We start from the raw sequence: 121,896 nt of genomic DNA on the forward strand, positions 1-121,896 counted from the left end.
TGTGTAAAGTACTCATTCTCTATCTTCTTGCTTTAAAATCAAACAGATCAAACAGCTACTAAATCAATCTTCACAGAATGCTGGCGCCCATTAGTAAATAAATAAATTAATAAATAAATAACTGTGAAGCATGACTCTTTTCTTCCCAGTAAGCCACAGATCTCATGTCTTCCTTGCATTGCCAAATTCAATTCTAAATATAGTCTATCCAAATATTTTTTTTTTCTTTTCTTGCTTTTCTTTATGTACAGTACACCGATCAGTCATAACATTATAATGCAAAACATAATGTGTCCCGTATTGCGTGGGATTGACGGTGGCTCTGGCCGCTCTTGACGTGGCTCTGTGTGCTGGCTGCAGGTTTTTTGGGTGCTGTGGGTTGCCGGGAGGGGCCACCGTGGATCGGATATGTTTTTTTTTTCAATAGAGTTCCATGGGAGCTCGATAAGATTGGGATCTGGGGAATTTGGAGGCTGGGATAGCAGCCTTGGGCTCTTTGCCTAGCTGGCTCCATGCATGAAGGGCTCTGGGGCCTTGGGTGTTCTGGTGCCTTTCCATCATCATCATTATCATCAGAATGGACTTTTTTGGCGAGATGTGCTGCATTGGATTTTCTGTGGGATCAGACAGGACAGGCTGGTTCCTGTGGGCATGGGAGAGGCTTGGGTACCCATGATCCTATCCATTTTACTATTTTTACCACATTACTATCCAATCTAGTTTACCGGTGTATAACTACTGTAACAATCAATAACATATTAATGATATGTGGTTAATATTATGGCTAATCAGTATACATGCATGCACCTTATAAATGTATCAATTCCACAAAGAAAACAGACTGGCTAAAAAAAATAAAATTAACCACAGAATCACATAAAACGGTAAATGAGGGGAAAATGCAACAGTAACCAACTCGAATTGCATGACGAAAAAAAAGGATATGGAGACCTCATAGCATTGATGACATTGTATCGTGAGGGTGCTGGAGTTTAAGGCAAGATGTGTTTGATTAAGATTCTTGGATCTCCCCAAAGAGTCCCAGATTAAAGCCTTGGACGCAACACAGACAGAAGAAAAGGGCAGAATGGGAATGTGTACAAAAATATACAGAAATGCAGGCAGTGGTTAGGCATGAAATGGAAATGAAGAGTAACAAGTGACAATAGGATGAACAGGAAGAGATAGAGGATAAACAAGACAATCTGCCCAAGCTATTAACTATTGGCCCATAACACTGACTTCCATCATTAAGGGGCTAAAAGGCTAATTATACCTTAAATCAGAAGCAGTCTTCAGACGTCAATGTATACATCCTTTTGTTGACTAACATCATCTTCCCAGCAATCCATTCAATTCCACTTTATTTGTTTAGAGCTTTTAAATATAGACGCTTTCACAAAGGAGTTTTACAAGAATCGGAAGCCAAAAAACATCTTCTTCTGCATGACACCACATAGTGTAGTGTAGTGTGTACTATACAGTCAAACAGTATTGTGATCAGTAAGAGAGGACTCCAAAGGACTTGTGACTGCAGTCGCTCGATGGGTCACGACTGGAACCTCCTATATTTTGTACCTGAGCCTCCATTAACAAACTGGACTTCATACTTCCTAACACATGGTATGACTGCAGATCAGTTCCTGCTATAGGTTACCACCCAAATGAGGATCCCTGTTTAGATATCTTCCCGTCACCCCCGACCTGCTCATCAGGCACAGTCTGATCATTTTGATTTATACACATTCTCCCACACATTTCATACACATTTCTATCATTTCTTTTTGATCCTGTAAAGCTGCTTTGCGACAATGCGCATTAAAAACGCTATAGAAATAAAATAGAATTGAATTGAATTGTTGTGAATAAGAGTCCTGGAATGAGATAGTTTATGATTAGAGCAGCAGTTCTAATCCTCAGTATCCAGGTTGAGACTTGTAAATGCAATCTTTAGGATATCCAGGCGATCCATGGGTTAAGAACTGCGCACAAAACGCCTTATAATAAAGGGTGAGTAAAAACACACTGATTTGTAATAACAAACACATTATTTTGTGCCATTAACATTATGTGCAGACACTTTATTTTCCCTTGGAAGCATACTTCCAAAGCAGAAAGCTGATGCAAGTAGTTGTGATGTATCAAAAAAAAAGGAAGTGGAAATGATAAAGTAAATGAAAAACGGTTAAATGTCATGGGTCATTAATCAAATCATTATATTTATTATGTAGTATGTAATGGTGGCGGCACGGCGGCTTAGTCGCCTTGTTTTGGGTTCGATTTCCACCTCGGATCTGCGTGCATGGACTTTGCATGTTCTCCCTGTGCTTGGTGGGTTTCCTCTGGGTACTCCGGTTTCCTCCCACAGTCCGAAAACATGCAAAAACAGTGATTGGCGTTCCCAAATTGGCCAAACTGTGTGAATGAGTGTATGTATTTTTGTGTGTCCCCTCGATGGATTGGCACCCTGTCCAGGGTGTACCCACCTGGTGCCCTAAGCCTCCTGGGACAGGCTCGAGGCCCACCGAGACCCTGTATAAAGAATAAAGCGGTAGAGACGATGAGACTATGTAATGTTCAAATGTGTTGAATTGTTTCTGTTTCTGAAACAGCTTTTGCACAGTTTTATTTGCCTAAAATTGTAAAATATATACTATATATTTAGACAAATACTTGACCGAAGCTACAAATTCAACCGGACTACCTGTGCAGTTGAGAACATCTACAACTCCAAAAAGCTCCAAGGTGAAGAAGACGAATAGACATCCAGTCGTCCGACACGTACACCACTGTAATAGTTTTACGGTCACTTTTAAACACAGGTGCTCCAGCTGTTTTTGTCCTTCCTTTACGTTTGCCAACGTCATGATCCTTAAATGGTCTTAAAGAAGGTGAAACTCCAGATAGCATTTTACACTGACGACCTGTTCCTCAATATCAGTGTAACAAGTGTGTGTGGACTCTGATAGGGAAGTAACTTTAGACAGCTGGTTAAAACAAACCACGTAAAAATCTTCACTTGATCACTTCCAGCTCGAGGACATCCTGAAGAGCCTGTCCAGCTGTCCTCTTCATATAGATCCCTTACCTGTACACATTCCTCGGAACCTGTAAGAACCTGTCTACCTTTCTTTTCCACAGAATACTGCCCTTCTGAACAGGCCCTTTTAACCATCGCAACTCTTTCTATAGATTTGGGGAATGGTATTTGATTAATGATGTTCTGTCTCCAGGCCTTCTTCTATTCCCTCTGTTCTTGAGATTCCTGAATGCTTGTGCATTTGCACCATCTTGACCGGGGCCTGTCTAGTGGCTTGGACATTTTCTACATTGTTTTGTCACAGGATGATGACTGATGGAGACTTGGAGTGTAACATACAGAGCGCACCCGACCCATTCGACTCAACAGGTCAATCATAACCAGAATCGGGTCAGAACTGATTATTCATTAGTGATACCACGGATCTGATGTTTTGAAAAATAATAATGCCAGAAGTTACTGGGAGGTAAAGTTTCCTAACTCGGCATTTCATTTAAGAACAGAAAATACACTCTAATCCTTAGTTCCTTGCATGAAAGTATTCACTAATGAATAAACCAATGAAGCAAAATCCTGAAATTCTTCTAAATGTCAGCTAGAGTGGGGTTTATTCATTCCTGTATTAAAGCCTGCTTTGACATAACACACTTTAAACACTTTTTAAGATCTAATGTTGTTATTGTTTTTTTGTTTTGTTTTTTTGTTTTTTTTATCCCAGGAAGGGAAGTGACCCACAACCTCATGTGGTTTTTCACCCCCTCCATCCCGGATGGTCATGAAATCCCCCTTAGATCTGCTTTGTGAATTTAACCTTTCGCTCCTTTTGAGATTATTCCAGTCTAATGCTGCTGTTTAGGCTGGATGTCTGAGACAGAGATCCTCAATAACACGACACAGTGGTGCAGCTTTTACAGAGATTCAAGCACAGAGCTCCTGGAGAAAGATCTACTGAAATGAAAATGAAAAGAAAACTTATTGAGGGATAAAACACTCAGAGCATGATGTTATAAGGAAACAAACAACAATGGGGTGGTGTACTGTAGGATGACATGATCTGGAGCAGAGTCACTGTTACAACCCTGAATTTTTATTATTTTTCAATAATGTTTTGATTTCTGTTTTCGAGCACTTATACCCACTGATCGTCCATGACATTACAATGCAAAACTTTATGTTCCTCTTGTGCCACAAGGGGAATGACTCCATAAAACCTCTCGGGGTGTACTGTTTTGTCTGGCACCAGCTCTATGGATTTTGGAGGCCAGTTTGGCAAGCTAAGGCATTTTGCCTGCTAGGCCCCACGCATGGCAGGCTGTAATAACCAGCCTTAACTTTTGATTGGCATAAGTGAGCCTTAGGTGCCCGAGATCCTGTCATCAGTTTACCGCTATATAATTGATATTATGACTGACAGTACAGTCCAGGAATTATGAATTATGAGTGTACAGTAGAAACCACGTTTAGTTGAGACCTGACACTTCTTTGTAATCACTTGATCTGATGCGATGCATAAACTTATTTAGCTGCGACACCGAGCTCAAAAAACTGACCAAGTTATAACCAAACTGGTCAGATTTTCTATCCGGTGCTGATCTAATCACATACTGTACTGTAAAAAATCGTCAACTGTAAAAGCTTTATATTATCCTGCATTATTTGCACACTGTTTATTAATGTAACATGGGTGTCCCACAAGGACCAAGGTATGTACTTGGTAAAAATATATAAATAACAGAATTTATGTTGCCCAGAGATCTGGCACAGATTATAGTCCAAACCCACCATGAGCAAAACATATTTCAGCTGCTTTCAGTATTACTCATATTACCTGCAGTTCATCTTATAGGCGCTATGCAGTTAAATGATCCCTAGATCATTACGTTCTCTAACGTTTCCCATTTCTGCTTCATTTCATATCCAATTGAATCTGTGGCACATGTTTTGAGCTGAGCTTGCAAATCCTTCAGGGTTGCCAAAAACCAGCTCCTGCCCAGATTGCTGTTTCTCAGATGATCGTGGCTGTGTGCAGCTGTGAATACACATGTGCATTAAAAAAAAAAAAAAAATCCTGCTCAGATGACTGAAGTGAGCCATTCGTGGTCATCTTGCAGAGTGTCGCATTTATGAGTTCCCTGCCACGTCATTGTCTGATTGGATAATTGTCAAGATTGTAAGCTAATGTTTAGAATGTGGGGAGAAATATGATCTCAGGAACTCCGACCATAGCATGATTGTTGATGACAGATGCTTGAGTTCGAGTATTTTAGAAACCTCTTGAGATGTTCAAGAATGAAATATTGCATCATAGGAAACAGGTTCAACTCTACACTCATATAAGCACTCTTTACAACCGTGGTGAAGAGAAAAGCATCTCAAAACCAGTGAACCTTGAAGCCAGCTAGAATGGCAAAAGGAATCTGTTTTACTGCTGTCACTTAAAAAAAAAGGAATCTGAGGTTACATCGTGGACAAGCTGAAAGAAAAAAAACAGTCCAAACAGGAACCTACCAGTTTCAGTGAATCTGTGCCGCTCGTAGCCGCAGATTCCTGTTCTTGGCTGACAAAATTAGAACCCAGTGTTGTCTTGACGATATACATTACGGCCATCATCATATCATCACTGCCACTGAGCTACAGTACAACTGCTCAGACTTCATACTGTACGAATGCAGTTGAGTTTGATTGGTGTAGACAGGTGGGAATGTGAGTAAGGACAAATTTACAAAGGTATTTTGGCAGCCGAAGGAAAACATTAATAAACGTTAATAGTTTGTTACGAGCATGTTGATCTAGGGTGCAGCAGAGAGAATTAAGGGCCTTGCACATGCCGAACCCAAGAGTGGCAGCTTGGCAGGGCTGGGATATGAACACAACCTTCTGATCAGTGGTCCAGAACCTTACTTCTTAGTATTGACCTCTGAGATGCCTTGGCCCATTATCTCTATCATCTCTAATTAGAGTAAACATGGTCATGTCATATGCTCTGGCCAATGTGCCACGCCAAAGATAGTTTCTTGAAGTCACAGCAACCCTGACTAGGATTTACATTAGGATAAATAAAATTAAATAGAAACCAAAACCATGTTTTTTTTTTTAGATATCTTAATCCACTGGATGTATAAGGTTATGTTTATATTCTCCCTCACTTACTTATCGTCTATACCGCTTTATCCTGTATTCAGGGTCGCGGGTGGCCTGGAGCCTATCCCAGGAGAGTTAGGGCACAAGGAAGTGTTTACCCTGGACAGGGTGCCAATCCATCGCAGTGCACACATACTGTACACATACACTCACTCACACACTACGGGCATTTTGGAAACACCAATTAGCCTAACCTGCGTATCTTTGGACTGTGGGAGGAAACCAGAGTACCCGGAGGAAACCCACCAAGCACAGGGAGAACATGCACACAGAGACGGGAATCGAGCCTGGCTGGGAATCGAACCCAGACTGTGGAGGTGCAAGGCAGCATTGCTAACCACTACACCACCCTGGGTTAAGGTACAGTATGTCATATTTGTGCAACTGCTCATTTATTTAGTTGGTTTGGTATTGGCTGTATTTGCCAAGGTCCAGAAGAAGGAAGAAAGCCAGACATCTCACTTTAACTGTTTTATCATTGCTAGCACTCCTATGAAATCACAATGCTGCTGGGATCGATGACGTCAGCGCCCTATGCATGCACAGAGACAAAAAATCACATCAATTCCGATCTGACCATTCTCATTCAAGTTGCACGACTACTACGTGTCAAATATACATCAGATCTAAAACCACATACAAAAGTGACTCAGATCTGATCTGAAAAACATGAGATTTGTGCAATTAGACAGCCCTAACAATCAGATTTGTGTCAGATCAGATTCGAGGTTCAGACTCTTACATTATATCCTCCATAGGATTCACCTGTGTGATGTCACATAGTATCCTGTAACAAGGTTATTCCATTTCCTATGGCTTAGGAAAATGTTTTCCGGGACTCGGGTCTTTATTTAGTCACCGATAGTTGACACACATTGTTAGGTGAGGCTGGAGTGACAAGTATTGGATGCTTGTCAGGCGACAGTGGCTCAAGTGCAACAATGCACAGTTGTGTCTACGTGTGGATTATCTGTGTGAGTAGGGTCCGCGCTGTCTCCTGGGGAGGTTTTTGCCGTAGGAGAACTTTCATCTGAGCGCTAGACCACTCATGACCTGCCGGATGCCGGTCATTTCTTTCCAAGCGTGTCTGATCTGCCTCGCCAGGGAGATTCTTTTCCTGATTTAGTGGTATGGTTGTGTGATACAGTCAATTCCATGCAAAGGTGAAAAGGTTATAGTGAAAGGGAGTGAAAGCTCGAACAGAGATGGCTCGAATTTGTTTCTCCGAAATCATGCAAAAAGTGTTTGATCCGTCCTCTTCCTGAGATCAGGCTTTGCTCACGACCATCTTTACTGTAAGTCACACCACATGCTTACTCCGTCAGGCCAACCCTATCAGCAGCTCCCTCCAAGCAATCTACAATAATGGTAACGATTAATACGATATTATACGGAGATTGTTGGCTGGTAGTCTTGTTGTTGTTGTTTTTTCTCCCCCCCCCCATTTCTCTTTTTATAGACTGCCGATACACAACAAGCAAGCGTGGGACTTCTCGACTTTTCAAGTCTGAGGGAAAATGTTGCTTTTTCGTAATGGCTGAACAAACAAGGCTGCATTTTGTCTAGCGAAGTTATCAGCATCGCGAGCAATGTGACAGGCTGTTTTTACTGGAGAAGACAATGGGAAACAGCGGGATGAAGCGGAGGGAGGGAAGGAGGGAAGTTACATGAGGCTATTGTTGACACACAGCAATCTGTCTTTTATTATGCCAACAAGATTTATCACCAAGTCCCATTCTGTGTGACTTATCACCCAATGATGGGCTGTGGGAACCGTGCTTCAGCCAATCTGACAATTAGACTTGTACTTCACTGCATTTGAACAGAAGCCCCTCCTCTGTGGGACCAAAGGTATGTTTCTGCACACAGGCACGATCTAGCAATTTAATCACAATATATTAATGTCATTTCATCATTCTCTTCTTTTTTTCTTACTTGGTTTTCTGTTTTAACTTAATTTTCATTTCATGCACTCAACACCCTCTTAATCTCTTAGCTGCTGACATAAAGTACTGTACACCTACTGTAATTATGTATGAAACCCAACAGTCCAAACTGACTAAAAATAAAAACCTGAATTATAAACTAAAATGAAACATCATATGAATCAATTACACCTGGGACAAAAACGCACATGGAAATAAATAATGTGTAAAAAAAAAAAAAAAAAATGGTGTTAATTAACAGAATAAGTAGATTCAACTTCTGGTTGGTTATTGCCTCCATTCCTTCCATAAATGCCCCCCCCCCTTTTTTTTTTTAACGTTCCACTGGTTTGTTTGTGTATTAATTTCCTGTGTTTTGTGTGTATTTAGCATACTTGTGCGGTCAAAATATATATATTTTTTTATATATTTCCTTTTTTTAAATAAGTGAATGCACTTTAATTGTCAACATACAGTATACAGTATATATATATATATATACTGTATACTGTATGTTGACAATTAAAGTGCATTCACTATATATACAGTATATATTTATTATTGTTGTTTATATATTTATTATATTATAAATATATATTTATATTTATATTATATATTTATTATTGTTGTTTTTTTCCCATTAAATGGTCTAATGATAGTGGTAGCGGATATACTGTAAAATGATTAACTGACTACAGTACATTTACATTTAGGCATTTGGCAGACGCTCTTATCCAGAGCGACTTACATTTTTATCTCATTACACATCTGAGCAGTTGAGGGTTAAGGGCCTTGCTCAAGGGCCCAACAGTGGTAACTTGGTGGTTCTGGGGTTTGAACCTAGGATCTTCCGAACCATAGTCCAATGCTTTAACCACTGAGCTACTCCTGGCCCCCCTATGCATGTGCTGACTTGGCATTACACTGTAAACCCTAATGTTGTCTTTACTTATACAATCAAGTAATGTTGACTAAACATTACTTAAAATTTTGCATTTTGGACCCATCACTTAAAAATATAAGTTCATTTAACTTATTTACCATCAAAATGCATAAACTTAAGATTTCAAGTGTTGTGAGCTCAAAATCATGATTAATCCTTTGGGGGAAAAAACATTTTCAGAAGGTCAATTTTCACAAATGTGAATGTGGCGTGGGCGGGGCGGCGGCTGACGACCAGCATGCTTTGCGGGGATGTCGGTGTGTTCACCATGTTGAGGAAGGGAGTTTGGGTTAGTGGCTTCGGCCCTGTTTGTGTGTGTGGGTAAGGGGTGATGTGTGAAATGTGCTCCGGTTTATGCTGAGGCTGAATTGGATGGTGGTTCCTGTGTGAATGTGAAAATTGTGGCATTTTGTCAATAAAAAAAATTTAAGCTTAAAAATGCTGTTCATTGTTTTATTTCAGTTTGGTGTGCACAAAGCTTGCAGTCAAATATAAGAACATTGTTTAACAGGTTTAAGTTACATTTTCATGTTGAGTTAACTTAAATATATAAGTACACTTAAAAAAAATTTATACCAAGTGAATGCAATTTTTTAAGTACATTAAATAAGTGCTAAGTTTGTTGAACTGAATGATTTAAGTACAGTCTACAAAACTGCCAAGTTAAATAAACTTAAATATGCAAGTTTTGGAAGATTCTATTACTCAATTAAATTGAGGCAACGAGTTTACTCAATCAATTTAGTCCAATTAACTTATTAGGGTTTTCAGTGTACATGATTATTGAGTAAATTTGGCAGAAAATTATATTGTATGTTCAATGACTATTCCTTAATGAAGTGATAAAACTTATCATGTGAAATCATCGTTACCCTGTCAGTAACCAATCTCAGATCAATAAGAGGTGGAAAGATGCCTGATGTACAAGACGGCTGAGAAAGATGCAAAACCAACTTTAAAAAAATGTTATACATTTTCTTAATAAGTGCAGGAAAACAAAAAATAAATAAATATATATATATTTTTTTTTAAATCCCCTTTTTTGAATAAAGTTCAAAAACAGTCAGTGATCAGGGATTAAAAAAGCAAGTAACAATACAAGGTCTTTTGGTTTGAGCTTCACTGTGGAGGTCACAGAACGCTGACATACTGTAGGCTCCATAATGCAGGCTGCCACTTTCCTCTTTGGCTTAAACAGTGACTTTGCAGTGAAGTTGTTGTTCTCGAACATGTTCTCAGCAGTGGAGGACCTTGAGTTGCAGTGGGACACCATGTTGATCTCAAGCTAAAGCCAGTTGGGATTGTCTCCTTCTTGGCCTTGGGTTGGAGCCTGGATGTGTTCTGGTCTGAGCTCTGCTTTAAACTCTGCCCCACTGGTGAGGATGATATGAGCTCCACTGGGTTGGTCATGGTGTGTGAGTACTGAGGCTTGTCTGTCCTTGGGCAACCGGGTTTTCTGCTCATAGCCATGCTGGGCCTATATGCTGGGACAACATGATCCTTATCCATTCTTCTTATGATTTTTTGTTCACCAGGTATCATCAATATAATCGGCACTGTAATTGGATCCAGGTCTTATAGGAAGTGTATGGTAATCCTGGTATTGCTTTTCCAAGACTAAATTGCAAAAACAAGAACTAGATTTAAAAAATTAAGCAACAACGTAGACACAAAAGACTTGGTAAAAGAAAGAAAAAAGCATTACTTGAATAGCCAACTAATCGAGGAGAAAGCTTGAAACAGCTGTGAACAATGATGACAGGGATGACTTAGAGGGACAAGACTCGGAAAAAAACAAGACTGAAATCAAAATAGGATGTGTGTCAATTTAAAGGAACATAACAGTTTGTAAATCAGCACGGTACTTCTGTGAGACATATTGGGCGCCGATCTCCACGGCATGCCGTGCTCAGCAGGGGGAAGGAACCCTGACAAGAAGAAGCTCATCAGTTTATGATTTAAAGTATACATGTTTATTTGGATTACTGGATTTTCCCCCAAAAAAATTTAATTGCCATTTATGGCATGCCAGGAACTATTACAGTCTTTGTTCTGGAATTAATTAGAAACTTGTCCGGTAAGGCATCATGTCCTCTGATGTTTCTGTACTGATGTGTTTGGTTTGTAATGCTCCTCCTGGTCAAGCACTACTCATCATACACTCAATTTATCATAACCGGACTGAGGACTGTTCACTTCACATCAGTTAAGAAAAACAAGATGTAAACAGAAACATCTGAGATCAAAGCTCAATTTTTTTATTCTTTTATTTCATGGATCTTCAAACACGCTTTTAAAGTTCATCTTAGAATATGTTAAAACAACTGGATAAATTATTCAATAATGTATTTTTTTTTTTTTATCATTGCAGGAATATTCTGTTGTATTCATTTAATCGAAAATGTGCTCGATGTGCCTGGCATATTGTTTGCCATTTGATTGAAGCGCCTTTATTTTGAACTTTTAACACTCTGCAAAACAAAACAAAAGTTAAAAATACTGATAGTCTTCCACTCTGAAATTTCATTTTTATCGTTTCTACACATCTCTTTCAGAACTTTCATGATGTTCAGGTTGCACCACATTCCTGACCAGCACTGAGCTCTTCTCTCAGGCTATTTAAGGCCTCCTACGACGGATGATGCGCTGACCGTATACAGTACGTAAGTGTTCGTCAACACAGCACCCAATCACATTTAATTAAATGCCTTATTATCCAAATATAGTCAGGAAGATCACCGAACAGATAAACAGCACTGTGAAATATTTGATTAGATTTTCTGTTGGATTGGTTTTCGAAGTTACATAATTCACGTAACAGTTCTTAGGTTTATAACTTCGCTTCACATCTGGTCTGTGTGTTTAGACTATTTTTGGAGTAGCTGATGTAAAGGTTGTTTCTGAGGCTGCTGGATTTATTGTTTCAGGATCAAGTATGGCAGAGATTTATTGTGTTTCTTTGCAGTCTCGATTTTTTTTTTAAGTTTTCCATACATATAGTATTAAACACATAAAGGGTATAGTGGTGCAGTGGTTAGTATTGTTGCTTAACAGCTCTAAGGTCCTGGTTTGAGCCTGTTCTCAGGTTTCAGTCTGTTTCTAGGAATGTTCTCCACATGGTTTTCATCCTAAAAACAAGCTTATATGTGAACTGGCTATGGTAAGGTGTTAATGTGCAGTATAGACGGATGATGCTGGAATGCCATCCAGGTATCCTGGGTATATTCCTTACTTATGTCTAAAGTCGTAGGATATGAGCTGGATCTGCAACTCTGATGAGAACCACCTAGGTTTTAGATTTTACCTTGTGCCACCAGGGTGGCTTTGGGTGGCTTTGGGATGTTTTTTCACAAAGCCTTTGGCGGACATTGGCAGCGGATCCAAGTTCGGTCTTTGTCTGATGCATCCCATGGGTGCCAAATAGACTGGGATGCATTTGATATTCTGGTGCCTTTCTATCATGGAAAGCATGAAATTCTATCAGCAATTTGTGCCACATTGGCTTCTCTTTATCATCAGATTGAACAGGCTGGACGTTGGTACCTGCACGCACTGGGAGAGCCTTGGGTGCCCATGGTCTTGTTATTAGTTTACTGGTATATAATTGATTCATTCATCCATCTATAGGAACCTTGGTGGTCCAACTAGGGACTGTGCAGGCCAATTGTATTTATTCCCATTTTCCGACCACGTTGGCCATGACTGGCTATGATATACTGGCCTGTTAACATTCACACATGCATTCACAGACAGCGGACTATTTGGGACCAACAGTTTGGGACCACCAGCCTAATCTACAGTATGTGTCTTAGTGACACCGGTCACTAAAAACGGGAAATATTGCATATTTGCGAATTTCTCCCCGTCACAGGAGGCAAGTGGATTGTCTCCAGCTCAGAAGACAACATGGTTTACATCTGGAACCTGCAGACTTAGGAGATCGTACAGAAGCTGCAGGGTCACACAGATGTCGTGATCTTGACCGCCTGCCACCCAACAGAGAACATAATTGCGTCAGCAGCACTAGAGAACGACATGACCATCAAGCTGTGGAAGAGTGACTGCTAAGCTAGAACACATGCAGGATTTATTTTATTATTGTCACTTTTTTTGGAGGAAACCGCAGTACACGGGGGAAACCCACCAAGCATAGGGAGAACATGCAAACTCCATGCACAAAGAGGTGGAGGTGGAAAACAACTAACTTCTAAGCCACCGTGCTGCTATATGATTGAAAACGAATGATAATATGGTAATGTTATGTTGTGGTAATGTTATAGCTTATATGTCACTGAAGACGGTTAAATGGAGATACATTGGGCATGTTGGTTGTTTTATATGAATCCTACATAATGTAAGGTAAAGCTTCACAAAAGTGTCATCATAATGCTTGACAAACGTTTGGGAGGAAATTGCATTCATTTTGTTATGAAATTAGTCATTTATAAACAGCTACACCCATGTTCTTGTATGCAATCTTTTAGCAATTTTGACAAATTACTGAAGTACACATTGGAAAACAAGGCAGAATATTTCACAGTAATCTGTTTGTTCCCTAACAAAGTCTGGACGTCAGCAAGCCAGAAACCACATTGCTAAATAAACTGAAATTAAGGACAAAAACATAAGCCACCAGAGCCAAATCTACCTCCAGCATGACAGTACAGCCAACAGCATTAATCAGCTCTCTCTCTCTCTTTCTCTCTCTCTCTCTCCCCCAGATCCTTTTTTCACACCCACCTGGTAGATTTTCCCAGTTTGTTTTCGTTTCTATCAAGGGATAATTAGCGCTCATTGTATAGTCACAGCCGTTTCCGTAACGGCAGACGGCAAGTGATCCAGACCTTGGAGAGCTTGAAAGGTAGCGTCGCAGATCCCATCGTCCACCCGTCGGCCATCCGTAGCACGCGAGCACCAATTCACAAATTTATTTACACTTTCATCAAGGTGGTCATTAAAAAGCTACGTTTTCTGAGAATTAAAACCTGGGGCCATGTCGGTGTTTCACAGCTTACTGCACAGTTACTGCACATATGGTATATAAAATTTACTGCATCTTAAATTTTCTTGGTATTTTCGGTCCTTTTCATACGGCATCAAGCGTTGGATAGTCCCCACCCCGGAGATATATCCGTTGTTTCTGTTGCAGTGTGTTCAGAAAGGCTCTCCGCACCAGCCATGTAGATTACTGTAGTAGTAGTGCGTTGACACGCTCTTGCTTAGCACCACCAGTCTGTTTGCTTAGTCTGTTACCTTAAATGTTAACCATCAAAGAACGTGTTTTTCTAGTGTAGCACGTGTTTAAAGCAGGCAATAAATACACGGATTTAGTCCATGGAAAATTTCAAGCAGATTTTCCAGAGAGAAAAAAACCATATTGTGGTACTGCGCGGGATTTAATAATAAAAAAAATACATGAGTTTCATTAAACAAATATTTTCCCATAACCTACTCTACACATCCACTGCAACAACATCCAATACTTAATCCATAGGGTTTAAAATAATTTTGGCCCACCCTTTACAGCTAGAACAGCTTCAATTCTTCTTGGAAGGCATTCCACAAGGTTTAGGCGTATGTTTATGGGAATATTTGGCCATTCTTCCAGGAGCGCATTTGGAGAAGGTCTGGCTCGCAGTCTCCGCTCTAACTCATCTCAAAGGTGTTCTGTTGGGTTGAGGTCAGGACTCCATGCAGGCCAGTCAAGTTCTTCCACACCAAACTCGCTTATCCCTGTTTTTATGGACGTTGCCCAAACTGTTCCCACAAAGTTGGGAGCATGAAATTTTCCAAAATGTCTAGGTATGCTGAAGCATTCAGAGTTCCTTTCACTGGAACTGAGGGCCCGAGCCCAATGACTGAAAAACAACCCCACACTATATTCCCCATCCGCCAAAGTTTACACTTGGCAAAATGCAGTTAGACAAATACCGTTCTCCTGCCAAACAGAGAAGTGTGATTAGTCACTCTGAAGAACACGTCTCCACTGCTCTAGAGTCCAGTGGTGGCGTGCTTTACACCATTGAATCCAATGCGTTGCATTGCACTTGGTAATGTAAGGCTTGGATGCAGTGGCTCTGCCATGGAAACCCATTCCATGAAGCTCTATAGGCACTGTTCTCAAGCGAACCTGAAGGCCACATGAAGTTTGGAGGTCTGTAGCTATTGGCTCTGCAGAAAGTCGCCAACCTCTGTGAGCTACAGCATCTCAGCATCCGCTGACCCCCTACCACATTGAGTTCCCAATCACTTCCACTTTGTTATAATACCACTAACAGTGGTACCACTAACTGGACTTATTGCACAGGTGGCCTTCTATCACGGTACCATGCATGGATTCACTGAGCTCCTGAGAGCATTCGATTCTTTCACAAATGTTTGTAGAAGTAACCATGTAACCATGAAAGTGATTGGAACATCTAAATTCAGTGATTTGGATGGGTGAGTGAAATATTTTAGGCAATGTAAAATTTATATATGTATCTTTTTTGTCCAGGAGGGCAGTAACCTGCGTCATAATTAAATTTTGTGTCATGGCAAGAGCGGGTCTCAAGCGTTCCTTACTGACTGTAACAGTAGGAAGCGTCATCATCACCTGGATGTTCGGTGGAGCATGCAGCTGATGTAGCAGGGGCCAGTTTACTTGGTGCCCCTCTGTATCTACATGCGGGTGGAGCCACGGGTACCCTCTAGTGTGTATATACAGTATACAGTTTATTTATTAAACCCAGATGTTGGCGCTGCCTACTATTACAGTCTCTGTTCCACTTAAGACACGTTCACGCTATGACAAAAAAGTTGATGATGATGCTGTCTTCAAGGACTAACATCACTAACAAACAAATAAACAGATAAACAAACAAACAGAATTTTGGTTTCATACTTTTTTTTCAGTAACTTGCACCTTTATGTTGCACAATGCCAACATTTGCACTGATGTATATACACTACTATATCCACTTCTGGTAGATGCTGTTCTGCAATTCATTGCTGGGTGTCTACACTATGCATTTCTTCGTGTGTATGATGATGATGAAGGTGGTGTTCACTTCCGAATAGGTAACTTGATTGGTTGATGCAAATGTTTTTTTTTTTTACATCTGTGTTTTGTACAGTATGTCTTTCACTTGTCTGTTCTGGGTTCCTATGGGTTCTCTGGTTACCTCCCAAAAGCATGCTGGTGGATAAGTGGTTCTAAATTGTCTCTAAGTGTAATTGAGTGTGTTATTATGTGTGGGCATTAAAGGGACTGGGGTCCAATCCAGAATATTTCTGCCTTAGTCCCAGTGTTCCCTGGATAGGTTCCAGTTCCACCGCAGAAAAAAGCGGTTACCATATACCACTAAAAAAAACAATACACTGAAATGTTTGTTCACATTGGTTGGAAAATTAATTATTGTGGGTAGAGTAACATTATGGAAAATATAATCCTGACCATAATCATATTCTTTCAAAATGCACAGATGTAACGGGAATGCCAGACTAGTGCAAGGCTTCGAGGACATGGACATGAGGCTGTGCTACTCCAGGCTGACTTCAAGCTTCCCTGCTTGAGAGAGCCCAGATGCACGTTCCTGCGTAAATCCATCTTGGGCAGAACCACTTTTCCTGCTCTGTGTCTTAAGTATGGCCAAGTGTCTCTCCCAGTTTTTGAAATTCCTTTCTAATAAGATTCTGGTTTGAGAGGCATTATTTCGACAGGAAATGTCCCAGCGCTGCAGTTCTTTTTAAACGGGTGTCCATTTGGTTCCCAGGGGCCCCTGTTTTCCCGTCACTAATAGACATAATCAAAGAGACTATTAGATGTCCGCGCTGCCACGGGAAACAGCACTCAGGCATTCGTGGCATTTATGAAATGCTGCTATTGGTCAAAAATTTTGCCAATCTGAACAGCTGTGGTTTGTTTTTAGTTGCCAACTTATCAAACTGTGAAATAAACAGTAGAAGGCTAAGATATACCCATCAACATGTGCTTATAGCTATTGCACAAACTGACATCATTAGCATAAAAAAATAAATTCTACTGGACATGGAATTCAGACTTGAATTTCTTTGTGAGGCACAAAAGACCACCCTAACCCACCCTTTTTTATATGAACTGAGATGTACAAGGTTTAAGGCTCAAGCCTGGACTCATGATGAATGTTCTCGTGAATGTAGGCATAAATCTGATTGACATTTAGAGAAGACTTTCAGTGCGGTAATGAGACTTTTAGCCACTGTAAAACATTTCAACGAATAACGATCCCAGCTGAGGCGGCTCAGAACCCACTGCAGTCATTCCCATGAACATTTAGTGCAGAATAGATGAAGAAGAGATGCTTCTGTCTGTGGGAACTGTAGTCACAATCATTTTCAAACACTGCCTGCACATTAAGGAAACTCGGCTGGGAGTTTCTTTCACATCCCCCATATAGTCCTGATCTCACTCCAAGCCAGTTCCACGTGCCTAAGGAAAGGAGTTCCTGGGAGGCCAGCGTTTCAGACCTAAAGCAGGCAGTCCGATCATGGCTCAGACGCACTGAGAAAACTTTATGGCTTGATGGTATCCAAGCACAGATGAAACTCTAGGATAAGAGCATTAGTGTAGCAAGGGATTGTATAGAGAAATAAAGTTAAAGTCCCGGTTTGACTGGAACATCCATAGTACAGAATTAAACTGCTGTTATAGCACAGGTATTGAACCTTAGCCTGGCCTAAAAAAATGAAAAAAAGTGTATTCTCACATGACACTTATACAAATACTTTTGATCACAATTCCTAAAAGTATCACCAATATGTAATGTATCGATATCAAAAAGGGCATCAAGTCACATTTGGATGCTTTGGAGCTTCTAAATGATCAAAACATTGACATCATACCATTCCATGCTAAAACCCTTTGGGTCCTCACTATCGTAACTACGGCTCAGTACATCGCTTTTGAGGTTTGCCTTGTGGAAAAGAGTGGGTGAGTTGGGCCCGAAGCCCGAGCTCATACCTCATTAATCCTTTCTAGCCTGGCCGCAGATCCACATGATGAGTAGCTGTGGTAATTTTCTACCACAAACCCGCCTGATTACACCCCCTGTCATTAATGCCGCCAGATTATTATTACCATATGCTTGTATCATGGCATCACCTTGTCAAACATTGCTTAAACTTTTTACGTTTTTAGAAGTGAAAAACCATCCTGAATCAAGGCACCATTGTCATTATAGGCTGGCGTTTCATTTTTCACTGCTTATGTTTGGTCACCTAAACATTGTTGAAAGCACTCCCGAAAGCGTGGAGCCAAACTACCGAGAAGCTAATGGTTTCTCCAGCGGTGACCAGACGCCTGTGACTGATCCAAATGCAAATGGAATTTCTGTTGAGGTTGACATGGGACATGCTTCCCCTCCATAAAACCTTAAACTGGCAGTGCTGAAATGCCTGTGATGGGCGACAGGACGGGAATACACACCGTCCAGGGATTAAACCGTCCAGCGTACAGGATTCAGTATACTGGCACAGAACAAAGCACTGTGGTCACTAGGAGCGGGATCTGACCACGGCATTCTCTTCTGTCTGATGTCATTATCAGGGCTAAACCCATCATGGTGCCTCGATCCTAAGACGTAAACATGGCGTTCTATGCGTGAGTTGATTAATGGTGAAAAGCACACTTGACTGTTGTTCAAGGCTGCAGTGAGCACTGAGTGTGTCAGCTTGTGAAGATTAATGTTGTGTACCCACCTACTGTATGTTGTGCTTGGCAGAAATATTAGTGACGCCAGTGACGAGATGTGTAACTGCAGTTAAGTGCTGGTTTGTACCCTAGTTTGGGGAAAAAAAAACTTTTTTCATCACTCTACTAGTAAATATTGTTTATTATTTTAATCATGGAATCTTTTTTTAATCTCCTACAGATGCTTTGTTTATGAGCGAGTCGATGATTGGCGTAGCATTCATGTTTTTATAATGGACAGTTTACTGTTAGTGTCTGGTTCCTCTAAAGATTTCTTCCTTATGTCGTCTTAGGAAGGTTTTCCTCAACGCTGTCCAACCCGGCTTTCTCATTAAAGATAATTTAATCATTATTATTCATAAGTCGTTATATGTATTTCCGTAAAGCTGTCCATCGTAACAAGCATTATTCACAGCAAATGAATCAAATTCAGTTGAAATATACAAACTGCAAATTTCACATAATGAAATGATTTCAGCAGTTCCTCCGCATACAAATCAAATCCATTCTGGAGGTGAATTCTTAAGGCGAAAGTTTGTATTGCGAAACACAACTTTTTTCCATAGGAAATAGTGTAAATGCATATAATCTGTTCCAGGCACCCAAAATATTACTAATATTACCAACACTATAATCATATTTTTGCATATCTGCTTCTTCTTCTTTGTCTTTCGGCTGTTCCCCTTCAGGGGTCGCCACAGCGAATCATCTGCCTCCATCTAACCCTATCCTCTGCATCCTCTTCTCTCACACCAACTAACTTCATGTCCTCTCTCACTGCATCCATAAATCTCCTCTCTGGTCTTCCTCTAGACCTCCTGCCTGGCAGTTCCAACCTCAGCATCCTTCTACCGATATATTCACCATCTCTCCTCTGAACATGCCCAAACCACCTCAATCTGGCCTCTCTGACTTTATCTCCAAAACATCTAACATGGGTTGTTCCTCTGATGAACTCATTCTTGATCCTATCCATCCTTGTCACTCCCAAAGAGAACTTCAACATCTTCAGCTCTGCTACCTCCAACTCTGCCTCCTGTCTTTTCTTTAGTGCCACCGTCTCTAAGCCGTAGAGCATCGCTGGTCTCACCACTGTCCTGTACACCTTTCCTTTCATTCTCGCTGATACTCTTTTATCGCACAACACACCTGACACTTTTCTCCACCCATTCCAACCTGCCTGTACCCGCCTCTTCACCTCCTTTCCACACTCACCGTTGCTATTAATATTTTTGCATTAAAACAATCAAAACTTTAGAAAAGACATGAAGTGAAATATAAAAAAAAGTAGACATTAAACCTCAATTAATTTATGGTTTCTCTTGTCACTGCTTTAAAAACGAAACTGAAAGCAGCACCCGTGTTGCTATGTCTTCACAAAATCTTGCACAAAATGCTGAAAAAAAAATAAACACAAACAAGTTTTGAACATCCTATGGCATTATCATGGAAGCTAGTTACAATCATTTTGGGTGAACGTAGTTTAAAGTTCTTATCGCTACTATGTAGCCAAAATTTGAAAACAAAAAACCATGGAGGTGGTGGACAGACCTGTATCCAGGGTGTAAAATGCCTCGTTCCACGCACCAAATAACGCTCTTATCCAGGATTTAGCTCGAAATTCCGCCTTGTGTCAGAAGCTAGTTAGCTCTGTAGCTCGTGTTAGCCGTGAACAAAGCGGTGAAGCGGGGCGTAAACCCGTCAGCGCGTTGGAGGAAGCTTGTGATTACAGTAACTAGCAGTAACAAAAGATCAAAACACTCGCAAACAGTTCAGAGCAACTTAGAAGCAAGGAGGTGAAGTGTTGTTTAAGATGACATAACCTTATCAGATGTGTGTTCTTGCTGAAAGTGCTTCCATGACCGGGTTTTAAATGTGGGTTTTGGCAGGCAGCTGTTCTCTCCTGTTTCCAGTACTGCGGACCACCATGAATCTGTCACTGCTAAGCAGGACCGGACCAACCAGAATACTCACTCAAGCTATTACTGTTGGTAATTCTATGCTAAAAACTCGACCTTGTTGTTCATTTATGAGCAAAACATTTTCAGCATTAAAAAAATTTAACATTGTCTTAATGTCTTTTTAATGTAAGTGCATGTTTTAATAAGATAAGATAAGATAAGATACGATATACCTTTATTTGTTCCACAGTGGGGAAGTTTCTACCTTTCTACATAAACAGAGTAATAAGAGTTTCATACAAGTTTTTATCAGTTGAAAAATTAAAGTGAGTTTTTAAATGGTTACCCTTTTAAACCAGGCTTTTTTTAGTTTTCTTGCCTCCAGATTTTGGAAATGATACTTAATTTCTACAGTAACCCTATTCCCTTGAAGAATTTTATTAGTGCACATAATTTGTCATCTCCTGTCCCAGTGGTTGACTGGTATTTCAGCTGGATTTCAACTGGAATCCGTTTGGGAAAAAAAAAAAGAAAAGAAATTGGTGGCATATTTCTCATGCATTCCCACTTAAACTGAATGGCAGTGACATCTGTCTTGTAGAGTCCAGGACTTGTCAGCTCTCCCACACTCAGGCTGTTCACACCATGCTCAGGGGTTCAAAGCACCGACTGCCTCAGCACGTCGGTATGTTCAGCTTAGTCACTGCCAGTTCTGTGGTCAGAGCTCTCTCTCTCTCTCTCTCTCTCTCTCTCTCTCTCTCTCTCTCTGGTCGTTGCATGTAATGGTCTGTCGGCCGGATCACGGGAGTACCCGATGTCCATCTGCCGTGCTCTCCCTCCAGCCTGGGTTTTACTTTTTATTAAATGCAGACGTTTCACGCTCAGCGACGTGCTAACATGCTGCCAAGGCAAACCAATTACGCAAATTAGCCAAATATACGGCGTCTATTTGCTGTTTGGCATTTTCTGTCTTGTGCTGGGAGATTTATTAGTCGAAAACTGGAGCTGAAATGTGAAGCCTTGTGTAACCACGTTTGTCATTCGGCTGAGACCGAAATGAATCTCTGCTTTGCACAGCGAAAAAAGTCGACGCTGACACGTGGAGGCCCTAAAACCAACGGGTTCGGAAGACGGAATGCAGGTTGCGTTCGGAAAAAAAAAAACTTTGTTTCATCTGCGTCATTTTAAACTCATATAAAAACTGGTTTTTAGTGATGCGTACAGTATGTGTGAGGACGGGGATGATTTGGGTGTGCAGGGCGCACAGGGTAATTAGGACTCAGATGGGAGAAGACATGTTTTTATGTCCTTGTAAAGTCCACACAAGGAAAAAAAAAAAGCAAATTTGTAAAAAAAAAAAAGGTGTATGATGGCATTAATTAGCTGTATTAGTAATGCATGATTGTTTATAAGTATGTATCATTTAGTGCATGTGGTAAAACAGTAAGACCAATGTACAGTATGTGTGTGTTTATGCGTTATTGCCCAGTAATGTCTTTGCTACCCATCCTGTCATCGGGTTTACAGGGTCAGACAGGAACAATTTGTCATCCGAGAGAACCCACCTGTTGAGACAGGATGACAGATGACCAATCAAGATTCCTCTGGACATAACCGAAGTAAGTGTACAGTTTGTGAATGTGTGTGTGTGTGTGTGTAAGTGTGTGTCTCTAGGAAATAACCCCATGAATAATCTCTCATTTTGGTTAACGTCTATACTGAAAGACCCTTGAAGCATTAGAAAAAATATATAAAATTAGTGTCTAGAGATGCAGTTGAACAAATTTAATCCATAAATGTAGTAATGCCAAGGGCCTTTGCTTAAATAAGATAAATCTTGATGCCTTTTATTTGGTGTGTTTTAATGGTTTATTGTTTTTCAGATTTCGGGAGCTGTCCAAAATGGTTCTTATTCAAAAAAATAAAGTTTAAGCAATAGCAAAAACAACATCTCGACACTATAATGATGTTTTTAATCATGCATCAGGTTGATAGTTAGCTCTGAAGCTTGCGTTGCCTTTGTGTGAACAAAGCGGTGAGGCGAGTCATGAGCCTGTTACCATGTTGGTGGAAGTTCATGCTTACCTTAACTAGCAGTAACAAAAGATCCAAATACAAATGAACAGTTCAAAGCAACTTAGAACAAAGTGATGTTTAAGATGACATAACCTTATCAGATGTGTGTTCTTGCTGAAAGTGCTTCCATGACCGGGTTTTAAATGTGGGTTTTGGCAGGCAGCTGTTCTCTCCTGTCTCCAGTACTGCGGACCACCATGAATCTGTCACTGCTAAGCAGGACCGGACCAACCAGAATACTTTCACCCATGCTATTACTGTTGGTAATTCTATGCTAAAAATTTATAACTTATAATAATATATATTATATAATTTATATAATTTAACCATGTGTTTTAATAAATTACCATGTGGAAATGAATCAAGGTAAATAATAATAATTAAAGTACGTAAAATAAATTAATCGTGTAAACCCTTCTACAAAAATTTACATTAGAAATAAAGTCGAGTGTAAAAGTGAAAAACGTTATGGTAATTCTAGGTCAAAACTAAAAAATTGTTTTTAATACTAATAATAGTTTGTTCTGAACCAAGTAATCTGATCGGACGAAAGGCTTTTCACGAGAGGTCATAATAGACAGTAACAGGACTGGGAAATTTAACTCTATGCATCAGACCTTGTCCCAGATGTTTAAATAACTGTTTATTACACTAGATGTCGGTCACAATGGAGGAAAGTAGGTACAGTAGGAGAGCAGGTACAGTACATGCCCAAACCCACATTCAAAACCAGTCACGGAAGCTCTTCCAGCCAGAAAAGACATCTAATACAGTTATATCACCATAATCAACATTTTTGTCTACTTAATAACTGCTTTTAAGGTATTCTGAATTGCTTTTGTGTTTTTTATTTGCACCTAAGTTGCGGTATATTGCTAATTAACTTTTAACACAAAGCTAAACCTTAAATACCTCTCTAATCCCTAATCAAGGGCACTACTGTACTACTAGTGATTGCACAATAGCTTTAGATTTAAGGTTATTTGGGATTTAACCCTGAAACCTGGAAGCTAACATGCTGATAACCGGCACAACAGCACTCCCTTTTATTGCTTAAATATACATTTATTGATGTAGAATATCCATGAAACAGGAACAATTATTAATCCTTGTTTACTGATCCTCCTTTCTGTCTTTCAGTTAATAAAACAGGAAAATGCAGGATATCAGTTTACAGCCTTACAGGTACCTCTGACACTGGAGACTCCTTCCAAAAAACGCTCAGTTATAATCTCTCCTTTGGCTACTTTGTTACTATCATCCGTTATGATATAATTAATATACATGTGTGCGCCTTTCGTCAGACCTCTGACCATTCAGACTTTAGTGCTGCAGTCCAAAAAGTCGAATACATAATAGGGACAAAGTGTTCTAGTGTCTTTTTCCCAGGCCAACTTACACTTTATGTCAGTTTGTATAAGAGCCTCTGCTAAATAATTAAAAGTAAGTGAAGTATAAATGTGCTGTCTTACAGATTGATCGTAATGTAAACCAAAGAAAAGCAGGGTTAAGACAGAAGCTGAGAACTTGTCCGGTAATCTCATTTAGCAGGACAGTAAAATAAACAGAGAATCACGCAGTCCAAAACGCCCATCAGAGTTTCGCTGAAGTAATGAGAAGTCTGGTTTAATTTCACCCGTACTCTCACAACTCCTTTCTGCTCAGATCTGGAAAAGCTCAAGTGATGGCATCATGTGAGTAAATCAAGGACGAAAGTGTGGAAATATAGAAACAGCAGGAGATGACCACGCTGGATGGAGTCCACAGTCTGGTCGGGCTAAATGTCTTATGAGTCACCAGTTTGATCTCAAGGAAAATTTTTTAGCTTTATAAGAAGTGAGATGGATTTCATTTAACTTATTCAAAACAAGTGAATTTAAAAGAAAGGTACAACTGTTATCATTTTAGGCTTTAAAGAAAAAAATTTCATTTGACACACGTGTGGTCATGAGGATAAAAAAAGTAATAAATAAAACCATGTGTTTATTAAACTACCATGTGGAAATGAATCGCGGTAAATAAGAATAATGAAATAATGTGAAATAAATTAATTGTGTAAACCCTTTTACAAAAATTTACATTAGAAATGAAGTCAAGTGTAAAAGTGAAAAAAAATCACATGGAAATTGAATGAATCAGAAAAAAGTCATGTGGAAAATTGATTAAGTTAAATCTTGAGAATAAATGATTAAAGAGAAATTTGCACATAATAATTAGTGAATTAAGTAAAAAATTGCACATAAAATAAATAAAGAAATAAAAATTGCTCATGGAGGAAAATTAATCAAGTGGGAAATCGCATGGGAAATACGTAAATAAGTTGATTTAAAAAATGTTCTTGTTTAACTTATGAAAAATTTTACATAAACAACTCAAGAAAAAAAATACATATGTAAAAAAAGTGAATCAAGTAAAATGATATGTATTAAGGTGTGTTTGTAGTAGGTCAATTAAGCATTTTTTTAAATCTATGCAAAAATAAATAAATAAAAAAATGCAGGTGAAGGTTAATAAATCAAAGAATTTTTTGTGAAAAATTATATATCATAAAAAAAATTATGTAAAAATAAATAAATAAATTAAAAAATCGTATAGGAGCATTTATGAATTAAGTAAAATCAAGTAAAATAATATTTTTTATTATATGCGAGTCTTTCAAATGTGAAATCATGTGAAATTTTTTTTTTATATAAATAAAAAAAGCATCTGAAAACAAATGAAGATGTAGTCTTTAAAATGTAAAATAATGTATAATGTAAAATCACATGTACAGTCCAAAGATATGCAGTGCAGACTAGGCTTATTGGTGTTTGCATATTGGCCATAGTGTGGTGTGTGTGTGTGTGTGTGTGTGTGTGTGTGTGTGTGTGCCCGGTGATGGATTGGCACCGTGCCCAGAATGTACCCCACCTTTTGCCGCTGTTCTCCTGGGACAGACTCCAGGCCTCCCGTGACCCTGTACAGGATAAGTGCTACTGCATACAGAAGGAGTAAGAGAAAATAACATGAAAAGATAGGTGAAGCTTTTTAATATATAAATCACATGAAAAATATATGTTATACTGTAAGTTTTTCTAAGGTGGTAAAAGTATGAAGTAAAATCACGTGTAAAAATAAATGAAGTAAATTAAATCTCATTAAAAATAAATGCATTAAGAGAAAACCATATGTGAAAATAAATAACGTGAAAAAAATAAATTGAATTAAGAAAAAAAAGAAAACCACAAAAAAGATTACTCAAGCAAAATGACATGAATGAAAAAGTGCATTAAAAAGCAAATTCATGTGAAAATAAATTATTAAGGTAAATTAATCAAGTTTTTAAAAACGAGTGCAAAAAACGTGCATATAAAAAGTCATCATTATGATTTATATATAAAAAACACGTAGAACAAAACAAAACAGATGGAAAAATAAAAGCACATGGACCACATGTGAAACGTCGACATGTGAAAAAGTGTGGGGCATTTGAAACGTCTAAATTCAGCTCAGGTAACTTCTGACTTTAACTCTTCATAAATTTTAATATCAGTTGACTCGTGAGACCATGTGGTTCGTCAGAATTGCCTAATCAATCTGTCCACATGGCTTCACTGTTGCTTGAGGATAAACGATTCTCTTGGCATTAAGTCAACATTAAAAAGATCTCTTTTTCATAAATTATAAGGTGCACACAGTGATGCATAGACGGCTTTCTGGTATAGAATATCTTCTGAGGATTGTGCAGGGGAAAGAGGGATTGTGTTGCGGATAATGTCTGGATTATTGCAGGTATTTCAAATGACAAAATTGTGTGATTTTTTTTTCTTCCTTCAGTCTGAGAAATCAAAGAAAAACACATCTCTTTCCATTTTATTATAATTTTTTTTTTTATTTTGTTTCTATGCATGTTTTTTGAAATATGCTCTGTCTCTGATTTTTTTTCCCTAAGATCTAGCAAATCTTAGCTGCTGTGTTTAAACCAAAAACAACACATACTGTATCATGTGACTGTCACCCAAAACAAGTGTTCTTCTTCTTTTCCCACTATGATTTGCATCCTGTTGTGGATCAGCTAATCACTGCCAGATCGTTGGAGGCACATTCTTGGGCTTAGAAGCTTTTAAATCGCTCGGACCCTTAGGAGAACTACAGCTGCGTTCACTATATATTTCTTTTTGCGATTTTTGGGTCAATGGTCATAAAACATTGTAATCACTCAACCCCTTGTAGATAGACATGCAATTTATGGCTTTATAAGTCAGATTCTGTGCAGTCCTGCTCCAGAATTCATTTTTGTGGTCTCTAGGAGTGACTCGAAAGAGACTGGCCAATGCGAACCTTGATCATTCCAGGAAAGAAGATTTTCAAACCTTATTTCTCATCTCAAGAGATGCTTAAGTTCACTCTATTTGTCATGACAACGGGCTGAAATGTTTGACTCAATGATACAAGCAATGAAATTTCTTATGTGATTGGAGTGATTAGAGTTGCCAATTTGTCGTTATACATTTGTTTAACTGCTCCAGAGTGGCATGATGGTAAAACGTCCACCCCATCATCGAGGGTGACATTCTGTCATTGTAATTAGACGTCAAGGGAGCATCACCTGGCCCTGATCTCTGCCGTGATGAATGATGATCTTATTCTATACAATCCCAGGAAGGTCAATGTAGCACCCACTCATGCAAAGCAGCAGAGTCTGTGGTTTAATATGAAAACTCAGGACGTCATACACATGTAGCTGAAAACACGCAATATTTGGACAACTGATCGACTTACACATTTATGCCAGATCCACCAATCATACCTTATCTCGCTTACAATTTTCACTACTGTAAGCATTATCGTCTATACCACTTTATCCTCTATACAGGGTCGTGTGAGGCTGGAGCCTATCCCAGGAGACTTAGGGCACGAGTTGGGGTACACCCTGGACAGACATCACAGACACATCGCAAACACACACACATGATTATGTATACACTACAGGCAGTTTGGGAACATCAATTAGTCTAATCTGCATGTCTTTGGACTGTGGGAGGAAACCGCTGTACCTGGAGGAAACCCACCAAACACAGGGAGAACATGCAAACTCCATGCGCACAGAGACCCGAGGAGGAAATTGAACCTGGACCCTTGAGATCCCAGGCAACAGTGCTAACCTCCACATCACCGTGCCGCCCTCTGAAGTATTCTAAACTACTAAAACTTGTTGATTGTTCAAATGTTATGTCTCCACACTCCAGTCCAGCAGGTGGCAGTATTGCCACATATCGCCTATAAATCTAAAAGATAAAAAAAAGTGATACTCTCTCAAAACATATACTTTCCAATTCCATTCTATTTTCAGCAAAAGCTGTTGGATTTTTTATTGTGGAGAATTAAAATTGTCAATTTTGGACAATTTAACTTTTGTATTTAAAAAAAAAAAAAGGATGACTCAAAAACCAAGAAAAGATTGATCGAATTACATATCAACTGAATCAGACAGCTCCACTAACTTACACTTCACTTACATTTTGCATTCCTTAGAAATTCCATCCTCTGTTTTTATTTTAAGTATATGGGTATCGGTAAGTATGTACGAGGAGTGTTCAAACCAGTCAAACCAGGAAATGTGTCATGAATGAAGGCATAAAACTGAAATCGATGAAAATTTGTCGTCCAGTAACTTGCCTGGGAGTTATTGCCACGTCCCCTGTACAGTCCTGACCTCACTCCAACCCATTTCCACATGCTTGGGCCATTAAAGGAGTTCCTGGGAGGCCAGAATTTCAGATATACTATAAAGCAGGCGGTCTGATCATGGCTCCATCTTACTGAGAAAACTTTCTAACTTAATGGTATCCAAGCACTAGTGAAAGTGCATCAGTGTAGAAGGAGATTATATAGAGAAATAAAGGTAGTTTTTGTATTTGTTTTTTGTATACTGTAACATAACTGTGTTCTGTTATTCTGCGCAATCAAAAGTCCCGGTTTGACTTGAACAACTCTTGTATTGCTTTCTCTAACTTGTGTTTGTTTCTTGCTGCCTAAATCTAACTCGTATCTCTATTTCCTTTTCCTTTTTATTTTTTTGCTCTTTAAAGTAAATTTTATTTATTTCTTCTTCTGCTTCTTCATTCTAAGTTAAAACTTCATAATAATTTACATGTCGCATAAAGTTACACCGAATCACAGCCCAATTAGAACAAAACAGCACCAAGAACCCGCCCCAGCCAGAACTGTCTGACCCGAGCCGGAATGGTCGGAATGAATATCAGGTAATAAAAGAGGTGATGTAAGCCTTTGATAATAGTTTCAATAGATAAATATTAGCCATGTGAACTCCTGATCAGATCGCTTCTTTCGTGTTAGAATAAATATAAACTTTCTGCGCATGTTTGTGGAACGTGGAGGTAACATTAGACAAAAAATAATGTTTTACTTTCATTCCTGATTAATATGATGAGATAGCGGCACTGATTGGCTCATGGTTTCATACGTAGTAAAGCATCTAGCCAATCACAGGCGAGGCTGAATTCTTGTAACCAATCATAATGCAGAAGGCGGGATTTATCGGAAAAGATGGGCAGCCTAAACGAAAAAGTTTCTCCTTTTCCTTTTGTCTTTTATTTTTCCATCAGATTAAATACTTCATAGCAGGCAGAAGCACTTTATTTTCTGATTAAAAGCTTTAAGAATGTAAACACACATCTTATCGAATCATCGTCCATGTAAACAGTTGCGCTGGAATTTCTAATCAGAATGATGGCTGAAGAAATGTCGTCCATGTCTTCTCTATCCTTCTGTGGTTTTTTACTCATTCCTTTTTTTTTGTTGTTGTACAGTATGTGTTTTTAACTGTAGGGTCAAACAATGGTGCCTTATATAACTTATAGTGAAGTTCATCTTGTTCAGGGTGTTGGGATGGTGGTGTTTTTTTTCTTTGCCTAAGTAGTGTTTTGTCCTTATGACACATATATAAAATATTGATTTCCTTTTAACATGATTAAACCCATTGAAATTCCAAACACCCAAAAAAATCCTACAACATTTTCTACGTTATGGATCCTCCAGTGACAATGTCTGTTCAGATATTTATGAAGTTACAAGCACGTACGCAATGCAGTTACTCCAAACATGATTGATACTGTACTGTACGTCCAGCTGTAAGAAAACGCTGGCACCAGAATTGAATTCACAGAATTGCATTTCAGTCTCGTGTTAATCATCGCCTTCGGGGTTTGCCAGGTATCTGCTCCACGCACGTCTGCCCTGCACGATTGAGTCACGCTCCAACCAGGCTCTTCGGCCAGAATCGGGATGCAACTTCATTTCTTGTGTTTCTCCTTTACATCATTCTCCCGCACAGATCAAAGAGAATTCTGTTTAAAACAACAAAAAATTGCTAAATAAACCCTTCTTTATTCTTTATTATTTATTAGGTATGTAGTTTTTTTTTTTTTTTTTTTCAAAATCTGATCGTCTTCTTCAGTTGCCTTTAATTATATAGTAGGGTTTTTCTAAAAAAAAAAATAAAATGCACACACTTTTGCTTTTCTGTGAGAGCCAGATCCTACCTAAAGGTCAAAGCTGCACTTTGGAAACACGTGACAATCTGAGCTAAGTACAGCTGTCATACCAGTGATGGAAAGCAGGATGTGTTAGGTGCTTTGGGACTTTGGTTCAGAGGCCACTGCCAAAAAGTATAAGAGTGTCAGTTTAGAGACTGGGGGTTGTCTATAGTGTAGTACACACAGCGGAGCTGCGTCCAAGTGTAAATTGCCCGTAATGTAAGGCAGATTTCTGAGGATTGGACGGAGACTTGGCTAGGCAGGATCAGTTACACCATTGTGTACAACCTGCAACGTAGTCCAAATGTCTAACACCACTACCGAGAAATCCCGACATTTATCAAAAACTAATAAAAAATTATTTAAAAACAGATACAAAATATATTTCTCATTTTGAAAAAGCGCTAATACTTACACTTTTAAGCTTTTTGCTCAGAATATATGAATAGTTTTTACTGAAATGTTAATGCATACTGACAAAGTACCTCAGTCACCCAACTGGACCAGGTTGTTTACAGGTTTAGGCAACATTTACACCACAAGCAAAAGAGGGACAAATCTTTTTTTATTATAAATTTTTAAAAAATCTATTATATGTGGCTAAGATCTGTTTTGTTTGTTTGTTTGTTTGTTTGTTTGTTTGTTTTTCCAACATTGAATTTGATCTTTTTAATTATGGGATCTAATCACTCAATATATGCGCTCCTAAATCAGATTTCTTTGCAGTGTGAACAGTCATATCTGAATTTATGCAACTTTTACTGTACATCTATCCAACTTGGCATTCGTCAGAATTACATGCTAGCAAAGAATGGGAATGATGATGATGATGGAGTAAAGTGGGATTTGAGTAATGGGATAGTGAGGTAACAAACCGCACAAACATTTGTGGTGATGTTGAACAGTTGAAATTAGGAGCGACATATCTCAAGCACTCTGTGTTTGAAAAGATCTAAAAACAAAAAAAGAAATTGTTGAATGCGGCTTTAGGAGACCATTTGTTCCAAAGGAAAGTCCAACGCTTTAAAGGGAAAATGTACATCAGGCAAAAATGTAGGCAACATGGCATTTTTACAAAAAAACGTCACATAATTTTTTTATATATAATTATATATATATATATATATATTTTTTTTTTTTTTTTTTTTTTGCATGCTGGTTGGTTTATAAGCCTGATCGATTCAGACTAAAGTTAAAATATCGGTTCTGTTGAAAAGTGTCACGGCTGTTCACTCCTTGTTTTTTTAAGTGACTTACGGTATATCTAACATTAATCTGAACAGACCACGCTGACCCACATGTGCAACAAAAAAATGATTAATGATTTCCCACATCCAGACTACTTCACTGGAAACTATGTTATTATTTTTTTTACCTTTTATTTTTCAATGGTTAACAATTTTCCAGGAAACCCTCTATGAGCTGTATGCTCATGTTCTGCAAATTGACGCAGGTTGATGCTTGCTTTTTGTCATAAAAAGGTTCCTGCACAGTATATATATATATATATATATATATATATATATATATATATATATATATATATTATTAGTATATATATTAGTATATTATATATATATATATATATATATATATATATATATATATATATATATTCTTTATTATTTAGCTCCAGAGATATCATCACCGAATGAAAGACCCAGAAGCATTCTGTTAGAAAAAAAATAGTCAAATAATTTCATACATAAGAAGGTGGTACGATTATGCTGGACACAATCCATTCATTATTTTTTAGAATTCCTACCTGACAAGATATCATGAAGTGTTTGTTCCTTGGCACAGCAATTTGCCTGGGAAGGACTTATTTTGTTCAGTAAAAAAAAAAAAAAAAAGAAAAACAACGTCATATATTTTTTAATTACTTTTTACAGTTGTGGAGCATGTGAATCATATTAGTTCTGGTTATTACTTACAGTAGGGTGTAGCGATTTTTCCTGCATAAACCTTTTTTTTTTTTTTTTACTTTCCTGTCCTGGAGACTTCAATTTTAAAGAACATTTACAGACAGCCTTAAATTAACATTAAATAAATGTCTCCTTACAGAAAAAAGCATCATATCAATAATTAGACATTAAAAAAAAAAAATTCTTTTTCAAAATAGAATAAAATAGAATCGTTTTTTCCCCCAGTTTTCTTCATAAATGTGCTTGGACACATCATTCTACGCCATTTCTCAAAAAAAAAGGAAATAATTTGATGTTCTGAGTGGTATTTAATTAACCGACACATTTTAAAAGCCTGTTTAAAAGGAGTTTATATGGAACCTTTAAATGATGCGTTACTAATAGAGTTAAATTATGTGAAATACTTTTTAAGTTGATACTATAGAACAAACCTACATTTTAAATTATTGCCAACTATTGTCATAGCTGCTGTTATAGGTACTGTGATACTGTAAACCAACCCTTCTATTCCGGCCCGTGGGAATACAGATCTTAACCGCGCTGTAGAATAAATTGTGTACAGTAACGAAAATGGCAGACTAAGCAGAAATATTATTTCAGTGAATGGAACATGAGGGGTAAATCCACATTGTTTTTGTCTCACTCGATCCAAAAAGCATTCACCATGAGAAAAATGCGGCAATCAGTCATCTCTTGTTAGATTTGGCCAGCTGCTGTCATTTTCATCCCTGTATATTTTCTTTAGGTGACGGAAACAGAGCCTGGTGGCCATGTGGTGCAGCGCTCTGCTTGTACAGCGTACATGCTTAGCGTTTTCAGGCTCCCATGGGAAGCAGGTTTAAAACACAAGGGTCTTCCTTCCCCTGCCTCCTAAGGGGCCCAGTTGACTTTTGGAGCATGCTCAGGCCAGTACGAATGTGACAGGATGAAAAACGCCAAGCCCACACACAAAGGAGGCAGTTCTTGTTGGGGCAGGTTTCATGTGCATGAGGGACCGTGCTGTTGTTCTTGCAAAGGGGAGCACATTTGTCTTTTGCTTTCCATTTTTGTCCATTGGATGCAAAAACCTTCATTATAGATAATTTTTTATTTTAAAATTTAAACGGGTAATATTTATCTTTAAGGATATTGAGACCAAAAATACATAGATGTACGTCCTAAATCCGCATAAACAGTTGAACTCTCACGTCCTGAACTAAACGTACTGTAAGACATGTCTGATCAGTGTCCGCTCTGACTGTACAGCAAATCATCGCTACATGTTTTAGGTCTTTTAAAATATACTGCCAACATACTTAATCTTTTAGGCTTATTTCCATTTATCAATTACAATGTTTCTGTTTCAATCAATTCTGTTTTTTAGTATTTGTTGTTTGGTATTACGCAGCACAGTGGCATAGTGGTTAATACGGTGGCCGTGAAGTGCAAAACAAATTAACAAAACTGAAAACAAAATAACAAATTCAAAACCAAATTAACAAACCCCAAAACAAAATAACAAATTCAAAACCAAATTAACAAAACGGAAAACAAAATAACAAACCCCAAAACAAAATAACAAATTCAAAACCAAATTAACAAATCTGAAAACAAAATAACAAACCCCAAAACAAAATAACAAATTCAAAACCAAATTAACAAAACGGAAAACAAAATAACTAATATCTGACTGGCCGAGAAGTGCAATGCAAATTAACAAAACAGAAAACAAATTAAAAAAACCAAATAACAAAACCCAAAACTATTTTTTTGGAGGGGGGGAGTTTTGTTGTTTTGTTTTTGGTTTGGTTGTTTTGTTTTTGGTTTTGTTATTTTGTTTTCGGATTTGTTAATTTGTTTTACCGTTTTGTTAATTTGTATTGCACTTCTCGGCCAGTCCGATACAAACCGGAAAAGGTAGGTATAGTTTGCGAATGAAATGCTTACCACTGATTGGACGGGACATCTGTCACTCAAGCCAATTAGATATTAGTTATTTTGTTTTCCGTTTTGTTAATTTGGTTTTAAATTTGTTATTTTGTTTTGGGTTTTGTAATTTTGTATTGGGTTTTGTTATTTTGTTTTCAGTTTTGTTAATTTGTTTTGCACTTCAGGGCCACCGTAGGTTAACCTTTCCGCCTTGCACCTCCAGGGTCCGGGTTCGATTCCCACCTGTGTGCTTGGGGTTTGCGTGTTCTCCTTGTGCTTGATGGGTTTCCTCCCACAGTCAAAAGACATGCAGATTAGGGTAATCGGTGTTTCCAAATTTCTCCTAGAGTGTGAAAAATTGTGTGGATTGAATGGATTGGCATCCTGTCCAGGGTGTACCCCGCCTCATGCCCTAAGTCCTCTTGGATTGTCTCCTGCTGCCCCTAACGGATCCTGTATACAGGATAAACTTATTGCTTTTGTTATAGTGTAGTTTTATAGACTTGTACGGTTTTTCTTGCCATCACACTTGTCTTGTTTGTTTTACAAGGATCCTGGTATCCTGGATATACTGTTTGTTGTCTATGCAAAAAGGGTACACAGTATATACAGTAACACACAATACTGTATATTCACTACTACCAAAGCAATACCACAACAGTGATATGTCTCGAAGCCCTGTTTTCATTCATCTTGATTACTACTGACTCGATTTGGTCTCTTTTTGCTTTTGTATTTATTTTGGGTCGCTTTCGTCTACCACAGTCTGTGCAAAACATCTGCTCTCAGCTGGCCCATGCTAACATAAATAACTGCTTCGCTTTCACTCTTGGCTCTTCTATCCGGAGTGCTCTCGAAGCCGACTCCTAGCCGTCACCCTCCTCGCCGCCGCCGCAGCAGGATGCGATAACGAGCAGGACGTGAGCGGCACGGCGGCTCGAGCGCTCTTCGGCTCGTGAGAACAGAGCGTGATTTACTGACCGCAATGTGAGTGTGAACCAGCTGAGAGTTTTATAGCTTCACCAGCATGTGGGAGTTACTGGTCATGTGATACAGCGTGTAATTAGGCTTGATGTGTTTTTGGAAGCTTCTTTTAAGGACTTCTTAAAAATGTCAGCAGTTACGTAATTAATCACGGAGCCATGTTAGCACTACTTTTATTACATAGTAATAACTAAATATGGTTATGAAACCTAGAAACCTAGCAGGGTTCGACTAAGAGTGCTTACACCAGAGCGAATGAGCTGGCACCTGCTGGCTAAGACACTTTAATAAAACACTATGTTTAAAGGGGAGGTGAATGGATTTAAAGTGAGAGTGAGTAATATTTGATGTCATTCTGCTCATATGACATGGAGTGAAATTTTTGGCAAAATAGCTCAAGCTCAGTCAGATTGGATGGCGAGCATCTGTGAAAAGCAAATTGGACTTCTTATGGATTTCCTTCATCAGTGCCTTTACTCTTGCCCCTCCGTCATAAGGGCCATGTTTGTGGAGTGCACAACTAATACTGTAGTTGTCCTTAGGACAGATTCTCCCACCTGAACCATGGATCTTTGCAGCTCCTCTAGAGTTACCATGGGCCTCTTGCCTGCTTCCCTGATTGATGCTCTCCTTGTCCATTTTAGGTGGGCAGCCATTGGAGGTCTTGGTAGGTTTGCAGTTGTGCCATGCTCTTCCTACTTTCAGATGATGGATTGAACGGCGCTCCGTGAGATGTTTAAAGCTTGGGATTTTTGTTATAACCTACTGGAACCCTGCTTTAAACTATAACCCTCTTCAACTTCATTCCTGACCCATCTGATGTGTTCCTTGAACTTCACTAATGTTCTCTAACAAACTTCTAAGGGGCTTCACAAAAAAAGCTGTATTTATACTGAGATTAAATCACGTACAGGTGGACTCTAATTAGGTGACTTCTGAAGACAGTTGATTCCACTGCATTTTAGTTAGGGGTATCACATAATCCCAATGAAATGTGGTTGAATACTTTTGCAAAGCACTGTAAATATTGAGCAGAAGAGTTGTGAATTCATAAAACACTCAGTTTTTTTTCATTCCAATACAATGTTGTTGTTATAACACGCCTATAATTATAATGTTTTGCTGCGTCTGTTAACCTTATTGTGTTCCACATGTCCATTTTTATTGCCGTAGACTACTTGCATTATACTGTATATGATAGCTATTATAGCAACTAGCTAACAAAGTACTGAAAGAGTAAAAATGCCACCTGCCGTTTTGTCCTAGTTTCCTCCAGGTACTCCAGTTTATGCAGATTAGGCCATAGTGTGTGAATGTGCATGATAAGGTCCTACCATGGCCATACAAATGGGGATAAATACAGTGGTCACCATTGGCCTCTACGGTCCCTAGTTGGACTGCAGAGGTTTCTGGATGGATGGATGGATGGATGGATGGGTGGATGGGTGGATGGATGGATGGGTGGATGGATGGATGGGTGGATGGATGGATGGAAGGGTGGATGGATGGATGGATGGGTGGATGGAGCAAAATTAGACTTCCATGTATTTATTGGCAGCTTGATACACTACTGTTGTATTATAAAGAGTAAATACAGTATGAAAGTGTACTTATATGGAACAATACTACTAATGTGAAAGCTGGCCAGCTGAGGAGAGGGAAGGGAAGAGAAGGTGAATTCAGATCCAGACAGAGAGAAAGAGCGAGAAGGAGAACTTTAATTAAGGGTTAGTGTAAACTTTGAGAAATTAGTTAACTTTAAAAAGTTGTTTGTCAACTATAAATATTTTTTAAAAAGTTTTAATTTTTATATAAAGTTGACTTCTTTTAAAGTTGATCTATAATCATTATCATCATCATCACCATTAAATCATCATCATTATCATCATCATCCCCCCCACCACCACCATGTGGACCACCATCCAGTTCAGAAAGCTTTGGGTCTTTTTTTAGACGTTCTAACCCATGTTGTTTGTATGAATATTTCGTGTTTGTGTTTGTAATTGTATTTCACTTTTCTTCCATCTATAGCGGCATTTATAGACTCTTTCCATAAACGTTAACTTCACCATATACGAAAATATACGTTTTTGTTATTTATAAAGTTTCCCTGGGGAATCATCTCATTTCCTCTGTCTTCATGGTAATCTCACTGGACAAACACAAACTCCATGCAGAAGAGCCATGTCTGGGCATAAGCGATGCTACTGTCTACAGTACTTGATCCATCTAATCTGTGCATTGGCAGCATTTCTGCTATTCAGAACCCCTCTGATCTAATATAGCAGTCATCCAAAGTTCATTCTTAATCCTCCTTCACTGTTGTCTCTTTCAATCTGTTCCTTCTTTCATTCTTTTTTTCCCCTAAAACAGAGCGATTATTCTAAGCAACTTGATTTGTCTTGAGTGGATGAGAAGATCTGATGATTGCTGAATGGAGAACGGGGATTTGTTATCAGAGGTCTGTGAGTGCAAAAGCTAAATCTGAAAACAACTTTGGTGATTGGAGTCAGGCCTGATAAATATCTCAGAGGTAAAGGAGGGAGGGAGCGTTTGTAGAAGTATGTAAGCGTGTATGCTCTTAGATGGAAGTGCGATGCTGGTGGTCCCCGTGTGGATGATGGCAAAAAAAATAGCATGCAGGAAGAGTTTTGCAGTTGGTCAAGTCACAGTTTTAACACATTAAGGTAGAAGAGATATTTTCCTGAGAGGCGCCTTTTTAAGTTTCCCAATCTAATGAGAATTTGTTGTGACCGAGATGTGGCTGAGATATTTTAAAGTGCTGTAACATCCTTTTTTCGAACTAACCAAATATTATAGGATTTTTGGCACCTATAACCGCAAACTGCGTCGAATTTAAAGAGTGCAAATTAGCACTGTCGCCTTGCATCTCCAGGGTCAGGGGTTCGATTCTGTGTGCATGGAGTTTGCATGTTCTCCCTGTGCTTGGTGGGTTCCCCCTGGTTCTCCGGTTTCCTCCCACAGTCCAAAGACATGCAGATTAGGTTAACTGGCATTCTGAAATAGCCCATAGTGAGTGAGTGAGTGTGTGTAAGTGTGTGATGAATTGGCACCCCATCGCCATGCCCTAAGTCTTCTGGGATAGGCTCCAGCCCCCCAAGACACTGTGTAGAGGATAAAGCGGTATAGATTATGAATCATATGATATATTCCATATTTTTGAAGGGAATTCAGGAAGCGCAGTGATAAGACTTCACGGAGCTCAAAGTACAAACAGACAAGGTAACCACAGGCATATCCATAACCATAAATGATAACGCAGGGCTAAAAACAAAGTAAAAGTGCAAACAAAGAGCAGCTACAGTAAGGCTGGAACGGAGGCACAGAAACAAGCTACCATAAATGAGAATTGACAGGGAGATAAAGGAGTGCGAGTGTATACAAGATAAAGATGAACAAATCAACAATCAACAGGTGCACAACACGGGTAACACAAGCATGACGGGCTACAAAGCAAGATGCAATCTGCTTTATGAGTATCTGTTTTGTAGGTAAAAATTCTAATATTGTAGGCAAATATAGAATATATTAAGTAATATTTTACACCAATCAGCGTTAACATTAAAACTCAAAAGACTGTGAAGGTGTTCTGCGATTCTGTGCAATTAAAAGTCCCGGTTTGATTTGATTTGATTTGATGTACATTTCAGCATAACACTCCAGATGTTTTTCCCACCCTGTATGTGGAACATAATAAAAACATAAATGACTAAAGCCACAAACATTTCAGTAAGCAGTTCTAACACTGCACTTGGGACTCGTAAGAGCTTAATAATAAAAACCCATAATAAATAAATGGCAGAAAGTCTGCTTGTGAACACTCTCATAATTCATTATGAGCATGATTTTGCATGTGTATACAGTACATTTGTAGCGTGAGCATTAAGCATAAAACATACATGTTCACTTAAGCATGTTGATACTATTTGAAATTTTTAGAGAGTTTTGGGTTAGAAATGGACAGTAGGCTCAAGGAGTTATCAACAATTCAATCTTCATTGATTAGCCATCCATCCAACCATTCATCTAGGAACCTCTGTAGTCCAACTAGGGACCATGGAAGCCAATAATGTCCATTGTATTTATTCTCATTTTTACAACCCTGGTAGGACCTGGTCAAGGGCAATTTGAAAACAAAAATTAGTCTAATCTGCATGTCTTTGGGCTGTGGGAGGAAACCAGAGTACACGGAGGAAACTCACCAAGCACGTGGGAGAACATGCAAACTCCATGGACACAGACCCCGAGGCGGGAATTGAGCCCAAACCCTGCAGGTCCAAGGTGACAGTGCTAACCATTAAGCCACTTTTTTAATTTTTACTTCCTTATAAACCTCTGTATATACTTCTTTATATACCCCTTAACAGATGTAGCAGTAACAGATAAACTAAGTTAAGTTAAGCCCTCATTTGTCACATATACTGTACATTACAGCACAGTGAAATTCTTTCTTTGCATATCCCCTGAGTCATACTGTATCTGAGCCACCACTACTATATATATATATAAAATGTATACTGTATACTGTATGTTATAACAATATACTGTGTATACAAATAGTTTTTTAGTTCATGCATTCTAAAACGCAGGGCTGTGATGAAAACATCGATTAGAAATGTTACTCTAATATTAAAATCAATGTCTGAATATCCGTGCAGCTGTTTGTAATCACTGCTTCTTCCTGATTGTAAATGTAAGATTATTATATATGTATTTTTTTTCCTTTAGCTCAATCAATTACGACTGGATGTCTTCCAGCTCCGAGGCTATGCGTGAGCAGATCAGATGCAACGAGTACTGTAGGTTGCAGATTCCAAAGGCAGGAGGAAGTCATTGCTTTCTTTTTTCTTGCTTGCTTTCTTCCTTTCTTTCTTTTTTTTTCTTTTTTAAATAGCCTGAGGCTTTGGACTTGAAGGCCCAAGATAGTTTCCCTCTTTCCCTGACACACACACATACGCACACACAAACTCGAGCACTATTTGGGAGCCTCCCCTTTGAGGGGAAGTGGACGCATTCCCTAGGAAGTTTACTTGTTTTCTCCTTCCTCTTGACTTCCTCTGTCCCTGATTTTAGTTAATTGCTGTTGGACTGGCATGTATGATAAACAGCCGAGAGATTGGACCTCACTAACACTCGCTGCACAGAGTCACTTAAAAAAAAAAGTTTAAAAAAAAAAAAAAAACTTACAGTAGCATCCAAAAAATTGACATAAAAATACAGTATTATCATAATATCAACTTATCAATATCAATTTGCAATACCACTAAATCCAATGTGCAAATGAAATCTACTTAATAAACGCAATCTCACAACTTTATTCCACTTTTCCAAAATTTAACAGATGGCATTGTACATTTTTTAAAACTCGTGAGGAAACCCAGTACATAATATATATATATATATATACAGTATATATATATATATATATATATATATATATATATATATATATATATATAATTTTTTTAAATATATTTATATATATATATATATACATTTAAATATATATATATATATATATATATATATATATATATATATATATATATATTTAAATATATGTTTAAAGACACTTCAGGAAGCACTGTTCTTTATCTACCACCTGTTTTACAGTTTAAACACAGGACCATAAAAATAATAGAGAACATTCATAAGTGATGCTTCAGACTTGTTTAGTTAAGTAATTGAGATTTTTCGCACATGTAGAACCTGTACATCACCCCCATGTGACTCAATAACAATCTAGTCTGGTCAATCTATAACAAGCCATAAAGTGAGTGTTTATAATAAAGGACAATACAATCACTTTGTATTAAAATAAAATGTGCATTTGTTGTGATGACCATGCAGACATGAAGACATAACAGTCTCTGTGATTTATACAGAGATTACATAATTACTATAGACCTCTTCTGGGAACATTACTTACCCGACGCATGTCCGGGAAACGCATTCCTCCCAGCAGTAATTCGAATAAATACTTTTTTTTTTTTAGGGAAATCCTTGTCAAAATGTAAAATTTTACCTGAATATAATTTTTTTATGTCTATCCTATGTTTTAATTGTTTTAATGAAGTGATCATAATAAGGAGTGTTTGCATTTGATTGTGCAGATTAACGGAACAGTAATGAGTGAAGGTGGGTAGAGTAGCCAAAAAATTTACTCAAGTAAGAGAAGCTGTACTTCAAAATAATATTATTCAAGTAGAAGTAAAAAGTAGTCGTAAAGTGCTCGCCCTATCATCTAGAGATCGCTGGTTCGGTTCCCGGGTGATGCTGTAACCTCTCGCAGCCGGAGGTCTAGAGAGAGCTGATTGGCCGAGGTCTCTCATAGGGGAGGGATGAGAGGTACCTAGTGCTCCCACATTAATCACGGCTCTACAGTCAATCAGGGGCGTCTGTTAGCTCTCGCAAGCGAAGGAAGCGGATAGCGCTGTCCTCCGAGTGTGTTACGCCGCCCCTAACGGTGCATGACCGGGCAGTTTGAAAAGATGCGGTCGGCTGGCGTCACGTGGTTCGGAGGTCCTCCCGACTGAGTGGTAGTAGTAGCCTTAATGTGGGAGCCCCCTAGTGACGGGGAGGAATTGGACACAACTAAATTAGGGAGAAATACGGAGTGGGGGGGGGGGGGGGGATCCTAAAAAATATATATATATTTTTAAAGTAGTCATCCGAAATATTACTCAAGTAAGAGTAAAAAAGTATTTGGTGAAAAACTTTCATAATTTCAAGTTTCATCATAATGTCCATTTTTTTTATTATTATTATGTAAGCAGTCAGATAGAATGATAAAATAATGTACACATTTTTAAATAATAAAACAAATGAAATAAATGTAATAAATTTAATGAAATATATGAATAAAGCTAAATATTTTTACAAAATAGCAAATTAAGGAATAAGAAACACAAATTTCCTAATCTCCCCTTTTTAATAACATAAAGCTTTTGAAATAAATACCTACTGTATGTATGTTTGAACAACGTAAACTATTTCCTGTGTAATATATACTGTAATGACTCAGCAGAAAGAAAATAACAGGAGGACATGTGTACAAGAGGTCACACTTTACCATAAACTGTGTCCAGTAGAACAAATGTGAAATGGTATTATTGTTGCTACGTCTGATTGGTGAAACAGTCACGCGGTAGATCCACCGGCTGCATTTCTCTGGCAAAAACAAAGAATATCTAAAGTGAAGAATAAATAGTTAGAAAAGTAACGAGTCGAGTTTAGCAGAATGTAGCGGAGTAGCGATTCTTCTTCACAAATCTACTTAAGTAAAAAAGAAAAAGTTTGGTGCAGTAAAACTACTCATAGAAGTACATTTTTGTACAAAAAGTTACTTACTGTAAGTAAATGTAACGGAGTAAATGTAACTCTTTACTAACACCTCCGATTATCAGAGTAAAAACTCCCTTTATTTCTCTATATACAGTAATCCCCTGCTACACTAATGCACGTATCTCAGTGTTTCACCAGGATAACATCAAGGTAGAAAGTTTTCTCAGGACGATGTAGCCATGATCGCAATGCCTTCTTCATGTCTGAAACACTGGCCTCCCTTTAATGGCCTAAACATGTGGAAATGGCTTGGAGCGAGGTCAGGACTGCACGGGGGATGTGGCAATATTGTACCTCCCAGCCGAGTTACTGTATGTGCAAGTGGTGTTGGTGAATGATTGTGTGTACGGTTTCCACAGACAGATGCGTCTCTTCCACAATTTAGTGACATGTTATCCGTAGATTTTCAAGGATCTGGCAGCGACGGGCTTAGCTCCACCTCGGCCAAGATCGTTATTCTTGGTAGTACAGCCTTTTTAAAAATGTTTGCTATATTCAAATATTTTCTTGCGACTAAGAGTTTCATCACCAGACTATGTTTTAAAGTCTTCTGTACATGTCAATCAAGTCCCGGTTTGACTTGAACGCCCATCGTAATAAACCGGCAACACACATCAAAGACGATTTCTCAGGCTGAAGCCTTAAGCTCCTAGTTTGTAGTTCCCTTATTGATCATACAGCATATTGTTCATTAACCACTGCGAATTTTAAAGTGAATAAGAATGCTTTATTGTTTAAACGAGGAAGTAATATGAGGTTTAAGGGATCAGTTTTGAAAAAATTCTATTATAGAAAACCAGGGCAATTTAAAAAGAAATAATTCTTATAAACTCACATTATCATTTATTTCATTTCCATCTTTAAAAGGTGTTAATGTGAATGTGAGTGTTTGAGAAATGGTGATACAAGACCATTTATTTGTTAAGCAAATCGTTTCGGTTCTGCCTGTTCTCTCCTATCACCCTGTAATGGAAAATCAAGCAAGCCAAACACAAATGAAAAGCCATACATGATTTACGATACTGTCGCAGATCTGTCTTCGGCAGCCACACACCTCCGCTGATTAGTGACACCTGTGTGCTTTCAGAGCCGACAATCACAGAGCTTAAAATAGACTGACGCCGGAGAAGCGTGTAGTCATGAAGCCTTGAACTGACCATGCACTTATACTGTTCAGTCTTAACTTGTCTGGTCTTGCGATATGACATTGTTTGTAGAAGTGATTGCATCCATCTGTGTGTGCTTTCTTCAAGGTCTATGTACTTTTAAGATTGGTCTTTAAGATCTCTGGGTTTTGCCTTATTCAATTTTTTGTTTAATGTTAATACTGTAGATACTGTATCCCATTGGTGGTAATTATAATTTTTCTTGATTAACTGTTTTTATCCATCTATTTCTGCCTCTGAGGGGTAGTCTATGAAGGGAGACCTCCAAATATGGAACCTCCACTGCCATTCTCAATCTTGTTCTGAGACTTTCAACTTTTGCATGCTACAATAACTTAGAGAAACCAGCAGAGATCACCATATCTTAAATTCCTCACCCAATTCCTCATTCACATCAACTTACTTCCTGATGCAGATCAGTATATCATCAAGTCTTGCCAATCGACATTGGCAACTTCTGATTTCACTTAGCACTGTTGTTCTAGACTTCTAACATTAAAGCCACGTAGGTTTTTGAGTCCCCTTGTGCCACCAGGTTTCTCTGGCCCCATGGGTGTCATGGTCCTGTGGTGTCTGGCACCAAGACGTTCCCAGCTGTTCCTTTGAGTGCTGTGGGTTGTGGAGTGGTGTGTCTGTGGATCAGACTTGGTTTTGTAGCACATTCTATGGGTGCGCCATCAGTATGAAAGCTATTGGCTCTCTGCCTTGGGTTGTGGTACACTGGGGGTTCTTGTGCCTTCTTCTCATGGCCAGCATTGACTTTTTACTTTATTTGTGTTGCATTGGCCTTTCTGTGGGATTGGAACAGACGAGCTGTTTTTTGGTCCCCGCAGGCATGTCTGGGCATTGGGTTCCCATCAATGTAGTACAGTTCACCTAATAATGGGGTTAATGTTATGGCTGATCAGTGTAATTAAAGTAACATTTGAAGGTATTTTACTGCTTGCTATTTGACCCAGAAAAACATGACCCCTACAACGGCTCATCTCCCAGGCACTGATCTTACAGTCTTAGCTTTTGACTGCTTCTAATCCTCTCTAATCCTCATTAAAAGACATCATTTGTTGAAACTGGCTAATACAAATCCACAGCTGCTAGCTCAGGGCGTTCCTCAGGGCTCAGTTCTTGGCCATCTCCTTTATATTATTTACATGTTTCACTTTGATCAGATTTTACAGTGTCACAATCTTATCGCCTTTTTTGTGATGATACAGTACTCATATTTACTCAAGTGCAGATTCTGGCACATCTGTGCTGGATGATCTTATATAGTGCAGTCAAGATATAATGAACTATGGATGTCCAGCATTTGGTTTTTATTATTAACTTTTTATTATTAATATTAACATCTTTAGTGTAGTATGGCAGCCCAATTCCTCTTACTTTTTTGTCACCACTTATCAATCCATTCACCGAATTCCTTTTGCATTGGTCTCAAATCAGCCGCATTAATGTAGAAATTTAGTAAATTGCATAAGTATTTACCCCCTTCAAGATTATGAATGTTTACAAACTTGGGTGCTTCTCGAATACCTTCTATGCCTGCACACTGACCTTTGGTAGACAGCATCCTTGGTCACAGTTGTGCCATATTATTTCATATCATGCTTTTTGAAGCCTAAATCACAAATTATGTTAATTAGCTTATTTAGTTAATCAATGGAGGGGGGGTTCTCTTTACACCTTTACCTCTCTACCTCATCTAGGCATTTTTTTTCTCTCTTTTCCATATAATCGTATCTTCTTGCTAGTCTTTTGTGGCATTTGTGAAAGTTGCCATTATTGTGAAGTGATCAAAAACAAAGCTTATGTCACAATCCTGTGAACAAAACATGTTTCCCATGTTCCGAGTTGTTTTTTGTTGGGGTGTTCAGATCTTCGGACTTCACCATATCTTCCCTTTTAATCACATCAACATAAAGTGAATGAAGCATCATGTTTGAGGCCTGAGATCTGTTGGCTTACCGTTCTAACTGAATTAGCCATATTCAGTGCAGCGAGTGTTAACAGATTTGCAGCTCGGCTCAGAACAGGTGGTGATGCTATCTTAATCCCCTCCCAACGCAAAAGGGTTCAAGGCTACTGTAAACCTCACCTAATTTCACTTAACACAGGGATATGAGATCAGGGGTTGGATAAGGTCAGGTATTACAACCTTAGTAAGGCATAGTAAGGATAGTGTTATGAGGGTGAAAATTTGATGGATGGAATTAAACAATCAATCACAGCAATAATAGTGTCTTATGTCAGAAGGACAGAAGGTTAGATTTAACAAACTATAGGATTATACATTATTAATGCCTTCATCAGCTATAAAAACAGCTATCAGAGGGACATCTGTGGCAGATGTTCTACATGAAACCTGTTTCTTTAATAATTCTAATGGATTTTTTTTTATAAGAAAATATTTCTGTATTGTTTTTGGAAGGAGTATTCGATGTCAGCACTTTTCAACTGTAAGCTGTACAACCATTTCAAACATGCAAATTACTGTTTTTACGAGGGGCGTTCATGTCAAACCAGTACAGACATGAATTTTCTCACGAATCAAGCTGTAAAGCTGAGTGACATTTACAGAAGACTTTAAGTGCAGTACAGTCTTTTAGCAGCAGTAAAACATCTGAATGGTGCAAACGTTTTAAAGAAGTCCGTAAGTCTGTGAATGGCGATACTGCCTGATCCTTGAAAAATGACGGATAACTTGTCGCCAACTTTCAGAATATAATGCATACACATGATTATTCAAGAACACCACTTGGACATTACAGGGACTCACCTGAAGGTTATCCTGACATTGTTCCATGCCATTTCTGCATGTTTGGGCCATTTAAGGAGTTCCTGGGAGGCCAGGGTTTCAGGCATAAAGCAGGCAATTTGATCATGGTTTCGGTGTGCTGAGGAATCTTTCATCAAGGTATCCATGCACTTGTGAAACACTGGGATAAGTGCATTAGTGTAGCGGGGGATTATTTAGAGCAATAAAGGGAGTTTTTACTCTCATAACTGTGTTCTGTCATTCTGCACGACCAAAAGTCCTGGTTTGATTTGAACGGCCTTTTGTGTTGCAGTAAAAGTAACTTCTTTTGTAGACATTGCACAACATGTAATGTAAAATTTTAAAAACTGTTTAAATGCACAGCATGTCACTGCTTAAGAACTCAAAGACACTGTGGACATTAAGACATTGCTTTGAGGAATAAAACACATAGCGATGTCTATTATTGGAAAATAATCAACTTAGCTGGGATGGTAACGATATTTCTTCTCTTGGTGTGAGAAAACATTACCCCCCATCAGGGTGTTGATCAGGTTCCAATAACAGAACACTCTGAAGTGTTTTATTCCCTCAAGTAATAAAGAAGTGATGGAAATCATGTGTCATTAACATTACGCTTTCATTGGAATGTTTTCCATCACTACATGTTTTCCTTGCACTGTTAGTATAATGACTACACAGTTTAACTTAATTGCACTATATATATATATATATATATATATATATATATATTTATATATATATAAATATATATATGCATTATGTATTATATTATATATATAAATGTAATGTATTTCTCTTTTCCTTGGAAATAGTGCTTGTATAAGGAACCTCTAAATACTGTAATAATAATAATAATAATAATAAACATTGTAAAAGATAACCCGTTACAAAATGATGTGCAGATGCAAAAATAACAACTTTTTTACCTCTGGACACAGGACTGTATTTTAACATCCAGAGTTTAAAAAGAAAAGAAAAAAAAACAGGTACATTTGTAATGCTTTTGGCTGTTCAAGTGTGTTTCTGCCCAAATGAAGCAAGTCATTACATCTGGCTTAAATGTTAGTGCTGTTTGGTTTGGTGCAGTGACCACTAAAAATGTTTTCTTCACAGACCAAAGGTTCATAGTCATATCCGTATTGATAATAAACCTGAGTTGTTTCCCATGGCAACAGAATAATATGAATAGTTCTTGGTTGGAATTCTGCTAATCCTGCCATCCTATAACCGCCTCAATTACAGTGGAAAAAAAAAAAGATGTACGTTCAAGACGAGGCTCCAGCATCTTGTTTGTGGGAAACACTTTTTTTTCTTTCTCTCCGATTACCAACACATTTAAAAGACATGCATTAAAATCCTCACTCGAACATGTGAACACGTCCAATATGGAAAATATGCTGCGTTTTCCCATATGGGATAGGTTATTTCTTATTCGCAAAAATGTGCTGAGACTTGGCCTTGGGTTTATTCAAATGAGAGGAAAGCTGTCCAGATGTGCTGTGCAAATGAAGTCAGACCTTTCTCGTGTGGGAGAAAGCGAGAAGTGTTCAGGTGGTTATAGGCACAACCGAGCCAAACGCTGGCTTAACAAACTTATATAAAGGAAATAGAAAGACTGAGGTTTTTAAAGGGGGGGGGGGCGGGAAAGAAAGTCTGCCATCAGTTTTTCTGCTTCGCTGATTTTCATCTGGAGAGCTGTTGAGGAGTCGCTTTCTGAGCATGATAAATATATGCTCTTAAAGAACAACAAGCTACTCACTGCATCTCGCTGGCAATAAAAAGACAGCCAAGCTACTGTATCAGATGTGTATTTGAAAAGCACACCCTGATAAAAAAAATAAAAAAAACCTAAAAGACATGGAACCAGAGTTATGAGAAAGACACAAAAACACACATAATAGTGGTTTTACCCCAGGAGCGACCCCTTCTTTCCTGGCTGTGATCACGTACACGTGCACGCACATGCATGAAAAAAGAAAAAGAATTATTGAACATAAGGAACACACACCATCATCAATCCGGATACAAATCCATCACGAGCGCTCGGACCAAACCTTACACTTGTTTACGAATTAATGGACATTTAAATGGTGCTTACGGTACTATAATAATGCGCCTGGCCTACACAACTCATTTAAAATGTGATAGCGTGTGAAGATGGTGAAAAAGCCTATTGTTTTTTTCACCAAACGTATTTGTGAAGTTTGAGTCTCATAATATACTGTAATGAGATAACATAAACTCTATTCAGCACATACTGTACGGTACTGTACTGTATATATCTAATGTGTGATTAACATACTGTAGAATGGTCAGCCAATTAGGGTTAAGATTGAGATATTGTATTATTATTACTATTATTATATTAGCTATCATTTTTAACAAGGCAGATCTGATACCAAAAAAGTAACCTGATACTTTACTACTACGAGTAATCATGTGGGAACAGCGCAGTAATCCAGATGCACATCAAGACAGTCAGTTCATATCAAACAGCAGAATCAGGACAAAATGTGATCATCGCATGGTTGTTGGTGACAGATGCTAATCTCCTGATATTTACATGGACTGTGTCTAGACGTTACACAGAATAGTGCACCTCAGTTGTCTGACTGGTTTGAGCTGACTGGAAGGCTACAGTAACGCAAATAATTACTCTTTACACCTGTGCTGAGCAGAAAAGCACCTCAGAACGTACAAAATTCCAAGGCTTGTGGTGGACTCCTCTACTGACATGTAACATACGTATGGACATACAGTATATATAACAATTGAAATATACACAGATCAGCTATAACATCAACCTTAATCACCAACAATACACCAACGCGCCCAAGGCTCACCCATGCCCATTGGGTCTGAATGCCAAACTTTTTCGGTCCAATCTCACAGATAATCCAATGTAACACAAATCCCAGATAAAAGTCATTGCTGGACGCAGTAGAAAGGCAGCAGAACACCCGGTGCAATACTGCCCCCTGATACAGAGCCCACGGCCACCAATGCTGTCTTTAAACCTTTTAGACCTCAATCTGATTGCAAACTCATGGTATGCACTACGAGATCCACAGAAGCACCACCCCATTACCCCCAGAACCCAAAGGAACTGCTGGTGATGCTCTGAACATTGCCCAGTCAGTCCTTGGTGTCCTGGGCCATCCAGTCCAGTAACACAAGGGGTGTTCAGTGGTAGCTCAGAAGGCTAAGGCAGAAGGCTAAGGCTCCGTTTTCCCATCTGGAAAAGGTTATTTCTTATTTCAGAAGGTCAGCGCTTCAAGCCCCAGCTCCACCAGGTTGTGCTGGGATGTGCAAAAAAAAATGTCTATGTGACAAATACTGTAAGGGCTTAACTTAACTAATTGCTTTTCTGAAAGGATTGCTTATGTCTTTCGCTTTTGTTATTCTGTTAACACTCACTTGAAGGCTTCAGGCCAGCAAACTGCCAAAACTTCTAATTTGATAGAGGTCTTGAATGACATACCTGCAGATGATCAGTTAATCCAGGGCTGATGATTAGCACCTGCACTTACAGTATGCTCTTAAATTCCTATGGAAGCAGTAAAGAGGTACTTTACTGTATATTGACCAAATGGTTGTTGTTGTTTTTTTTTTTTTCATTTTTTCTTAAAAAAATTTAATGGCCCAGTGAGAAAAAGTTATATACATGTATGTTGTTTTCCATCTAACGTTGTATTTGCCTAATAATGAGACCAACTGCGACCCACACAACGAAAATAGAATTAAAAGAGAAGTACTTACTTTTAAACCTGACTGGATCAAAGGATGACCACATCGTGTTGCTCTCGTTTCAGCTATGAGCAGAGATCTCAAGATACAGTTGGCACGGTCCCACCAAAACACTGGAAAAACATCACCTGGTACTTTTCCATTCTTCGTCCATGGGCCTGTGCCCACTAGAACCTGTTCTTAGGATAAGGGTCTTAGGGTGAGGCACTTGAGAAAGTCTTACTAAACATACTCCAACTCACTAAGGGGGAGAAAAAATGACAATAATTACAGCTATTTATGCCACTTAAATATTGTGGTATCATTGCGCAAAAATGAGTCATGGTCATTTCGGAGCTATTTTTACAACATACTGTAGGTAATGCATGACCACAAATACTTTCGTCTGAAAAAGTCAGTCTTGTCTTGTATTTATGCAGATTTAGACCCTTATTTACAAATGCCTTCAACTGAGGAAATCATGCAATCATTCTACGAAATATGCAAAACATACTGTGAGCATGCACCGACTGGCCCAGCAACTGCAGTTCAAGATCTATTAAAAGCAAGTTTGGGAATGAATGGATTTTCCGTTCTTTTTCACTTTTCATAGTCCTTTGCAATCATATGTTCAATTGCAAATAATTTTTTTTTTCCATAAAGCTGGAGTTTTAATCAAGATATGAATGCGACCAATGGAAATTTTTGATAAGTATGTAGTATTATAAGTATTGCTTGACAATGTGATATATAAGGAAACAGATAGTCTGGTGTTGTGTCATTCATCACAGCAGCCTTTCCAATTGATTGAGGAAAAATCTATCATACTTTTTATCCTTTTAAAAATATTCATACATACCAACAGTTTGACTTAAAAGCCATTTATGTCCTGCATTAAAGCAATCCCCCCCCCCCACACACACACACACACCCCCGCCCACCCCCAAGACATTAGCAGTTTGAAATGCAGTTTTTTGACATGAAAACATCAAGCGTTTGGTGCAGTTAGTAATTTTAAGCTGTCACTTAAAACATCTGACAAGCCCGTCTGTCATTAATTTCTCCAGTTCCACTTCCACCTTTTAAGGTCTCCTACCCCATAATACAAAGGACCTATTTCAGACCGACCCAGACAAAACATCGACGCTACACTATGTCTCCACAATGCTCGCACAAAGCTTCACTTAGGAAATTTAGACACACTAGAATTCTCATTAAACCTCAGACAATTTCTTTTAACAAGGTAATAACTGTGTTTAAAAGTTGTGTTTAAGGGGGAACGGTATTAGTATGGTATGGAATGCACCAGTGAGTGAAACAAACCAGCCTAACATATCCACCCTAGAGCACCTGTAATCCTTCAAACTTTCCTTCAATCTTAAAGAAGCACCAACAGCAAAGTGTTTTTTTTTTTTCCCAAGTACTCCTACTAGGAGCTCTCACTCTTGGGGATATCGAGTAATGCGTGGGCATGTTCACAACAGATCTATGAATGGCTTTGTTTAAGTTGGCCGCAGTTCCCGTTCAAGATGCATTGGCTTCGGATCTGTCATTGTTGTCCTGTTTGTGTGCTCAAGACATGAAAAACCGTCCCTGTGCAACAAAAGATCTGGGATTAATTCAATTCTCAGCCAAATCAAGCCACTGCGCTGCAAGTCCCAAGTCAAGTGGTCTGCTGTGGTGACCCTCTTTAGGAGCGGCCAGAGGAACAACAACGAGAGATGGTCAAAATTTCGGGTCACACTAAACCGTCCTGTGGATGCTTGTCCAAAAAGTCTCGCAAAATGTGCATCAATATTATATGCATCTACATTCATTTTTACCTTAATATAGTGTAAAAAACTGACATATAGTTCAATCTTCAAGCATTCTACAGTACAACTGTACCCAGGATTAGATATGAGCCACTTGTATTTCCTACTTTTTTGGTGTCATTTGCTGTATCAGACTTAAAAAGAAAAAGAAAAAACCTCATTAAACTCTCTTCACAATATCCAGCTGTCGTGTCCGTTAGGATTTTGTTTATCGTTAGCAGGATCAACCGTACCACGAGACACGGAGGATTACCCCTGGCTTTGCATCCCACTTATCTTCTCAAAGGCTTCCTGTCACCCAAGATCTCCTCATCTCCCACTCCGGCCTCACATGAAAGCTCCCTCACTTCAAAAGACGATTCATTTCATTTATTCAAATCTCGGAAAAACACGTAGGGGTAAGAGAACTCGTTGACCACATGAATGGAAGCAAAATTGATAGCTCCAGAAACTAGATGTACAAAAGATTCAGTGTAATTAGGAGATGGATTCAGTGTAATTGAGTGTGCAGCGAGGTGGATCTGAAGGTCATGTGATTGCATTGTTGGGTTTTTACAGTTCCTTTGTATAACAGATGTGATATACTGTATGCAGATCATTTATGAATAATTACCCTATAATAGGTTGTCTGCAATCGTGTAACTATTATGATGCGTGACATCCCTCTAGAGGACAGGAAGTGAAAAACTGAATAGATGAAATGGGTGAAAGTTCTTGTTATGCTAGATGAGATGATATTCCCAGAAGACAGATATGGTAAACGCTGGTATACAGTGAATGCCAACGTGACTGGATTGTGCACAACGCAGCGGCTATTCTTGCCCTTTCTCCTCATACTGTGCAGTGATTAGCCAGTTGAGCTGTCAATCAAGCTGGAATTTTGATAACGTTCCCCTGTCTGCTGTGGAACCGTTAACCCTGATTGCTATATGATTGCACTAAGTGGAGTTGATTATAGCTATTGATGTGAATACAGATGAACCATGCAACATACATAGGAACATATTTTCCTTTGTGGTTATTTATCATTAGTGTGTCTGGATAACAGACTCCAGTATGACACAGAAGAAACAATATTTTCTTTTAAAAGTCATTTTAGCAAAGATTTACAAAGGTAAAAGACAGTTAGCTATGTAAATATAGCCACATTGGTTATTTTGTGATGTTACATTTAACATAGTGTTTTAATTATCTGACTCCGCCCCTCTCGCCCCGACCCACTTATGACCAGTCACCCCTTGTACGTGATAAAAACCCTGGGATGTTTGATTAATCTAAGCAACACAAACCATGTACATTATAAAAGCTTGCAATAGTGCTTCATATGTATAAGGGGTGTTCAAATCAAACAGGGACTTGTCAGAAATTGGGGCATAAAAGACATTTTGATTGACATTTACAGAAGACTTTAGGCACAGCACGGTGATGAGACTCTTAGCCACCTTGTTGCCACCTTGCCGAAGTGATGCATCTGTCTGTGGGAACTGTACACGCAATTAAGGACTTGGCTGGGTGTTATTGCAACATCCCTTGTACAATCCTGACTTCACTTCAAGCCAATTCTGCATGTACTATTTAAGGAGTTCCAGGGTTTGTAGAAAATCACTTCCAGTCTTACAGGAGCAGTTTACACCACACCCCAGCTGGCCAAATACATTATGTATTAAGATGCATGGTGGCAGATGATAGGGTAATATTAGCAGAGATGCTAGCCCAGGGAATGTGTTATGTTAGCTATAGATAACTTAATACAGAGATCCTGGCTAACTATCCCGTGTGTGTGTGTGTGTGTGTGTGTGTGTGTGTACAGTTGAGCCTGGGGTTGGACAGATTAGAAGACATTTCGAGACTTTCAGCACTACAGAATGAATAATCTATTCTGTTGCCATCGATCTTTGGTTTCACAGAGAGTGTGATCTTTATGGTAATGGCTAACACAGTATAAGTTACATGTTGGATAGCACATGCATTAATTCTATGGGGGCCAAAAGTATGTTTGAGGGCCTTTTGTATAAGAAAAATAGAATGATGCAGATCCAGTATGTGAGCAGATGATTATAATAATGGGCTTCAATAATCTAGGAGAGAGGTGAATTCAAATAGGAGCACTCATACCTACTGCAGTCCAGCATGGTAAATTAAATTAGGATTTTTATTTTTGTAAATTAAAAGAAAAAAAAAACAGGAAGTGGCTTTAAATGGAAAAACTAAAAAATACAAGAAAATACAAAAGAATATGTTGAGGAGTTATTGCATAAAAACTAGCACTACATCACCATCTAGTGCCCTAATATCCTTATCAGTTACATCATGATTTAGAAAAGAGACTTTTACGTTTCAATCAATCAATCAATCAATCAATCAATCAATCAGTCAGTCAGTCAATCAATCAGCCAGTCAATCAATCAGTCAGTCAATCACTCTCATTAACCATGTGTGAAAGTTTGTACTCCCTCTTTAAATTTTATCTGTTTATGTATAAAAACCTATTTAAAAATTTTCATAGCAGGTTTTAGTACTGTACTGTATACACATCCAGTATATACTGTACCATATATATGGCAGAGATACGTAAAGCCCTAAGGCAAGCCTGTGTCAAAGCCTAGATCTGGGCAAGTTCCCGAAGGCTGCAGGTTGGAAAATGTCCCAAAGTCTGTATCAGATCCTTATGATAGATAATCCAGACACTTCCCAGTAAAAGGCATGTCATTCTAAGGGTTTAAGGTGGATTTCAAGGTGAAACAGAGTGGTTTTTCATGCAGTGGAAAAGACTTCTCAATATCAAAAGCAAGATGAATGGATAGAGTCGTCCTTAAGGAAAACCTGCTTAAGAGCTCTCGGGACCTCGGAATGGGACTAACATTCACCATGCTAAATGGCAATGACCCAAAACACACCAAGACTTCACAATAATAGCTGTGTCTGAAAGTTTGAAAGTGGTCTGGTCTGAGACCTGTAGTTATAATCAATTAGAAAAAGAAAAAAGGCGATACAGCAAGCTGATTTGACTGAGCTTGAGTTTTTTTCTCTATTAGAGAGGGGACGAGGACAGGAGCCAAAATTACGCCAAGCTTGTAGTCGCGTATTTAAAAAGCCTTTAATTACTGTCAATGTTCTTCAACAAGGTGCTGGATAAAAGGTTGGCACTCTAAACTGTTATTTTAGGATTTTTTTGAGTCTTTTTTGAAGACTTAGTCCATTTTAAAGTAAGATTTTAATATTATACAGTATATATATATATATATATATATATATATATATATATTAGTATATTAGATTCTAGCATTTTTGATTATTTGTTATTTATTTACTGTATTCATTTATTAATTTTTTTTGAGCATGCATAATTGGTGGTATGTTTATTTTCTGCAAGGACACTAATGTTTGGAGAGACTTTGTAGCAGTCAAAGATTAAAGTTGGTTCTGCTTACAGATTTCCATCATGTTTTCCTTGGATGCTATACATACGGTACATTTCCATATCTTTCCAAGCTTTATTATAAAAAATTAAATTCCCAGCCAACAGTGTACGTGAATATCTGGTATCAGTCCAAGAAACTATAAGGAGCTATATATTCCCTACAGGCATTCATAATTACTTCTTCATCGCCAAAACATATCAATTTCTCCTCACGAAACACAATAATTATTTATTTCTCATATTTTTTTCAGCTATTTATATGCTATAATTTTCCCTCCCCCGTAATTTTCACTGGCACCGTTACTAAAGATATAACTGCACTGATATGCATTGGCCTTCTGTGTTTTTTAATGGGAATGTCTCGTTCCGTTTCCACTTAAACATCAACTCAAATAATATTTGTGCAAGTCTTTAGACTAAGTAGTAGTCATTAGACTAGACGGTCTTTTAGAATTTATCTTCATTTTGGCTATTTAAGTAGTTTTACTGGAATTTCATGGGCCAGCGTATAGCATACCAGATGACTGACTTAATTAAATGCTTGCTGAGAGTTCACATGCACCTTTAAAAAAAAATCTTTATATTATTTTTGCCATGTATCTCTTTATTGATTAACTAACGTTCATGGGGTTTAAACTATCTAATACCTTTATTCGTCAGCTGACAGATAGCCATTTAATTTTCCCACCTATTAACAGTTTAATCTTTTGTTGTGTTTTTTCTTTCCATGCCCCTTGGCCTTCCTTGTAAAGGCTTAGAGTTAAATTATCCGTAAAGTTCTTGCGACACTCATACAGTAAAAGGCCAGGATTTACATCCTCTTGCTTGATTATGCTAAATATGCCATTTATGTCAGCTAGATTAAATTGTATTCCTGTTCCAACAATAAGCTTAATTAATACAAAATAAAAATGCAAAAGAAATATTAACAGATAATAGACAAACAGATAAAATGGGTTTGAACTCCAACATGGAAACTATAACCATAAACATCAATAAACATTAAACAATCTAAAGAACTGTATTGTTTTAAATATATTTAAAATTGCACATTACTTCCAAACCTTGTTAAAAGTAGAGCTGTGCTGCCACCTGCTGGTGAGATTTTGCTACTGGTGTTGAATGTATAAACAAGTGTACTGTACAGTATATACAGTATAAGTGCACATACAAATATAGAGCAAGACTCTCTTAGAAAAAAAGGTGCATTTAAGCAATAATATAAAAAGCCGTATACAGTTAATAATGAAACAACGGCAATAACTGGTGTTGGGAAACCTTTGCTCAAAATATACTCTCAGATATAATTTTTGCAGTATTATAAGGAAATGAACTGCTTAGTCTACTGTACATCCTGCAGAACCAACCACAGTCCTTCTGAGGACTTTGTCACACCTGTCTCTTTTTTTTAATGCATGCAAAACCCAGAAGCTTCCTTTTCGTTGTTTTGTTTGAAAAGTGGTCTTTTGCATAATATACTGCTTACTTTATAGATATCGTATAGATATCTTCCTGTAAGATAAAATTTTCTTTAGCTTGCTGTCCAAGCAACTCTAGGCTAGCCTAGCTGATGTTTATCACTAACAGTCACATTTCCTCTGCTGACTTTTCTGATAATTATCTAGCAGCGACTCTAAATAGACGTACTACTGTATGTACTTACTGTTGGAACCACATCATTATTAAACAGAGCTGCTAAACCTTTCTGCATTATGCGTGAGACTCGCACTCATCTTCACATGCTCTCATGTTACAATTCCATTTTCTTAAGCTTTCATAATTCTAGGTGTTTCCTTCTTGAGGAATGGGGTGCACCCAGAGATGGCTGCCGTTTTTCGCAAGTTTTTAGATGCGACATACGAATGGTTCCTTCAGGAAACATGCAACTTTTTTATTTTCAAATTGTTTAGATATTACAAAACTTGTGTCTTGTGTTGTACTTTAATGAGGTCAGATTAATGTTTAATCAATTTATTCAGGCATGAAAACAAATAAACTTTGCTTACTTAGTTTGTTTAGATATGAAAATCTGTTAAAGATTTTTTTTTCTATCTACACTTTGCACCTGTAAACTTTGTAATGTTCAAAGTTGGTGCTGCTCAGATTCACAAGCAACAATTTGCATGCGAAGGCTACTATTTCTTTTGCATTAACTTGGACATATTTTGAAACTTGCCGTGATGTTGAATCTGTGCAATCTTTGATAATTACCGCACAAAAAAGGTTGTGCCAGGGAAGAATAAAAAGAGGCATGAGGAGGGTTTACTCACACATTAATAATAGAAACAATCTAGTGGATTTATGTATTAAAAATCACAAATGAATCACGTAAATCAAACAAAGCATCATAGATTTATAAAAAATAAAGATTGTCACAGATTATTAAAAAAAAATCTTAAGGATTAGATAGGTACAAACATTCATTATGTATTCATGTCATTCATATATTTAAACACAGATTGGTGCTCATGGAGTTGATTCAAAATGCTTGTTTTATCAGTGTTTTTTTGGAAAGCATAATTAGACATTTGTTTAAAATTGATAGACTTTCACCAGAAAAACTATAGTAGAAAGCCTACAAAAGAATTACACATTCACCAACAACATACTGAAAAAGTCCCACACTTCTAACAAAATTTGGTTAAACAACATTCACACGTTCACCACAAAATCCTTGTAAGTTCCACTTTTCTAATAAGATTCTCTTAAAAACTCACATGTTGGCCACAAAAATCCTGTACAAAAAGTGACACACTTACAATAAATACTCCATTAAAAGTTACACAATCAGCTTAAAATCCTGTAAAGTCACACACATTCACCACAAAAATACTGTAAAAAAACCCCACCTATCTATAAAAAATTTGCATGACGAAAACCCCACCACAAAGATCCAGCAAAAATTCACAAAATTGCTATTTAAAAAAAAACAACTTATTCTTAAAAGAAAAACCTAAAAAAAAAAGCAATAGTTCATACTAATTCCCAATAATAATAATAATAATAATAATTTGCTGCTGTTTTTGGATCTTTTTGTCAGATGTTACCATGGTACAGTTTACTGAGGTAAAATTACAAGCATTTCATAAGTGTCAAAGTCTGTTATTGACAATTGCATTAATTTTATGCAAAGAGGATATATTTGACGTGTTAATCCTTCTTTTTTAAAAGACCTTTGCAATTCTCCTTGGCATGCTGTCAATCAACTTCTGGGCCACATCCTGACAGATGTCAGCCCATTCTTGCATAATCAAGGGCTGATGGTAGTGCGTATTTTTTTCTTCTTCTGACAAGCTTGTTTTTCCATTCGGAAAGGGGATTCATCAGGGAAAATGACTTCCCCCCCAGTCCTCTCCTCAGTCCATTCCCTTTACCTGTATGCAGAATATTAGTCTGTCCCTGATGTTTTTCCTGGAGAGAACTGGCCTGTTTGTATAAAGGTGAGCGCTACCATCAGTTCTGTGTCATGTCAACAGAAACGCATCCTGAGACTATTCATGTGTGGGGTTGGGCTAACACTTCAAATATTGACTCTTTGCATAAACTTAATGTAATTGTCAATAAAGTTGGTTAGTGCTGTCGCCTTGCAACTTTAAGTCCTGGGTTGGATCCCTGTGTCAGGTCTGTGTGCATGGAGTTTGCATGTTCTCCCTGCATTTGGTAAGTCTCCACAAGTTGTTCTCTGGTTTTCTCCCACAATACAAAAACGATGAGATTAGGCTAATTAAAGTTTCCAAATTGCCTGTAGTGGGTAAATGTTGACCGGAGGTCTTACCATGGTGATACGAATGGTCACCCTTGGCCTCCGCAGTTCCTATTTGGACTATTAGATGGATGGATGGCTGTAATTGACAATAAAAAACTTTGACACTTATGAAATGCATAGAATTATACCTCAGTATACCGTAGTAACATCTGACAAAAATATCTAAAGTAGCAGACTTTATGGAAATTAATATTTGTGTCATTATCAGAACTTTTGGCCAGGACTGTACACCAGTCCACCAGCGCTCTGTTCCCTGCATGGCCTGCAGATGGCGCTCTCGTGTCTGTGTGTGTGTGTGTGTGTGTATGCATGGCTCTAACTCTGTGACGTCGCTTTTGAGAGTGTGCACGCGCTCCCTCCCTGCTCGAATACTGTACATGTTTATTTCAGGAAACTGCTCTGGCTTCTTTAGCCTTCAGGGGGGAAAACGGGTGCGTTTCAGCTCCGCCGCTTTTCAAACCGAAACCGGAGGAAGACATGACGCTGCGAGAGTGAAGGGCAGATAAAAGATGGTGTTCGAGTCGCTGGTGGTGGACGTCCTGAACAGGTTTCTCGGGGACTACGTGGTGAACCTCGACAGCTCCCAACTCAATCTGGGGATATGGGGAGGTAAAGAGTGACACCCGGGGCGGACACACGCGCCCTGCACTGCTACCACACACACACACACACACACACACACTGAGACGGCGAATTTTTTGTGTATAGTTAGCTGTCTGGCTAGCTAATGCGTGCCCGGTCCACACACGTCACTTTGGGCAGGGTACAATGTATATTCTACACAGTATATATGATGACACACCAGACGTTAGCTAGCATGTAAGCTGAGGTCCGTTTCCCAACCGTCCCTTCATACCTGCACGCGCGCGCTACCTAGGGTTCAAATTAGGTGGCTCGTGCACCCTTTATAGTTCACTACACATGACGTAAGAGGGAGGAGGTATTTGGGACTAAGCAGCTCACTGCCATTCCTGAGTGTCAAAAGTGGAAAAGTTAAAGGAAAAAAAAAATGTTTTGTTTAAATCGTATGATTACTAATATAAATTAGAATCACAAACATCTCTTACTTCATGCATATTATGGTACATTCAGTACATGTTGATTAGGATTCATTAAGGGTTAAGTCTGGAACTAATCCATGGCTTCTGAGAAGCTTCTAGATTATTGCCTTTCTCTTTACATGGTTAGTAGTAATAAACCCACAAGAGGCTTTGTATGGCTTAGTGGTTAGCACTGTCCCCTCAAACCACCAGGTTCCAGGTTCGATTCCCCTCTGTGCGCATGGAGTTTGCATGTTCTTCTTGTGTTTGGTGGGTTTCCTCCCACAGTCCAAAGACAGGCTGATCAGGCTAACTGGCATTCCCCGATTGCCCATATTGTGTAAATGAGCATGAGTGTGTGTATGTGTGTGCCCTGACATGGAGTGGGGCCCCGTCCAGAACGCACCCCATCTTGTACCCTACGTTTCCTGAGATAGGCTTCAGGTCCCCCACGACCCTGAATACAGTCAGGATAAATCAGTATAGACAATGAGTGGGTGTTCCCATATTGTCATAGTATGTAAATGCCCTGCGATGGATTAGCACCCTGATCAGGGTGTACCCGCCTCGTGCCCTCAGTCTTCTGTATACAGGATAAAGCGGTAGAGACGACGAGTGAGGGAGAAACTCACAAGATATCAGCGCATATAAGGACCAATATTTTCCTGAAACATTGACTCACTATATGTTTGGATCATGTTCAAGCCCAGAATATATACAAACACTTTAACATAATTTTCTATATAAATACCTGTACCGGTTTTGTCTGTACATTAAAAAGACATGACATAATAATATGTAATAAATAAAAATGGCACTGATTACATTAAAGCTGATCAGCTTATTTTTAGCTTTAACCTTAGATCACTATCGGTTTCGATCAGACCTGTCTAATACACTGATATATTTAATGCAAGGATCGTCTCGTGGTCTCGCACATGAATCTACAGTAAGACATGAATGTGTTGCAGCTTTGGTGCTTTGCATAACTTGGCAAAGCGAGCTTGCCAGGAGAAGACTTGGCAACGTCCTGACGGTTAAAGACCGTCTCGGGTCAGTATTAGGGATTGGCTAATTTTTTTTATATTTTATAAATAAATGTACAGTATATGTTTATAATTACATTTTGGGATGTGTATTCAGCATAAACGTACATAACATTCCTTTACTAACCTTCTGTTTTTGATCTCTGTTTTGAAATTACAAAGACAGAAAAACCAAAGTTGTCATGATAATGATGTCATGATGATTCTTTTATGTGGTAATTCATGCATTGCCTCACCGGGTCTAAAATCTCTTTATTATTACAGTATTATTATTATTATTATTATTATGTATATACATTTTCATTTGAGGTGGTAGCTCTTCACACGCTTATAGGCAGCACAGTGTCCTATGTGATAGGAGCAAATTATTTGCTAAGGTGGTTTAGAATGAAAATCACAATATTTACAGAATCGTAATGCAGATCAAATCGGCATCTAGGTGTTGTGATAAGATCGTATCGACTGGTCCCTCAAGATTCCCACCACTAATAAATAAATAAAAATTCACAGCATAAAAAATCTCGCAAATTGTTTAGTCTTAATATTTGAGAATCCCTGTGTTTGCTGTTACTATGGCGACGCGTACTAATATGTCAATTACTTCTGGAATGAATCAGCACTTTCTGACCAATCAGGATCAAGATTTCCATGGCGCTTATGTTTTTTTTGTTTTTTTTTGGTGGTGTGCTGTTTTGTGTTGTGATTCTGGTATTAGGCATCATGATACTATGGATGAAAAGATGCGTTACGATCGGCTTGAACTTCCCTTTGAAGTGCAGCCATGTTAAGTGCGATTCCAAACTGCAGGGAGCGAAAACGGTGTAGGGACCAAGGGGGCAATGAATCTACAGTACACTGCACTTATACCTACTGTAGGTCTGCTCACTTTTGCATTACGTTTGGTACAGCAGTGTTCATATAGACTTTCATTTGGTACCGGAATACTGGTACTAATGCGCATGTTTGCTGTATAAGTTTTGCCAAAAAGTTCTTTGGACAAATAGAAGTCGTACCAGATCTCTTAAATTTCTCTCTCTCCTTCATGGTTTTGTTCTGCTTGCCCCATTTCCTTTTTTTCCTGACCCTGAATTTTCTTGCCAAACTGTAAAAATTTTCTAAATGCCTTACACACACATTTCACCAAACTTCCGTGGACGCCAAGGTTTAAACCTGTGTATGCATCTACATTCAAACTGGTTTACTAGTTTTGTGCCACTTTCTTTGAGATTTATTATAAACCTTCAGCTACACCTGTGATCAAGAAATAGTTCCATAAATGCACAATCCTTAGAGCTGCTTGGTAACGTCTGGGGTTTTCACAAGAAACATCTTGTGTAAATAGATCATGTGACCCACTACCCCCCACCCCACCCCCGCCACCGCCATTGTAGATATAAAGCGTGTTGTGAAAGGAAAAAAAGCGGTTCTGTTTGCGCATTCAATAAGACATCAGTAAAAAGAGGAAACGTTTGCACTAGCTTATCTCTGACAGCGTACATCACTTAAAATTTGTTTTCACTCTGTAACTAAGTCTTCCTGTAAGAAATATGCTTATTAATAATGCAGGAAACGCTGGAGGCCTTGTACTTAGCGTATTGATATAAAAGGCTATTTTAGTGTTCAGCTTGTTGTTTTAGAGATTAATATAAATGCATTTGACGATATGATGATAGATACTTTAGCGCTATATTACGTCCTTGTGCTGTGTCTTAATGACTTCTTCTGTCTTTCGCAGGTGATGCGATTCTGAGGAATCTGGAAATAAAAGAAAATGCTTTGGTAAGTGTAGGGAGTGTTAGAAAAGCATGGTGGTCCATTAGTGTCGAGCTTCTGCAATGCATCTCGATTCAAAACAATGTAAATGCTTTATTTAACCGTGGTTTTCTTTGCATATCAGAGCCAGCTGGACATTCCTTTTAAGGTCAAGGCGGGGCATATAGGTGAGTCAAATTCACTATAATTATGATGTCATCTGTCAAACACTGTAACAGGGTTTTTCTGTGTTTTTTTTTTCACACCAGTGGTCTACCACATACAATGTCCAACAAATACATATGACCTTTAATACAATATTTTGAATTATTTGATATGTGAAGAGTAAGATGAAATATAGGGAAAAAAATTAACTGAAGTGAACACTGTTTTGTTTGTCAGAGCATTTAACCCTTAATACCCACAGGATTTTTACCCATTTTTTCATTATGATGTTTTATAAAACATATACATTTACGGGGTCAAGATTGTGACATATAGAGTTAAATATTCTTTTTTACAGCACAACCTAATCGATATGATGATTTTACAAACATGACTGAGCAAAAAAAAAGGAAAAAAAGGTGACACAGGCAAAGAAATAAGACAGATTCATAAGGTCACGTGTTTAATGGTTGTTTCTGTGACCTAATAAACACTAATAATAATAACAATGATACATAACAATAATAACAATAATAAGGGTATGCACTTTTGGTGAGTTCGACATATATATTGTGACATCAGTCCTGCGTTCCGGTAGCGATAAAATATATGCGTTTTAAAAGCACAGCCTGATGTCCGAAGCCTCCCGTGTCAGCACACGCCAGCAGGACTTCCGTATAATATACGTATCAAATCAGTCATTGATCGATACTGTGTTCCCGCACGGATCCGTGTGTGAGAGGGAACTGTCCACAGATAGAATCGTTCTCCTGGGCAGATTTTTTAAACGGGTGGGCAGATATACTTACGTGGCCGTCAATATACTTGCATGACCTATCCATGTATTCTCTACAGTATATGTAGAAAACACTGCAATATGAGACCACTGATTTTCTACATACACACAGCCAGCAACATAACCGTATTTTACTATTTCCTAAAACAGGTCTCGGGTATCCACCAAAAATGCGCCTGTCAATTCTCCAGCTAAAATATATATTGCATATTTTCGTAATTCTATCTCGGTCTGAACTCAACTCTCTCAACTCTCTTTTGAATGTGCCATTTCAGCATAGAGGTCAAGGTGACTCGTGTCTCGGATCAGCGGAATTGCTGCGTCGGTAAATCATTATAAAAGACATTAATTATGTGGGGAAAAAAATTGTGCACTGATAAAATTAAATAAATAATATTATCCAGTAGTCAACGATTATAAGCAGCCATTTCTAATTATTCTGTTAAACTCAGGATAAAATAATAAATAATACTTTATAAGATAAAGTGTAAAACGAAATAATAAAACCAGTCATATGCTCTATTAAACACTTAAAAAGTTATAACAACACAGCATTTGCAACGTCAGTGCGTTCAGACCAAAGAAGCTATTAAGGATGTTAATTTGTAGAAATTTTATTTATCATCATAACATGATTACCTTGAATTCCTTTACAAATATGTCATGTCTTCTGGATTTGTTGGCTTTGTTCTACTAGCATTAGAGTTAGCTCACTCGGTGCTTGTGTTGTAATTTGTAAAAGACAATTCTATGGAAACGCTGTTTTTATAATTCATAAAATGATGTGCAGGCAACATTAACTAACATTGAAATTTCAAGATTTCTAATCAGTAGAAAACTAACCGTTCCGCGGTTAAATCCCAAATAGCGTTAAATAGTTAGCTAGTGCATTATAGAGGGTGTACAATTCTTTGTATCAGACACCAAATAGTGCCCTTGATCAGGGGTTAAAGAGAAATTTGGGACTTGCGTTAAAAGCTGGTTAGTGTTGACTGTAAACAAAACAACACAAATGGTAGAGGAGGCAATTACTAAAGAGAGAAAATGTTGTTTTCTTGCTGAAAGTGCTTCCGTGACTGGGTCGTAGGTGGGTTTTGGCGCAGGCATCCGGGTAAATAACGTCCCCATTGTCATCCAGACGTGGGTGGGATCATGGCGGACAGACATCGTGACATCAGGTGCAAAAGGTCTATTTGAGGAAAAATTGGATCGTTTAAGCCACAGCCAATACAAAAATGGGAAAAGGTCAAAAAACAACAAAAATATTTTTGTCCACATGTTTTTGTTTATACACACACACACACACACACACACACACACACACACTGGAGACCAAATTGAATATCTAAAATGACTCAAAAGTGTTTTAAAATTTAAATTTGTTAAAAAAAATTTAAAGGTGACTTTAAGTGACTAATGTTACTACAAGGTAACAAGTGTACAGGTCTGTTGCTTAAAACAAACTTTACAACAGTAGAACAAATGTGTTAATATAACACATAACGTTTATAGACAACTCTATTAATTATTAGGCATGTTAGCCTCATTGAAGCTCCAGTGCAAAAAAAAATTTTTTTTTTAGAACTATTGATCTTTTCCTGTAATGATTTCCAGCCTAACCCGATGGTCCTCCCAAACTCCATGCTGATCATTCTGTTCAAATCATCATAAAAGAGATGTGAATGAATGAACACGCACTTTTTGTGAAGCAGATCTTTTCTATTTATTTGTTCAAAATGTTTTGTGTGTCAGGTCGCCTGGAACTGAAGATCCCATGGAAGAATCTGTACACGCAGTCGGTGGAGGCCTCACTCGATGAGGTCTACCTGCTCATCGTCCCCACCGCCAGTAAGAACTGTTAATCACTTCCGTTTCTCATATTTGACATCGACAGCAATCCTGTCTTTTCTTTTGTACAACTTGGAACTTTATTTATTAAAATAGAAGTATGACCGTCTCTTATTTTATGCCTATCGAACTGGAGTAGTAAACATATATATATGTGTGTGTATGGACCAAAGTTTGGTCATTTGGTCTAATGAGATTCTTCCCCAAGTTCATGCCACAATATTGGAAGCACACAATGCTATTGATCGTGGTTTAATGCTGTAGTCTTTTTTTGCCCTTTTTCTTAGTGTTCATTTTAAGCAATAAAATCCCGTAGAAATAGCAAAACTTAATTATTAATAAGGGACCTGACTTTTTTTTTAAAATAATGATTATGTATGTACAGTATGATATTATTGATTTATTAAATTACTATTATTAAATAATAGAGACAGGGAAAAAAAATTATTTGGCTATGTATCGTGATTTATTTGTGGAGCAATTAATGCATCAGCATGCTGACTTAAAATTTGATTTTCTTTTATTATTTCCTCTACATGTATAATATAATACGCTCAGTTGGTGTGCTCAAAACTATTTACACTTCTAAAAAGGCAGCACAGCATTCAGTATGGTAATTGTTTAGAATTGCAACAGAATTTAGAATTGAGTATTAAAAATAAATAATATATAATCAATATAGAGACAGAATCGCAATACAGATCGAATCAGTACCTAGGTATCGTGATCATATATTATCGGATGGTCCCTGGTGATTCCCATATTCAGTTTGAGTCGAGATCTAAAATCATATTGAAAAATGCAGACAGGAGTCATAAAAACTGACAAATAAAGCAGAAGAGCTTCGAAATAGGTTTGCAAACCAGTGAGTCGGTGGTAAGTTTCAAACTGTTAAAGACAGCGCCAGTGGATTTCGGGTAAAAATGTAAAACTATTTTTTTTCCTGCTATAAACAAAAACAAATTTAAATTTAAAGTTGGAGAATGAAACAAGTATAGTCACCTAATAAAAGATATTTAAAAGAGGAAAACACTTAAATCGGTTCATCTTTGGATGTTAAAAAGCTACTGCTGATTTGGAACTTTCGTCTTGTCCTTGATAAACAACTTGAGTTTAGTTTTGTCAGCATTTAACATCACTTTAAGCTTCCTGGCTTTAGTTTAGACTGTAAAAAGTGAAATGCTCTTTCTGAATTTTTTACTGACCAATAACAAATATTATTCCAGTCCAGCAATGAAAGTGATGTATAATGTGATGTGTACATAAATAAATAATGATCCGGCCTATTCGACAACACCTTTTAGCGAGGACTGTATTAAATATTCATAACCACAGTTAACGACTGTAGGCAGAAAGCATTGACTGAGAATCGTCATAACAATAATAACAATAATAATAACACATTATTTGATTCAATAGTTACAAGTATTTTGTAGACAGTAAATATTGACCGTTGCAGGGATTTGTTTTCTGTGAGTGGCGTTCAAGTCAATCCGGGAGTTTCTTGTGAATGAAGCCGTAAAAATCGACTGATGTTTACAGAAGACATCAAGCAAAGTGCAGTGATGAGACTCTTAGCCGTAGTAAATCACTTGCAGGAACTCAGCTGGGTTTTTTTGCCACATCCCTGTGCAGTCTGAAGGAGTCTCTGGGAGGCCAGTGTTTCAGACATGAATCAGGCAGTCCTATTATGGCTCAAGTGTACTGAGAAAACCTTTTACCTTGATGGTATCCAAGCACTAGTGATACGCCGAGATAAGAGAAAAGGGAGGGGACAATTATAACAACAATCTGAAGTAATGGGACACACAAATAATCCTTGTATAATTACAAAATATTAATTTAAGCCAAGTGTTTGTTTGATTGTTTGTTTTTGTTTGTTTGTGTGTATCAGGTATAAAGTATGATGCTGAGAAGGAGGAGAAGCAGCTGCAGGAGGCTCGGCAGAGAGAGCTTCAGAGGATCGAGGAAACCAAACTGAAAGTGGCAGAGCAAGGTTAGGAAAAGGACTGTAAAAAAAATAAAATCCCCTCAGTCACTTGCGCTTAAAACCAATTTACTTTCTGCAGAAAATCCAAAGACAGAAAAGCAGGACACCTTTGTGGAGAAACTGGTCACGCAGGTGATCAAAAACCTGCAAGTGAAAATTTCTAATATTCACATTCGCTATGAAGACAGTGTAAGTACCTGATTCGACTAATGATATTTAATTTCTTGATGTCTGGTTAACTTCTTTGTTTAGCATGATTAATTTTTTTTTTTTTTTTATGCAGGTCACCAATCCGAATTCACCTCTTTCATTCGGAGTGTCTCTTCAAAACCTCAGTCTCCAGGTACACGCTACTTCAGAAATAAAATTAAATGGATGGATTTTTTTTTCTCTAAAATCAGTGTGCTTTATGTAACAAAAGATGGCATGTTGTAATTAAACCCTACTGACTTACCTAGGGTTAATCCGATCTGGTGGTACATTCATACACATTTATCGAAGAGATGGTGGTCTATTTGCAGTAGGCCGAGGTTAACTTTCATAAAGTCAGGTTGTTCATTGTACATTTGCAGACAGCAGACGCAAACTGGAAGCCTTGCTTGCTGGATGAGAAGGCCAAGCTGTTTTTTAAGGTAAACTGGTTTCATATTCTCATTCTTATTTACTCTCATATTGTTGTGTTTTCAAAATCTTTCTGCGGTCCGTACATTCAGGTAAAAAGAGATGGACAATAAGACATAACTTCCAACCCTTTATGATGCCTTTAAAGGTTCCATATTTTGCTGTTTCTTTATCAAGTTTACACACTTTTCAGAGCTCCACCCAAAGAAAATCTGTTACTGCTCCATCCGAACTGTTCCTCACATCAAAATAGATTTCTCTTCCTCTGTTTCAAAAGAACAATTTTAGTGTCTAATCAGCATCAGAAAACATAAGAGCTGAGCTTTCTGGGGCTCTTTCATTGTAAAGTCACATTTTAGGGGGAAAAAGTGGCCTGTTTAAGCCTCAGCCAGTACAAAAATGAAAAAATGACAAACAACAGGGATTTTTTTTCCTCTAGTTTTAAAGTTTTAACGCGCCCACTGGAAATTAATTTAGCAGTAAAGATTGGATTCCGGTCGGTTTTAAGGCTTTAGTAACAGCACTAGCCAATCATGTAACCTGGGCAATGTCATACAGTATAACCCTGTACAGTTTTGGGGAAGATATTTTACATTCCATTATTTTTTTTTTATAGACATACAACAGAATTTTTTGTTAAAGTTAAAAAATAGTTCTCGTGTGATGTCAATTATAGTTTTTGAAAAAAAAAAGTAAATTGGATTCGATCCAAGTTTGTACGAGTTAAAAAAAAAAAGGAATTCAGAAAATTGCAAAAAAAATGCTTCTCTAACTTTTATTTGAAAAGTTAACCAGCCCGTCAGCCCATGGCCTTCCACCAGCCTCTCAGCCGATTCCCAACCACATGCAAGCGGTTTAAAATTACAGATGTTTATTGATGTTTATTAATCTGTAACTTGTGCTGTGAGATTTTCAGATTTAATTAATGTGGACTGCAAAAACATTGTCACGTTATTGAAACTTACTGAACTTGTAAAACTTCTTCTATCGATATTAAATTATATCAGCAGTCACATCTTTTAACACCTTGGTTTATTGTTGGGTTTAGAGTACACAGCATGTCACAGCCCTTCAGCTTTTAATGAAGCAATAATGAAATTACAATAAAAAGAATAATCAGTTTTATAGCTGATCAGATTTGATACTTAAACAGCTTGTGTTCAATAAACATCATTATTTGTGTTCTGTTTTAATCAGCTTGTCCGTCTGGATAATCTCTTTGCGTACTGGAACGTGAACTCAGAGCTGTACTCCGTTCACCCTCCCCTTAAAGCCCTGGTAAGAGATTGTTCCTAATCTTCTCTATGCAAAGAAGCACAGAAAAAAAATTTAACTCTGTTTTTTTTCCTCTTTGTCATGTTTCTGTAGCAACGTCTGCAGCAAAACTTGGCTGTTCAGGACACCATCCCTCATGATTATCAATTCAGTGAGTGCCTGCTTTCACTTCTAGTGTAATTTGTCTTTCCAGACTTGTCATGACGCTTGACTTCCTGCTCTGCTTTTCTAGTTTTCCGTCCGATTTCTGCCAATGCCAAGCTCCGTATGAACCCTCGCTCGGACGTGGACTTCTCCTCGCCGAAGGTAGATCTGGTGGTCAACCTGCCCGAAGTGGCTGTGGAGCTCAGCAGAACACAGGTGACTAAAAGCTGCCAAAATGATTGATTTAGTTCGTTTAGTCGAATGAAGCTTGTACAACAGTATATTAATAAAGTATGAGCTTCGAACATTGGTCTGCTTTTTGTTTCTCTACAGTATGTCAGCATTCTGGAGCTCTTGGGCTCTGTGGATATGATGTCGCGCAATCTTCCGTACAGGAAGTATCGTCCGGACGTGCCTGTCCACACCAACGCAAGCCAGTGGTGAGAGTTCTTACAGTCCAGTTATTTACACTTAAGAAACTTCTTGTTTTACTTCAGATGATCTAAGATTTTAAATTATGCATATATTAGATATAGATAGCATTAATTATGTAAATACGATATTAAAAAACAACAGCGTTATACGACATCTGAGGACGACGGACTTCTGACCGATTTGTAAAGGGTTAAACTGATTTGTAAAGGGTTAAGTTTTATTGTTGAAAACTGAGGTGGTTTGCTCTTCATAGCTAGATTTCCTATTTGTGACAACGTAAAGTTATATATACAATGAAACCTCGGATTACGAGTAACACGGTTTGCGAGTGTTCCGCAAGACGAGCTAAGATTTTTAATAAATTTTCACTTGGAAAACGAACAAGTCTTGGTTTACGAGTACCGAGTATCATGTATCACGCATGCGCTTCTTGTTTTGACGCCGAGCGTCACGTGATCACAACTGAGCCAATGTTTTTTCTCTCTCTTGTGCTGCGAAATTGTGGGTAATCGTCTCCCCTGCTGGGTCTTTCACTGGTATAATCAACATGCGTGCACACGTGTACTGTATACTATAACACTGTGACCACGTGTGTGCGCGTAAAGCATATTTTCTTTTGTGTTTGTATGCATGTGTGTACAGCGCGCATGTACTGTTTATTATAACGTGTGTACAGCGCACGTGTAAAGCAAAAGAAAGTCTCATTAGAAAGGTTAAAGATCCATTTCTCTCTCTCTCTCTGTGTGTCAGCATGCCGTTGTGTGCGCGCACGTCATTGGACACCGTGTCCCTTCTCACACACCCTTTTGCTTCTCGTCTTCTAACACACACACACAATTACCTGTCTGGATTTTTTATTTTTTTTACTTTTTTTAAAGGTAAAGTGCACGTTAATTTGTTTTATTTCTAAGCAAATTATGTATGTAATCCAAGGTTCCACTGTAATTAAGTGGAATGGCTGAGTTGAGTAACAGCAGCATTGTAAATGTCAAACTGCTTGCCGTATGCTATGCATTACTTTAGCTAACCGGCTAACAGAAGTCCTCGAAAAAAGTCGCGTTTTTTTATCTTACCGAAAAAAAATGTACGAGGTGGTCGGGTATGGATGATAGAGTTCGGTGCATTCTCTGTTTGCTCCGCCCGTTTGCTTATTTATGGAGTTTTCCACAGTTGACTTTCAAAAATCTTTTTCTATCTGTATGGTGTCAGAGCAGTGTAACACACTTGGTTTTCGTCTTTCATCTTAATGAGATTTATCCTCAGCTTCATCTCCGGTCTAACAGAGTGAACTGGTCTCTATAACCACACGCACTGTAGGGGCATCATCTATCATTCTAATTCAAGATGTCAAAAATGTTATATTGTCCATCTTAATATCAAGTTTCTTCTCATGTATGTCTGATAGAAACCAAGTACTATTTTTTTTCTTCCCCGTATCTCTTTACCAGGTGGCTTTATGTCATCAAGGGAATCTTGGAGGTGAACATAAAACCCTCGCTGCACATGTGGTCTTGGAAACACATTAAACGGCACCGGCAGCAAGTAAAGCAGTGCAAAGAACTTTATATGACCAAGATCACCAACAAGAAGCCTGCAGAGACCCTGCTCAAAAAGCTGGAGGTAAATAACCTTTAACCTTTAAGCTTTAAATAACTTAATGTTTTATAGTTAAAGTGATGAGAAAAGTTAAATGTAAAAGGATAAGGGGCGTTCAGGTCAAACCACGATCTTTGGCTTTTTATCTGAGAGACTGGAATTATATATTAGTTTTCTATATAAAGATGTCTTTAAGCTTGACCAGTGTGCTGTTAATCTATAAAACATTTAATAACGTTCTCACAACCCATTAAGTCTCTTTCATTTAATGTCATTTACAGGAGACGGAAAAATGCCTGGACATTTTTAATATCACGCTCGCAAGACAACAAGCCGAGATGGAGGTAGTTTATTTCCCACACTCGTTTTCTTCCAAACATGGTCTGACTTAATCACTGTGCTGCTGATAATCTACTCTTTTTATGCTATAATGGCTCCTTCTTTGCCTCTCCTTCTTTGCCTTTCCAGGCCTCCAAAGCTGGCCTGCGGATCTACCGGCCCGGGTTGAAGATGGAGGAGGAGGAGTCGCAGGGCTGGTTCGGCTGGATGTGGAACTGGTCCGGGGACAGCAGCGCTCCAACAAAAGAGGTCAAACCTGGAGGTACTGAACACAGTCACTAATTAAGTTCACGTCCATTTTCGTTTTTGTTCACCCTCAGCAATTCTGGTCTTTTTTTATTAATTTTTTTGTCACAGCATTTCTGACAGTAGTTGCTCTAATACTATATGTTAAAATTCCTGTTGCGTCAACTACAGTAATTCACAAGGACCTGATTGGCAGACACATGACATTAAACACATAAAGTATGCAATTAAAGTATGCATTTCTCAAACGTTAAACGTTATTTCATGTGAAATGAAATAAAAAGATAGTTTAACGTATGAGAAATACATTATGTGAGCAGTATTCGCTGAAGCAAAAGTAAAGGAAGAGGTTAAGAAATAACAGTAAGCCCAGATTATGACACAGCTACAGGGAGCTGGTGATTAATTTTGTTCTTGCACAATGTTTGTAGCTTTTGACACACTGATGACCCCAGCGGAGAAAGCCAAACTTTACACTGCCATCGGATACAGTGAGACAGCGGTCAATCCTAACCTGCCAAAGAATGTGAGTGCATACAGTGTGAAAACTAATTTACAGTAATGCTTCCAATTTTTTTAGACACATTAGTATAGTGTTACAGTATAACAGCCCGGATAATCTTAGCATGATCTTAGCATTATTGGGTGCCCTAAAAAAGTTACACTCAGCACACTGGTGTATTGTGTTTTCCAGTTTGAGGACATGAACATCCGTTTCCAGTTGGTGAGCATGTCTGTGTCGATCAAAGAGAGCAAAGACAAGCCTGAGATTATCAAACTATCCGTCATCGACCTGAGAGCCATGCTGGCGCAGAGATCATCTGCTCAGGCGATAAAGTACTCTCTTTTTACCTTTTTAATTATTGTTATTATTATTGTTAGGGCTGAAAGTATTCCCAGAGTAACTCGAAAATTCAACCACAAAGCGAAAGGAGACGTAAACAGTTAGCTGTGTATTGATTTAAGGGAGTGTTCTGTTGCGGGCTGCAAAATGGAAAGGAGCGATAAAAATATATTACAATTTATATTAATGTGTGCCTTTTTTTAATACTTAAAGTCACTTGAAATACTTTTTTTACTTTTGCATTTAAGAAAAGGCTTTAAAATAATAATTCTTAATTCATTTCAGTCAACTTAAAGCTATTCCTTGTGATATGATTAATGACGATGTTTATTTTTGATAAAACGCTGTATGCATTTAAAAAATAAAAGTAGATTTTTCTAAAGAGAAAACCAATTAATCTTTGTTTTTCCTATATATTTTACATTGCTGTTTAATTAATCAAAAGTACATTTTATTCGATTACTTGATTAATCGATTACATTGTTGGTAGAATACTCTATTACGAATTTTTTTTTCGATAGCTACAGCCCTAATTATTATTATTATTATTGGTATAATTATTATTATTATGTGTGCTTTTCTTTCTTTTACAGTAACAATACTGTTCTTTATAGTGAAAGTTAAAACAAGCTTATCTTCAAAAAGTGACCTCTTGTTGTTGTGTTTTTCATCAGGATCTCAGCTCAGCTGTCATCATTCGAGGTGACAGGTGTGTTGAGGAACAGCGTCGCTCCCACGCTGCTTTCTCCTCGTCGTGCGGTGGAGGATGACAAGCCTCTGCTCAGCCTCATGTTTGAGACCAACCCACTGGATGGCAAGGCAGATCAGAGATTGCACGTGGAATCGCAGCCGCTGGAGATCATTTACGATGCGGTCAGTGTGACTGAGGAGACCATCATATTTCAGTTTTTAATTTAAAAAAATTTTATTTATGCTTATATGTGTGTTCTGTTTATAGATGACGGTGAATAACCTTTCAGCGTTCTTCATGCCTCCAAATGACCTGCAGCTGGACGAACTGACGAACGCTACACGCATGAAGCTGGAGCAGTTCCGCGACAGAACCTCAACTGGTGTGTATGTCTCTGTGTAGTGCACATCATGTAAATTCACGTTTTTTATTATTTTTTTTCTGAACTAGATTTTTTTTACATAGAAAAATAATGCCTTTTGTTAATGTAGGACTTATGTACATCATCGAGACACAGAAAGTTCTTGACCTGAACATCAACCTGATGGCGTCCTACGTCTTCGTGCCCCAAATGGGCTTCTATGATCCTAAGCACAACCTCATCATTCTGGATCTGGGACACTTTCAGGTAACTTATCTTTTTTACACCCTCAGTTGGAATTCTTGAGTTACCGTAGCAACCTGATGAAATTGTTATGATTCAAATCTGTAGTATATGAGGCTTATAAATATGCTACGTGGGGCGTTCAAGTCAACCCAGGACTTTTAACTTTTGACTGTCCTCCTTGGCGCCAAACCAACAACAAGACAAAAAAAAAGTCATTAGCTTTCAAGGATCAGGATGTTTGTTTTTGGGAACAACTGCATCAACCACCAAGCCACCTCAACCGGGATCGTTATTCACGGATGTACAGTCTTCTTTTACACATTTCCACCATTTTACTGTGAAATTCCTGGATTGACTTGAGCGCCCCTCATAAAATTCAACTTCATGTGATTTGGTCGCATCTATGAATGTTCGTAGAACCGTGGTCCTCTCAACAAACCACTGCATTTTCAGCGAATTTGTAAGAAATGTTTTGACAAATTCTTCAAAATAGCAGGGATCCATAAAATATTTTCTAAGAATCCATAATGTGTTTTGCAGATGTCCAGTCAGAGCAAAGAGAATTTGCCGCAACTCTCCGCGGGAAAGACCTCCATCGAGGACATCATGTCTCGAGCCTACGACCGCTTCGATGTTCAACTCACCAGCCTGCAGCTGCTATACTCTAAGCCAGGTATAAATTTTGATTTATTTATTTTCCCCCCTATCCTGCCTATCTCAAAAGCTTACTGTATACACAGTTTAGAGAATACAGTGTTTTTAATTGTTTTCAGGTGAAGACTGGCAGAGTGCTCGGAAGCTCCGACAGTCTTCCCTTCACATTCTGGAGCCCGTCGACTTGAAGGTGGTTTTTAGCAGAGCGATGGTGGTCACAGACTCAAGGATGCCAAAGTAAAGATGCTGTCTTAATTTTAATCGATTATTAAATTAAAGTTCTGTTACAGTTGTGATTCTGATTGGTCAGCATGTGTTGGTTAATATTCTTTAATTTACATTCAGTAAATCATTAATGTTAATGTTATATGTTTTTTGAAGGAGCATATAAGGTGGATGATCTACATAATCTAAGCCTATTCTTATTTAACAAAGAAAATTATCCAAGTGATGTGGTGAAGCTTTTTCTAAAGGATGTGTTGTATTGAAGGTTTATACAGTAGAAAGGAGTCTTTAGTGTCAGCGTTTTTTTATGTATAGGAGCCAAAAAAAATCCTCAGATTCAGATTTGGATTTTCCCTGCTTTGTAGGTTTGAGATATTCGGCGAACTTCGTCTGCTCTCGCTCCGCATCTCTGATGACAAAGTCCGTGGCATCTTGGAGCTGATCGACAGCATTCCTCTTCCCGAGAGTCGGCCTGCGCCGCGGAGTTCTGCCGCGCAAAGTACTCCCAAGGTGTGTGTATGTGTGTTTAACTGCGCCTTTAGTTAGAATGCAGTGTGTTTACTTAAGATAATTGCTGCATGACAATTGAGGGCGTGTGTTCATGAAAGGTTCTGTTTCCTTTGTATGTCCATAGGTTTTCAAATCAAGAGACACCCCTCAGCTGACCCCAAGAAAACCAGCTATGGTTGACCTGCGCTCTTCAATAATATTTGACTCAGGTTAGACTCGTACATATACAGGACTGTATGTGCACATGGAATAGTTGAGCCTCCTGACAGAAGTCACACAGTTAGTTAGTTGAATTACCTGTTCATGGAAGGTTTGTTAAACAACATAGTTAAACAAATAGCATCATGAAGATCAAGAAGCTTTGGGAAAGTATCAGCCAGGGTTTGGGATAAAAACAGATCCAAAATTTTTATTATTCTGTGGTACATTGTTAAATCCTTTACAGAGGGATATGGCACAGCCATGACTCTGTCCACATAACAAGCACATTAATCAGAGACACAATTCAATGGTACGTGCTAACTCTCGGTAGGATTCTATCACCATCTTGCTGAGGTTGATGAGTAGCACTGTGTCTTTGCCAGCTGCGTTGTTTTGTACCATGACCAAGAGGTTTAATCTTTTCGGACCAGAGAAAGTTTTTTCCCCATGTGCAGGGTCTCCATTAGGTCTTCTGGGATTTTATATTGCATCATATAGCGCAGGTTTTCAGAGTGTCCTTCTCTGAACAGCTTCATCAGTGGTTTTGGTTGCTTTTCCACCTTATAAGGACGGCTGTGTGATTGTGCCTTATTTTTTTAAATTATTTTTTATATCCTATTTTGCGGCAGTAGTAGCTCAGAGGGTTAAGGCACTGATTGAAAGGTCGAAGGCTCGAACCCCAGCTCCACCAGGTGGTCATTGTTGGGCCCTTGAGCAAGGCTCTTAACCCTGTCTCATGGCTGACCCAGGGCTCAAACCTGTGGATAGCTATGCTGGGATATGTGAAGAAAGAATTTCACATTGCAGTAATGTATACGTGACAAATAAAGGTTTAACTTCAATTGAATGGTGGTGGCATGGTGGTGTAGTGGTTAGCAGTCCGGCCTTGCATTTCCATGCTCGAAGGTTCCGTTAAATATCAGCGTTCTAGCGAATGAGTGAGTGCGATTTAATGGTACATCAATAGGATGTTCGGAATGTGGGATATTTTATTGTACATTAAATGACCTGTGACTTGTGTGTTTGTTCATCAGGATCGGAGGAGGACTTGTTCTTTGACGCACCAAGTTCGCCGATTGAGGACATGCCATTTTTTGAGGCCAGTTCGGGCTCCTTAGAGAAACTAACCTCGGTAAAGAGGAAAACAATGGTGAAACATGACCCCAAGAAGAACATGACAGAGTTTCTGCTAAAGTTCGAGATAAACCTGGTGAGAGAAAAAAAAAAACTTGGAACACACGTGCTTTTTTAGCATTAATACTGTATATTCACATTTCTCCCACATTGCTTTTCACATTCCTAATTTATTAAACATTAGTGAGTTTCTTATGTTTGTTTTTAGAAAGAAAATACATTAAAAATTTAAGCTCATGTGTGCTTTTTTTCTATTTAAAAATTTCAAGCCTTTTAATTCTTCTGCACATTCATTATTGACAAAATAATAAAAATTGCCCTTCCTCCAACTTCTTCACTTTCTATTTTTTGTTTGCCTAACTGAATAGATTATGGTCATTATTGCTCATTGATAATTTTTTCCCCCTTCTTTGTGTCATGCAGTTGTCGATCCAGCTGTGCCGCCTTTCAGCTGGCTTGGAGGTTCCCGTCCTCCGTCTGGAAATCGAAGGTCTGGGGACAGAGCTGAAAGTGCGCACATTCGATATGTCTTCCTCCACATTCCTTCGGGAAATCTGTCTGGAGTGCTCAGAGTACATGGGTATGTCCTCCCAAATACACACACACACACACATCAAATGCAAGATGAACCCAACTTCAATGGAATTCAACATTTCTTTTTTTTTTGACTGTTTAAGATGGAGAAGACAAGAAGGTTCACCTCATCACCACTCTGGATAACACCGAGGATGATCTGCTCTCACTGGAGTACATTAAGGTACCGTAAGTGCTGGTGGTCTCGGAGGACTGAGTGAAGTGCACGCTCTTAGTCTTGATCTGTTCTTTTTTTCTGTTTAGGCGGACAAGAACGCTCCCGATTTCAAATCGGCTTATAACAACACAGAGCAGCTTATCAAGGTAAGTCTGAGCACCTAGCTATGATATGATGTCGATGGTAAGACGGGAGACACTCCTCTGAAGTGATTTTTGCGCTACATCTAATGCTTATGCCACCTGATCTATTATGTACAGTAGTTAAAATTTCATGGCAATTTATAATGATGAGCTTATTAATAATAAGCCTTAGTGTCAACAACAGCATCATTAAAATTTCATTGTTGATGTGGGTTTACTTTAATAACACTTAAAACAGTTTAACATAAGTGCATCAAAATATTTCACTGTTTGGATCGCTCAGTTTGTTTGTTTGGCACAAAATAAAACTCCTATTGTAGCAAATGGTAAGTTTTTTTTTTTGTTTTTTTGTTTTTTCCATGATCTGACAAGGTCTAGTATATCATGATAAAAGGGAACCTTTGGTGGGAATGTTTAAATCAGTGTGAGCTAGCTAGCTAATATCTCCTCATCGAAAACTTCACCATATACAGTAATAATAATTTTAACCCCAGGTAAACTTCTCATCCTTGGATGTGCACCTCCACACGGAAGCCCTCCTGAACTCCATGAACTTCCTGAACAGTCTCCTACCGCCCGCAAAGAAGGAGGAGTCTGTCGAGCAGCCTTCGTCCCAACGCGATGACGAGGGGGAGGGAGACAGCGAGGAGGAGAAGAAAGAGGAGTCGACCATTTCCAAGAAATCCAGTAATGTTGCCTGTTATTGCCTGATAGTGATGTATGATCATGTACGGCTTGTGTTACTGATGCATTTCATCATTCGGTTGACTTTGTTTATGGAATGGATCTCTTTAATGGATCTGTCGTTTTTCATTCTCATAGTTATGATCAAACATGTTCAGTTATTTTTCATAAAGAATCTCTCTGTTTCTTCTTCTTCTCCTTACTGCAGCTACTAAGAAGTCAAAGTTTGAGGACGTGGTAAATTTGCACATTAGAGCAGATCTGTCCTGTCTGAAGGTCTTCATCAGAGGACAGAAAGCCAGAATCTCCGAGATTAGTATAGAAGGTAACACACAAGTGCACACGTACCTATTTTTATTTATCTGTTTATTTATTTATTGTTTTGCCTATTTGTTACACTTAAATGATTGAGATCATCAAACAAATTTTAATATTCCCCAAAGATAAGCCAAGTTAATGCGAAAAAAATGAAAAGTTTTTAAAACATGATTTCATTTATCAAGGGAAAAAACGCTGTTGTGAAAAAGTAATGGTCCTCAAAACCTAATAACTGGTAGTGACACCCGTGGCGGCAACAACAGAAGTCAAGCGATTGCGATAACTGGCATTAAGTCTTTGAGGAATTTTAGCCCACCCATCCTTACAGAATGGGTTTAATTCAGCCACACTGGGTGTGGAAAGTTCAATTTAACTCGGCTTTCCAGAAAAATGTTGGGGCATTTATGGTGGTGAAGGGGGAGTTATTTCTTTACATACGATCAGGTAGGTATGGTCAGCTTTTGTCTGTTAATAAAAGTGCATTTTGTATTTACTCGGGTTGTCTTTGTGTAATATTAAAGTCTGTTTGATGATCTCGATTGTGTAACTGTGACAAATGTGGAAAAAAAAGTAAAAAATGGACATTCATAGCAATGCAGCCCTTTTTTTTTTTTGGAGTGCCTTCCAAATTCAAATTCAAATTTTATTTGTCACGTACACAGTCATACACAGTACGATATGCAGTGAAATCCTTTTTCGACTATCAGTGACCTTAAAATAAAAGCTTAAACATAAGAAATAAATATGAATAAAGAAAATACGGTAGAAAATAAAGTTAACTTGTAAAATATACTGTACAAGAAAAAAATAATTTATATATATATTTTATTGCAGTAAAAGAAATATTGTAGAAAAATGAAATTAACTAGTAAAATATACTGTGCTAAGTAAAATAAAATAAAAATATACTGTACAATTAAGAACAAAATAGATATAATATAGAAATATAAAAGAAGAAAATAGAAATTTGTCCAAATAAGAAATGTAAAAATGACTGAGGTGTGCAAATATGCATAAAGTGTCTTATTATTAAAGTGATTTGTGCAGTGGTCCATAAATGAAACTATAAGTATATAGTGCAAAAAGTGTGCACGAATGTGTCCATAGTGGCCATGAATGCCCAGTCAGTGTTGGATGTAAAATGAGATGATTTCCAGGTTACATCTATCTGCTACTTTGTTTGTTTGTTTCGTTGGTTAATTAGTGTTCTTATGTGCTAAGGACCTACAGATTACACTTTTGTTTTTCTTTTTTTCCAGGCCTGGAGTCTGAAGTAAAGATGAAAAAGAAATCAGTTGAGATCCTAGCTAACCTGAAGAACATTGTCATATTAGACTGTGACAAAGACGCTCTGTACAAAGAGGTAATGTCTGCTTTATTCAAACCTCATTCATTGTATTCCTGAAAACCTGTTTATCAAGTCTGCTACAAATCAGGCTTTGTCATATGAATGTCATTCATGAGCCCTAGCATTGAAACAATAATGCAGCTTTTAAAGCTCCTATATTTTACTATTATTTTAACAAGTTAACTTGGGTCCCAGGTGTCCCCCAAAGTGTGTGTGGGTGTTAATTCTCCAGTTGAAATACCTCTCAGTCTTTCATATCGCATCCAAAGTGCCATTTCAATGTCTTTGTTAAAGAGCTACTGCCGGGCCGGGCCGTGACACGACAGAGAGCAGCAGAGCTGATCAATAAGCCGTGGGAGGGGTTTACCTCATATGAGGTCACTGTAGGAAAAAAAAATAGTAAAAATTAGTTTGTTTAAAATTCATGGCTAATACAAACTATAAAAAGCCATAAAAAGAAGAACCGGGGAATATTATATATCGGTTTGTATACGGCGATTAGAGATCCATCTGAATGTCTAAAGTAAATTTTGCATATTAGGACCCCTTTAAATTAGTTTAATTTTTTTCACAGTTATTTTGCTGTCATGTTAAATACAAGTGAATACTCTTTTATCGGTGTAGTATGCAACTAGAAGTGTCGCGTATCATCATGTGAACTGATTATAAACTGTGCAGAACCAACTTGTATTCAAATAACCATAAGCACCTCACAGTTATAGTAACACAGTGTAGATTTAAATTTGGAAAAGCAGTAATGACTCGCTTTAATGCTGCCCTCCAGGCAGTGTCTGTGGCAGATAAGGACGTGTTCGGTTTCCACATGGTGAACTATGTGGACGCTACAGACGGAGACGCCTACACAGACATGAAGATAGTGGACACCAGCGTCACTCTGACCGTAGGCTGCATCCAGGTCATCTTTCTTAACAAGTTCGTCTCCTCAGTACTGGTAAGTGTCAAGTGTGGAAGTTTTTTTTTATATATATATTTTTTTATTACGTGGGTAGGAAGGCTTACTTGTTTAATTGTGCATCCCACTCCAGGCCTTCATCAATAACTTCCAGGAAGCTAAAGACGCTTTAGCGGAGGTCACGGTGCAGGCAGCGGAAAAAGCAGCCACGGGCGTGTTGGAACTCGCGGAGAAAAGCACTCGCATTTCGCTGGACGTGAACATCAAAGCACCTGTCGTTTTCCTCCCGCAGTCGTCCGTTTCTACCAACGTCATTGTGGCTGATCTGGGTTTGGTCACGGTCAAGAACCATTTTGAAATCGTGCCGTCTAAAAAACACACCGCGATCCCTCCCGTACTGGACGTCATGAGTGTGGCTCTGAGTGAGCTGAAGATGTACAGGTGCGGAGGTGGACCTGGTTCTCGTCATACAGTAGATTTCAATTTCAGTTCATTCATCCATGCTTCATATCGTGCCCTGAATATACGGAACCTGATGGTGGGTTTGGTTTGTGTGTGTATCTTTTTAGAACCACGTTTAAAGACGGCCAATTCCAGAGTGAGATTCAGTTACTGATGCCTGTGAACATGGACCTGTCAATCACACGCAATCTCTCCGCCTCCTGGTATCACAGCATCCCCGACAACCAGATCAACGCACACCTCAAGCCCATGAGTGTAAGTGTGTGTGCTTGTTTATAAAGAAAGACATTATGTTGTATTTTTGAATTAGATTTACAGTACCGTCATGTGTCTTGTTTTTTTTTTTTGTTTGTTTTTTTTACGATGCAGCTGATCCTGAGTCAGGAGGACCTAACTGTGGTGCTGAAGACTCTGAATGAGAACCTGTCCGAAACTTCCGATGCAGTTCCTCCTCCTAAAACGCCCGATAAGGCCGAGACCGGGTCTACCAAAGACTCCCAGGAATCTGGAGGTGCAAAAACTACGCACGTCCAAATTGCATACTAAATTATTTTTCACGTTTGCATAAATAATTATGAGATGATGATGTCCGCTGTCCATCATGCTTATGTTTTTTTTTAAAGAATGTGGGAGGAGCTTTTATTGTAAAGGCTTAGGGTGACTTTAACATCAGATGTGAAGTGATTGAACGGTGCAAAATGATATGAATATAGGATGTCTCATTTCTAATTGATCAGCAGGGACCACGGTGGTGACTTCTGCAGTGGTGGAGGGACAAAAGAGCGCCAAACTGAAAAGCACGCTAAAACTCCACTTCAAGTTCGATTCAATGACTCTGGTTCTCTACAGCTCAAGTGGTGCTGAGGTAACACAGTGTGGTCTCCGGGAATCGCGTCACATGCTCACAAGTGGCGGATTCCGAATTACAGTATCACCAAGAGTAGTATAGGCTTTATCTTAAACATTTCAGTAGTATAAAACCTACCTTTGTGTGTGTTTGTGTTCAGACCGCATTACTGGACTCTCACGATGAACAGCTGAAGCTGGCGGAGTTCACCCTGGGCACCATCTCCACCGCGGTGCACATGTTCTCAGACAGCTCCATGAAAGCCTCTGTCAAACTCGCCGAATGTCTGTTAGATGATAAAAGGAAGAGGGTCAAAATGATCACTTCCAGGTCAGAGGTTATGAACGAATAAATAAATCGGTACATTAATCTCACATTCTAACATAAACGCCGGGTCAGTTGTCTCCTAAAACAAGTCCGATGTCTGTATTTCTGTGCAGGATGATGGCGATGCGAAAGGGCGCTGAGAAGAACGTCATGGTGGAGGTGAACTATCGGCAGGGTCGGGACGGCACCACGCTCGATACCGTTGTTCAGGATCTGTACCTCTGCGCCAGCATGGAGTTCCTGCTCACGGTGGCTGATGTCTTCCTGAAAGCTATGGATCAGGGCTTCTCGAGCCAACACAAGAGCAGCAGGCCGGCCTCTACTTCCACCAAAGATTCAGGTGAGCCTCAGTTGCAATATGACAATATGATAAATATAGTTGCAAGCAACGATGTCGGGCCCAAGCACCCTGTGCCATCGCCACCCCGACTTGTGTGTTATTATAGTTTGTTAAGACCTGCACATCTTCAGATCACGGCCTGGTTTGGTGAGAATCGTGTTAATTCCCTAGGAGGAGTATCGGGGTGTATTTTGGCGAAAGACCAAAAATAACCGGCCTCCTGTTGAGTTGAGCCCAGGACATGCGGCGCGAAAGTTGTTTGGCTCGAAGAGCTCTAAATGTGTACCGAGTTTTGTGTGCCTACGTGAAATTGTGTATGAGCTATCAGGAAAAATCTTGTGTGGGGGCACCTGAGGGCCCTGGGCTACACAACTCTTAGGCATCCTAATGGCAGCTGATTCCAACCTGTCTGCCAATTTTCATGAGTTTGTAAGCATGTTAAGACCCTCAAAAAAAACAAGAGGGTCCTGCGCACCCTATAGTGAAAAAGAAAGAAAATGAAATCATTCATCAGATCTTATTTTCAGTACAGTCCCTGACATTCTAAAAAATAGACACTGCAGTGCACCAGATACCAATAGTTACATACAATTACATACAATATTTTTAGCGTGTACGTGAATGTATAAAATGTCCAAAGTCAGGTATATTGTACACTCACCTAAAGGATTATTATGAACATCTGTTCAATTTCTCATTAATGCAAATATCTAATTAACCAATCACATGGCAGTTGCTTTAATGCGTTAAGGGGTGTGGTCCTGGTCAAGACAATCTCCTGAACTCCAAACTGAATGTCAGAATGGGAAAAAAGGTGATTTAAGCAATTTTGAGCATGGCATGGTTGTTGGTGCCAGACGGGCCGGTCTGAGTATTTCGCAATCTGCTCAGTTACTGGGATTTTCACGCACAACCATTTCTATGGTTTACAAAGAATGGTGTGGAAAGGGAAAAACATCCAGTATGCGGCAGTCCTGTGGGCGAAAATGCCTTGTTGGTGCTAGAGGTCAGAGGAGAATGGGCCGACTGATTCAAGCTGATAGAAGAGCAACTTTGACTGAAATAACCACTCATTACAACCGAGGTATGGAGCAAAGCATTTGTGAAGAAACAACACACACAACCCTGAGGCGGATGGGCTACAACAGCAGAAGACCCCACCGGGTACAAATAGAAAAAAAAAGGCTACAAATGAGCACGAGCTGGAAGAATGACTGGAAAAATGTTGCCTGGTCTAATGAGTCTCGATTTCTGTTGAGACATTCAAATGGTAGAGTCAGAATTTGCTGTAAACAGAATGAGAACATGGATCCATCATGCCTTGTTACCACTGTGCAGGCTGGTGGTGGTGGTGTAATGGTGTGGGGGATGTTTTCTTGGCACACTTTAGGCCCCTTAGTCTTAATTGGGCATCGTTTAACTGCCATGGGCTACCTGAGCATTGTTTCTGACCATGTCCGTCCCTTTATGACCACCATGTACCCATCCTCTGATGGCTACTTCCAGCAGGATAATGCATCATGTCACAAAGCTCGAATCATTTTAAATTGGTTTCTTAAACATGACAATGAGTTTACTGTACTAAAATGGCCCCCACAGTCACCAGATCTCAACCCAATAGAGCATCTATCAATAGAGCGAAAGGGGGTCAAACACCGTATTAGTATGGTCATCTGCATCACTGCGATTTGGAGGCTCAGTCTCGCGAGAATATAATGTAGAACCCAAACACCAAACCTGTGTTTTGTTTTGTTTTTGTTTTTTTTACACACTGTATATTTATGTCAAAGGTGTATAAGACTCACTTTATCAGACTTACGAATGAATCTAACTTACGCACATGCTACCGGAATGAAACTTGTTCATAAGTCGGGGACTTGCTGTATAATGATTAGTATGAATACATTTTTCTCTCTTTTTTTTGTCTATGTAAATCTTCGAAGCTATGTTTACTATATTAAATAACTTACATTTTTTTCCTAAATGTGTTTTACAGCAGCTCCTACTCAGCCCTTGGTGGCAAAGTCGGAGATGAATGTGATGGTGAAGAACCCCGAGATCGTGTTCGTGGCCGACCTGAGCCGTGCCGATGCCCCGGCCCTCGTAATGACCACGCAGTGCGAGCTGGTAATGAAGAGTGACATTGCAGGCCAGCTCATGACAGCCGCCATCACCGATCTGAAGGTGGTAGCGTGCCCGTTTGTGTGTGGCGAAGATGAGAGCAACATCACTACGGTGCTGCAGCCGTGCCAGGTGTTCTTCAAACAAACCCAGTCGTCTACTCAGCCTCAAAAAATAGAGCTCGCAATAAACTCCCTCACGCTGAAGGTAAAACCACGATGTCCACATCTGACCGCATAATCATAATCCTCTTTCCATGAAATGTGCATTTCTTTTTTTTTTTTTTTTTCTTTTTTTTTAGGTGTCACCAATCATTATAAACACAGTCATCACTATCCAGTCAGCGCTGACCCCTGCAGCTGAGACCCCTGAGGAGCTGGAGAGCCCAGTGCCCCCGGACCTGTGGGAGCGCAGGGACTGGCGCGACCTCAAACTCTGGTTTCTGGAGGAGGAGGGGGAGGAAGACGCCAAGGCCGTGCAACCGCTCAAACCTCTGGGCGAGTCACTCCAGCTTAGGATTTCCTCCATTTGCCTGACTTTAGAGGCTGGTGTGGGTCATCGCACTGTCCCCATGATGCTTGCCAAATCCTCTTTTCATGGAGATGTGACGGACTGGAGCACACTGATTAACCTGCAGTGTCGCCTTAACATGGAGGTTTGTCCAAGTTAGGATTTAGTAGATCCTCAAAAATTTTTTTTTACTGAAATGTGCTTTTTTCCTTCTTTATTTATTTATAGATGTATTCATTGTTACGTGCATTGCATTTTAGGTCAATTACTATAACGAGAATATGGGAGTGTGGGAGCCACTTTTGGAGCCGCTTGAAGACGAAACTAAGGACGGTTTCAGACCATGGACGCTGGAATTAAAGGTCACATGCTAATAAATGTTTTCAATAACGACGCAAGCTGAAATGCTGTTTGTTTACCAAGTGTGCTTTCTTTTACACGTAGATGAAGAAAAAGCCTGTGAAGCGATCCAGTATTGCCGATGAGGTGGACTACAAGGTGCCGGATTACAAAACAGTAATCAGCATCAACAGCAACGACCAGCTGAACATCACTCTCACCAAATGTGGACTGAACATGCTGAGTAATTTAGGAACGGTATAAAAAGCTTGAGAACTGTAAGCCTTAATGTGAACAGAGGTAGAATTTTACGTCGAACGCTTCTGATCCATCGATCGTTTTGTCCACAGGCGTTTGCGGAAGCCGCCAAGCAGACGGCAGAGTGTTTCCAAAAGGACCAGGCTCCGATCGTGGTGAAGAATCGGTTAGGGTTAGCAGTGGCTGTCCTGTACAGCGAGGTGTTCAAACCGATAGGGAAGACCTCGAAAGGCCGCGTGGTGGAGCTGCAGGATGGGGAGAGCTTAAACATGGACTACACTCTCACTGCTGTGGATGCTGATCAGTTCTCAGCGATGACCAGCTTAAGCAGCAAGAACTTCATCCAGCCTAGTGAGTGTGCAATGTGTTTAACAATTGCAGTTACTCAGTATGGCTAAAACATAACATTCTGAAGTCTAAAGTCTAAAGATGATTTTTTTTTTAAACAACACATCCTGTGTAAGTGTTTATACTCTCTGTTAAAGTTAAAGGCAAACACAGCCGTCTATGTTAACGAGGACGTTTCTATATCGGAACACTTTTCCTCTTTGGTGTTACTGTAGGAACAATAAGGTATTAGAGCTTGTGCATCACTCTTATCAGAGCTTCCATTAGACAAAATTAGTTAACATAACAAGCTGTAATACAAGTACTCTCCGACTTATGAACGAGTTCCGTACCTGGAGTACGTTTGTAAATTGGATTTGTTCTTAAGTCCGACAAAGTGAGTTTTGTAAGCCTTTGACAAGAATATACGATGTAAAGCAGAGCAATCCACTATCCCCTTTCCCCACACTGCCATCATGTGGCCAAAAAACGTGACTGTGCCTAAGGCGTACTTAATCTCGCAAGTTTGTTTCTGTGCCTTTCGCGATGGGAATCCCTGACGGCATTTTGTCTCAGAGCTGCTTTTCACTGTATTGGACTGTGAACTCTGTTTTGTTAAGGATGTTCGGAAATTAAGATAATTAAGATAAAGATTATTTACCAGTTTAACAAGACAGACATTTTCTCTCATCATGCTTCCGGATTGATTTATCGAAACCTGTCAGCCGATTTATTTCTCCCCCCCACGTACACATACTACATACTGTACCGGACTTTAGACATTTTATACATTCATTCACACACTGAAAATATTGTATATCATTGTAAATATTACAATTCTGGTGCACTGCAGTGTCTATTTTTTGTACAATACACGTGAGCTACTTCACTGATTCGTTCTCATCTACAAATGCTCGTATCTGCGGAAATTCGTAACTCCAATGTTTGTAAGTCAGGGACTGCCTGTTTACACAGAAGAGATATAGAGCAGCCACTACAGAACAGTACAGAAGTAATAGCCAATCGAATATGGCCAAATGCAATTCAACATCTGCTCACATTTTCTTCCAGCCCCCGTCGGCCACACCTCGGCCAGCATCATCCCACTGATCAAAGTGGGCCGCAACATGTACAGCGTCACGCACCTGAAGTCTGGGGTCACGCGCTTCTTCGTCTGTCAGATTTACTCCAACGAGGGCAGCAAGTTTGTCAAGATCCGGTCACCTTTTATGGTTTGTGTATCATAGTTTACTTACAAGCAAAACACAATTCCAGTATATTCGTCAAAACTAACTGTTGTATAATGGCACTTTTCTCCTTAAATTCAGATCATGAATCACTTTTCGCTGCCATTCCGGGTGTTTGAGGGCTCCACGTGTCTGGGCATCTGTTCACCTACTGAGGAGTTCTGTGTCCCTCTTGGCTCCTACAGGTAAACTGCACATTTACATTTACTGGACATTCTTGTGTCTGCTTTATGTTGGCGACATTGGAAAGGTAAAGGAATCTATACTTATTTCACCCTAAAATATTAGAAAAACTGTTTTAAATTTTAAACTAAATTGACAAGTAAGACAGATTTTGGATGGTTAGAGGTTGTTGATTAATTGTCTATACCAGCAAGGTTTATGTTAACGCTCTTATCCTAATAAGCTACAATGTTCGTAGTAACAATTTACACTGCTTATAACCTAGCATTTTTGAAGCAGTTTCTAGTGTCAAGACCTGATAACAAGGTAAAGAATGACATCATGTGATATTTCCAATCATATCTGCAATATCTCATTAACTTTAAGGAAAGGGGGGAAAAAGCTGTTTAAAATCTTATAATGTAAGTGAGAACAAGTGAAACTCATTTTATGACTGTGGCAAAACATTAAATGTAACTGTAAAGCAGATAAAGATAGGTAGTAATAATAAGTAGCAATAATAAGTAAAGAAGAAAGAATGTTTGACAAATTACTGTGCTTTGGGATGCGCCGTTATCAGGAAAATCATTACGTCTAAGATGGTAACAGTAAGTCTGCCTTATATCACGTAGTATCACATTACCTTGTTGTTTATTTATAAGTGTGTGTGTGTGTGTGTGTGTGTGTGTATCTGTTTGCAGTTATGCCTGTAAGTAGAAAGGAGCATGTGTGATAAAGTTTGGATACTAGTGGAAACTGGCATATTCTCCAGCACACTCAGTAAAACCTGCCAGCTGTTTTACTTACTGCCATTTATATAAACAGCACAAATCTATATATAATGCTACTGATTATTTAATCGGTTTTGAACCGAATGTTGACTGTGTTTAATTTATTACCCGTTAGTATTCTTTGTAGAAGTTTCTTTTACGGTTTCAAAGGAAACTTTGTCAAGACTTTTGCACAGTACTGAAAAAACAGCTGTTAGGAGAGAATGAGTTCTTCTCGTAACTTTGTCACACTTGCTCCTTCCTATTTGCATGCAAAACCCAGGAGCGTATATTATTATATTTTTTTCCCTTCTGAAAACTGGTCTGTGTAATATGCTGCTTTCCTTACAGGCACGCAGATATTCTTCTGTAGTGTTATTCATTTATTTGTTTATTAAGTTATGTTTGGAAATAGTGAATGATTTTGTGATGTAACAACCATTTTCTTAAAATATTGTTCAGGTTTAGGCATAAATAAGATACTTAGGTTTACTGAACATTCTGTAGAAGCAGCCACACCTTCTAAGGGCTTTGTCTCACCTGCTTCTTTTTCATGCATGCAAAACCCAGAAGCTTTCAAAACAACTGGTCTGAAAAGTGGTCTTTTATTTATATAGTACTCTGCTTTGTTTCTGGCCTGCATTTGATAACCATGTACAGTATCACTGTCCTAAAGATGTATTGATTTGATTTAGTACATCTTTTCTGGTCTTCATTTAATAATGAAGTCAGAAAAAAAACATGACAAAGTTTGTGCCCCCCCAAAAAAAACACTCGACCTTTAGCGGAGTACTGTATATAAAGTGCATGTATTGACTGCTCTCCTCTAAGTGTTTCTTCTTATATATTACATACTTATCCTAGTAATGAATATTGTTCTATATTCCCTGAGATTTTTTCTTCCCATTGGCCCCTTCCTCTAAAACACCCACTACGGCTCAAAAGTTTGGGAGTCACTTGCAAATTTTAGTTTTTGTTTATTGAGTTATTTTTTTACATTCTACAACAATACTGGGGATTGCAAAACTATAAAATATAACATATGGAATTAAATAATTATGATGGAATAACAACAATGTCTGTTGCTATTTTAAGACACAGAGGTCAGCTTTTCTGGAACAGTTCTTGCAAGACCAGTATTGTTTCAAGTGTATTTGCAAAACCCATCAAGCACCATGATGAAACTGGCTCTCATGAAGACCTGACCAAGAAAGCAAGACTAAAACTTACCTCTGCTGCAGAGGAGAAGTTCATTTAGAGTTACCAGCCTCAGAAATCACCAATTAACCTCAAACAGCACCTCAGATTAAAGCCGTTATGAAGGTTTTACAGACCATAAGTAGCAGATACATCTCAAAATCATCTGTTCAAAGGAGTTTATTGCATATTTTGGACTCCTTCAATTTTTGAGCGGTAGTGCACATGTGCCAGTAAGATGCTCGGCACCTTTAGAGTCTCTCACTCTTAGCTACGCTTTCCTTACAGATCGGATCTTACCCTGCAGCCCGTAATCGAGGGAGACGAGCAGTACGAGAACTCTGAGAGCTTCAACTACGAAACCCTCAAGCAGAAACCCGATGAACGTGTGGAGAGGACGTGTCATCACCCTGGCGACGCTACTCTCATTTTCAAGGTCAACATGGTTCCTGTTCAGGACACTGTGATGTCCCACAGCACCGAGGAGGAGATTGACCAACCATATGTCCTCCATTTGTGGCCTCCCATACTTCTCCGGAACCTTCTACCCTACCCCATCACTTACGGCGTAATGGTATTCATCATTTTGCTACTGTACAGATCCTAATCATAAAGTAACTATACAATAAAAAATTACCACCTGCTGTTTTTTCCTCATCAGGTGAACGGAAACTCTGCCCCCACGATGCTGAAGGAGGGCCACTCGTCTCAGCTTCACACGGCCGTCACGGACAACCCCAGTCTCGAGCTGAAACTCCTCGGCTACCTGCAGCAGGACTGGGAGGCCGAGTGCCACCTGCGCTCCGATCACGACGAGATCAGTTTCATCACGTTTCACTCGTGCAGCCCGTCGGAGGAGGAAGTCGACGGGTTTGCCGTGAAGGTGGAGCTCGATATCGCTGTCCACGTCAAGAAGGAGGTGGGCCAAGTAGTGGTAGCCATCCATTCCCCTTATTGGATGGTGAACAAGACGGGCAGGCTGCTGCAGTATAAAGCCGACGACATCCATCGCAAACATCCCAAAGATTATGACATGCCTCTGCTGTTCTCTTTTAAACCTCGTAACTTCCTGCAAAATAACAAGGTTTGAGCGCTGATGTGACGCATCATCACTGCAGTTTTTCGGGATCTTTTCTAATGTTAACTTTTTGACTTTTAGGTCCGCTTGATGATTTCAGACAGCGAGCTCTCGGACGACTTCTCGATAGACACAGTCGGGAGTTACGGTGACGTCAAATGTAAAGGAAGAGCCAAAGATTACCTGGTAAGTAGATCGTTGAGTAAAATAGTTAAAATCTTCTCTATATAGAGAGCAAAGTAGGAGTTGCAACTGTAACAGCAATAACTAGATATCGAAACTAAATACAGGGTGGTTCACTCGAAAGAGGCCCCAAATATTCTGTTATAACTTTCGCTGTGATGAAGCAATCTGGACCCAAAAAATACCCTACCGTATGTGTTATCGTGTATTACATTACATGTGGTGCTGGAAGTAATATCCCTTTTCTGCCAGAGACATTTCGACATGGCGCTCCATGTTCATACTGTATTTACACAGTTAAACGGCGCAATGGCTGTCTGGTGCCTACCTCGACGATCCGTTTCAGGGGCATCCTGCCGTGTTCGAAGAGGAGAATGTTGTACAGCTAGTCCCCAACTTACAAACATTCAAGTTACGAATTTCCACGGATATGAACGTACCATGGTCCCATGAGCTTTCGTAGATGCGGATAAATCACGGAAGTAGCTCACGTGTATTGTACAAATAATAGACACTTTAATGCACCAGATACCTTGCACATTTACAATTATATACAATATTTTATTTGTCTACAGGACAATGAAGATTTACATTGTCCGACTTACGAACAAATCCGTCTTACGAACGTGCTCCTGTAAAGTAAGTAGGGGACAACCTGCAGTTTGTTTCGTTCAGATTGCTTCGTCCTAGTGAGAGTTATCGCAGAATACTGTGTACTTCAGTAAGGCCTCTTTAGAGTAATTTACCCTGTACTTGTGCTTTTTTGGTGGAATATAATTTCTACAGCATGATTTTGATGCGCATGTGCTGTACGTATATATTTGTTATATTAAAGTATTTTTCCTGTCTTTGCACCACATATATCAGTAACATTGATTTAATGCTTATATGTACTGAATATGATTACTTGTAGGTGGGGGTGAAGATTGATGCGAGCAGTTTCAGTCTGACGCGCCTGGTAACGTTCCTGCCCTTCTACATGCTGGTAAACAGAACAAAGCACGTAATCCAAGTGTGCGAAGAGGGACAGGATGAATGGACTTGTGCGAAACCTGGAGAGGTCAGCACTCATATGATACTCACATAGATTTAATTAGCTGTGAAAATAGCGCTCTGTTCCCTCAGTCACCAGGTAATTGTGTTCAACACTTAGAAATGTTGATGCATTTTTAATGAAGTGATAGGTTAAGTATCTGTAATTTATCCTGCAACATTTTATATAATTTATTTATTAAGGAATAAGATTTTACATTTTACAGCTCTTACATTTCTCCATGTAAAACCCTGCAAAAAAATTTCACGCAAAAACAAAAGAGCATCATTTGAGATTCAACAACAACCAAAAAAAAAAAATGGTTTCACTGTAAATGCATTTTGGTTTCTTTAAATAGCTATAATCAGAAATGGATTTAAATTTCCTTCACAGACCGCCACTCCTTTCTGGCCAGAGAGAGATTCCAAGAAGCTCAAAGTGAAAGTGGACGGGTCCCAGTCGACCGCTCAAACCATCGGCTTCCATCAACCCGAGAACTGCCTCCTACTGCACCTTGACAACACCGTGAGTTCAAGATAAAAAGCTCTATGGATGCTACAGTATAAACGATCGGCCGCCGATCGGTATAGGGAAATAATCATTTAATTTCCACAGATCGGTTGTCTCTTAACTGGCCTGTCACACATGAACCGATACTACTGCGATGGCACAATATACACGCGTCGACATCCACATCAACATTTGGAATATTACCAAATTATGTCAAATTTGCAATATGCAAAGTAATTTATCCAAACCAAAACCACATGGGAGAACGTCTGCCGAAAGCTTTTAACACAACTAACCTCATTTAGCGATTAAGTACAAAGCAGCATGAATAATTTGAGTATGTAAAGTCATCCGCAAAAGGCAGCAGCCAAATCTTCAGTTTAGGTTTGAAATGTAAATACTACTAAATTTATTAAACTGAAGATTTGATACATTCGTAGAACAACTCGATCAGTAACTGTGACTCGTGCTTTTCTTCCTGTGTTCTCCAGCTGGGTGGCATCATCGTCGACGTGAACCTGACCGAGCATTCGGCTGTAATCCGGTTCTCCGAGTACCATGACGGTGCAGCTCCTTTCCTTCTCATCAACCACACCAAGGAAAGCACGCTGGAGTTCCACCAGAGGTGAGGGACGGATTTGTCCTTTTCATCCAGGACAAAAATCACATTTAGCATCTCTTCAAATCTCATCTGTCTGTCTGAAGATAAGCTTAGGTTTGGATGATAAGTGGACGTTGAAGGAAGGTGTTTCTCGTTGAAACAGGAATGACTTATATTTTTTAATAAGGGTGCAATAGATTTTTTTCTTTTTAGGACAAATAAAAGTAACAAATACAGTACATGCATTTTGATACAGAACTGAGTAACTAGTATTACACCGTCAGGGACATCACATATATATTTTTTGGTAAATAAAGATGCAAAACTGATTGAAATTTACAGAAGACTCCAAGCAAATTAAGGTGATGAGACTCTTAAGCTGCAGTAAAAAACCTGAATGGTGAAAAAGGTTTAAATAAGACCGTACTTACTTAAAATGACCATCCTGGCTCTGAGCCGACTGCAGTCGTTCCTGTCAACATTCAGCAAGTGGAACTTAAAAATCCATGGATAACTTGTCGCCAACTTTCTGAAGAGCTGTACACGCAGTCATTTACAAACATCACATGCACGTTACAGGAACTCGGCTGGGAGTTATTGCCACATTGCCATACAGTCCTCACCTCGCTCCAAGCTATTTTCATATTTTTGAATCATTAAAGGAGTTCCTGGGGGGCTGGCGTTTCAGAAATGAAGCAGACAGTCAGATCATGGCTCTTGCATACTGTACTTTCTAACTCGATGGTATCCTAGCATTAGTGAAACACTGTGATGAGTTCATTAGTGTATCGGGCCATTTTATAGAGAAATAAAAGTAGATTTCTACTTTTTTACATTAACTGTGTACTGATATTCTGCGCAATCAAAAGTCCCGGTTTAATTTTAATTTTTTCTCCTCCCAATTGTATTGGTTTTAATTCATCTCCAAACCCAAATGTGTCATTACTACAATAAAAAAAAAAATGAACAAACTGGTTTTATTGTTGTAGTCACACACACATTTCCTTAGTGAAGAGTCGTCTGATAAAACCCTGAAACACAATAATGCTTTAATTTGTCCCTAGGTTGAACTGACAGTTTATTTTGATGCTCTTGGTTTGTATAATCTACAGTATTTAATTCACTTGATCGGTATTGTTTAGTCTTGTTAAGTGTGTTAACTCTTGACAAGACTAAACAATAACGTAGTTGACGTCTAATGCTGTTTGTCCCTTTGTTCAGCTGCAAGGAGCGTAGACCCTCCACTTGGGTTCCAGAAGGAACCTTACCTTTGGGGGAGAACAGAAAGTCCATCTGGTACACAGACACGAACATTTATATGGCTTTATTTAAAAAAAAAAAAAATGCTTATGCTTACTTCCCCTTTGCAGCTTTTAGATGGATGCCACTGCTGTGGAATAATTGATCTGCTTCTGTGATAATTCATTTCCTCTTTTGAATACAGCATGCCTTTCTCTCTGACCTTAATATATTCCAGCATCTCCGCTCCAGAATGAAAAATGTAATTAACTGGCTTCTGTCGCATTTTAATTCTTGGATGGATGCCAAATGTTTCTGTTTTTGAGATTGTTTACTGTAACTGACATGAGTTTTGCGGACTCTGCATGGGTCTGACTGGATTTGAAATATAACTGGGTGGGTTTCCTCTGGGTACTCTGGTTTTATCCCACAGTCCAAAGACAAACAGATTAGGTATTTTTAAATCGCCCATAGTGTGTGAGAGGTGTGTGTTTGTGTGTGTGTGTGTACAGTATTTCCCCATGTGATTTCATCACTGTGCTGTTGGCAAAACAAAGTGTCATATGATATTTATTTTTTGCCATATCATCCTCGCTGTCTCTGTATGCAGCATGTCTTCATTTCTGTTTCTTTTCACTGCAATGGTGACAATTATGTGGAATATCCCGAATACTCAGACACCTTCTCTGTCAGATTGATCTTTACTCTGTGCTGAATGATTTTTTTTCCCTCCCCCATAGGCTGCATACTGACTTTAGTGTTACGCAAAGCAGAAACATCAAACTCCAGAGCACAACGTTATATCTTCTGCAGTATATTGTTGTTCGATGCTGCGTGACGATTCTAATTTAATTCTTGTGTCACACTGTTAGCTCTCAGAAGCTGGAAATGGATGAGCTGGGTCCAGGCCAGGCCGTCTACTACACATGGGCCGAGCCCACGGGTTCCCGGGTTCTCCGATGGAGCATGGGACTTTACAGTGGTGAGCTGAAGAATGAGGAGGTGAGGACACGCAGGAACCAACACCTGCATCTGGAACTACTGACAATGGGGAACAAAATATAGAAAATTGTATACTGTGGTATTGGACAATTATTGGAAAAAGTACGCAAATATTGTATTTGAGTAAAAGTATAGATAATCTAGGAAAAATATTGCTCAAGAAAAAGTCACATTGACCTGTGAACTTGAGTAGTAGTAGTACAAAAGTACTCACCTTAAAATTTACAAAGATACAAAGCTTGCATTAGCTCACAGGAGCCTTCTTCATAGTAAAAGTTCTCTCGCTTATTATTTCTCTCGCTCTTTCTCTTTCTAAATGTGAACGTTCTGTTTTTATCGCCGTCTGCAACCAGCTCCACTTTTAATTTTAAACACCTATTTAGCTCCTCAAGGGAAACGCAATTGCACATAATTGTCAGCAGGTGGCGAAATCTGCGCTACACAATGGCGCAAAGAAATTTAGTAAAGTAGAAGTACGGATCTTTGCTGTATGATGTAGTGAAGTAAAAGAATTTTCCAATAAAAATATTAAAGGAAAGGAAAGACGCATGAAATATGTACTCACATACAGTAACAAAGTTAATTTACTTAATTATTATTACTATAAATAGAATACAATCCAATTACTAAAAGCAAGCAATGAGTCGTGATTTAAGGTTAGGTTTTGTTTTTATATATTTTTTCTTCATCCATTCATCAAATTCAAGAAAAAAAGAACTATTTAACCTTTGCCCTGCTGCATGTGTGCAGGACCTGCTGCTAGACAATGAGGGGAAGCTGTTCGTCATCTCGTTTTACGAGGGCCTCCAGCGCGTGGTGCTGTTCACCTCAGAGCGGCGTGTCTTCAAGCAGTTATGTGAGAGCGAAAGGGTGGAGCTAGCCGAACAGGAAATAAGCCTCTCGCTGCAGGATATGGGCATCTCACTGGTCAACAACAGCACCAGCCAGGAAGTGGCATACATCGGGATTACCAGGTAAAGCGTCAGACTGCACAACACACCCAAAATAACTGGCCTCCTAATATACATATATGAATATTTAACTTAATCTAATTATTAATGTTCATGGATATATAATTTGATATCATGTTTTCAGAAATGCATTGAATTTTTAAAGTGTATATAATTTTGCATTCAAATTTTATTTGCATTCGTCAAATGAACATAAGAAATATATATACACTACCGCTCATATATACTGTACACATATACATATACACTAAGTTTGGGGTCACTTTCAAAATCCATGATCGTTCCTGATTTTTTTATTTTTTTCTACATTGTAAAGGAATGCTGAAGGCATCCAAAAAATGCATTACAGAACAGCTGAACAGTTTGAACAGTTGATATTGAGATGTGTCTGCTACTTATAAAGGCTAAAGACTTAACGCCTCTAATCTGAGGTGCTGTTAATTGGTCATTTGACGGATTTTGCAAATGCACACAATGACAATACTGTTCTTGCAAGAACTATTACAGAAAGGCTGACCTCTGTGTCTTAAAATGACAACTAACTGTTGTTTTTCTTGTTGTTACGTAATTACCCAATCCCGTATGTGTTATTTTATAGTTTTGAAATCCCCAGGATTGTTGTGAATGTAAAAAAAATAAATCACTATACAAAAAAAAAAGAAATTTGCAAGTGATCCCAAACTTTTGAGCAGCAGTGTATATAACGAAGAAGTCTACTTAAATACGATCGACCTATTTATACGTACAGCTCTGACGTCGTGTGGGAGACCAAGCCGAAGAAGAAGAGGCGCTGGAAGGTTATGAGCGGGAAAGACGCCGAGCTGTTAGAGCAGCACTACAAAGAGTATACAGAGAGCAACCCTGTGGATAACAGCATCCTAGACCTAGACAACGGATACCAGGTTGGACAAATCACGCTAATTTCACCTAATCACTAATTACTAAGTTTCATCGGGAATAATATTGTGTACTGTATGTGTGTCCTGCATCAAAGATTTAAATTGCAGTAAAAAAAAAAAAGGGTGTGGTTTGTCCATTAAAAAAATTTACATTTAAAAATTATAAAACAATTAAATATTTTTAAAAACACCCGGAAAGCATTCACAGCACTTTTCTTTTTTTCACATTATGTTAGAGACTTTTTCCGACATGGATTAGGTTCTTCCTCTCTGCACAGAGAAATGCTGGAGCTCTTTCAGAGTGACCATCGGGTTCTTGGTCACCTCCCTGACTAAGGCCCTTCTCACCCTTTCCAACAAACATCTTTCACGTTGTCATTATGGAGTTTAGTCTGTAGAATTTTAAAAATAATGAACTTAATCTATTTTGGTATAAGTCTGTATCATAGCAAAATGTGGAAAAAGATGAAGCACTGAGAATACTTTCGGGATGCAAAAGTTTTTATTATACTCAATCTTCTTTTTTTTCCTTTCTTATTTCTCTCTTCTTTGTTTATATCAAGGTGAGTTTGACTCCTAACGGTGCGGAGATGAGGATAATGCAGCCTTACGACGCGCCTCTACGACGGAACTTTCTTCCAGCCCTGAAGGTCGAGTACAGCGTCTCGGCCAGACAGCAAGCGTACCGTGTGCAAATTAACAGGATTCAGGTTGTTGTATTCACCGTGGCACACACAGTGATAACAAATAGCTTGCATGATTTTGCTACTTTGCTAGTGGGTACAGTATGTATTCTTCTTGTGTGTGCAGATCCAAAATCAGCTCTCTGGGGCCATTTTCCCATTTGTGTTCTACCCTATTAAACCTCCCAAATCAGTCAGAATGGACTCAGGTGAGCAGTGTAACACTCGCAGCATACAAACTGATTAAACTTATTAAAGAATGGCTGTATCAATAAAATGTTTTTTTTTTTTTTTTTATTATTATACCTTAAAGAGGCAAAACCATTCATTGACCTCAGTCTCATCACGAGAGCAGCAGGACACTCGGACATCCAGCGTATCAAGTATACCAATCAATATATCAATTTCTGATATGAAGTCTAGCTGTGCCTGAATTCCTATTGTACTTCTATTACCATACATACAAAGAATGTTGTTGTCCACAGGTATTTTAAGGTGTTGATTCAGGAAATGGATCTGCGTTTGGACCTGGGCTTCTTGTACGCCATTTTGGACCTGTTCACTGCCGAGAACGCTGCCGCCATCACCTCCGACCAGGAGGTAATGTAAACACACACTAACTAATACAGCACACGCTTCTGAATTGAAGTTGAGCGGTGAGTATAAGAGTTTCAGTCATATTACTTGTGTCTATGATGTTTACCTTTTTCTCTGTGTGCTTAAGGTGGAGCTGTTTGAGAAGGACATCGAGTATTTAAAGACGGGATTGAACCACGTGTCCGCCACCGACACGTCCCCTATCAGCCTTTACGAGTACTTCCACATCTCTCCCATTAAGGTTTGTCTTTACATTTTTGTCAGGACTCTCTTTGAATACTCTGTGGCACGATGGTGTAGTGGTTAGCGCTGTGGTCATGCACTTTCAGGGTTCAAGTCCTGCCTTCGGGTCTGCTATCGTAGAGTTTGCGTGGCTTCTCTATGCTTGGTGGGTTTCTTACCACATCACAAAGACATGCAGATTAGGCTAAATGGCACCACCTTGTGCCCCGAGTACCTCAAGATAGGTTCTAGGCATCCCTCAATCCTGTACAAGATATAAGCAGTATAGAGAATAAGTGAGGGATTAAATATTATTTATTTTTATATTTTATATTAAAAAAAAAAAAAAACATTCATTATAATATATTATTTTTATATATCTCAAAAGTTTGGGATCACTTGCAAATTTCTTTGTTTTACAGCAATATGTGGGTTTGAATCGTGTGTCAAGTCCGTCTAATTATGTGTTAAGCAGAGTTTAATGCATTTCACAATATCAGTACAGTGGAACCTCGAATTGTGAGTAATGTGATTTGCGAGTGTTCTGCAAGATGGGCAAAGATTTTTAATAAATTTTGATTTGAAAAACGAACTAGTCTTGGTTTACGAGTACCGAGTATCATGTACCACGCATGCGCTTCTTGTTTTGATGGCGAGCGTCACATGATCACAACTGAGCCAACGGTTTTTCTCTCTCTTGAGCTGTAAAATTGTGAGTGATCGTCTCCGCTGCTCGGTCTTAGTGCTCGTCTCACACTGGTATAATCAACATTCATTATTTTAATTCATCATTTTTCCAATAAAACACTCTTTCCGTTAATGTGTGTGTGTGTGTGTGTGTGTGTGTGTGTAAACCTTAAACAAGAGAGGAGGAAGGCTTACTGTGTAGGACAAGACGAGGGAGAGGGGAGGGGCTGAATCCTCCTCTCCTTTTACTTTAGATTTACACACCTACACATGCATTCTGATTGTTTCATATTGTTTTTACTTTATTTAGTTTTTTTTATTTTAATTAAATGCAAAAGATTGCATGCTGTGTATTACATGTATCATGTGCCACCATAGGGCTACATCACACCACTTGGGTGTTAATAATTCATTTTAATTATCGACATAACTACTAACAAGTTATTATAGTTTACATAACTGCATAACAAGTTACGTGATTCTTGCGAGTTATTAATGCTTCATAAAGTAATACAAATGTACCTTGGTTAAGGCGATTCGAGCTCTTCAGTCTTTCAGATGTCATTTTAATTTTCAATTGGATTTTTCTAAAATAAATCGAAAAAAGAAAATAAACCGTCATGATCTGCTGAATGATTTTGCTTATACAGTTATGTAATAAGTAATGGTGTGTTTTGGTCTTCTCAGCTTCATCTGAGCTTCTCTCTGAGTTCTGGCGGGGAGGACGGGAACAAGGAAAAGAGAGAGACTGAGCTGATTCCTGTGCAATCCCTTAACCTGCTGCTGAAGAGTATAGGAGCGACACTAACCGACGTCCAGGACGTCGTCTTCAAGTAATCACCTTCACTCTGCGTTTGTCTTAACAACCGCAAATAGTGTGAATTGTACCACTTCCTAAAGTCATCCTAACGTTTCATCATTTTTATGATGTAATCATTTTGTGCATGAACTGTTGTGGTAGTTTTGCTTCATTCCTTTAGCTATATTTAGGAAGTTGACATGTGTTATTACATCATTAATCATAGAAGCCAGTCAAAGCCACTCCGGTGGAATACTATGCTTAATACAGCTGTATAAGATCAGTCTGGTGACTATGTGGGTTTGAATCATGTAATCATGAAAGTCAATAATCATTCCGTCTGATTATGTGTTAAGCAGAGTTTATTGCATTTCACATTATCAGTATATTACAATCCAGCGCATAATAAAAACCAGGTGCAAATATCATAACTGAGTACATTTGTATGCGAGATGCAAGCGAGATAACAAACAACGAGAGAAAATGAGCACGGCATTGTAACACACATACACACATACACACACTCTCTTGTCCTGCTGCGGTTGCTGTGGTTCTTACTTCCCTGTTCTTTTTCACACTCGCCTCATCCCTTTAACAACCCTTCTTATCACAGCGCAGTTAGTTTTGGATTTCACACGTGGTCACATGACCAAGCACCAGAGATTTTGTGCAGCCAGATGTTTTGCCAATGTTGCACTCTAGTGGATGTTAAGATAACAGACTCGCATCTGCTTATTCGCTTCTCAATCATTAAAATATCTCATAGTAACCACAGTAAAAATAATAGAAAAAGTTTGTAATCTAGATTTCAGGACTTTAAGGGTATATGTATGTGTGTGTAATTTTTCAGGCTGGCGTTCTTTGAGCTGACTTTCCAGTTTCGCACCACGCAGCAGCTCCAGTGGGAGGTCATCCGCCATTACTCCAAACAGGTCACCTGTAACCTCCTACCTCCCGCACACCTCACTACACCAGCTCACGTCATTAGCATGCTTTTATAAGCTGCTCTGTTTGTGTATTCCAGGCTATCAAGCAAATGTACGTACTAGTGCTGGGTTTAGACGTCCTTGGCAACCCATTTGGTCTGATCCGAGGTTTGTCAGAGGGAGTCGAGGCCTTCTTTTATGAGCCATATCAGGTAAGACTTGACACTTAATATTGAAATGGAGGAAATTTCAATAGCGGTCACAAAAGAAAAAAAAAAGGACTTTGTGTTGGTGTTCCTCAGGGAGCAATTCAAGGTCCGGAGGAGTTCATGGAGGGTGTGGCTTTGGGTATGAAGGCTCTTGTTGGAGGTGCAGTAGGTAAGTTGATTTGCACACAGGCTATGCATGAACAAATGGTCTCCTCAAGAAGTCAGTTATTTGCCTGATTTGTTTTCTTCATGCTCCGTGTCTCAGGGGGTTTAGCCGGAGCAGCATCTCGTATCACCGGTGCGATGGCTAAAGGTGTGGCTGCAATGACGATGGATGAGGAGTATCAGCAGAAAAGGAGAGAAGCCATGAACAAGCAGCCGAGCGGTTTAAAAGAGGGTCTGACCAGAGGAGGGAAAGGGCTTGTCTCTGTACGTAAGCTGAGATATATCTCAATATATGATAAGTAAGGAATAAAACCCAACAGAGCATGTGGAAATAGAAAATGCTAAATCGATGTGAAGAGGAGTTTAACATGCTATACCAAAGTCAATTCCCTCCTGTAAATGTATGTCCTAAAGTGTTTTATTCCTCATTTTAACTTTACATATAATTTATAGTTATATTTAATGTTGTGAAAAATAGATAAATGAAGTTTGTGTCACCTAATTTATAACAGCTATAAATAGTCGTTCCCACCAGTTGTTTTTTTGCTTCATTATTTAATTAATTGAAACCATATTGCTTTCTGAAAAATTTTGATTTTGATGCTTTTGGTCTTCTTGTAATTTATCTAATCATAATGTCAGTGTGGCGGTGCGGTGGCTTAGTGGTCACAGTTACCTTGCACCTCCAGGGTCCAGGTTTGATTCCCGCTTCTGTGTGCATGGAGTTTGCATGTTCTCCACGTGCTTGGTGGGTTTCCTCCGGGTACTCTGGTTTTCTCCTACAGTCTAAATAAATACAGATTAGGCTGATTGGTGTTGCCAAATTGCCCGTAGTGTGTGTGTGTGTGTGTGTGTATCCTGTGATGGATTGGCACACTGTCCGGGGTGTACCTTGCAATAGAGATGTCTCCTGGGTTAGACTCCAGGCCCCCCGCGACCCTGTATACAGGATAAAGCGGTATAGAGAGTAAGTGAGTAAGTAAGTGGTAGTCCAGATGTCCAGTCCTTGTTTAGTTTTAAAGTAGATTTTATTTGCTCTGTGACTGAGTAATGACCTGGTTCCTGTTTTATTTAGGGCTTTGTGAGTGGCATTACAGGCATCGTTACTAAACCTATCAAAGGTAAGTAAATGTGTAAAAATGTGTTTTTATTTTTCAGTCAAGAGCATTTATACATGGCTAAATGTCTCTGTCTGTGTGTCTGTGTGTGTGTGTATGCAGGTGCTCAGAAGGAGGGAGCAGCAGGTTTCTTTAAGGGTGTTGGCAAAGGTCTGGTAGGAGCCGTGACTCGTCCAACAGGGGGCATCATTGACATGGCGAGTAGCACTTTCCAGGGCATCAAGAGGTGTGTGGCAATTCCGTTTAATAATCAGGCAGCAATATGGAAATTAGCAAGCATTATAGTTAAAACCAAACCTAAAACAGGTTTAGGTTATTTATTATTATTATTATTATTATTATTATTATTGTCCCTAAGCAGATTAACAGAAATGAATATTCTTTATACAAATTGTAAAAAATGTATAGATACATGACTTTATGTCTTTATTAGTTGAGAATAAATACACACAATGTCCTAACACGTGCAATGTGTTTTGTTTTTTTTTGCGTACATTCAGAGCGGCAGAAACGTCTCAGGATGTAGTGAGCTTGCGACCGCCGCGTTTCATACACGAGGACGGCGTCATCAGACCGTATAAAGAGAGGGAGGGCATCGGCAGCCAGATGTTACAGGTGACATGTTTTACCTCCGAGCACAGTCTGTCCCACACGCAGGGGTGTGTTCAAGATCGAAACTGTCAGGCAAAGCACTAAATATATGATTACATTGTTCAAATTTTATACATTATTTTTTAACATTCAAATTTCAATTCCTACTATCAGTATATGCAAGATATATATCTGTATATTGTATCTTTGACATTGATCTTGAAAACCCCCTTTACTGCTTTGCTGGAAGTTTAAACCTTATGATTTGCCAGTTTCCTTTTAGACTTATAGACTAATGCTGAATACAGGCTGAGGATATCAGGATTATATTTAGTTTGAGTCGTTATATGGGTGAACATCTTTCACAAATCATTTTTCATACTTGAAAATTCCTTTATTTTGAGCAAAGTTCTCCGAATTGGAAATCTTAAAGCAATGAGTTATTATACAGTTATAAGTACAAGTATTGTTTTCTAGGGACTTGAGCACGAGTATTGCTCGTGTGTGATGCTCGTCTGGGTGTTTGATGTTTTTTTATGAACCAATCATTAATTCTCTTGGAGTTTAATATGATTTATTATAACATGAGTGGTGCCTGCGTAGGATTAATATTTCTCTATAAGAAGCTGACCTCCTGACTGTAGACTTCCTCTCTCTTGTCGTGTTTGCAGAAAAGAGTGACCCTCTCTGCATGGAATAGCACTGACACTGACAGTGATGAGGATGAGAATGAGGACAGCTTAGTAAAGTTGTCTTATTAGGCCTGTTAGATAGGCCATACACAAGTGCCATTAATAACCAGAGAAAAATAATAATGTCTTTCTTTTTGTTTTTTTTTGTTTAATTTTTAATATAGTTTGTTTTATTGCATTTAAGATTTTATTTCATTGCTTTATACATATTTCATCCATCCCTTCCACTCTCTCCTCTTCTCCCTTTTCTGAAATAAAATCACTTTAAAATTCACGTCTTGTCATTTTCCCATCCCTACTGTACAACCCTCATTGTAAAACTGGTGCTGCTTTCTGTTTTACATCCAAAGAATCAACATGATTTGTGTTTTTTAATTTATTTATTTTTTTTCCCTAAAGCGATATGTATCTTAGATGTTTTTAACAAATTTATAATAGCAAGTGGGAGGCACAGTGGTGTAGTGGTTAGCACTGTCGCCTTGCACCTCCAGGGTCTGGGTTCGATTGACGTCTTTGCGTGCATGCAGTTTGCATGTTCTCCCTGTGCTTGATGGATTTCTTCCGGGCACTCTGGGTTCTCCCACAGTCCAAAGACATGTAGGTCAGGCTGATTGTCATTCCCAAATTGCTCGTAGTGTCTGAATGAGTGTGTGAGTGAGTATATGTGTGTGTGCCCTGCGATGGATTAGCACCTTGTCCAGGGTGTACCCTGCCTTGTGCCCTAAGCCTCCTGAGATAGGCCATAGGACCTCGCAACCCTGAATACAGGTTAAAGCGGTATGGAAAATGAGTGAGTGAGTAATAGCAAGTTAAGCATCAGAAAAACTGCCGGTCGGGCCTCCGAGTGGCGCGGTGGTAAAGTGCTCACCCTATTATCCGAAGATCGCGAGTTCGATTCTGTACTGGTGATACTGTAACCTCTCGCAGCCGGAGGTCTCAAAAGGAAGGGATGAGAGGTACTTAGTGCTCCGACATTAATCACAGCTCTACAGCCAATCAGGGGCGTCTGTGAGCTCACGCAAGCCGAAGGAGTGGATGGCGCTGTCCTCCGAGTGTGTTACTCCGCTCCCTGAGTGAGTTACGCCCGCCTGAGTGAGCAGTTTGAAAAGATGTGGTCGGCTGCTGTGACATGATTCAGACTACTACTACTGAGTGGTAGTAGAAGCCTTAATGTGGGAGCCCCTTAGTGGCAGGGAGGAATTGGACACGACTAAATTAGGGAGAAATTATAAAAAAAAAAAATAATAATAATAATTATTATTTTATTTTCAATCATTTAAAATTTATTATTTCATTTTCATAAAACCACCTAAGCTGTGTTGTTATTCTTTAAATTGTCTTGTAACATGTCATTTTACTTTCTGACGTCCTAATTGGATCTGATTCTTTTAAGCAAAGTGAGAACAAAATCCACTCAGGAAGAAAATAATCCAAGCTTTTAAATGCGTGCTACAGTATGACTGGTTTTATCTGTCTCACTATTTTATTAAACAATAAAAACATCCTTCAGTCATAACATTAAAACTACTGACAGATGAATGCAGTAACTTTGATTATTTCCTTTTTAGTGGCGTCTGACATGGGGTTAGAGATGTACAGTATTTGGCAACAACTGAACATTTTGGTCCGTGAAATTGATGTGTTGTTAGCAGAAGAAATGGGCGAGTATAAGGACTTGGGCGACTTTGGCAAAGGACTAATTGTGATAGCTGGAAGACATTGCAGATTATGTGGAGTGTTAAATTAAATGGTCCCAGTAAACCAGCTCATAGATGTGCATGAAGAACGAAGCCTAGCCCACCCTTCTGGTGCTTTGCTGACTTGCTGACAAAGTGAATGCTGACTCTGGAACAAAGGTGTCCGAACACACAGTGCATCGCAGCTTGCTGTGTGTCCACAGACTGGTCATGCTGACCCCTGTCCCTCACCGAAAGTGCATACAGTCGGAGATAAGAGGACAATGGAGCAATGCAAGTGTGTGGCCTTGATTTGATGGATCATTATGTGGACCACCTAGTGTGTGTGTATTACTAACATCGGGAAGACTTGGCACCAGAATGGGAAGACAATCTGGCAGAGACGGTGTGTTGCTCTGGGCAAATTTCTTTTGGGAAATCTTGTTTTTCTGAAATTCGTGTGGGTGTTACCTTCACCTACCTAAACAGACCGGATTGTTGCAGACTAAGAACGCCTTCATCTCAGTGGTATTCCCAAATGGCACAGAAACATTACACACTGTCCCCCTGCAAAACGTGTTGACAAAAAATACAAGGTGTTGACTCAGCCTCCAAATTCACCAGATCTCAGTGTGATCGAGCATCTCTTGGATGTCCTGGACAAATTCATGGAGTTCCCACCTCGAGACCTTCAGGATCTGTCTTACTGCCAGATACCACAGCACACCTTCAGAGGTCTTCTGGAGTCCATGCCTTGATGGGTCAGAGCTTTCTGGCTGCAAAAGTGGGACTAGTAGTGTTATGGTTTTGATGTTATGGCTGATCGAAGACTGTTTGAGTTACTGAAAATCTCAACACGGGTTTGAGACGAGTGTTTGAACCGATTCTGTATTCTGAAAGGGCAATATTCAGTTCTTGCCCATAAGATTTTTGATTTGCTCTCTGCTTTCGCTGTATTGCATTTTAAATTTTAATAATGAATGCAGATTCATCGTCACTCCATTTTCATGTAAGGTTCGGTCCACTTCCTGCATTCCATCTGGTCCCCACATGACCATCACGCCACGAAACATGCTGGATGGAGCAAATGTTTGAAATACATTCTTAAGCATACGATGTTGGTTTTGATGTGTAACCAGCTTCCTTCTTACATTTTAGAAAATTGAAAATGGACGGTTTGCGAGGTACAGGTACTTTGCTCATGCCAAGGTGAACGAGTCAGATTTCCTGATGATCACTAAAAGGTTTGCCCATATTACCTATATCATATAAGTGTAGTATAGTACAAATATAGTATATGTATAGTTCCAGCTGTAAGTCATCCACCTCCTCTTTCTGCAGGGGTATTTTTTTTGTTACAACGGGCACTTTTGGCCAGTTGACGTGCGAGTGGCAGTATCTATTTGATGAGTTTACCAAAGATCCCATGATTGTAGAAGAGAGAAGACTGCGCATTGAGGCAAAGGTACAGCAGACCATCACTCCCAATGCTACGAGGTTATGGAAATTAGCATTATCATAGTTCAGCAATGCTATTTTCAAGATTATGTTTAATGAAATTATATTTAATTTTAAGTGCTTTTAAAATACACACGAAATAAAGGAGTGAACTTCAGTCAGGCAACATTTATTAACCTAAAAAAGTACATACTGTTCTTAGGCTTTGTAATCTGTGAAGGAAAGGAAGAGGGTGCTGGGAAAGAAAAGAAGTAAAAGGAAAGAAAGAAGATAGGAAATAAGGTAAGGAAAAATGAAGGAAGGAAGGAAAGGTAGAAAGAAAAAGGGAAAGAAGGCAGGAGGAAGGAAGGTAAGAATGCAAGAAAAAAGGAAAGAAAGATGATAGGAAAGGAGGAAAGAATAAAGAATGGAAATAATGAAGGCATGAAACAGAAGTTAAGAAAGATTGATGGAAACATTAAGGAAGGTAAGAAAGAAATGTATGAAAGAAAGAAGTTCAAATAAAAGAAATAAGGGAAAAACCAAAAAAAAGGTGTAAAAAAGAAATGAGGATGAAAAGAAAAAATACAATGTCGTCATTAGCATAAAAAGATAAATAGTGATGCAGTCCTGTTTTTAGGTTAAGATGATCTAAACACGGGTCTTGCTTTTCTTTTATGTAAATATCTAAAAGTAAAAGTTGAAACTTTAAATCAATTAGTTAAAAATAAAATATAATTTCAATGCCTCACAGGAAAGGGTGAAGTCTGTGTTTCATGCCAAAGAGTTTGGGAAGATCATCAACTTCAAGACTCCAGAAATAGCCAAGGTATGATTCTGCTCAGAAACAGCCACATTCAGCTGTGAGCTCATGATATGAGATACAGTATATCATCCTATAATATTCTCGTGTTACATCATGTAGAGTGACAGACCGTCTGCCAGACTCTGTGTGGGACTTAATCAGACTTTTCTTTCTTCCTTTGTTTTCACAGTGGGTTCTGACCAAGCTTCAGGATGCCAGGGAAAGCCTTCAGAAATAAGCCATGTGTGTGTGCGGGCTCACTCTCTCACACACACACACCTACACACACATAAAGAGAGACTCTGGAATCCTGAGTTTGTGCCTTTACTTATATGCAAAACTACAAAACACCACACTTTATAGGCTGTACATCAGTCACTCAGAAAAAAAAGAGAAAAAAAATCATCCGTTAGTGACTGTTATTAAAAGTGCGTGTATGCGTGTGTTCTCGTTTACAGCGTCGTTTTAGTTACTACATCGTGTCACTCACTCACTCACGTGCATCCATTATGTATAGAAATCACAGGAACTACGTAATGTATAAAAGTCGGTCTTATTAATTTCGCGAAGCATGCCATTGAAGGAACAATATTTTTGTAAAAATCGATCACATGATGTATGATAGGAAAACACGTTATCAGTTCAGAGTAATCACTGCACTCAAAGTGTTGCATTCCATAGCTACAGTACCATGGGTAAATACTAATGCACTGCTTGTTGCGCCGTTACGACACATCTTACAGGTTTTATTTGTTTGAGTGGATAAATAACGACCAATGTTTACCATATTTACACGTTTTCTATATTGTTCAGTTTATACCCTTAACATATCAGCATGCCATTCTCTACAAACAAGTTTATTTTTGTACTTGTGGCTTTTGCATGAAATCTTTCCTTTAGCCATAAGTGTCTATACTTAATTGTTTACACTTTCTCAACAGTTGAACTGTAAATATTCAGTGGCTTGAGTACGTACTTTTGGTTTTGTTCTTTTCTATGCAGCTCATGCTGATGTACTACTGTTCCACATCTGTACCTTTAAAAACACTCAACCCGACTCTGAAATATTAATATGCAATAAGGACTCTTATTCGCCCTTTAGTGGCACTAATGTACAATTTGTTAATTAGGTATTTATCGATTTTTGATTATTTCAACAGCGTCCTGTTTTTGTTTTTTTAATTGGGTATACATAATTATTAATAAATGTATTTTTGATCAATTATGTCAATTAGTAATTTCAAACATAGACACATTTTTTTTTCACAGTGTTTATAGGAGTCGGTTATACAGTATATATAGTGTGGGGGTGTTTTTCAGGAGTTGGGTTTGGCCCCCCACTTCCAGTGAAAGGAATTCTTAATGCTTCAGGATACCAAGACATTTTGGACATTTTAATGCTCCCAACTTTGTGGGAACTTTGGACATGGCACCAGTGCACAAAGCAAGGTTCATAAAGACATGATTGTTGTGGAAGAATTTGACTGACCTCAACCTGTTTTTGGGATGAATTAGAGCGTAGACTGCGAGCCAGGCCTTCTCGTCCAACATCAGTGTCTGATCTCACAAATGCGCTTCTGGAAGAATGCTTGAAAATAAAAGGCTTGTATAAACATTTTAATACTAAATTTGTTGCTTTATGTTGATTATGTACATCTTGCTAGTACATTTGCCTTGAGAACTGCCTTAAATATTCATGGCACAAAATCAACAAGGTGCTAGAAACATTTCTTAGCGTTTATGGTCCATATTGGCCATCACGCAGTTAGTTTAGATTTGTCGTCCCACATGTGCTCTATGGGATTGAGATCAGGTGACTATGGAGGCCATCCTGTGGTCGTAACGAGACGGACATGGTCAGCAACAATAGTCAGGTGGACGATGCTCAATTAGGTACTAAGTTTGGCAAGAAAACGTCCCCCGCACCATTAGTCTATGTAAACTAGAGATGGTTGTGTGTGAAAATCCCAGTAGATCAGCAATGAAAAAAAGACAGACTATTCCATCCCACCAAGCAGCAGGTCGTCTTCACCATATCCACATGTCTAAATCCATTGATTTACAAATTATATATAATATATTATAGTATAATATACATAATTTGACAGATTAGAATTTTTTAAGAGCTGAATTGTTTTAAAAAATAGCAACTCGTTAGGGTAAACTTGTACGTTTTCTTCTACACAAAATGCAAAAGGTCACCAATCATTCTACTGTATATGCTCACTATTTGTATTGTTTGCTATTTAGAGGTCTTTAATGAATAAAACTTCACCCACTTGGTTAATAATTGATTGACAGTTAATAAACTGTAGTGCGCTAAATTTTGCTGTGGCAGGATAAATTTATTTTTATTTGCTTAAAATTTTTATATTAAATCCTTGCTGTCACAATGCTCTTTTAAAGGCGACCAATAGGAGGACAGCATAGGGGCGGGTATTAGCGATTTAACAAAACGTGCTAATGCGCTGACCACATTTCTTCCACAAAGTTGACGTTCCAGGGTTCTTAACCCAGTTCCAGTCATTTCAAATGTCCTTTGTTGTTTTTCTTTTTTTTTTCTTCTTTTTTTGATGCAGACCAAAAATTGTACCTTCTAAAACGCCAACTTTTTTTTTTGCCAATCTTGTACAGTATACAGTATCAATGGGCAACATAAAAATTAAATTCTGCATTTTAGCTCATTTTTACTACTACCTTTAAAACACTTAAAAACAATCCAAACAGCACCTTTTGAAAAATATTTTATTAGTTTACAGCAAAGGTAAGGTTTGTGGGTACAATGTATTTCCTAAATATTCTTATAATTATTTAGCTTTAAATACAGAGAAGATAAATATGTGGAAGTAAATATGACAATACAGTAACTACACATTTTATACACCACGAAGCCATTACTACCTACGTCAAAAGGGTCGTAAATGGTAGTAAATATCTTTTTTTGGTTTTACATTCTCAGACATTCTCAAAAACATTCTTAATAGCAATGACCAAAGTTGCATCATGAGAGGAGGAAAAGTATATGGTTGATTTTTATTTATACATACAGGTTATATTTGAAAGAACTTTACATTGATTTTTTTTTTTTACTAAAATAAATAGCTTACAGTTGACTTAAGGCAAGTGCGGTTAAGTTGCAGCATGGTAAAGGCATTTTCTCTCTACAGGTTTTTTTATAGGTGTGCATATGGCTTCAAATGTAAACTATTTGCACTTCTGTAAGCATTTCTGTACATGTACAGTAAAGAACAAGCAAGTAATCTCAGATGAGCAAGGAAATTCAGAAAATCCTGCCTTTACTTCAGATATTCAGAAAGTTTTTAAACATCCTGCCCAAATCACCACTATATTCAACAACTCGATCATCTGCAGCTACATCTGAATTATAAATGTATAGTTTTTAAACCTATTTAGTGTGTTACAGCCTCAGAAGAAGTTCCAAAAGAGACAAAACTGCTTCTTCAAACTCACAATAAGGCCATGGACAAGTGTGAACCCCGAATCTCCAATCCCAATTCAGTCCTTCCCCCTAAACCATTCAGAGGTTCTTTTCACCACCTGGAACTAGAGACTGAGAGATAATGTGAAGAAAGCTCTTGTGAGAAGGTTCTAAAAACTCGGGTTTAAACTAGATTGAAATCTTTCAGATTGCTTCTCAGGATGGTGTCCTTCACTGCGGCGAAGATCAGACGGATGTTCTCAGTGTCGGTGGCGCATGTGAAGTGAGAGTAGACGGTCTTGTCTTTGTCTGGGTTCTGCTCCTGGTACATCTGCAGAATAAACTCTTGTGCTGGTTTGGGGTCACCCTGGGGGCCTTAAGGTACAAAAGATAAAACATTCGTAAGTCATAGGTGCTCTACTTATGCTCAATAGGAAACATCTATACAATCTCCTGCTACACTAATGCACTTTTCACTAGTGCTTGGATACCATCAAGGTAGAAAGTTTCCTTATGATTGGAGTTCCGAAACTCTGGCTTTTTAGGATCATCTTTAATGTCCCTTTCCTATAATAATAATAAAAACCCTTGTTTGATCACCAAAGGTGTTCTGTTTTTGCAGGACAATACTGCCCAATGCACCACTTGCACAGTAAAGGAACCATACACTCCTGACCTCAAGCCATTTCGAGTTCCTGGAAGGCCAGCATTTCAGACGTGAAGCAGGCAGTTTGATTATGTCTCCAGCTATTTGTGCAACTACACTGTTCATCGAGGCTATTATGATCAGTAGTTACAGCATGCACTGCAATGTTTTGAGCCCATGTTACCTTTGTACTCTGGGAAGTAATTTGCTAGGTGGGAATAGACAATCTTCTCCTTCAGGATGTCTGTTTTATTGAGGAAGAGGATAACTGAAGACTGCTGGAACCATGGGTAAGTGATGATGGTCTTGAACAAGGCTTTGCTCTCTTCCATACGGTTCTAAGGACAAAGGAATAAAACGACAAACATCATTGCAGTGTTCATCTTATCTATGGTTTAAGTCCATGCTATTTATCCTCCCACCACTGAAAGAGAAATTGGTTGTTCAGATTTTTTGGATGGCCAGAGGGGCTAAAGCTTTGGGGGTACTGACCTCATTATCGCACTCAACGAGGACTTGGTCATATTCGCTCAATGCCACCAGGAAGATGATGGAGGTCACGTTCTCAAAGCAGTGGATCCACTTTCTGCGCTCAGACCTCTGTCCTCCCACATCCACCATCCTAATGATGTGATGCATGGATAACAAGTCAAAAGAAGATTTTACTAACCTGACTGAGTCATTATATACTTTTGTATAGCTATGATCTAATGTTTAAACATTCATAGAATTTTCATGTCATTCAGAATAGGAGAGCAGTCTAAATACAGCAGGAAAAACAAACACCTGAAGATGACGTTGTCCAGGTCAAATGGGTACTCGATGATACCAGTGGTGGGCACTCGGACCCTCAGGATGTCTTGCTCAGTTGGGACATAAGCTGGATCAGCAATGCGTTCCAGATCACTCAGGTAACTGTAGTACAAAATGCAAGATTAAGCATGGAAGGCTTTCATATCATTGCTCAGTTTTCTTCTAGTAAATTGGTAACATACCAAGAAGAAAACTGAGCAACTCCCCTCATGGCATTGCACCTGACCTCCACCCTGCACCCCTTGCGATATTTCTGTTTTTGGCTTGAGGTCCCCAGGTGTAGCGTGCGGTTAGCCCGGACGCTTGCCTGTAGACAACACCACCAGGCCTGTTACCAGAGGTGGGTCATGTTACCTCAAATCTGACCAGGCTTTTCTTGGCGCTCTTTCTCTAACCAACCCTCTCAGATTTGTTGACTAAGGGTGGTCATGCAGGGAGCATTCAATTACTTGTGAAATATCCTTGAATGTCACCAAAATAGCTTTTTGTGTCCACTTTGAGAAGGTCTCACTTTACAAAGTGGACACAAGAATTCATTTTGGAGCCAGGCTTCGGAGATGGGGTTTATAAAATTTTGACCATGTCAAATATGCATTTAAATATGATTACACATATGTGACAGGCACTTGTGACATGTGTAGCACTTGACTTACCACTATTGGGCATTAACAATGACCTACAGCTCATGAATGCAGGTGATTGCTAAGGGTCCTGCATTTTAATTTGGCATCCTGAAGGTTTGTCAATGAGAATGTCAAACATAAAAGTACAGGAATACCCCAAGACCAGCTAGACAGGAGATGGTGCTTGTAATGAAGACCTAAGATCTACCATATAGTACAGGGATTTTTTTTTCCTGTTTGCAAGAATTATGTTCTCCCCGTGCTTGGTGGGTTTTCTCCGAGTACTCCAGTTTGCTCACACAGTTAAAAGACTTGCTGAGTAGGCTAATTGGCATACCCAAATTGCCCGTAGTGTGTGAATGAGTGTGTGTGTATGTGTGCCCTGCGATGGATTGGCATCCCTTCCAGGGTGTACCCCACCTTGTGCCCTAAGTCTCCTGGGATAGGCTCCAGGCCCCCGCGACCCTGAATACAGGATAAAGTGGTATAGATGATGAGTGAGTGAGTAACTAAGTACATATCCCAATTAGGAAGTTGGGGTCACCCAGGATACAGCGCCCCTAGAGCAGATGGGTCTTGCTTAAGCACTCAACAGTGGTACCTTGGCAGTTGTTTTTGTTGTTGATTTAAAATTAATAAAAAGAGCAATCAGTCAACTGGGGCATCAGAAAACAAAATGAACTGTATTTAATGTAATACTGACTATTTGGCGGAGTCAGTTAGCTGGTATTCACGACGCCGGTCGTAGCATTCACTGATGCCTGCATCCTTCCATAGGCAGCGGATGGCTTCCACATAGCTTTCCTCCAACTCCATCATCTTATCGACGTCTACCTCGATCATCAAATCAGCATGGGTCTGCAGTCACACATATATAGACCAATCATTATTCAGGAGAAATAACCAGGAAAGCAATCAAACTAATAAAAAATAATAATAATAATCAGTTGATGAAAACGTTATCGATAGATAACAATCGAGTGTGTCACCTGGTTCTCAGGATTGCTGAGTGATATTGACAGCGCCTCCATAGCTCTGATCATTGACTGCATGGCCGTGATGATATTCTGGAACACCAGCTTTGTGAAAGTTTTCCTGTCTTCCTCGGTGTAGCCGGCGCCATGAATGATGCGCATCTGTTTAATGAAGGTACTCTTCCCACTCTCACCTGTACCTGAAGGTGAGACAGAGTGAAGGGGACATTTGAGACAGGTGCTTAGCTTTTCTAGGTTTTTCTTTACAATCTGCCCATACCAAACATCCTTTCCAACCCCTTTTTCTTGTTTATCTCCATCACGAACTAGTGTCACCTAGAAGAAAACGGTTTCCCATTTGAACATGGTGCCTCCTAAGGTTTCTTCAGGAACATTTTCCATGTCACTGTCTCCTCTGGCTTATTCATTACCTAAATCTACATCTGGAGTATAAATCGTAAATTACACACATAAAACTGAACGTTAGTTTGGCAACTGTGGAAAAACTTGGCTGCTACGTCAACTGGACTGACCTTGCCGTGCCTGAAGTCGCTTTTGTTTATATCCAGGGGGGGAAAAAACCTTTCTAGAGATGTGAATTGTCCCTATTGGTTATCGCCAAGAATTTCCGCACAGTATCAATAATAGTTTTAATGCTCTAATAAATTAACAGAGAGGTGTATAACAGATAAAGGGGAAACAGCCAGAGAAACAGAAGTGCCAGGACACGCGAGAGTCCCGTTTGTACATCCACTTTTCCACTGGCTATAAACACTGAGTATTTTATAGCAGACATCAGACCACAACTATGCTGCTGCAGCCATAGAACATCCATCATGGATGTGGGAGGACTCCTGGAAGCTTCTCAAGTTTTGGTGTCATCACACTTTGAGCTTCTTTCTCAGAGAGAGAGAAATATATGTACTGTGGACATACGCAGTATATGTGTGTGTCTTCAAGATTCAAAGAACTTTCTTAAATTTCAGTCTTGTGTCTCTCGTCTTTTCTTCATAATCAATAAAAAATGATGTAGATTAAGGTTGCAAAGTGTCTAAAGATATAATAAAAAATAGTTTGCTTATGTAACAACTTTAGCAGCAACCTCGTTTCCCCTCTCGTCTTTTCCAACCACTCAGCATTCAGCATCACCAGTATACTAATCACCGGCCTGAGCGTCTGTCATCATCTGCATCTGTTTCTCACTGGTTCATGCCTTAAGTTAGATGTTTGAATGGTTCATAGGTCACTTAGCAAACAAAAAAAAAACATTTATCTGAAACTGTTCAGGTACAGGGCTGAAAATGAAGCCTGGAGAACTACTCCTTAGTACTACAAAATACAAGTCTGGCTCTTCGGAAGCAAAATATGGAGAAATGAGGGGAAATTTGCACAGTACTGTGTATATAAGGTGAGTTCCCTACATGCACGTTCTAGGAAATATTTTTTTTTATGTTTCGACGTAACATCGTAATCTTGAGACACCTGGAACTGAACACTGACACGATTCATGATTCATTCCAAATCTAAACTGATACAGCTACAAAATGAGTGATATTCTCGGTGTAGCAGCAACTACCAGCCTACGCTATTTGTTAAACAAATTAGTTGGTGTGTATGTATGTATGTGTGTGTTTCTGTGTGTGTGTAAACTTGTGGGCTTTACTGGAAGTAACTTTACAAAGAAGCATCACCAACAAAGGAATGAAGAAAGTGCACAAAATGAATCACAGTAACAATGCATACATCCTTTAACTAACTACTACTGTGTATACACACACTTTTAGCTGTATAAATTCTCCAGGGAACATTCTCAGTTTGACGATACAAACTGGTATCATTTGAAATTGAAATCTCTTCGGGTGACCTTCGTCCTCTCGCTCCTTTTCTTTGCATGAATTAGCATCGTGCGAATTTCCAAGTGACGTCAGATCTTTCAGGACAGATGAAAATGAAGCAGATTTGACTGAGTCGGATTTTTAAGCGTCTGGGTCCGAGCGTCCTCACAATCGTAAAAGTTACGTAACGTCGCTTCGTTAAGCCGTTTAATCCATGACATCATCTTGAAATTCTTGGTTTTTGATTCGAGGTCGAGCTGGGTGACTTGATAATCGGATCTGGTGCCACTTTGTGTCTCACGCGGAGATTATGTTGGAAAATGTTCACGTTAAGGACAGCTAAAAGACATATTAAACATGGAGAAATGTCTTTCACAGCAATTCATATACAGTGAATTATAAATATATAAACAGTGTATATAGATAGTGTCCTATTGATTGTCGTTTTTAAGGTTTACTTTTGAAGATTCAACAACAAAAATTCTGAAAGCGAACTATTAATTTCAAAAATAATAATTAAAAAAAAATGTGACATCAAATAATTCTTGATGTCATTATCATAGGTATACAGCCTTAAAAGTGAGGAAACCTTGTACTACAGTATTAAGGGATTGTTGATTAAATACCAGTTTTTGTTCAATTCAGTTTTTAAAATGATCTTGCCAACAAATTTAATGATTTACAAACGTTACATTTTGATTCCATCCTGAATTCCTCAAACCTCCGTTTTTTCCTATTTCACCAGCAAATTTGTCTTTTTTTTTTTTTTTTTTTTTTGATGTTTCCACAATATTAACTTGACTACCACGCTTAAGAAACTAGAATTGGTTACAGCTCTGTCTCTATTGGAATTTCTCACCACTTGCCTGTAAATTAATTTATGAAAAAGTGAATAATTAAAATCACTTAGAAAACATGGATTTTTTTAAACTGAAAAAAGTTAAACTCTTTTATGTCAATATGCTCCTGCCTTCTGGAATCTGAAGGTTAACACAGTTTCTTAGTATATAGTATTGTTTTAAATGTAAAAGCAAATTTATAGGCACTTGTATTCCAAACTAACCAACTGACTTTAAAAGATAAAAATGTTTTTATTTATCTATAATTAAAGATGTGGTGAAGTTTGTGAGCTGGACGTTTCCACCACAGGAGAGTCTTCAGGACGGAGCAAGTTTCTTTAGTTACGCGGTGGGAAAAAATGGTGAAGCATTGGGGTGAAGCAGATCTGATTATAGCTGCTGCGACGTAAGTGATAACAGGAACTCGTCTAAATGCTCACTAATACATTATAGGCCAGACACTGTGGAATAATCTCTTCGTTTGTTCCTGATCTAGAACTTTATTTCGTCCAAGTCGTGATGTTTTGTCACTGATGCTAGGATAAAACGTTCTGCTATCCGTCTCGCACCATATTCGCCTGTGATCAGTTGATGACGTACTGTAATAACCCCTTCGAGACACAATAGATTTCTGTATTGAAAGGAAACGAGTTTGAAATTCGGTAATGAATTAAAAGACTGGCAAATGAAAGAGATGTATAGCTGTGTGTGTGCGCTGCGTGCTCTTGAGGAAATTCAGCTTGGAACTCATTAAACAGAGGACATTGTGCTTTGCATGCTTTTGCATAGCTGCAGCAGGCATGGTGGCCGCGCCGCCATAAACTAGAGTTCCCCAAACCAAGCTACAGTAACTGAAGCCACAGCTCACTCTCTCTCTCTCTCTCACACACACACACACACACACACACACACACACACACGCACGCACATAGTGTAGGAGGACATACAGTGCCATTTTACCATTAGCTGGTGTGAGAGATGGAGCATTAAACTGATCTCAGGTCAGAAGAAAAGGTTGATGTAGTGACAGGTGCCTAAGGAACATACACGTGTAACAGCAGTGCTGCTTTCTTGTGTTTTTTTTATGCCAATGTAAAAAAAATAAAATAATGAAACACATATACAACACTAAATGCCAATCATCACAAATGTAGACCTTTCTGATCTTTACAAAACGGCCTTGTACCTAATCAAATCCTGATCAGAAACACGAAATATGACCTATTGAGAAGTCAAAATGCTGTTTTCATGGGTTTTGTACCAGTCATTAGGGGACCAAAGTGAAATATTGGATAGATAGATTTTAATTATAGAATATTATTGTGTTGTTATTTCATTATTGTTATTCTAATTGACCAACAGGTCAAATTTATACTCGAATGTTGGGTTTCTCAATGGACTTGACAATCAATAATACTCCACACATCTGTATTTAAAAAAAATGGATGCCACTGTACTACAGTATTTGAATGTATTAATTGCTTTTGGGTCAAGAGGACATACTTGCATCAATAGTCTGGTCCAGTGAACTATTTTGAATGTACGCATGACGTACATGACGTAGGACGATACGTGTTTTGAAGCATGCTGCAATCGCATGAAACTATGTATAAGTTCAATTATGACCCATTGGGAAACTAAAGTGTACAGTATATTTCTAGTCACCATGATGTAGATCTAGTTTAAAAAAGTGAGAATATGGTACATGTAGCAAATATACCTTCATTTTTAGGAAGGTCATATTAAGTGCATGAGAATCAATTGTACCCACTCTTACGCTATGACATTACGCAATTACACAATAAACAGCCAGTTATTTACATATACATTTCACACAAGCACTGGGTTTTTAAACTCTTTTAACATCCAGTTAATATCTTCCATTTTTTAAATGGTAGGATTCATAATATGGAAGCTTTTTCCAAACTTTTTTTTTTCGTTGACAATGAGAAATTATTAAACATATTGTTATTTCGCATTTTCAGGACTTGTTTAGAAATTTGTACCCCCCTATTGTTTTGCATATAGTTTCCTGTAGACATAAAACACATATTCGGTGGACACACACACACAGGTAAAGCTTTTCCAAAGGTAGCAAGCCTTTTTTTTCTTTTTTTTTTTTTGCTTGTGTGGAATAATCAAGGAAACATCTTTTCCTGCTTTAAGCTTGATTTTGTACCTGGGAAGGTGCATTTAATTTGGTAAAGAAGCTCCAGTGGTTTTCACCTGACAGATGCCCAATGATACTACAGTTACAGTTACAGCTTTTGAAGGAAGATCAAAGGGAAAACTCCTTTCAAATCAACCTCCCCGATCTTTGTTTTTCTTGATTATCTTACAACCTGGTCCGACCTGATTCTAGAAATGTATTCTAAACAATGTCTGATAAGCACAAGGTGGTGTAGTGATGGCTTACCCAGCAGCAGGAGCTTCAGCTCTCTCCTGGCATCATTCTTATCTTTCTTGAGCTGCTTGTCGATCTCCTGATTGATCCTCCTGCGCTCCTTCTCCTCCGCGGACAAACAACACCCCGCCATCCCTTCTCTCTCTCACTCTATCTCTCTCTCTCCCTCTCTCTGTCTCTCTAACCGTGTGTCTCTCTTTCGCAGCTGTCAGTTACTGAGTTACCTTTGTTGAGCTTGAAGTCATGCGCGCGCCCCTGTCACACTCTCCAGCTGTGTCTGTTAGTTATATATTATACACTCTTGTCTAAATATCACTTAGGACCTCTCTTAACTTTTCTCATATTATTTTCTTTCCCCCTAGCATCCCACTGAAAGGCTTGTGTCCAGGAGACAGGAGTTTAGGAAGGAAAAGTAGTGGAGAGCTTTAGCGCATGCTCAACAAGACCGAAAGAAAGTCAATGACAGCAGAATTTGATTTGCATACTCATGACATCATCCGCCCTCCTTTGCATATTGGAACAATTTACGTATATATATATATATATATATATATATATATATATGTGTGTGTGTAAGATTTTCAGATGGAAAAAAGAAGAATAAGTCTTCAAGTTGTTGTTCTTGTTGCGTAGATTTAAACCTTTCATTTGCATTTTAGATTTATTATGTTTCAGATTTACAGAATCCTATGTATATTTCTTATGTTGTGAATGTCTCCTACTACTACTACTGTTAATAATACTAAATTCATCAGGGTGTACAGGGTCACGGGTTGCCCGGAGACCTCACATGGTGCCCAAGGCAGGGTATAACCTGGTATTGGTATTTTGGTACATCCACATGCCATCCGGCAAATCGGGTGACAGATATTAATTGCAATTACTTAAGGGGTGGGGTTGCCACACTCTGCGGGCAATTTGGGGACGCCAGTTAGCCTTATCTGCATGTCTTTGGACTGGGGGAGGAAACCAGAGTACCTGGAGGAAACCCACCAAGCACAGGAAGAACATGCAAACTCCTTGCACACAGACCCGAGGTGGGAATCGAACCTTTAACCCAGAAGCTGCAAGACCACAGTGATGACCACTACGCCACATCGCCGCCATAATAATAATAATAATAATAATAATGTTATAGCCTATTAAACCTAAAAATCTACACTCTCTGATCTAATATTATATTTTACTAGTCACTAATCAATGCATTTACTTATTGTGGTAAAGTTTAGATTCTGTTGTTTTTGTTAATGTTGCTTTTTTTTCTCCATTTTTTTTTTTTTTTTTTTTAGAGTAGAGCCATGATTATTAATGCTGATTTTAAAAAGTAATTCTTTTTTGAAACTTTTTTTTTCTTATAATAATTTACTGATCATCTATAGTGATTTATCCTGTTTTCAGGGTCGCGGGGGGCCTGATGTCTATTCCAGAAGACTTGGGGCACAAGGCTCAAGGGCCAATTAGCCTAATCTGCATGTCTTTGGACTGGGGGAGGAAACCATAGTAGCCGAGGAAACCCACCGAGCACGGGGAGAACATACAAACTCCACGTACTCAGACCCAAGGCAGGAGTTGAACTGGAGGTGCAGGGCCACAGTGCTAACCACTACCCCTCTTTGTGTAGTGTGTTTTTTTAATAACATGTACAGTATATATAAAAGAAAAAAGAAATTCAGTTTGGACGATGTAGCAGTAGCCGGTTTAGCAGGTGCCCCTTATGGTGCCCCTTTTTTTTTTTAACAAAACACATGGTGGCAAGATGTTCTAGGAATATAATTAACTGACTGTGTATTACACTGTGACCTGATACAAAGATGAATTGCTCCTACTTTCCCAAAGTTTATTATTTTCCA

At 38.8% G+C, this 121,896-nt stretch overlaps 2 protein-coding genes across 4 annotated transcripts; one reads left to right on the forward strand and one right to left on the reverse strand.

Moving 5' to 3' along the window:
• Positions 1 to 59,490: 59,490 nt before the first annotated feature.
• vps13a (vacuolar protein sorting 13 homolog A) lies at positions 59,491 to 109,695 on the forward strand. Of its 3 annotated transcripts, none has more exons than XM_053503258.1 (72): positions 59,491 to 59,736; positions 62,949 to 62,992; positions 63,111 to 63,153; positions 65,679 to 65,774; positions 67,669 to 67,770; positions 67,844 to 67,953; positions 68,048 to 68,107; positions 68,337 to 68,396; positions 69,583 to 69,663; positions 69,754 to 69,811; positions 69,893 to 70,020; positions 70,138 to 70,244; positions 71,688 to 71,859; positions 72,117 to 72,179; positions 72,304 to 72,436; positions 72,852 to 72,946; positions 73,115 to 73,257; positions 73,939 to 74,137; positions 74,223 to 74,337; positions 74,447 to 74,583; positions 75,103 to 75,235; positions 75,336 to 75,453; positions 75,807 to 75,951; positions 76,076 to 76,160; positions 77,187 to 77,362; positions 77,710 to 77,866; positions 77,964 to 78,043; positions 78,124 to 78,183; positions 78,675 to 78,867; positions 79,073 to 79,189; positions 80,442 to 80,545; positions 81,315 to 81,482; positions 81,577 to 81,884; positions 82,013 to 82,160; positions 82,275 to 82,416; positions 82,643 to 82,770; positions 82,913 to 83,082; positions 83,193 to 83,419; positions 85,416 to 85,747; positions 85,842 to 86,195; positions 86,311 to 86,412; positions 86,495 to 86,647; positions 86,740 to 86,998; positions 88,046 to 88,206; positions 88,303 to 88,406; positions 90,639 to 90,924; positions 91,012 to 91,434; positions 91,510 to 91,614; positions 92,525 to 92,671; positions 93,038 to 93,169; positions 93,646 to 93,779; positions 94,977 to 95,051; positions 95,867 to 95,996; positions 96,747 to 96,970; positions 97,716 to 97,869; positions 98,430 to 98,576; positions 98,677 to 98,758; positions 98,863 to 98,932; positions 99,035 to 99,149; positions 99,274 to 99,387; positions 100,743 to 100,888; positions 101,705 to 101,786; positions 101,879 to 101,992; positions 102,083 to 102,158; positions 102,255 to 102,418; positions 103,230 to 103,275; positions 103,375 to 103,498; positions 103,773 to 103,887; positions 107,390 to 107,475; positions 107,573 to 107,696; positions 108,423 to 108,497; positions 108,664 to 109,695. In XM_053503258.1, the coding sequence occupies exons 1-72, from the start codon at positions 59,637 to 59,639 to the stop codon at positions 108,709 to 108,711; spliced, it is 9,708 nt and encodes a 3,235-aa protein (XP_053359233.1). In that variant the 5' UTR covers positions 59,491 to 59,636; the 3' UTR covers positions 108,712 to 109,695. The 3 variants fall into 3 exon arrangements, with proteins under 3 accessions (XP_053359233.1, XP_053359234.1, XP_053359235.1); XM_053503259.1 differs by having other exon boundaries at positions 82,646 to 82,770; XM_053503260.1 differs by lacking the exon at positions 94,977 to 95,051 and having other exon boundaries at positions 82,646 to 82,770.
• A 1,541-nt stretch (positions 109,696 to 111,236) lies between these two features.
• Positions 111,237 to 120,463, reverse strand: gna14a (guanine nucleotide binding protein (G protein), alpha 14a). The gene is made up of 7 exons (XM_053503274.1): positions 120,059 to 120,463; positions 114,984 to 115,168; positions 114,698 to 114,852; positions 113,345 to 113,473; positions 113,051 to 113,180; positions 112,743 to 112,896; positions 111,237 to 112,287 (listed from the first exon to the last, which is right to left on the reverse strand). Exons 1-7 carry the CDS (start codon positions 120,177 to 120,179, stop codon positions 112,097 to 112,099), a joined length of 1,065 nt encoding a protein of 354 aa, XP_053359249.1. The 5' UTR covers positions 120,180 to 120,463; the 3' UTR covers positions 111,237 to 112,096.
• Positions 120,464 to 121,896: the final 1,433 nt, after the last annotated feature.

This window comes from Clarias gariepinus, chromosome 9 (assembly GCF_024256425.1).
Source record: "Clarias gariepinus isolate MV-2021 ecotype Netherlands chromosome 9, CGAR_prim_01v2, whole genome shotgun sequence".
NCBI lineage: Eukaryota > Metazoa > Chordata > Actinopteri > Siluriformes > Clariidae > Clarias > Clarias gariepinus.

What these genes read in the sequence shown, in the direction of transcription:
- vps13a (XM_053503258.1), top strand. Translation starts at nt 59,637, where the DNA reads ATGGTGTTCGAGTCGCTGGTGGTGGACGTCCTGAACAGGTTTCTCGGG. An exon ending in TCATCTGCTCAGGCGATAAA is followed by an intron (nt 73,258 to 73,938) that starts GTACTCTCTTTT and finishes GTTTTTCATCAG; the next exon opens with GATCTCAGCTCAGCTGTCAT. An exon ending in TACTGCACCTTGACAACACC is followed by an intron (nt 93,170 to 93,645) that starts GTGAGTTCAAGA and finishes TGTGTTCTCCAG; the next exon opens with CTGGGTGGCATCATCGTCGA.
- gna14a (XM_053503274.1), bottom strand. Translation starts at nt 120,179, where the DNA reads ATGGCGGGGTGTTGTTTGTCCGCGGAGGAGAAGGAGCGCAGGAGGATC. An exon ending in TCAGCAATCCTGAGAACCAG is followed by an intron (nt 114,853 to 114,983) that starts GTGACACACTCG and finishes GTGTGACTGCAG; the next exon opens with ACCCATGCTGATTTGATGAT. An exon ending in CTGGACAACGTCATCTTCAG is followed by an intron (nt 113,181 to 113,344) that starts GTGTTTGTTTTT and finishes TCACATCATTAG; the next exon opens with GATGGTGGATGTGGGAGGAC.